At 37.7% G+C, this 144179-nt stretch overlaps 1 protein-coding gene across 1 annotated transcript; it reads left to right on the forward strand.

Moving 5' to 3' along the window:
* The first annotated feature begins 13900 nt into the window (after window positions 1-13900).
* Window positions 13901-109246, forward strand: LOC104471187 (fibroblast growth factor 14). Its single transcript, XM_010086436.1, has 4 exons — window positions 13901-14009; window positions 22458-22561; window positions 105209-105407; window positions 107927-109246. Exons 1-4 carry the CDS (start codon window positions 13958-13960, stop codon window positions 108061-108063), a joined length of 492 nt encoding a protein of 163 aa, XP_010084738.1. The 5' UTR covers window positions 13901-13957; the 3' UTR covers window positions 108064-109246.
* Window positions 109247-144179: the final 34933 nt, after the last annotated feature.

The following is a 144179-nucleotide window of genomic DNA, read 5'->3' on the forward strand; positions in this document are numbered from 1 at the left end:
GGCAAACTACAAATAAAATCTTGTTAATCTTGGTTCTACAAACAGAGGCCAACTGTCCTGCTTCCAGGAAGTCACTGGTGCTATGGAGACTCAGATCCAAGTCCTTTTTCAGTTGCAAGCATCCTGGGTGGCACTATGGTTCCTTTATTTGTGTCATCCAACTTCAGACTTCTGTCTTTAGCATCAGGCGCCCTGAGTGGTTTATGACCTTTCAGAGCACAAGTCAGGGCACTCATTTTAGAAACCTAAAGTCATATTGCTTAAATAATTTCTGAGCCATGTGTGCGTCAGTCCTTCTTGGTAAGGTGAGCTATCGCTATTTCTCTACTGAACTGTTGCAAAAAGTAAGGCCCTGCTGAAAAAACCCTCTGCTGCTTCGACAACAGAGTGGCAAGGGCTGTATGGTTACCTTAGGCAGGGAGCAGCCCAGGGTTTTCAGGCCTTGTACTGAAAGAAAAGTCATTTCTCGGCTGTTTTCTAATGTCTTGCGCTTCCTTTGCTGTTGTTGTATTTCCTAGAAACAGCTGAAATGACACTTTGATTATAAAGCATCGAATTTCTGGTTTGTCCACAAAATACGCACTAAAAAAGATGGCAGGTGAATTTTGTGACAGCACACAGTTGACAGCGCGTTAGTTGTGTGATGGGAGCTTTTACCTTCTCTTTCCCCTTTCCTCTTCTTCCTTCTCTGCTAAAACCACACTTTGCATACAGCTAAAAATAATTTCCTAGAAAAATCAATTGAATAAGCTAATATAGCATAATCAAGGGCCATACACGCCCCTCCTCTCTCTGTGTAGAAAAGGGAGTTTGGCTTGTCTGTCAAATCTGACCAAGATTTATGTTGGAGATTCCTGCTGTATTTGAGTGTAGAAACAGAGAACTACATCAAAGGCCTCTTAAAAATAAACAAGGATTTCCACCAGAATGTGATCGTGGTTGAAAAGGAAGTAGATTAATTTTGGACCGCTTTCTGAATTAGTAATATCCTTTCTGTTATTTTTATTTTTCTGGCTGCACTTAGGAGCTGGAGAGGCCTGAATTTATGTCCTGATACAAAGTCAAAGTGTTAGGTATTTCATGCTATGCTATGTTGTTTTTGAAGTGTATGTGAATACGCACTGGAGATGTGTTGCAATACTAAACTGTGCAGCGTTTCACCTACAGTGTCACACGTGAAGCACTAGCAGCACCTCTGGTTACAGTATAAAGGAGCAGCCCTCGGACTGTGCATCAGACAGCCCAAGTAAGAGCACTTGAGGGCTAGAAAACGAGAACAGGGCAGGCGGTGATTTTTTTTACACTACGCTGAGTCAATGCTGGGTTTTGAAGTTAATGTGCTGGCCTGCTGATCAGCCTGCAGCCGAGGGGCATCTGCCTGGCCAAGGCCTGCACTGCGAGCGCAGGCCTATGTGGCTGGTCCTGAGCTGCCAGCCTTGCCCCAGCCTTGGAAAGTGCAGGCCCTGGGTTGTGAAGCTAAAGAACGTTGAAACATTCAGTCGAAGGCTGTCATTAGGAAATTATTACAGATTAAAATTTGCACCACTTGTTGCAGCTGCTTGGTGATATGGGCTAACAGCAGTGCTGTCACTGCAGCATCACCAGCCATGGGCAAACGTTGCTGTGGAAATCCCAGGGACAAATTTCCTACTTTTCAATCTCTAATCTTTCAGCTTCAAATATCATTTAAGTTGTCGGTATAATAAATCTTCAGGAAATGTAAGAGATTTAAAGAGAGTTTAATATTAATACTCAGAAAATGTTGTGATTTGTTCTTTGGGAGCAGACCTGTTGGCTCTTCTGAGTGCTGGCTCACATGGTAGCACCTCAGTCTTCGCTGGGGCTAACAAGATGCTGCTGCAGTATGAGCAAATGGATCTGGAGAATGAAATTGCTCTTGCTTTGTGTTTAAGACATGCTAGTTGAACGTGTATGTTCGGTAAAGCAGTTTTCAGGAAAACTTCAAGGTAAAGGGAGGAGTGGAAGCCCTGGTGTGAGAAAAGTCATCAGCTGATAGCTGAGGATGCTAAGCAAACCAGTTTAAATTTAGGTGTGCCCATATGGCTGGCTGCATTTTTATTGCATAGGTGGGTCTCCTAACACAACATGAGAGTGAATGAGTGGCTGTCTGGGTCAGACCATAAGTCTAGTCCAAACAGAATAGTCTGACAGGGTCTGAAGTTGAGTCCTGTGGAGGAAAGGCTCGCCCAAAGGATTGAGAGCGTTAGTGTATCCCGGGGGTGGACAGGTCTGAAGAGCAATGATAGATGTTTTTGGGTGGATAAGTAAGCTGCCTTGGGTGCAATTCATTTGGGCCATTTTTGTCCTGTCCTTCAGAATGAGGGAAATCTGCCTGTTTCTCCCAATTCCTTCTTGAAGGAGTTCAAGATCACTAGCTCAGGGGCGGATGTCCATACTTGGTCAGAGGACTGTCACGTGTTATGTCATTGAAATACATCAATGACAGGTCTGGAATTTGCCTCATTTATTGTCTTCACACATGTAATTGGACATCTGTAATAAATTAAGAGATTATGCCAGACTTGACAAGGAGTGATGCTGATGAAACTGTCTTTGGCCAAGCAGACAGTGAAGGGAGGAAGCATCATCATGGAAGTGTTGTGGCTCAGCAGACTTGAGGAATATGTTTTGGGTTGGGGTTTTTTTTGCCAGTTTTGTATTACACATCTTGGGAGAAAATACACATTCGGAACTGCCATGAATCTTCAATCTGACTCATTACTCTGCAAAATGCATCTGGTGGCTGATGAAGTTGCTGGTGGCTTTGGCTCAATGTGCTGATAGGTGTATACAACCAGAAATTATAGTCTGTGTATTATTTCCTGGTAGCTGTGAGGTGGAGTTTTTATCTTCTGCTAAGTGCATAGTTAGCCTAAAGAGAATCTGAGTGTTTCTATATATTTGTGAAGGAGTATATATATGTCTGATGGCATATTTGTTTTATTTGTCTAAGTTTATAAATGTGTTTTGTTATTAAAGTTAAGGTGATTGGGCAGCAGGGAGGAGGGCTCTCTTATGTCTTCTTCAGTTCTCAGTGGATTTGGAGATGCACAGCTGGGAAACAATGCTGGACTGAAGAGTACAGCAGGTAGATAGTGAAAGACAGGATGTGAGAAACAGGGGAAGGAGAGCCTATTACATGTACAGGTTAAAAAAAGTACAGGTGGTAGGTGTATAGCCAGTTCTTCATGGTAAGAGAGCTGGACTGGAGAATGAAAAAACAGATCATGAAATCATGCCAAAAATGTACAGGATACGATGGGAGATTTCTTATAAAACTCTTCCTGATTTTTATTTCACTTTCAGGTTATATATTTTAAAGGTATTTGTTCTGGTTTGTGTAACAATAAAATTTAGATTTAGAGATTGAAAATGCTTTCAGTGTTTTTGAAGAATTTTTGGGCCCCTCTTCTTCAAATCATGAACCATCTCTGAGCTCCTCCAAAACTTAGCAGACATTTGCAGTCTTGTGAGACTTTATAGAATACTATATTTTATCTTTTTTGTAGGTGAGCAGTAGGCTTAGTTCATGGTGCCAGTGAGAGGCTGAGGTAGTCTCTGCTGAATGTTTCTCCACCATATCATCAGAAGACTCAGAATTGGAAGATTACTCCTTCTTAGTGAATAATCGAGTTGACCTGAACTGTTTCTGCTCATTTTCTCATAGATTCTATGAGTCTGTCTCTGCTTAGTTTCTGATTAGTAGCTAAACATCTGGACTAGATAACCTTTCCAAGAGAGCCAGAGTAATCTAGGTGGGATAAATGGTTTGGTTTGGGGTTTTTTTTTGAGAAAAAACTCTAGGAGCATTAGGTGGCATAAAAGGAGTCTGTCACTTATGGCCAATTTTTCCTGCTAGAGTCAGTCTCAAAGCAAGAGCAGTTCCAGAAAAGCAAGGCTGTTTGTGCTGAGGTCACTCAAAAAGGATTCACAGTTTTCTGTGATCTGTCCTGTCTCATCAGTGTCAAAATCTACTGATTTCCTTAAAGCCCAGGTCCTGGGGTCATCTAACTTCATAAGAGTTTTCTTTCTGTGTTTTCCAAGTTTTCGTGGATAGCAGAGTTGGGGAGAAGACAACAAAACCTTGAAGTTGTGGCCCAAGTTAACCTCAAACTCAAAAAGCAAACAGGGAACACCTCCAATAAAGAAAGAGGCATGGCTTTGTGATACCAATGATAAAACAAATGAGTCTGTAATTCTGAATTAGAAATGTGTTCTTCAAGTACTGGGGATTATTTTCTTGTCGCACTGTCTGAAGATCAGTTTTCCAAGCTGCTTCTCTTAGGATTTCCAAGTTGTGTTTAATACCACAGATTATGATGCCTTGCAGTCTCCAAGCTGAACAGGACTTTTGTCTTTCTCACAGGAGGATTTGGGGTAAATGTGGTCTGAGAAAACCAAAGCAGCCATGCATTGCTTCTCTTTCTGTCACTCCATCTCACTACGTTCTCGCAAAGAAAATATACAAGTGCTTGTGCATACGGTAGAATAAAGTATAAGAAAATGTCTGCTGTTTCTTCAGTGGGTCCCTGGTTAAATAGCATTCCAGAGTAACACTTAGTTATGCTGCAAAAATGGAGAAATGCAATTTTTAGTATGACTTGCTGTTTTCTGGTTCAAGTAGTTCGCAATAATTCGCTTCCTATAACTCATGGCATTTCTTAGGTATACCATTTGTTAAAAAAAAAAAAAAGCGGTAGATCCTTGATTATACTTTTTTGGTGATATTGCTTCACTTTCATTTCTGCCAGTGCTTTCTTACACAAATATTTTTCTAAATAGATACCGTAGTTTATTAATATTAACAGTGCAAACTTTGCCTTGTCCGATGGGACCTCTGTAATCTTGCTTTATACAGAAACAATAAAGATAGTTCCTAACTAACAAAAAATATGAAAATACATTTGTTTCCCTTTCACAGTGGGACTATCTATTTCAACCAATTTTCCTTTCATCCTGGCCACATATATTTGGAGTCCTATATCTTCAGTAATATTACTTGTTCATGAAGAGGACTGAAATGTAATTTGCATCTAACAGTTCTCATTTTGCTGTGATTTTGTGTCTTTGTAAAGAAATCTGTTCAGACAGTGTTGGTGAATGACATTATTTGACAGTGAGGATTTATGTTAAAGCATAAAGATTAAATAGTAATATATAAAAATACATAATGTTCAACTAAGGAAAATTTTGACTTTTCCACTTTTTTAAAGTCAGTTTACTCATCCATATTTTTCATAGTAAATGCTTAGTGTTAGGTATAAAGAAACAAGCAATCCCTATGTTTTGTATATCATTGAATACTACATTAAAATGTAATTCATTTTTCAACTTGCTTGGTACTTCTTTATTTCCTTTTGAGTGATTTTATTTTTTTCAAATATCAAACAAGGTTATTTTTCTTTCCTAATTATCACTTCATAACTAGGTAAAATCTCCTGTCCCAGTTCACTGCCAGTGCAATTCATCTGTTTGCCCCCACTTTTGAGGCTAGTCAGTCGATGAAAATGTGAAATTTCTTGAAAGCAATGTGAATGGCTTCTTTCAATATTTTGTCCCATTGACAAGAAAGTAAAAATAAATATAATACATTATGTTTCTGAGGTGCACATTTCAGAAGTGGTGCTGTTGCATATTTAAGCAGAGGGAAAATACCACTTCATCTTCTGGGCTTTTATGTATTCTGGCAAGAATTAAATGAAGCTAATAACAAGTTAAGGACCCCTGCCACTCGGTATTATGGAAGCTTCCTGTATGCAACAATAGAAAATGGAGTGTGTTCAGGATTTAATACTTAGCATTGCAAATTATCCTGCTATCCTCTCTCCATTGAGTATTACCATGATAATTTTGAATACTTTAAAAATAGATTGTTTAGGTGCTTTCCAAATTTAATTCTAAGTCAGTCTGTGAAAAAAATAGAAGCTGACTTCAAATATCTAATTACTTTGTGATGCAGCATGCAAGGAGACAAATAGTCTTGTCAAGATTGTAAAAATAAAAGTAATGTTTAAACACTTAGTTCTTAAAATATGAATTATCTAGGAAAGGTAGAATCAAATTCATTCTTTGGTTAGTTTGTTGTTATGTGAAATATATTCAGTTACATATGGAAAGGTCATCTATGCCCATCCTATTATGCTTTTAACACTCAGTGACATCTTCAGAGAAATCTCATTCTTAAAACCCATTTATTTACTGATTCAAAGGGCTATGCATTGTTCAAATTTTGTACATAACTTAAATGGTAATAGAATCTGTCACATTGTGGTGCCTTGGTATTTTCTGAATGTGACTACAATAATAATCATACTACTACCAGTACAAGTTTGGTCTTTCACAGGGCCTTTATGGCAAGCTAGCAAAGGGGAGATAATTGCAAAAATGAGGACACAATAATTACTTAACTCTGGGATCTATTGCTTAATGTTTTTCTTTCAAAGAGAAATGTTAAGCAATATTTTGTATGATGTTAATGTTTTATTGTCAGAATTCAGAAGCAAGAAAATACCAGGTAGAATTAAGATGTTCAGGTAGAGGAAGGAGTCCTAAACAAAATACTAGAAAATGATTTTATCTAAATTGAGAAGACTCAGTAAGACAGGATACTTTTTTAGGCCTATGTAAAATGAAAAGAACAAATAAAAGTTGCAATAACAGGACTGCTTTAATATGGAACTTTAGACAATATTTATAATTTTGAGAATTTTTAACATTTTGAAGAAAACTTTGACAAAGTGAATATAGTTGCAAAGATGATTTATTGTGTCAGTGGAAGATGATGCTTGTCAGATAACAGTTAAATGCATTAAAGGGTGACTAGTGCTATCTAAGTTAGCCTGGAAGTAGAGGCCAGCTTCTTCTCAGTATTCCTGTGTATAGCACCAGCTATTCTAGATATTGAGAAATTAGAGGTCATTGAATTTTAGCATATTAGAAGGAACATGAGTCAACAGGTGAAGGCAGTATTTAGGGAGAAATGTCCCAACAAATCCATGTGCTGCAAGATCAGAAACATCAGAGATGTACAATATAGTCTAGTAGGAACAGAAAGGCAAATTATTAAATGAAGTTATTAAAATTAAACTACCATACACACATAAAATTGTGATTTTGGAACAATGTGTATTCTTAACAATCTAAACCTCTTCCCTTTCCAAAAAATACCCTCCAAAAATAATATGGGTGGTAAAGGAAAACTGTTAACAATTATGCTGTAGACAAGTCTACTAAATCCAATCACCTTGTGAATCTGAACAGATATAAATTATCCCAGCTAGAAGCCAAGTTGTTGTTATTCTATTGATGATCAAACTTGTTCAAGTAAAACCACACAGCAAGAGGCAAATCTCAGGTAGTTTGAAATGTATTGTAAGACCTAGAGACAAAACATCAGTGCACACAAATAGAAGGGAGCACATTTTGCAGTTAACACAAAAACATTTGCAATACAAAGGCAAGGATGCCAGCACAAAGGGTACAATGCTGTGCTTTCAAGAAAAGCAACCATTTTGCAGAACTCCAACCTGCTTTCATAGTTTACCAAGAAATTTCATAAAAGCTGTGGAAGTGCCCATGACAATGACAGCGCAGGAATGTAGGAGGACTCTCTGTCTCTCTTATATGTGCTCTCAAAGCAAAGTTCTGCAGGAGATGAGCTTGTGATGTGAGGCATGAATGGACAAAAACTAGAGTTAAAAATAAACACTGAAGTTGAGTGCCCTGTAATCATAGTGAGGACAGAAAAATAAGTGAGCACAAGAGAAATAGTCTCACAAAGCCACTGCGTTTCAGAATAAGTACTATTATTACTTATGGGAACAGGGAATAGTAGAAGCTATTGCTTTTCTGAATTCACATTATATCCTTTCCCCCTCTGTCCTGAACAGAGCAAAACTTTCTTTTAAAAATGTTTTTCTTTCAAATTTTAAATAAATTTTAGTTTTCTGGTGTGTATTATGAGATATTGAGAAAATTATTATTAAAATCAGAGAGCACTAGCATATAAATGTCCATATTTTATCATTTCGTATTAACAATGAAAGTAAAACAACACAATTGGAAACTTTGAAACATTGAGACACCAGGTGACAGGACAGTCAAAATAATAAAGTTAGGACTCTATAAAGCTTTTGAATGCAAGACCTGTATCATAAGAACAGATTATGAGTTTAGTAATGAAGCAGCATTGTGGGTTTACATGCCTGTTTAGGATTTTATCATCTCTAAATGAAGTACAAAATTCTGCATTTTGAATTTCCCATTGGCTATGTACTTGCTTTAGGAAGTTTGCTTTTGTGATTGTGTAACATGCTTATCAGAGGATCCTGCCCTTTTATGTGCTGGGATGACAATGCAAAACTTGCCAAAAACAAGGCAAAGAGAGTGTAATGCGATCATCTGTACCAACTGTACCTCTTACAGTACTGTTGCAATTAAACATAAACAGTGTGCTTGAGAAGAAGACAACTTTTGGAAACTGGGAAAAGCATTGCAGCAGGAACTGAAATACCTGAGAATCCAAAAAGGACATGTCATATTACGTGGGATTTGGTCTCTCCTTCTGGAGCTGAAATGCTTAGTGGAAAATGTTTCTAAAATACTGAGTAGTACTGACACATATTTTAAGGTTTTGAATAGTATCCAGACATTAATCTGAAGCTTCAATGGGTTTCTGTGCAAAATTCAGTGGAGGGCTGGAGGCTGCCTTTAGCTGTGGTCTGGTGCATGGGTTTTAATCCCACCCATGGTGGGTAATTAATTATTATACAGAGTGGCTTCAGAAGGAGAGACTGCGGGAATCCTGGTCGGAAACTCTGCACAACTCTGTTATCAGGATCCTCTTGTGTGAGAAGTCAGGAATAAGTGTCCTTTTAAATGTCTCTGGCCTTATGAACTAACTGGGAGATGGGTCTGGAGTGGGTGACACTCCGTGGTTTGGGTGGATGCTTTGCTTCCCAGCTTCACAAGAAATCTGGGGGGTTGCAGCTTTTGGGGGGTTTGCGGGTTTTTTTAATCCTAATACAGATTATCAATGTTTTTGATATTTCCAATGAAGTTTAACAGATGAGGGAGAAGATTCCTAACAAATGCTGATCATAACATCAGTGAGCAAGAAATGAGTGAAGTCATGGTGACTGTTGGAGCACCATGAATCTTGAGAAAAAGATGCCTTTTTCTGGACCAGCATAAGTGGTATTTTTAGTACTCAAATATCCAAAAGCAAGAACTGCAGGAGGGAAATGCAAAGAATAAAGGACAAGTAAACTGTGAAGGGCCTGGAGCTACCAGTTGTTGTCATGAGTTTGATGCTGTGCTATCTGAGCAGAATGTACCTCTAAATATTGGCTTTCGTTTGACTCGCTGAGCAACTAATTTTGTGACAGACTGGTAGTTGACTGGATAGTGCAGTTTATTCCCATAAGAATGTAAGTTGATAGCAGACTAACCCACCTTTGTGCATTTGCTTGCCATCTCAAACAGGCTTTTATTTAGTACCTTTACTCAAAAGAGAGAGTGAGTAAATAATGACAGGCAAAAAAAAAGCCCTCAGTGTTAAAAACGAACAATTAAAACTCCATTGGATGCTAATGGATTAATTTTTCATGGTGTTAAAATACAATGGGCATACTCACCATAGTTCTTTCAGCGTTTAGCATGTTCATCTGTGTCTGAACACACATATTTAATGAGTTTGTCCCCTTGTTTAATTTAAACCTATTAAATTACTAAAGAGATCTGTCCTGGCAGCCTGTGGTGGTGGGGAAGAAGATGCTAAAACCATTCTGTTTGTGAACAGAAGGTATTCTAAATTCAAAACATGTCATAATTGTTCTCAAGCAAAAGCTGCACTCAGCCTGTCATGAGTTAATGCCAAAGCCATTTTTGTAGCCACTGTTCGAGGGAGAAGACATCTTAATTAACCTCTGCCTTTGTTAAGGACATCAGAAAAGCTACTGACAGAGTGTGCATGCTAACTGCAATCATGCATCCTGCTGTTGCCACTGACATGAAAAAAAAGCAATAAAAGCTGGCTGCAAATGGCTGCTGTCACACAGGTTGCTGTTGAAGAGAGGAATGAGAAGCTGTTGCTTTGTCCATTCAGTATAAGGTTTTTGAATTTTTAGCAACAACCTCTAATAACTACAAGTCAGAATAATTCTTTCCGGGGTGGAGCACTGCAGACTTGTCATTCAACATCAGAAGTCAAGGCACAAAATAAAATCAATAAAAATCATTAGGAGATGTTGAACTGTCCTTTGATTTTGATCCACGGTGAAGTTTGCTGGTTTGTTTTTTTTCCCCCTGAAGTCAAGGTGTTTAAAATTAAATAGAAGCGGTACTATTCACATAATCTGGCTGTGGCGGCTAGGACTTTTAAGAGAACTAGTAGCAAAAAAATCTATAATAAAATCACGAGAGCTGTCAACTCTTTGATTAAGTCGTCTGCTCTCATCCTGTTTATTTGTGTTTTATTATTTTGCTGTATTCTCTTGACATTCCCATTCTCTTTCATGTGGGAAGAAAAAAGCGTGTGGGTTGTAAAGGATAAGGGTAATTGGTGGTCCGTCTGCCCGTGTCACTGCAGTGGGAGTTAAAAACCGTAAAGTATCCAGTGCACTTGCAGACAGGCAGCATCAGTCTTCTGATGATATTTCTGGGCATTGCTGGTCACTCCTGCTTTCTAGCAGTTAGTGAAAAAAAAAAGAAAAAAAAAAAAAAAACCAAAACCCAAAAAAACTGTGTGGTCAAGAAGGATTTGAGAAACTCATTTGCAAAGCATCCACAGCTGAGGCAGTTCCTGTAATATTATTAGGTGACAATGGGTAGATAAAATGCTACTACTGTATTTCTCTTCTCTGCTTGCTGCCCAGGTGTCTCAAAAAGGACCTGAAAGAGTCATTTATGTTTCTTCAAGGAAAAGAGATCAATTCCTTGCCTGACAGGATTGTCTGCTTCCTCTTGGAGATATTCACCTTGAGGCTGTACGGAGGAGTCTTTTTCACTATTGCTTATTGCCACTTGCATTGAGATTAATGAGTCATTTCCTGCAACTCCATCACTAAATCTGGGTTGCTTTTTGGCTAAGTTCAAAGAAATACTTTGTCGTCCAGTTCCCCCAGTTTTTTGAGCACTGTTTAGCTAAAATATTTAGTTGTTATTTACTTTGATTTGTAGATCCAAAGTGCTGTGATATACATTAACTAAATATTACCATCAAAAACTAGTAAAAAAATACATTATTAAATTACTTGTCAGGAGTAAAAGTTTTAATCTTGCTAAAGACAGGGAGGATCTTAAGGTAGAAAAGATGTTCTTAGGAGAGTGAGTAAAAAATGGTTCTAATAGTCCACATTAAAAAAGTAAAAAGAAAGTCACAGTTGCTACATCTCATGGGGAAAAAAAGTTTTTTTTTTTTTTCATTTAGTAGTCTACAGAGATCTACTTTGCACAATGAAAATATTAATTACTGTCATCTCATTAGTAGTAAATTCCAGTCTTCAATGAAACATTCAAGTGAAAGAGCCATGTTTTGGGACAGTTCTGTTCAGTTCCCTGACAAATGAAGCCATTAAAACGGCATACAAGTGAGATAAAACACATGACTGGGATCCTCTGGTCTTATGCTATAATAGTTATTATTTTGTTGTGTTTGGAATTGTTTGAACAAATAAGTGGGGAATTCATATTCTGTCTCATCACGCATAGCCTGAAATGCTAGCTGAAATGCATAGCCATCCACCAAATTATTTTAATTCAGATATAATTTTGGATAGCTGGTAATGCAAGATTAACTTTAAATAATGCTTTTGGTGAAAATGTAGACAAATGATTGTGTGATTACTTGTTAGAAAGTAGATTTTGTCTGTGAACTTAGAAAAATGAATAGAATGAGTAGAAAAAAACAACTTTGAACGTCACTTCTACGTTTTGCATTTTTCCCTTGAAGCAGTAGGTTTAAACAGCTGGTTGACTGTACTTTGCCTTCCTATGAGATACTTCTTTGAGCTAGAAGTGATGATAAAGAATCATTTATTCATGATTCTTTGGGTGCAGAAACTGTGATATTTTTCTTGTGAATACTTTTTAAAGCTCTAGTTTTAATAATATTTTAAAAAATATTTTTCTTTAGTCTTTTAAGATGCCATTTTAATATATGTAAAGCAAGTATGTTTAAAATAATAAATTTGGAAGTGCACATTGAAAGCATGTGTTGATAGGAACAGTGGCTGTGTAAGAGGAACTCACTTTTCATTTTTAAATTGTGAAAATACTTTAGGGTTGCCTGATGAAGTTGACTGAGACAGTACATCCAAAGAAAATACAGGTTATTCTGTTTAGAACTTTTAAAAATATATATTATTGAGTATTATATTAAGACAGAGAAACTCTTGCTAATGTAAAAATTCATGGAAAGCAAAATCTGCAGATAAAAGAAAAAAGTTGTAATATGCTTATGTGTTGATCATCAAATGTTTATGTTATTTATTTCCATGTCTCAAAACTCTTACAGTGTTAATATTTATAGTAACAGTTTTTATTACATTTACAGTTTAATCTTATATTTTTAATTTAGATGGGTTTATTGTTTAATATGACTTTTTAATTTGTGTAGACAAGAAAAGCTTAACATTTTCATAATCATTTCATGGAACTGAGCCTTTATAGAAAATTTCAGAGCATTCCACTCAGAGGCAGTTTTGTGTATTAGTGTTTAATTTCACCTCCCCTTAGGATACTATAAGTAACTCAGCATGTTTGATTGTGAGAGCAATTATACACAAATTCAAGGAGGATTTTATGTTCTGGCCACAAGGTTTCATGGAAATAATTTCTGTCTTCCTTAGAAGTTCACCTGTTCATTTTATTATACATATGTCTCAAAATCTTCATGATTTTAGATCATTTTTGTGGAGATAAGCACGATATGACATAGATGCTTTTAATGACAATGCCCCCACAAGTTTATGTACTGGCTGCCTGGAGCTGGGCATAAAAGTTTAACAATGCTAGTACCAATATCACGCGGAGGTAGTGCTGTTGATTTTTTTCCTCATCACTGAATTAGTTCTGCAGCAGCTTAATTTGTGATTTGGTAAGGCACTATCCTTGAGATGAATCATAAAGTGTGGCTTGGCAGCCACTGCCCAACTCTTGGCAATTTTCATAAATGCAGAGTATTAAACAAGGTAGCTTAACTGTTCAGCTACCTGATTTTCCCGTATACTTTTAGCTTACTAAGGTTTTTTTTTCAGGTTTTTTTCCTCTGTTGAAGGAAGGTTGTGTCTTCCCCTGACTGTGGGTGTTATTCCCTGGTGGGTGGGAGAGGTCAGGTGAATTGTATCTGCTCCTAGATTGGTAAAATATTTTTGGTAACTCTTCAGATGGGACTGTTATGAAGTATTATACCAGATAAATTTATCACTTTTGGTAGAGAGTGAAAAGAGACAGATCTTTTCCTCCAAGTGTCCTTAAAACTGATGGGAAGTATAGTAAGTTGCTAACACATATGAAACGAGTAGGGTGTTTTAAACATTTTGTTAGTGTCTGTAAGGCTCTATACTCGTTCCTGAAGTCTAAAATTTTTGCAGGGCTTAATCTGGTGTAAGTCTTCTGACTACGGGAGTTTGGGGTGTTCTTTTTTGCTGTGTTTTACCTGTGTTAATTATAATGAAGGATGTTGGAGGCAGAGAACAGGACAAGCAACTGACTCTGTGGTGAAATTCTTCTCCATTTCCATAAGGACCCATCCTGTTTTAGTGCTTACTTTTAAGACAGCAATGCTACTTCACCAAACTTCCTCCTACAGTGAGAGAAGTAGGGCTAACTCTTGGAAAAAGTTTTGAGGCTAGTGACAAAATATGTTTGTCTTTCAGATCCCCAGCTCAAGGGTATAGTGACCAGGTTATATTGCAGGCAAGGCTACTACTTGCAAATGCACCCCGATGGAAGTCTCGATGGAACCAAGGATGACAGCAGTAATTCTAGTAAGTGACTGCCCCAGGGGAATGTCTTAATCGCACACGCATCGAGTGTGTACGCGCAGACACAGTGTTAATGCCTTTGGAGGGTTTCTGAATGTGTTTTGTTGAAAGGAGAAGGGTTCTCTCCATTTGAAGCCTGATGACCACCAGCACGGCTCATGCAGGGCATTGGCCTAAATGTGTTCCCTCTGAAGGGGAAGGCGTAAGTGCCAATGCACCTCAGGGGTGAGGTATTTAGGCCAACGACTGTCTTCTGGTAATTTTATAGAAACGGTAAAAATATATTAAAAATATTTTCTATAAAAGCTATTTATTTAGCATAAATTTCTTATATTTGAATAAATAACAAAAAAAAAAAAAAGAGATGGAAACAAAAATTCCTTGAAAAATCCAATCATATAGGCCCTGATTCAGCAAAGCAAATAAGTGTATGTTCAATTGTCAAAGTCCTGCTTAAAACACATGATGAAGTACCTTGCTGAACTGGGGCTAAAGATCCTACAGTCCCTATATGAGCAAGAGTTCCAATGATTTTAAGTGAATTTCTGCCAATGTAGAAACTGCAACTGTGGCAGTTTTCAAAAATATTCCAAACAAAAGTGGTCTTGAAAGGCTGTGTGGGTCACTGCTTTGGTACTCTTTTCCTATGATTCTGCCACATATTTTCATTCAATGAGCATAAATATGTTTGATAACTTCAGCTGCAAATGATAATTAAGCAAACCTATTCTTACTCTACAAACAGATGGTTTTTAATTTTCTGTTTAGCAGAGAATATTTGTATTTTCTTTATTTTAATGATAATGGCATATTTAAGTAACATTTCTGTGTGATCTTGAGGTTTATTTTAAGTATTTTTAATACAAAATTTTTATCTTCTTATTATGCATATATAAATAAACCATTAGTTTCTTCAAAAATGTTGGAATTAGGCTATAGAAATTAAGTGATTTGAGCTTTCTGCTTTACTTTTGTTAAGTCCCTATTTTATCTATTAATGCATGGCTGACATTTTTAACACATTTCATCAACAGATAGCATGATCATCTTTCACTGTTCTAATTTTTTTTTTAGAATTGAGAAAAATAGTTTATTAATCTATTTTTATGTGTATTTCTTTGCTTGTTTTCCAACCTTTTTTTTTTCTCCCTGTTCCTTGTTTATTTTCTTCCCTCAATGTGTCCATCTCTCATGCCCACTTCTATACTGGACTAGATTGGAAGATCTTGTACAAACAAGATCATTATAGCTTTTTATAGAAGCTTTGCCTATATGAGGTCCGAGAAATGTGTCTTAGAGCGTGACCGTGTATTTTTCTCTCCCTCTCCTTCTCTCTCTGCCCATCTCTCTCTTATTTTCCGCTTCAGTGAGGAGGTGTGTATGACTGCAACAATTTTGGAATGTTTGAATGTTTTTTTTAATCTTGGAACTCTAGGGATTTTGAATCTTTGCAAAACTAGACCACAGTGCCTTACTTTCCTCTTTTGGCTGTTGTCAGCTTTACAAATCTTCCTTTTTTTTTTTTTGCTTACTATGTCATTTTCCCTTTCTCTCCCCTCTTCCCCGCCTTTCTGGATTTCCACCTGTCTGGACATCTCTTATTCTTGTTGTTCCAAAATGCAGAATGAATATTCCATATTATAAATATTCTGAAATACAGAACTTGTCCAAACTCAACCAAATACCAGATAGCAGTGTTGCATATTTTGGATAAATACTGTTAGATAATATTGTGTTTTACCTCAACATGATTTTTAGGGTAAAATGTGTTTTCTTCATAAAGTGATTTTCTTCTGTCTTTAACTGGTGTGATTCACTCATTGTTTCTTCACTAATCCAATTTTACAATATTGTTTAGTAAAGATGGTTTAGACCATAAGGATGTAAGATTAATGTCTTTGCCAGGAAAGCATTCAATCTTCACTTTAAATTTTGCCATTATATATGTATCAACAGTATATTAAGAGCTGAAAAGACTGATCTATTGGTATATTCATAAATATATGAATATGTGTCTGTTTCTTTTGTGCTGTCAGTCTTTCTTCTCAGTTCTTTTCCCTTTCCACTCTCTTTCCTTGCATTTCCTTTTGAACTTTTTGTTTCCTATTGCTTTTCTTTATTGAAGCATATTTTTTTTTCTTTTTCTTTTTCTCTTTTACATTAAAACAATAATTTTCTCATGGATAGAATTCCTAGTATTTTGATCTTTTATTTTGTGAGCTCCATATCATGATAATTTCTGTCTGAGGCTTACTGGTAAATAAGTTTTGGCAGCTGCCAGAGGGGGAAAATCTGACCATGTGCTTGCAGGCTGCCTATTTAATGTGCCTAGTAGATGAAGGGATGGACATATATTAGCTGTCACTAGGACAGATGGTACACTTACCTTGATAGTGAGGATGACTTCCATTCAAAGTGTGTTTCATAAAAATGGAGGAAATACAGACTGCCAAAGGGTGTCTGCAGCTTTCCACCTGTCCTGTGCACCATTCACTGTCCCTGGAGCCTGTGAAAGAGTCCTCCTCATGCATTGACCGTCTGAGTAGCTGGGTGTTGGAGAAACTGGAGCGAGTCAGTAGCAAGGGACAGAGAAGAGAAGCGATTTCTTTTTTGTCTTCAGCAAAGAAACTGTTTGAAGCTTAGTCATGCTGCTACTTTTTGTGCTGTTTCAATTTATTCTGTGTCAAGCAGTTAGAGGAGTGCTTGAAGTTAAAATTCCCTCAAGTGCATATATAATTTTGTACTCATTTTATATGTATGCCAGTAGACATAAGTCACACACTATTGGAGTCACATTGTTATGGAGGGGTAGCGCAAAGTAAGATTAAGATGTAGTCTGTTCAAATTGAGTGGTTCTGTTCATAGCCATGTTTTGTTTGTATTTAAAGCTTCTTGGTAGTCTCTTTAATGTGACTTTTTGCTTCTATTTGAAGTCAAAATGAGTTTTGACAGTGGTTTCAGTCAGCTGCTATAGTGCAAGCCATTGTCCTGGCTTGCCTTAAGTTTGAGTAAAGGCTAGATTCTGCAGAGACAGATGGCAAGATTTTGAATGTGTTGCTGCACACAAACCCTTGTATGAAAAAGGAAGAAGGATGTGACTGCTTGTAATTGCGTCCCTGAATGTACTTTTGTCTGCTCATGTTGGTGGCCATGCTATTAGAACCCAACCTAAACAGATTGATGGGCTTCAGTCCATTGTTGTGATTTCTTTTTATATCTTTTCCAAGTTAATGATTTTTTGTGACAGAGTATGAATTAATGCACCTGCTGGTTAGTGGTGCTGTGTTTCCTAAAATCACATCACCAGACCAGGGTGCATACAGTCTCTATTTTTTTGCCAAACTATCAGTGATATGTGGAAAGAGGCTTTATTGCATTACTTTTCTTGTTTTAGCTGGTTTTCTTCTTCCTTCAATGCCTTACAGTTTCTGGTTTGGTTTTGTGGGTTGCTTGTAGGGAAGTCAGGACTGTGGTTAAAGCTGTAGGCTTGGTTACTGAGGTCTTACTAAGTATAGTCCCTCTCTAGCTCTAATTTTCCTGGATTTTACCACAGTTCTTAGCATTACATGGTGCAAATGGAACTTGCTTCAGTGTTGTCCATGGGCCTCATAATTATCAATTAGGAAAAACAAGCTACTACACAGAAACTATAAAGAAATAGAAGATATTTCCGTGTTTTGCTGGTGGTAACAATCGTTATGTTCCCCTCCTGTCCTCCTCCGCACCCAAAACGGCTCGTTTTCAGGCTTTGGTCTATCTTCAAAGTTTTGTCCCATGAATGAAGGGACGGTTTAGTAGGAAGACTTAATTAATTTTAACATTCAAATATTGCTCTTTGTGTCCCTTATGAAATTACATTAATGTTTAAAACAGATCAAAAGAGCATTACTCATTTGTAGCCTTATTTCATAAACTGATAAATGCGTAAGTTAACATTACCCAAGCAACTTTGATTTGGCTGTGCTGTGCACATTTCTTGCTTAATTATGCAGCAAGATGCTTCCATCATTGCACTTGCTACCTGCTAGAGTTGCTGTTCAAGAAATCAATCAACCATTCAACATTCCTTTATGCATCTTTTAATGCATTCTCCTAATGCTGCATTTATACCTTCCAAATTGAATATGGAAGTATTAACTTTTTTATGCCTTTCTAAAGTACCTATCACTATCATATTTTTGTTTAAAGATATTAATAAAACATATTCACAGCACTCTTGTGAGGTAAAGCAGATAATTAAACAGAAGTAAACTACATGAAGATTAAAAAACAACACCTGCAATGCTGTTAAATTTGGATTACTGAACAAGTATTTGCAGTCTGATTTTTGCACTGTTTTTTACTGCAGTTTATCTTCAAAGAATTACACAGGCATTTAGTCATCTGTTTATATCACCTTTGGGAGTTAGGTAAGCCTATTTCTCCCATCAGTATAATCTTAGTCAGTGTGACAGGATCAGTGGAGGCCATGTTCAGCCATACTAAAAAGTATGTTTTAGTTACATCTTGTGTAACACCAGGCAGGTAGAATGGTTTGCTCCATAAGAAATGGATGGACAGATGTCTGAATACCAACCTCCCTGCGCTCACTGCCAATCTAAAAGATGTTCTTATAGAGTCATCATTTAGGCTTGCAGGTGGAAATGAATTAAAGAAATAGTTGCCTTGATCTGATTGCAGGTTTGGTGATGTGGGAAGTTTTGTTAACTGACACCAGGGCAGTGCACATGCAGAACAGATAGCAAGTGTATAAGCATTAAGAAATTGGTCTCTAGCAAGCTTCTTGAGAAAAACAGTGATCTGTAATGGCAATTTTCTTGTAGCTACAACTCAGTTATACCTAAACAGACTTTCACAAGGATATAGAAATGTCTGATTTCAGGCATTTCAAATTTCAAGTTAATAGACTGTGATGGTATTACATTAATAAAAAGGAAAAAAATGTAGTGGATTTGTGTTTTTGTCAAGGAAGGAGTTATTACTTATCAAAAGGTGGAGATTAACTTTGGGTAAAACTTTTGGAGGATTAGAATCCAACACAATTTAGTTCCTGCAAATCCTTTCCACAACTCTTAAAACAATAAAATTTTTCATGCAGTTTGTTCCTGTTACTGCCCCCCGCCTCCATTTTCTGATCTTGTGTGTGGTGGGAGTAGGCTTGCAGGCTTTGGAAAACTAAGAGAAACCGTTTGCTTTACAGTCGTGGTTTAGACGGAATACAAAGCAAAGCCAAGAGAGCGTGCACAGGCTCAGTACTGACAAGGAGAAATGGTTTTACTCCCACTGTTTTTGCCAATTGGTTCACTTGATTTCACTGATGTTCCCACATATTATTTACAGTTGGATTTCCCAGGCTTTATACTTAAGCCTGCAGAATGGGAGCACTGAGCACCAGGCAGAATTGTATTTCCTGGGATGTTCCAGGGTACTCCCTTTCTCAACTTGTCTGTGGACTCACCGGGATGGGTGTAGGTACATAAGGATGTTCAGGGATGTCACTCCTCACTTAGTTTTGGTTTTGGATCACTGTCTTAAAAGTAGAGGGAAGCTGGGGGCGTGGTTCTTTTTCACCCACCCCGGGTAGGGGCAAAGCTTTGGCCATGCAGACCTGAAAGGCCAACAAATTCTGGAAGGCTTTCTGCTTTTCTCAAGGCAGGCTCTTATTAGTGTGGAGGATAGCACAGGTGAATCCTAGGAAGGTTTGAAATGTGTAATTGGGCGCAGAAGTCCCGCTCAGTAGAGTATTTCACAGCCAGGCTCTGCAGGAAATTGAATTTCCTTTGGCCAGCTTCAGAGCACATAAAAACCCCATGCTGTGCCTTACTGGTGCATGTTTTGCTGACCTCAGTATGAAGCACATTGCTGAGCATTTATCAAGCAATAATTGAATGTAGAATGGCCTGCCTAGTTTCACCCAAGTCTGAAAGATTTTCTGGAAGTTACTAAATATTCTGTATGTGCAGAATTACAGTGTTTCAGATCACACTCTAGAGTTTTATGGTTTTAGACTAATTATAGGAGCTCTGACAATCTCCAATTAAAACTTGGTGTCAGTAAAAGATACATTATATACACTCACCGGTGCTTTCTAAATTCACCGGCAACTATAAGCTGCTCTAGTAGTTTTACAGGTTGCATAGAACACTGCCATGTTACAGGTGTCTAATTCTCCTTCAATGGTGGTTGGGTTTTTTCTAGCTTTGCTACTTTATTTTGATTAGAAATACAGCAAATTATATCTACGTTCCAGAAGTTTTGACTGTACAACTATGATTTGGAGTTCTTTTTTCAATGGTAGTTTTCCATGGCTGACTTGTCTTTTGTGTTCACCTCTTTTCTTTATACAAGTATTGTTTGTTTTTCCTTCCTGATGTCCCCTCAGTTGTTGCTGCCCTCCCTCTAGCATGGTGTTCATATCCAGTTTTCCTCCTGGAATTTATTTTCTTCTAGAAAAAAAACAAACTTAACTGCCATCTGAACCCTAGTTTTGCTGTGGCAGACTCCCCCTTCACTACCCACAATAGTGGTTTTGCTGGTTTTGACATTGTTTCATTTGAGGGTAATGGCTGATTGTTTTCTAACTTCCAGGTTAAATTGAATATTTGAAAGCCCTCAAGTCAGTCAGTGTTCAGCCTGTATACTCTTAGGATATCTTGTATGTGAGTGCCCTAGTTCAATATTCTACATTTACCTTGTATAGATGAGAGAGGGAACCTTGTCTGCATCCAGTATTTTTCTAGTTAACAGCCCAGTAAGATCCTAGCACGATGGAGACTTTTGGAAACTACAGAAATGAAAATGCTATATATTTGTGCTAATTCTTGTCTGATATAATCTCTTTTACTCTTCTTTGTAAACCCATAAATTTGTTTTTTGTTCTTCCAGAGCTCTTTTGAATATATTTTTCTTTCTACAGCTGTAGAAAGTGCTCTGCTACAGCAATTCCCAGCTTTATACTGCCTTTCTGCACTCCTGAAAAGATCTTTTGTTACATATTCTTTTTCTGTGTGACAATTTTGAAAGAAAGGGGCTTTTTTCCCCATCCATTTCTATCTCTAAATTCTAGTAGTCAACCCATGTTTTTTCTCAGTTATAAAGATTTGATCATCTTCATCATAAATGATCTGTGGTTTTGTGTCCTGTGACCAACCAGGAGTTTTAGCACCTGAGAAAATCTGCTTATTCACTGCAATTACATGACCCTTTTTATCTTGGTTTGGTCTTTACTGCTGGCATTCTGATTACAGATAGCCTCATAGGGTACACTTTCTGGTCACACCTATGGATGTCCATCCTAAATTTTGAGGAACTCACTGTAGGTGTTACTGTGTTCCTGAGACCTAGCTTGGTGGGACCACAGTCCTCACTGCATATGTTGAACACACAGGTTGTGCTTTTGGTTTTCTTCCAAGGACTTGTGAATCCTTGACTCATCCACAGTGGAAAAGCACTTAACACGAACTCTGTCTCATCCAGATATTTTCTTCCAAGACTCTTTGATGTGTGCTTTGCATCTGATTTTCTATCTCATCTGATGAGTCAGTAAATTTAGTATAGGTGTGTGCTGGCATAATTTTTAGAAGAGTTGGTCCCTGTCTTCTGCTTATATCACATTTTCTTTTGTCGTTCTGTGGTGGGGCTGGTAAACTGCTCTTCACACCAGGATTTTTCAGACTCCAATCAAAGCTGTGGCTGTTTCTGTTATTACAGAGGTATATACCATTGCTAAAGTATCTTCTATTAGCTGGCTTTTTTTTTCCCCTGGAATTTCAGTCTTTGAACATGTTCTATACTCATCGCAAATAGCATTTATGCACTTTTAGAGTCAAACACATATTTCAGTGCTTTTCTGAACCAGGACAAGCCTCTGCCATTACCTGAGGCCTGTGTACTACTGCTTGTGTCAAATATATCATTCACAAAAGCAAAACAAAAATTTTGATTTGAAATCACACACCCTTTGAAAGCAATCTTTAATGAGAGCACATCTTAAGCCAAAACCATAAAATGCCTAAGAAAACAAGCAAAACAAACCCCTACTTACCAGAATCAGAGAGAGATTTTTCTGCAGGATATCTCACAATTATTACCCTTAAGATCAGTCTACATTCACGAAGGAACTGTTGGGCTCTTTGACTCTTTTCAGATTGTCTGAGATACTCGTGTCTGTAGTGCTGCATAAATGATTGCAGTCCAGTCTGCTGTGCTTTGTATTTGCTAGTTAGCACTTGTGCCAAATACTGAACTATTGCAGGACTTCTTACTAGATAGATACGTAGGCTTTAATTTTAAGGATTAACTTTACTAGAAGCAAGATTTTCTGAATTAGTTTAATCTTAACATCAGGAAAAAAAAAAAGTAATAGTTTTCTTTCTTTTTACTAATGATGTTTATTAGAATATTGTAATAACCATAGTATATTTGTATCTGATTGTGTTTTTTTCTTCACAGCATTATTCAACCTTATACCAGTGGGACTTCGAGTTGTTGCTATCCAGGGTGTAAAGACTGGGTTGTATATAGCCATAAATGGAGAAGGTTTCCTCTACACATCAGTAAGTACCTTTCTGAACTCTGTTTAAGAGGCACAGCTGAAGTTGAAATCTGCACAGGAATGAGGTGCATCTTCATTTTTAAGAAGTTCTATAATGTCTATATATATATATATACATATAGTACACATACCTGTGCACCCTTGTATGTATGCAGCATATCTATAAATGAGATACAGTAGAAATTACTGTATGCTATGTATGAAAGTCTCCAAGCTATCAGTCCTAAAAAACCATCCTGTTGAGCTCTTTTGCTGGTAGACTATACTGGTACTGTGCAATACACCACACAGATTATTATTTTCAATTACATTCTCCAGAATTTTTAAATAAAGACCTGCAATTATTTTCTTAGTGACTTGTTGATCAGAATCCAAAAGCTGCTCCAACATTTACTTTTACTGATAAGACTTACAAGTGCAACTTCCGTCTAAAAAGTCATTAACAGTCTTACAGTTTATCACCATAATCTTGTAATGGTATGCTTAGCAATATTGATTTTTTTTTTTTTTAAATTTTGGATATCAGGAAAATAAAGAGTTCTGTGAGGGACTATGTCTTTGCAGAATGATCAAAGTTTAAGAAAAAAATCTTTTGAGTCACAAAGAAGACTGCTAGATAAAGTGATCGGAAAGTCCTCAAATTCTTTAAGATATTCTAAATGATTTAATGCTAATCATTCAGTGTGTTGTTGTAAATATAAAAATCCTCAGTTTTGTGTAAATTTAGTGTTTCAACTTCCTTTGAAAGGCAAACAGACTTTAATAAGAACAGACAGTTCTGTCAGGTATTAACAAGGTGGCTTAAAGGATTTTTCATTACTATATTTTTATTGCTGTCTATGTTGAATTCATTTACATAGTGCTTTTTCCATTTTTTTTACATCACATAGTTCTTAATTCCCCACTGAGTTACAATACACTGCTTTGTTCTCAGTGTCCATTGAAAGGAAATGGGACAGATTAAGTTTTTGATGCCCGGAGAGAAAGTATTCTGTTTGTTTCAAATATGCAATTGTCTTGAAAAAGCTAATTAGGAAGAAAAACTGGAACTAATCTTGAATGTCAATGTCAAGACAAAGAGAAAATTCCTCCTCATAAAATGTCTGCTGGAAACTCCAGCAGTATGATCTAGAACATTTATTTTCTTCTGTTCAAAATAAAAAAATCTGTCACAGGAAAACATGCAATATTTGCTGTCAGAAGGAAGAAAGCTAGAAGAAACCTGAAACTAGAGAAAATTCATTGCTGTCTTCCCAGTTCCATCAATTCATGTGGGGAGTTCTTTTCAGTATGATGGCGTTAACAGTACTTTTTTAATATGTTTGTACAGCTAAGAGTACATTCTTGCCCAGCATTGTTTCTGGAGTGAGTTCTGAGTCATTTGGAAAGAAATATAAATTTCAGAAAATGTACCGGTTTCCTGATGGGTAACTCTGCGCAGGGAGTGACCCTACAGGAACAAATTCTGGCAGCCACTGTGTTTATGTACTGTTCTGGAGATGGTCCAAGTTAAATGTATAGTGTCATCTGAGGAAGGGAAAGGAGTGGAAAGTACAAGGTAAGATAAAAAGAGATGGCTGGATCCAAACTTTGAATAGATGTGAACCCGATCCATAGAACATCCTCAGGTCTAACAAGATATTTCTGTCATGCCAGTGGGAATGTGAATTACTTTGTTCCTATGTCTTCTTTTTGAGCAACACAGATTACTTAGGTTGTGATCAGTCTCATGGATATAAAGAAAATATTCTGTATAAGGAAAATGTAATCCACGTGTTTAATGTTTTGCAGGATTGCATATTCTTCATTGCTGCTAATGGCAAGATTTTTGGACTTGATAACTTCATATATTTCTGTAGTTATTGGAAACTTGTTAAGTACTTCTGATTTTTTTTCTGTGAATGTTGTCATGTTTTGAGTGTATTTCACTTAAAAATTTCTTGGGAGAGTGTCTCAATCTGTCACTTTACCCTGTGTGAGGTAAGGAAACAAGTGTTTTTGGAATGTACTACTTACTCTTCCTCGTGTGGAGAATGAAAGATGAGTGGCCCATAAAGTGATAAAGAGATGTGACACATAGAAAACTGAGTGGAAACCTTTAGTTTTGGTATGTCTACAAAATTATTTTCAACTTACACTTTTGTCAAGTTGAAAAAGAATAATATTTGGTAATCTAATACAAATTTAAAGGCAGTGATTTCAAAACATCAGTGCTGTAATACAGGTTTGATTGTTTCATATTAATGCTTTGAAAACATTGACAATACATTTTTGTCTTAGCGATTGCCTGCTTTAAGCTTAGAGACTAATGCATTTGAAAATAAGAAGACAAAGCATCAGAGAGAAGTCTGTCTTCTCCCTGAGGATCAAGATGAAGAAATACTGCATACAGAATATTTTAAATACTGTTTGTAGAAAAATGATTTTAACCAATCACTTTCTCTTGCTGTCTTGTTGGTGGATTTTTTTTGACTCTTTGTCATGGTTGTATATCTGTTGCACCTAAATGCAGAAGTTGTGTATTACATGTCATACATGTATTTCCCTTGCCTTTTCAGAGGGAGATGGGATATTTTCCAAGTTTCGTATGACAACTGCCATTGAAAACAGTGCCACAAAGTGGGAATGCTAGTTAAAATTTATGTATAGTTAGATATATGACGAATTTCTTCTAAACATTTTAAAAAAATGGAAGCATGCACTATAGATTAAGTAGCATTTATAGTCTAAATGGAGACTGAAGTCCTGTATAGCCCTTCTCTGCACAATACCTGTGTCCCTTTTTCCATTCACAGTATATGAAACCCATAGCTTGTGAGAATATCCTACATGTTGATGACTCTCTTCAGAGACTGAAGGCCCCAACTCAATTATTTTTATCATAAGCTTCACATGATGTTGACTACTTAGGCAACAGCACTGACAGGAAAGGTGTAATGTGTGATCCTGTTGTCTCTGATATGAAGCATTCGGTAAGAGGAAAATGAAGATACAGTGACAGTCCAGTTTTTCATATAGATTATCAAATGCAGATTTGCATTGTTTTCTTGCTTGCTTTCTTTTTGTTTAATTTTTTTTTAATGGTTGTTTGTGTCAGTTTGGGAGTCTCTTGTTTTTTTCTTATTCTGCCATATTTAAGTTTTTTTCAGCTAATTCACAATATTAGAACTAGAAACAAAGTGCAGAAATGTCATAGAAGAGTGTTCTGGCAGTATTTCTTTCTTAGAACAGAAATAAAAGGACAGCAAACTGTGTAGGAAAGTCAGTCTCAAGAGCTTTTCGTACCTGTTTTGCCTGCTGCAGCAGTTGAGATTTGTATTCTGTCCTTTGGGGATTGATCGAGTCAGGGTCCCTAACACATACCATCAAAGCCTTGTCAAATAAAGGAGGAGCAAAATCTTTGGAGTTTGAGGTGGCTTTGCAGAATTCCTGAGAGAAAACACTTTTCCAAAATTATAACCTTATTTTTCAATGCACTTAAAGTAATTATTGTAATACCATGATTCTTTGTTTTCTGTTGTATAAAATATGAGAATGAGAGCCTTTTTGCATTCAGTTTTCTTCCTTGCACTTTTGAAGGTTAACCCACTTAAAGATTATCCATTAAGCTCACCTTTTTTGAAGTTTTGATTTATTGCATCCAACTTTATTTCTCTGTGTGTATGTATACCTATACTTATATACGTATATCCCTACATATCCACTCATAATTAGGATATATTTATTTAGTGACAGCTTCCCAATTCTAGGTGTATGTTACTGAGCAATGAGAATTATAAAACTGAATTGAAATTTATTTTAGATAGATTAATGAACTGTGAATAATTCAGTATTTATGACTGACTCTGTCACTGTGAAAGCTAGTTGGAGAAGCTGGATTTTTCCACAAAGAAGCATCTCAGTGACTAGCAAGATTTTTGATGTAATAATTAGGAATTTATGTTAAAGTCCAAAAATATGCTTTACTCCTATCTCGCCTTTGGAAAGGTGGACAAAATAAGGTTTTATTTCCAGGGTTGACCCTGTCAAAATCAAAAGGAGTGGAACTGGATCCATGCACTGAAAAAAATGAGCACAGCCGCAGGGATTCTCCGTGGGGAACAGGTATTGCCTGCAGCAGGAAGATGGCAGTGCAGTACATGGCAGAAACTTTTGTTGGTTTTGATGCTAATTTTGGTCCACCCACTTTGCAAAAGGTTCATTAGCTCAACCTACAGGGGATCTGCATCTTCTTGGTTTGCTTCTAGGATTTTCTGCTATCATAACAGGATGAACATACAGGTAAAACCTGTAATGTGTTAGTCCATTTTATGATTCCTGTTTTCCTAGGGTGAGGGTATGAGAGTCTTCTTGGATTATGTCAAGGATTTCTCTCAAGAACTGCTTGATGTATCTGGGAGGGTTTGGAAGGACTACTGTTTGGTTTTTTTTTTGTCCTAGAAGTAGTTTAGCAGGGTGCTACCAACATTTGGTGGGTACCAGAGTAAGAGAAAAGGGAAAAACTAAAATGTAGAAAGAAAAATATTCCTAACTCTAAAACACCTTTATCTCCTTGTGCTTTCTTCTTTCTGTTTCCTTTTTAACCATTTCTTCTGCCAGTTTTCACTGAGACCCGAGATGTGGACGAAACCAGAAAGGGAAGAGTACGCCTGTGATATTGTCAGCAGAAAATATTAAAGTCATAGCAATCCACTGCATGGTTTGTTAGTAAGGCTCATGAACTACAGAGATGTTTTAAAAGATGTCTGAACCTTCAGGGCCAGGTCTGAACTGCCTGGTCACCTCTTCCAGCGTGGTGCCTGGCTGGAGTTGTACTCTGTGGCTCCAGAGCTCCTCTTCTGGGTTTGGGGCAGTGGGAACCTCGCTGGGAGGGTGTAGAGAGTAATGGAGAGCCGTGGCTGCGTTTCCAGGAGGTCTTACCAACTTTTTATAAAGTATTTCAGAATTAGGGGTGGCACACTACTTGCCTTACAGAATAATCTTCTTGTAAGATGGGGGTTTGTGTTTGATCTGCCACCATACACGGTGTCGAGCGTGTTGGAAGGGTGTTGGTTGGGTACTGTTTCTGGGGGAGTGAGATGTCAGTCTGTGTCCCAGCTTTCACGAAACAGAGAAAACATCAATATCTGTTACGGGGAAGTGTATTTGTTATATTGCTCTGACAACTCTCACCTGAAAGAAATCCCTTTGAGGGTTTCTCCTGACATTTCAGCAGCTTCCTGGTGCTGGTATTTCCACTACTTATTTAAGCCCACATAACTGACCTGTCTGACAAGAACAAAATTCAGCCTCAAGGAAGAAGATAGGAGCACAGACAGTACAGCCTGCAAAAGAGTGAGAACTGAAGTATTTCCAGTATCTAAATCAAAGTCAAATGAAAAATAAGTTTCTGGTAGCTTTTCATAGAGCCTCTCTTTGTGCTTTGGAATAACAACGCTTAGCATGTGCATTACTTTGAAGGTTCAAAGGTGAATAAAACCTTATGATAAACAGAAGAGAAGGAAGTTTAAATTAGGCAAAACCGAGGAGGTTTAAAATGTTTTAAAATATTTTAAGATGTTTTAAAATTCATATTTTTATACAAGAATAATCAAAAAGAGGGTAATGTGACATCAAGGCATCATTCTTATGTTGATTTTGTGTTGTCAGAGTATAACAGTGGCTGACCTAGGTTTTGGCAGAGGCTGTTCCCCATCTTGCAAGGTATTGTAGAAATAGTTAGGAATATATCTGTTTAGAGAGATGTGACAAATATGAACTTACTCAATGATTTTAAGAAGTTATGCCTTTGTTTGGGTAGTCAGATGTATATTGAAAAATAGAATAACAGAATAATAGAATAATAGAATATGTTTTATATGTATTATATATTATACATGCAATAATATGTGATTAATAGGAAACATGATATTCTTTCTTATGTCAGACTTATGCTTTAGGGTCTCAACCTCTTCCCACACTCTTATCTCCCAGCATAGACTTCACTAAGACAGGCCAGGACCTTAGGTCACTTGTCATCATCTGTGTCTTGGAACTGCTCTGGCACACTTTGGAGAGAGGAAAATGGGTGAATTTAACTATTTGAAAATCACAGCTTCCGATGAAGACTTTTGTAATCTAGTTATGTTAACAGTGGTATTTTTAAGAGTTTAAACACGTAGACATTATGCAAACTCCATCAGCTAATTTTAAGGGCTTACTACTAAAGTGCTTTCTTATGTACTAATACCTTCTTTGCATAGCCTGTTATATTATATTAAATGTGATATCGGTTAGAAGGTGACCTATATTTGCTTCATATAACAAAAGTTTGTCTGAGAGGGGAGTAAATAGCGCATTTCAGGACTGTGTTCCTCTGTAAGTTGGGCTGCATTGCTCACAAGGTAAACAAGTACAGCATGTTCCAGAAGTAGTTGAAATACACTGACAGGGAGGAGGAAAACATCTGCATGGTTTATGCTTATTTATATCTGTGTTTGGAGGTAGATAATTTGTCTCTCAAGATGCCTGCCAAAAATAAATACAGAAAATTGCTAATGTATTTCTTTATTCTATGGCGGCACATAAGGAACAACTGATAACATAGCCTGGCTGTATTGTACAAAATAGTGCCAGAGGTCTCTGCTACAAAGTATAGTAGAAAAGGGGTATAAAATACATACTAAGTCCATGACTTTTTTCAGTGGGTTAGGTTTTCAGTACATTTTTTGATTGAATGTGCTGAAGCCTGTGCTTTCACGCACAAGATAAGGGAAAAAGGAGGCAAGCACAGACACATGAGAGTTTGATAGGGCAGGAGAGAAGTGAGAAGGAAGGAGGTGAATGGAATGAGGCTGACATGAGGAGACTGTGATAAGCAGGGATTTAAGAAAGTGGAGAAATAACAGTTGAGCAGAAAAAATTTTAGAAAACCGTATGATGATATCATCATTGTAGAAATGTTTGTGATGATATCACCATTGTTTGAGTCTGATGCTTGCATTTGTTACTACCTGAGTCTTTCACACCCAGAAATGGCTACTAGTTGAACTACAGTTCACAAACAATGCTAGTGAAACAAATATGTTACTTTGAATATACAAAAAGATAATTAGTACTGTAAAGATACAGCGTTTTAGAGTGGCTTCTTCATCTGTGGCAGCTGTTTCACCCTCCTGCCATTTAAACGCTATACTGGGGGTAATAACGTAATTTGACTCAAAACTTGCAGTGATGTTTCTTGACACTTAAACTAAATATGTGTATCCTGTTTGGTTTATTAATGTGCACAGTGTCCTTCACAGGACTTAGCTGAAGTTTTTTATCTACAAGAAACACTTTCATATTTGCTTAAAATATTTATTTTCCTTTCCCATGTTTATCTCTTACATGCACAGGCAAAAAATCTCTTGTTATACGTGTTTTCCTTCTCTAAGAAAACAGAAATGTGCATAAATGCATCAAGGTTAAAAAGCTGCTCTTCCAAACTTCTTGTCAAAGCGTGTAAGAGCACAGAGTCAGCAGCTGCAGTTGGATATTTTTCAACTAATAATTGTATGACAAGGAGTAGTACCTGTAGGTAGGTATGATAAACTGGGGTAATCTAATCTCATGCTTCAGGAAGCCAGATGATTGCCACAGAGATCAAGAGGAATGCTTTCCTCAATGTATGGCATCGTTTACTGTAGGTATGCTGAAGGAGGTTTGCCTCTGAACTGTTGTGCAATGGTCACAGCCAAAGGCTGAGCACAGGCTTGATGGACCAGCAGCTTAATCTAGTCTGTCAAATTTCTGCTTCTGGCAATTCTTTCTCTCATAGTAACCACCCTGCATTTTTGGCCAATGTTTGTTTTGTTGCATAAATATAACTATAATTTTCTGGATATTTCTTTTTGCTCAGCTTTGTTGTTCTTAAACATTTGGGGTTGTCTGTAGTCCTGAATGTTGAATGCTGTCTCACTGTGTATTATACAGTCTTGTTCTCACTGTGTATTATACAGTCTTGTAATACCTGCCTTGTCTTCTGTTCTTTTGCTGCCCTGCTAGTTGTCACTGTACAAGCAAAAGGATCATGTTTGAAATTTCTTATTTTCTGTTCATTACTATTTAATCCTACTCATTCATTCATTGCATCAAAGTATGAGAACTATCTACCAAAGATTTAATATCTCTCAAATTTTAGACAATTATCAAAAACATGTTTCCAAACATGTTTACTGCTTCTTTTCACTACTGATTAATGAATATTGAAAATATTGAAGACAATTGTAGATGGATTTTATGGTAACTTTAAATCCCTTTCGTAATAAATTTGGTTCTTATGATGTAAAGAAGACTTCTCACTTCATCTTCAAGATTTCTAGGTAACAAAGAAAAACTAACTCTGTGTGGAATAAAACCACAACAATTAGACACATATGGTGCTGTCTATCACTCATGTAGCTGCATAGTTAATGCACCTTATGTTATTCAGGGCTATTTCCAAAAGATATATAGCTAGATACCAAGATAGATGAACAGAAATGAACTATGAACTTTTAAATGTAAAGTCTATTAAAAAAATTTTTTTTGATGTGCTGAAGAATGGCTTTAGTCAGGCAAAAATGTGCTTTCATTATGCAAGAAAAGTTCAGTATTATCTTCCAGAAATGAAATAGTCAAATGCATATTTTGATAATTTTTAATAATTTCGCTAAAACTTTTATCTTGATAAGAATATTCAATTTATATCCCATAATATTAAAATAAAAGAGGAGAATGTTGTATTTTCATATGTAATTAAAGTTATGCAAGCATCCTATAACTTCAGAGAGCTTGGTAAGGCATGCTACATATCCTATAATAAGATGATGTGGGCTCAAGTATGTAAGTATTAATTTGTCATTGTACCTTTGCAGCACAATTCTGGATAATGAATGGTCCTTAAAATTGAGCTGCAAAAGAACTATGGTATATTTAACACATTATTGTGGTGTGTGACCCCACACCATAGGGCTTTGTATAAAATACATGTTTCTATAAATACCAAATGTTGAAAAAGCTAGAGCAGTCTTCACTTCTGTTGTAAAATGAAAGCGTTATTTGCAATGCAGTAGCCATAGATGTCTTCTGTATTAGTGTTATATATGTTAATAACCAATTTATACATAATATCCATTACAGTTTTGGAACAAAAGGAGTTTCATATTATTCTTTATTTTTTTTTGTCCTGGTTTACCTTGCTATTATACACATTTACCTTCTTGTTGCAGCATATACATTTTTTTCACTTGAATAAGGAAGTGTGTAGCTGACATTAGTGAATGATGGTCAGTGATAAATTTATATCTCCTGTAATCTTCCCATATGCCAAGGGGCCCTGTGGAAAAATTTGGGGTATTTCAATTTCTTCCTGCTTGGTGAGACAGCTTTAGCTGTGGGCTGGATCCTGCATCGAAATTTGACCATCTGGGCAGGCCGGTATAAATGCTGATTCTGCATGTCCTGACCAATGACCGCTTACCCTGGCCGCTTGCTTGTTAGCAGAACCTATTAGTCTGGGAGCTGCCCTAGGGTGTTCATGGCCCCCTGTCTCATTTGTGTGTGCTGGGGGGGATGTGTCTTCTGTGTGTATGGAAGGGGAACGCGGCTGCTTCCACCAGCTTTCCCCTGTTGGATTTTCTGTGTCCAGGGACTAGATACGGTGTGCATCTTTGCAGAGCTGTGACAGTCTGTGGGTGAATGCATCCACATAAACAATTGGGATAATCTCTGAAGCCTTCTTATTCCTGTGGGACTAAATCTCTCTGAAAGGATAACTCGAGACCACTTTTTTTTCCCTTTAGCTAAATTTGTAGTTAACTATTTGCTGATTGGAGTTCACTTACATTGTAAATGAACGTATTAGGACTGATTTTTAGATGTCTATACAAAACTGGCTAGGAAAGCAAGTATCCAGTAACTTCTTGTATATAGTTGTAGCAAACATCACGTCTTCATCTCCCTCTTGCTTTCTCATGCCAAATTCCTCAATCCTCCACTTTCTCTGCTGGCAACTTTCCCTAACAGTGATCTCTGAGGTATTTTCCTGGATGGTCCATGATCATATCTGCTCGTTTAGACAAGTATCATAGACCTTACAACCTACTTTTCATGGGGTTTTTTTGTAGATTGTGACTCTTCCTTGCCTTTTCATCTTTCCCTCATTTGGGACCCTACTCAGTCACCAGAGAGTCAGTCAGTTTTAGGTGGAGACAGGCAGATAAGACCTCCAGGGGAATGTATGAGGTTCATCTGTCTTGTTACTTGGCCAAGCACTAGATGTGGTGTGGCATCAGAAAAACACCTAGCAATGGCAGGGCCTTTTCTGCCCAGAGCTTAGTGTAATCACATGCATCTTTAATCAAATAAAAGTTCCAGTTTCAAATTTGTGAAGTACTGTCTGGATACTGGAGGGCTCAGAAATTCTCAGAAGTACCAAGTGTTGGCCTAATTCTGATGCTAATCACAATTGCTGATCTTAGAGGTAGTGCAGTCGGCATAACTGAGCACTTTCAAAAATCCCTCTTGCAAGGGTTAAACTGGCAAGGTTTATTGTGCAATGTTTATTCAACATATTCTATTCACTGTCAGATGAGAAGCTCTCCTGACTGATTCCTGTTGACTTGACAAGGATTCTTGTTTTTTAGCAGACTACAAATACAGCCTTGGGGACATACTGTGTCTCCCTGAGGTTGTCTCGAAAGGAATCATAAATCTGTAGAAAACCAGCAGTCAAACCTGAATCCTGCACTAGAAGCGTTGGAGTAGGGGTGAATAGACGACTCACCTCATCATGTCTGAATTCAGTTGTGGCTGTTCTCTGCATTCTGTTCTCTTGATATATTTGTCACTAAACATTTTGTAATAAAAAGTGACATGATGCCACTACCTGGCAAAACATGAACCCGTGGACTTAATATGCAGGATACGCCGGAAAACCCTGTACTTTGAGTAAGTGAAACAAAAAGCCGTATACTTAATTCCTTCTGTGTACCTGTGGATTTCTTTTTCTGATAGCATGTCCTGTTGCAAGTAGCTTTGGCTTATTAACAGGATGAAAATTTTTTTTTGCCTTGCCAGAATTTTACATTATATTACTTAATCTTTAGTGTGATTGTGGAGCAAAGCTGAAAACAAAGTGTTTCAACATGAAAATGAAATACCAATATTTCGTGTCTTCGCAGATGTACACAGCTAAAGATCTATAGTTTACCACAAAAGAGATGTGATTGCCTAATTCAGCATGGAATTGTTTACTTATTGCAGAATTGCCTAGTGGCTGGTGAATTTTAAAAAGATAGGGAAAGGGTTTTATACCACAGGCACAACATAAAATACAGCCAACATTTCAAAAGCATAATATGTTCTCTTTTTCGTGTCCCTCTTGGACAACATCTGAGTTCCACATTGTGACTGATGTCCCCTAAGCAGTTATACCCTGTCACATTGCCGTTCAGGCTACAGGCCACAACTGAGCACAGTCTAGATCATCAGGAAAGAGAATAATTTTATGAAAAGATCTACTCCTTAAAGTAGCTTAGAAGATGTTAAGAACAGGTAGAAGTGTAAGCGTTTTTTTTATGTATTTGCCAAGTACCGCTACTATTTCTCCGATAAGTGTTTTACATTATTGGCTGAGTATGGCTTTATTTAGAAAAAAAAAAAAAAAGGGTTTAATATTTATAAAATTTTAATTAAAAAGTAGATCTGCCTGTGAGTAACCACATTCCACAATCCTTGTTCCTGTTTTTTTTCTTTATCCTGAATGTGTTTGGATGTTCCTTGCCAAGGGAAGAGTAAGGGGCACGTTACTGTGATAATGTTAGAATAGACCGGTCAGACAAAAAGTATAGTTAATCAAGAATAATCTGGAAACACTATCCCTATTCTCAGAGAGATACTCAGAACTCAGTCGCAGCTGTAATTTCATACTTTCACAAGAATTACATTTCTTTTTATAATGGCATAGAATAATTTTTAGATTTGGTAGGATTTTTTAAACTTATTGCAGTGGGATCTGGACCTATTGGGCTATATTTCAGTAGGCACCAGAAAGATTTGGATAAGTGTAAGCATCATTCTCATTCAGCTTCTTCTTGAACAAAGTATAGCAGGGAGAATCCCTCTATTTAATTCAACATCTGAATGCTGTTAGTAAAAAGTGTGTTTAATTTCAACCTCTATGCCTTATGCTTTTTCCTCCCCCTTTGTCTTCTGGAGAACTTCTTTTAAGGCTTAGGGTAAGATGGCAAGAGGCAGCATTTAATATTATTTTTCAACATTTATATTGTTTGTGAGGGGGGCTGAGCTGACTATTTTCTTCTTGACATTTGAAGATCAGGAGTGTGCCCTTGTCTCTTCATTTTCGAGTATCTATTGGCACCAACAGCAAAGGAGATGAAGGAACTGGCCTTTCAGGCATTGGAAGTGACAACTTCAGAAGCATCAGCTGAGGCAATTCTATCATCCATTTAGCATTCATTTGAGCATTGAAGGTGGTTGAAGAATAGCCTTTGAAAACAGAATAAGAGATCAAATTGATATTTCCCCTTAATACTTCCAGAAATTTCACTTCATCTTTGACAGCTGGCAAAGTTCTGCCTTGTGCTATCCTACTCAGAACTATGAAAGTCACTTTTCTTCAACTGACATGATTATGGCAGAAGATAGATCAGCTGATTTTTGATTTTCAAAGATTACTGCATGGAGGTGACTGCTCTATAGATGGCATGTGAAAAATAGTGAGATAATGTCTGAACTACTGTGTCTGACTCACAGCTTTGGATGTCTAAGTATGACATTGAGAAAGAAGGAGGCAGAAGAAAGGATTAGATGATTGACAGGTAGATCATAGTAGGTTCCGTTTGAACTCCGCCAATCATATGAAAACAGTCTCACCCGTAAGTTTTGCCTGAAACTACTCAAAGTAAAAATAGCCACACTTGAATTTGTTGGAGTTACCCTGATAGGAAGTGTGGGGGCACTGGCCCTGTCAGATGCAGACAAGATGCAAAGTCCACACAAACTGTCCTTTTATTCTGGCAATTCACAGGTTTTATTAGCTGTGAAAAGGCATATTCAGTTTCATTCGTCTGTAGATACACCCAACTCAGAAATATAGCATGGGGTTCTGCAGTCCTGGTCTTAAAAATAAATACACTATAACCCTGTTATCCTCATGACTTCAGGAGACATTCTAGTGTGAGCCTACAATGGTAGAAGTTTCTTGGGAAAATTTGTGGAATTAAACATTAGTCATGGAATTGTGAAGAAAATGTCGATGGGTTAAGTCCATGAGTATAACTTAACTTATGATATTACTGAATGAAGGAATGATGAATAACAGTTGTGATACTGTAGCTGTTCAGGACATCAATTCCTGAGTGTTAATGGGAGCAGAGGAAAGTTGATTGTGCTCAGACGTCACCTGAGTCAGCGAAATAAGTGTTTTTTAAAACATCTCATTGGGCTTAATACAAGGTAAAATTAAAGACATTACTTATCCTAATAAATATTGTCTTTTGTCTACATTACTGGAATTCAACCAGAGTATTGCAAAATTAGGAGTAAATATTAGAAAATCTTGTTGATTGGTTAATGGTTTTGCAGGGCAAAAAGTAAAAATGAAAATTTGTGAAAATTAAAATATTTTAATTTAAGATACTAACTAAAAATTAAAAGTATTTTGAAAGAGATACTTTGAAATTATCCAGGTAAAAAGTTTACTTTATTTCTAGAAATAATTACTCAACAATATTTTCAAAATCCTGAACTGTGTTCTTATTTAGGCTTCATGAAAAGGCCAAAACCTTCTTTGAATTTTTAGTCAAAATTCTAGAAAATCACAAGGAAATAATAACTTAAATACAAATTCATTTAATAATGCTTCTACTGCTTGTACGTTTAAAGGGGTGTGTTAGTATATATCCCCCTCCCACATGAATAAATGTAGTGTAAATTATATATGAAGAAGTGATTTAATCACAGACATTTAAGTAAAAAAAACAAAAACAAAAACAAACAAACAAAACACCAGACAACCACAAAACTATTTTGAGAATGAACCTTTTTTGTGTTAACACACCCTGAAAAATCCGAATTATTATCTCATTTTTACAAGAACAGAACCTGTGTATTTTGCAGATTCAGAATATTTCTTTTGTGCTTCTACCAATAAAAGGAAAGTGTTGATAATCAAATCAGGGAGCACTGCATTCAAAGGTATGTAACAGTAACTTTATAAAAAATCTGAGAAAATTAGACAATAGTTTTGCCTTCTTGATTATTACCATCTGTTGGTAATTTCTAATTAGACTGGGCAGTATTTTTGTAAAAGAAAAGGGCTTCAGAAGTTCGGTAAGTATGTTTGTGAATACGTGATGTTTTTTCTCCAAAAAGATGAAACCTTTTTTCTTCACATTGTTCCATTCAGCAAAGCAACAAATGTTGAAAAATGCCTGCATCTATTTTCTCTCTTTTTTGTCAAGTCCTATTTGTTAAAGTAGTGCTGTAGTCTTTTCCTTTATCTCTGGATGGAAGAAGGATTTTTATTTGGCATTTCATGGCCTGCTGCTTTTTCAAAAGGTTTCCAACTCAATTCCCCTCACTGGTAGACAGCAGGGGGTTCTCTAGCTCATGCTTGAGATTGTTAGTAGCATCTTTCTGTTAATGTCAAATTGATATCTCTCTGTGATTGGAGTGACCCGGAAAGCAAGCTCTGCTGGATAAGTCCTTATTAAGGTGACATATTTTTCCTTTGTTTTGAAGTGAATATCTACATCCAACTGTAAAAAAAAAATCAAATATATAAATAAAAAGACTCATCTGTTTATTCTGTAGTATCAACAGGTAAAACAAGTAAACATCAAAATAAGCAAATATTTCCATTAACATATTTTTCTTTGCCTTATGCATTCTAAACATCAGCACTGAAATATTGATAGGAAGGCAGGTTTTTCTAGGATAGATTGTTAAAATGTTAATCTTATATTATGCTAATAAAAGAGCATGCTGAGGATTTCTCACACGCTTTGGCAGTTTCATACTTTTGAGTAGCCTCAGTGAGGGGGGAACTCTGGTGCTTCCATGAAAAACCTTTGTGAAACCATGAAAAAAGCCTAAGCAGTACCAACAAATACCCATCATATGGTGACAGAAACTTATTATTTTGTTAATGGCTTCAAAGAACTTGACATGCAGGAATGAATGTAGCTTTGTAACTCCCATGTATGCTGTGCTAGAATGCCTGTTAGCATTCTTGTCTTACTTGAAAAAAAAATAAAAAATTAGGAAACTGTTTAATCAAGAAGAGTTTAGTTGATCCTGGTGACACCAGTGTATGTCAAGTGTTAAGTATATAGCAAAGATTTGAGATATGTCAATGTGTAATATTAGAAGCTAGTCTGGGCAGAGCCCCTAGTTCTTTCTCTGGACTGTTTTGAAGCGGGGCTCTGAAGTAAGTACCTACATTTCTGATTGTTTTCTTGAATTTAAAAGTCATTATAAAATCATCATAGCACCATAGCACGTGGTTTGAATGTAGACACAAAGCCCTCTGTCATCTGGAAAACCTCTAGTAAAATTTTTGCCCTAGATTCAGATGATTTAAGATAACTTTATGGTAGCGCGGATTTAACAAAACTTTGAAATTATTTTTGTAGCAAGCCTGTATGTAAATTGCAGTGTGGACTATCCTAATTTCTGCCACAAAATTGCATTGTTCATCCACATGCTGTCTCTAGAAACAACTCTTAGTTCATCCACATGCTGTCTCTAGAAACAACTCTTAAGTAGATTTTGTAAAAGTCCTGTCTCTTTATCATTTTAACAAAGTGATGAACACAGTGACACAACAGTGAGGAAACAAGTAGGCATTTTTTCATACAGTTTGTTTGCCACAGGCTAAAATGTCACAATCGAAGTAACTCCCTAAAATGAGCTTTTTTCTTTCTCTCTCTCTCTTTTTTTTTTTTTTTTTTTTTTTTTCTTCTCTCTCTCTTTCTGGTGGCTGTTTCTTACCTCAAGCCTGTTTTGTTAGCTAACTGGATTACCTGAATACTGTTACTAAGATGTAATTTCTCTCAGGGGAATTTTATATAGAGCCACCTTATCACTACACAGACAAAACTTTACTTTCACAACCTGATCTGGCTGGTTTGGTCCTGGCTGTGGAAATCTCTTAGCTGTGCTACAGTAAGACACAGCAGCAGTACCAGGAACCAAGCTACAACTTTTAGTATGTTTAACTGCTTCTTGGGTAAGTTTTGATAAATATGACTCTCTTGTCTTCTGAGTTTAAATTCTGCAGTGGAGAATAGTAAAAGAAAAGTAATATTGATTAAATTAAACATAAAGAATCATTTCAGGTGTCAGACTGAGCATATAAATCAAACAATCCATAATTATTTCAAAATCCCATATTTTCAAAATATAAAATCCATGCTTATTTGGTAACAATAAGATGAAATGCAATGAAATGGTAAGCACTTCAGGCCACAATCATGTAAATACTGCTATTAGATTGGGTTCCTACTTTTTAATAGCATCATAGGTGATTTGAAATGTAAATATCACTTAGAAAAATATCTATACTTTTATACAGCCCTCTCTACTTAATTAAATGATGTCACTTGTAAAGTTTTTGTGCTTGAAAGGAGTTACGTCAATAAAATTGGGAAAATCTCTTTCTTTTTGATGAGGTGTACTTAGTAGTTTCTTTTTCATCTTAAAAGTACCATATTAATGAAAGATCTTAGGTTGAAACTGAAGGTACTCCTTTGTTTCCATTAAGGACCTCCTTTGTTTCCATTTCTTTATATTAAAATGGCTTCATATCCAATTTCTACAATAAAGCTAATATGATACCAAAGCACTACCCTAGCATTGAACTACTATTTTTTTTTTTAAATGCAGACAAATAAAATCAAATAACATCTAAAGCTAGCTGTTAGCGTGACATCTCAAGAGACCAGTCTTCTCACCTGTCAGAGCTTCTTGCCCTGGGGAGCTTAATAGAGCTCCTTGAATGCTTTTCCTAAATGTAGCTCACCATGCATTAGAGTGTATTATATGACTGCATTTACTTTGGGCTTAAAGAATGCTTCTCAACACTATTTACTTGAAGCCCTGTATAATCTATTTGGGTTATTTTTCCTGCTTCCTGTATTTTCAAATGCTGCATACCAGGGAACAGAATACATTACAATATATTTTGCATCTGTTACCCCTTTCACTTTGAAGACCAGCTTCAGCTGTTTTGTGCATTGTATGTTGAAAATTAGTGGTCTAGAAGGCAGGATGGACATTTGTCCTAAAAATGGGCTGCTGGTCATACTAATACCAAGAAATTCAAAGACAAGTCTGGTCTTTTGCCAAGAAACCTAAACAAACTTTCAAAGAGGAGGATAGGACCTTGCATATATGTGTGTTTTCTTTTTTTCTTCCCTACCTTCCTTAACAAATTGCTAAAAAAATAACGAAACATCAGAAACATCACTTACATTTGGCAGAAAAAGTCAACATTAGAGCTTAATTAACAGCACCCTTTATTGTGAAGAAAAAATGGGGATAAACCCAATGTTCAGTATTACTGTGATTAAAATTATAGGTGCTTGGTGTAATGGGGCATTAGGCTGCAAACAGTATGCCTGAAGGGGTCAAAATTGGTATTATGCAAGTAGCTTATGCAAAACCCAGCTACAAATGATTTTCCAAGAAAAGTGTGTGTGTAACAGATCCTAGCTTCCAATTTTCTGTTTTTGTTCATTAAGACTTCTGCTTCCTTTCCTGAAGGTTGTGGAGGGTCCATGAAGGATGGCTATGCTTTTTCATTCTGTATAGCCCTAAGAATGGTAGAGACAAAGAGAAATGCATCCTTCTGTAACTGAATTAGCTACATGTATATAAATGGAGTTAGCTAACTCTTAAGCAAAGGTATTTTGGCAAGTTTTTCTGCTTTTGCGTTATGTAAAATCATTTGCATTGCTGTTCAAAGGAAGACTTTTGTATCAGTTGCCAGGGAAAAACAAAAGATTTTTCAAAGGGGGTGCATCAGGATATACTGTACCAATAGTGCATTGTGTGATTCTGGATACCTTAATAAAAAAAAATTACTGTAAAAAAAAATTCCAGTTAACTTGGAAATATAAGATGGTAATGTGAATGCAGTTTTCTAATGACCATCTCTGAGTAGCTTAACAGGACAATTACCAGGAGGAGGTACGAAGCAGAAAAGCACACCTGAAACCCCATATATATGAAAGAGAAATTGTGGGAGAGATTATTTTGAAATGAGAAAGACCCACATGAGTAAAAGGATACTGAATCAAAACTGGTACTGGAGGTAAATGGTGTAAAAATCTGTGAATAAATATATCATACTCTCTACTGTTAAGATCTGAAAGGTAATTTGTGATTTTAAACTACAGAATAGAGGTTTATTATGTAAACTTGAATGCTATCTATGGTATAAATAGAAGCCTATTAATATATAACAAAGCTTTTCCTTTTTTTCTCCTTTCATCTTTACATACTGGTACTATAACTTATTATATTGAGGAGGCTGTGTTACTTCTTCATTACCACAAAGAGAAAAGATTTTTGGAGGACCTTCTGTTGATGAGAGGTTTTGGAATTTATGTTTTTGACATTTTGTTCTATTGTATGGGTTGTTTGTTTTTTTTTTTGTTTGTTTGTTTGTTTTTTTTACATGGCATAATGTCATATTTGGTCTCCTATTGGCCCTTGCTAAGAATTAAGTGATACATTGCCACAACATTTGTCATTTATGTTATTCATGTTTCTTTCTTGTCTGCTATTGATTCTTCTAACTTGGTTAGAATGTGCTTTTTATCTCAAACATGTGTATAATTTACCTTATATCCTTAAACAATAATTCTTGTGTTAAGTAAAAAGTGATTAAGTGGAAGATAAGTAATTCTTAAAGATTAATGTAACTATAAATACATCAGTTTTGAAGACTTATTACCTCTTTTACATTGTATTTCTTAAGTGTGCTCCCAGCTTAACCTTCTTTTATGTAGAAATTAATTCAATCAAAATATTTTTAAGGTAAAACTTTAGAAATGAGAGCTGACAGTTATTAAAAGAAACAAGATTAAGGAAAAAACAGCCAAACTATCATAAAACTAAAGCAAATAAAAAGAAATTGCTATGACTATTAGTCATACAAGTTGTAAAACAAATGGAAACAAGTATACAGGACTAAAGATGAGAGTGGAGAAATAACTGAACTGAACTTTGGAAAAGATAAAGCTCTGAAAGTTATAGTGAGAAACAAAAAAGGTGGCAAGAAGAGAATGAATAAACACAACAAAGGTAAGAGAAGGAAAAATGAGCCTATGGGTCCATCTTGCCCAGAGAAGCTGTGGATGCCCCATCCCTGGAGGTGTTCAGGGCCAGGCTGGATGAGGCTTTGAGCAACCTGGTCTAGTGGAGGGTGTCCCTGCCCATGGCAGGGGGGTTGGAACTTGATGATCTTTAAGGTCCTTTCCAACCCAAACCACTCCATGATTCTGTGATTATCTGATCTTTAACAGGATAAGAACCTGAGCATTGAGAAAGCAAAAATGGTCCAGAACTAATCTGAACCTGATTGGACACACTGGAAAGTGAGTCAAAACAAGGCTCACTCAAATCTAGAGGATTTTTAGACTAGTTAGATGTATTTGATCAGAAGTACCTGCTGTGACTGGTCTCTAATGTGCCAAAGGAACTTGAAGCTGTAAGGGACAAGGTAGGACCCAAAAACCCAAAGCAAGGTAAGCATTGTATCTATCTTTGAGGGATGGGATGGAGTGGGAGGAGGACGTAGAATATAGCAAACAGTATCTTTCTAGATATCACAGATAAATTCTTTAAAATTTTATTCATTTTATAATATATTACTATATAAGAAACGTCCCACATTAATTTATCAGGAAGTTACTGTGTGAAATCATCCTTGTTGCTTTCTTTGATAGTGTAGCTCACCTAGTGGGAAGAAGAAAGCTTTATGTATGCTGTATCTTGAATTTAGTAGGGTTTTGATGTTGAGGGAACTGGATTACATTAATCTGTGCTGTGGAGGAACAAGGAAAGCAATCAATTATTTTTATATTCCTCTAGGATAGAACAAGAGGTAATTAGTTTAATTGTCAATGAAGACAATGTCAGGAAAAAATCTTTAACTACATGAGGTACTGGGAAAAGCTAAAAACCTATGAATCATCTCACTAGAGGTTTCTAAATATGAGCTAGACAAACTCTTGTCAGCATGTTCTAGACAGACTTGTTTCTGATTCAGAGCAGGCAACTTGGGCAGGTCCTCTAACCTCTCTAACCAAAAACCCTTTTCTAGTCCAACACCTGCATGATTACTCTGATTTACATAATCTATGACTCTTGGCCATTGACAGATAATGCAATCAGATAATTGCTAACTGCAGTCCTCTTTACCTTGAATGTATTGTCATTTGGACTGCAACACTTCATCAAGCTGTTTCTTGAAAAATAAATAGTTGGGGGACTGCCCATTTCAGTAACTCTGGTAATAATTAGAAGACCTGAAGTTGAGTTTTTCCTTCTAGTAAACTTAGTTAACTAAATATAAGAAATGTGTTGTCATTTAGGAAAGGTAGCAGCCTGAATTTGAAAAAGTGGTGTCTGCCTTTATTTCTACTAAGAGCTGTACAGTTCTGAATGTTTGGTCTAACTTCACAAGCTTGATGAATTTCAGTCAGTATTTGGTGTATTTCCCAGAGATTTCTTCAGGTGGCACACATGCTCAGACTAGTTCGATATGGTTGATACAGGTTCTGAATCATTATTTTGGAGTACCTGGGATACTCCCCCCTTAGAAATATAAAGAAATAGCATTCTGAAAGTATGCTTTGATTGCTTACTTTACAGTAAATTCATCCCGATTAACTGAAGACTGTGAGAGTCCCATGGAAATCAAACTGAGAAGACTGAAATCAAGAATTGCCTGGTTTTTTAGTGAGGAGTGCTTTTCCAGGGTCAGTAACACCTTGCAGTGCCATGGGAATTTGTTTTTGCTTGAGAATTTCCCACAGATGTTGTGTTTGTTGTAGGAGGCTTAACAGATACCAGTAAACTTAGTAACTGGGGATGCTTCAGAAGCTGAGGTGATTTCTGAGGCTGCTCAACTCCATGTGTGTGTGACTCACTAGACAGAATTTTCAGAGAAAATTTTTTAATGTCTGCTTGTAAAGAAGTAGTGCTGTAATTACATAGCACTGGCTTGTACAGGGTTAATAGCAGATTGTGTCGGTTCTGTGTATAATACAATTTTCTCTCTTGCTTTTACATGTGGGCTAGTGGTGGATGGATCTATCAGAAAGGAACATTAACTCATGCTCCACAAAAGTAGCTCAACTACCTGTTGTACTCCTTTTGGCCTCCTGGTCTGCAAGGCTCACCTTCCTCCCCCCTTCCATCCCTCCCTCCTTCTCTCTCTCCCAATTTTGGTGTCCAAAAATGTTGTCACCACAAACCAAGATATTGTTCTGGTTTTGTTTCATCTGGTGTCCTTAAGTTTTCATAACCATGTTCTACATACAAGCAGCTTGCTTTATTCCATTTGGAAATTGGCATTCTTTACTGAGGGAATCACAGCTAATTGTTAGAGCAAGGACTGCACTGCATCTGGTCTCCCTTGAGAGGATATTTGTAATGTCCCCACAGCAATTAGAGAAAAAAAATATATAATGATGTTTTTATTGTTTATTGTGGAGTCTGCCTTCCTATAAGGCACCAGATATAGCCTCTTCTGCATGTTTTTCATGTTTAACATGTAACAAGGTTTTATATTAATCAGTGGCACATGAGAAGTAACAGTATTTTTCCTGAGTTCTGAAAGCTGTGAATTAAAATCTGCTTTACTTCATTTGGGTTTTAGACCAACTTTAAGGAATACTGTGCACATATGAATATATAGGAGGCTAAATTTACTCTAAGATAGTAAGATGAAGTTGCTTGATTTGTATGATATTCTTTCAGGAAAAAAATCAGTCAGTGTAATTGGTAGCTGTCATCATATCATATGGTATGGATTTAATGTATATAATTCAAAGGCAATATTTATGCACTCCTTTTTAAAAAGGAGTAGTTTGTTTCGTGACAGGGAAGTTTATGAACTCAGTGACAGTCCATAACAAAACGTGGTGCTCTGGAGATCTGCAGTGAGATAGTTACATCACTAATATAAATCCCTAAATTTCTTATCCTGATCCTTCCTTGCAAAATACAGCTAGAACTTTATTTTGAAATGTGTCAAGGTGATCCTGTCTCGGCTGCTTCCTGAGCTTTCTGAACCTGGTGTCATTCCTCATTGGAGCAGTCCCAGGAGACAGGGCTGGACACCTGGGAGATTTATGCCTCTTATTAGGATCTGCCAACATTCATTATTCTTGCAAAACGGAGTTGGCGTGTGAGGGCTTAGCTGTGGCCACAGGAGGTAATGTGATCAGCCTTCAAAGAAGCTGTGTTTACTTCTGCCGAGCGCTTACTTTGCTGAGACCATGAGCCAGGAAGGTAATGCAAGAAAGGAGACACAGGGTGATGTTCAGACAGGTTTCTGCTGCCTCTGCAGTGTCCTGTGGGGTTCCTGTGGGGTGCTGTGGTTTGTTCCTAGGCAAGGATTGCAAAGCTGGACCTTGAGGTCACAGGTGTGTGGATCCCTGTTGCAAAACCTGTTTCTGCAAGGACAGGTGCACAAGTCACTGCAGTCTGTAACCAGGCACAGACGGATGCAAACAGCTCATTTTCCTTTTTACTCCACCTTCAGAAGGGTCGCTATACCACTGCCAGGCCTGTCTGTGCTACATTAAGATAGATGAAGCGTATCGGATACTTATAGTTCTCTGCACTAGCTCTAGGAAATTCTACTAGTGTTACCAATTTTTTGTGTATATGTTTTAATCAGCATGATTTTAAGAGTGATATACCTGGTTCTGTACATGCACTCATGCAATGGAAACAGAGTAATTTAGCTTTAAGAAATTAAAGCTCAAAATGTGACTGAAGAGTGCTACCTGATGTAACACTGAAAGTGGCAGTGATTTTATTTCTTTTTAACTAGAGATACTTGTTAAAACTCAGACCACAAAGGAGACTAGACACATGTAAAATACATATTGTTAAGTTTTGTTGAGGTCTTAATCACTGATTCATATAGTGCTTTCTCATACAGATCTTTGGCTAAAAACATAAAACAGGGATAAAAGAATTGAGGTGGAACTTTGGTTATAATTTCTTTTTTTTCCTCACATACAGAAATAGAAACAAATGCTGTGCAATAAAAGATGTAATCCTAAAATATATTCTCTTTCATTAGTATGAAATTTTCCATCTTAAACTGGCAAAAGCAATTGGGATAAGAGTAGGTGTATATAACATATATAACAATATGTGAGGATGTGACTTAAGCAATAAGAAAGGAACTCATTAGCTCACAGAACAAGCAACAGCACAGTAATTATTATGAAACTAATAAAAATCAATGTTTGCCTTTTGTACATATGAAAAATCAATTACTTTCTTTTTGTACATACGGAAATCAATGTACTATAGTGGGTCCTTTGGATAAGGAAAATTCCTTCTGACTCTCAGTTTGGGATTTTCGTGATAAGGATGATTATTAAGCAGATGCAGCAAACTTTGATGGGAATACTTTATTTCTGATTAAAGGACAGATTTATTTTATAGAATATGGAATGTTTTTTTTTATTTGCTTGTGGTTTAATGAGGGTGCTGTGCTGGTGAAGGAAACCATTATTACTGGTAGTGATCACATTCATTTCAAATGGCTGAAGCGATGCAATTCACTGAGCAAAATTTGCAAATCAATGCTATAAAAATGATTTGTTGTGCTTGAGTTAAACAGATGATGTGTCTGCTGCCTATAAAACTGAGATATAGCAGATAGTGCAATGATGTGTGAGCAGATATGTAGTAAGTACAGAATCATTATTTTTTTCTTGCCTGTATTTCTTTTCAGCACCCATCAAGGATGCAATTGTGTTTTATGTAATAAAGACTGCTTTCAAGGATATGTTTTTATTAATGATTTAATATTTCAGACAGAACAGATTTAACTCAAGCTAAAGCAACAGATTAACATGACATTTCAATAACAGTTACTATTAGACAGTAGTGACGTAACTAATTTTATATGCTTTAGGAGTGAACGTAGGTGTAAAATTAATGCCTTGAATTATTTTGTGTACGTGAGGACACTGAAATCAATTGTTTTGCATTGTGTTCATACCTTGCCTTGTTTTTTAAATTAGAACATCTGTTTTCAAATAAGGTAAAGTTAGGTACCCTTTTTCTTTTCCTTCTTTCTCTTGAGTTTTCACTGCAGAATAACCAATGGCCTTTTCAGAAAGAAGACTGGCTATTTTGATAAGGTTTTAGCTTTTGATTTTGCAGGCTCTGTGATGGTTCAGATTTGGCTTTACTAAGCTGCAAGATAGGATCTTTTTCATTTCTGTTTATATAGGAGAAAGTTTCAGTGTTTGCTTTTGTTCTTGAAAAACCTCTGTCCATCTCGTGACTGACATTTAAATCAAATTCCATTTGTAGTGTTTTTTTTATTTATTTTATGAACTACTAAATTTGAAGATTTGAAGAAGTGAGAAGAAACGTTTCTTTTAAATTTTTTTTTTTTTTAAAATGTTCTTTCCATTTGTCTTGTTATTCGGACCTCTATAAATCTATGGATTTGTGGGTTTTCAAGGAATCTGTTTTTGTCATCAACTATGGCTTTTAGTGAACTGGATATCCTTTAGAATTCACAACTAAAGTAATACTTTCCAGTGTGCTTTGCAAACATGAACTTGTCACCTTTAGCAGTGGTATTAGCACCTTCATCGTTTAGCAAGTACTGTAAATACTTATAAATAAATGCACTTGTAGTTTTAGACTCCAGACCTGATGAGACTCCAGATTACAGAGCTGTCACGATGGAGCTGCTGGAGAAGGGGAAGATATCCACGCAGTCCCCAGTGCTGTGCTATAGGGTGCACTCTGCTCTTCTGTAATGCACAGCTGTACAAGCTTCTTCCAAAAATTCAATTCAGCCAAAATATTTAATTACTCCTTCTGAACAGATTGCAAAATAGATTCACCTGGGAGATGGTTTTAGACTGGAGAAGAAAGGAGGTTGGGAAACTGGAACAGATAGGATTTCTCTTACAGGTTTTACTCCTTCTGTGTTCCATTTAAAATATAATTCTATCCCAGCCTTACTTCTCAGATTTAATATACCACTAAAAATAGTTACCTTTTTAAATTAAGAGTTAGAAATAGATGAAACAAAGAATGGTTCCACCAGTATGTTTCTTAAATGTGGTTTTGGTCATAGCTACAGTGAAATTTCCTATGTATCCTTCTGTGTAGGGTACTTCAATACAATAAGTAGAGTAATAAGTTTGTAATAGTTCGAATTCCCCATACAACACCTTCAATGAGTAAACAAGGCAGCCCTTTAGTGACTTAATGGTGTACAAATGTCTGTATTTAAGGGCATAATTTATAAACCATATTTAGGAATTCTGTGCACAAATGTTGAAATTAACTTTAAAAAATCACATTTAGGATCTTTCATGTAAAATTTCACATTCTACACTAAATTTCCATATTGCTCTTTTGTGCATGGTAAGTATTTAAAATCTAATTTAAACATTCTTCATAGCTCCTAGGGAGACATGTTGCCTCAGGCAGCTGGATTCAGCAACAGGATATTTTTAGTGGTAGTCTGTGGTCATCCTTAGGATGTCAACTGAGTCAAGTGTTCAGGGCTGTACCTAAACCTGGATATGGATAAGCTTGAGTTCATCTCATGGAATTAAGCCCACTGCTATAGCTTGTGAAAGGACTGAAAGTGAATAGAGAAATGCAAATAGAAAAAATAAATTTTCCCAGTGATCAGTTAAACTACCATTTTGTGACTTGAATTTCTGTTTAGTTGGTAATACGCACTTAACAGTGTTGCAGCTACAATGAGCACATTTAACTCTAAAGCCTAAACCAGTTGGACTCTCTTAGTCATTGCTTAGTCAGAGCAAATGGTGCCTGCTTACAGCAGGGCCATGCCTGGTGGGAAACCTCCTTCCCCAGGTCACACTTACCATTCCCTCACAGTGTCCTTTGCTCCTGTTTTGTGCTCAGTGGACCTTACATTTTCTGTAATGTAATCTCTTCAGATGTGTTCAAACCTGGTCCTTAAGCCATGTCTTATGACTTCCCTGTAAAACAAAAAGTTTAAAACTGTAACAACCTCAGGCAAATGGAAATGAGAGACCAAATCACTTTCTGTCAAAAATTTGATGCAATTATATATTTTTGCCTTGTGTTTAGTTAAAAATCTCCTGTGCAATACAGTATTGTACATGTCAAAACACAGCTTGCTTCAGTAGATGTAGTCAATTGCTAAAAATCAATACATCTTTTTACAGTTGGCCAGTAAGGAACATTATAGTTTGTTTATTAGTTGGTGTTTTTGCCCTTCAGACATAAGAAATAACAGATTTGTTGAGTCCCAATGTATCAGATTACTTTGCTGCTGGCTGTCTGTGCTACGCTGCCGTGAAATGTCAGCATGGCTAACGTGAGCAGCAGCAGTCTAGACACGGTGGTGAGGTGGCTGCAGTAGGCTACCTGTGGTGTGGGACCTCTTTTCACTAAATATTTTTTTGTAACCCCCCTTTTGTTTGATGTGCATGCTTCCTCAGCTTCAGTGGTTCGGTGCTGGGTAGTATAAAACCATCCATCACAGAAGAACAGGCATGCTGACATTTAGGGCTTGAGGGATATCGGCAGGCACGTTTACCGCACGGCGACTGCGCAGGCTACATGCTTCTTCCTCTCCCTTGTGGCTGGGACTGTGAGGAGCCCCCAGATTTGCTTTAATCTTGGCATTTCTCAGCAGTCCCCTCCTTACCAAGGTGCTCCCCCCTACATCCAGATCCAGTGATCAACGCACACAGTTCAAGCCCACATGTCTGATTATATTGTTTTAGTACTACCAGACAGGTTAATGAAAAACATCACCATAAGAGATTCTGAGATATGAAAGCATAAAGTGGTTTTCTCATACGCATTCTTTTATTCCTTTTTTAATACTTTCTCAAAATTTCTACTTTGGTTTTGATTTTTTTTTTTTTTTTTTTTAAACATCCAGTTTTACAGACCACTGGTAAGTGATGTGGATTAAAGAAATCATATTTGGATCTTTTATGAAAAATGAAAACTGACAGTTTCTTAGTTTAAAATAGCAGTCACTAAGAAGTGTTTGCTTAGCAATTCATGCAAACAATGTAAATGCAAAAGACATAACATTTTATTCGTGCTGGCAAAAGGGGGGGTAATTTTATATTTTTCCTGTTCTTTAGTCCCTGAGCCCGGGGGAGTCCAACACACGTTTTATCCTAACACCATGTGTCAGAAAGGAAAACTGGTTACACATCTGTTTGCTTAAATGGCAGTTTAAAAGTTCTTTTACATTTGTAATTATTTCAAGTACTGCTCTTTTTATAGGTTTGGGAAGTGGTGGGCTGAAAGCTGTTATCACGACCCAGTAATGAAGACTAGAGGCATAAATCTGAGGCAAAGTAGGCAAGTGAGCAAAATTAAAACAGAAGTTAAAAATGGTCCTTGTTTCAGCTATTCCCTGCATACTGAAGAAGCTTCAAATAGATTTTTCTGTTGAGATCTAGGCCAAAATAGACAATCTGAAGTTGAGATTGTCACCACTAACCTACACTTTTCCTGCTTAGCACAGGTGATGTTTACAGTCTTAAAGTTGTTTCAACATGTCCATCTTCTGCACAGATTTTTAAATGTGCAGAAGAAATCACTACAGAAGACAAAGCTACGGTAGTGCCTCATTATCCACAAATGTAACTGTGCTTTCATGTAAATGCCTCTTTAAAGCAATGTGATCTTGCCTTTGCTTTGTGATTGTATTAAAGCTCAATATCCTTCATTCCTGTAATGTGTTGTGTCAAGCTTCAGAAACATTAGGTTGCCTGACGTGCTGTTGCTACTTTCTTTTTGACATATTATCCCTCGAGGCAAATGAGCAATCTGCACTGGCATATTCCCTGGTGGCTTCATATCAGCATGATTAATTCTCAACTTAAATCCCCTCACATGCTGTCCTGCATAGAAGGAGTTGATGGAGCAGGTGTGACAAAGGGCTGAGTGAAGTCTTGAAGGCAAAATGATGAGTGAAAAGGTTAATGTACAAGAAGTAGCTTTGTTTCTAATTGTAGTCAACTGTAAGCATCACTATCAGGAATAGGATGTGCCCTGAAGTAACAGGCTGTCAAGCAGATCCAGCAAGTCCTGAAACTTGCAGTAACCAACCTCTCTACCAAACTGGAAAAGTCCTGTGAGTTCTATCTTAATGGTTGCATGCACAGGTGACTAGTATCTGTGTGACAGGATCCCAGGGGTGAGCATGGAGATTCCGTGGGATGTGCTGTGACATCCTAGTCCAGATCAGAGACCCCTTTTAACATCTCCTATGTGCCAAAGCCCACTCTGTTTTCTCCCCTATTTTATAGATGTAATATAGGACAAAAGCTGGGCTGTTCATGTGTCTGGAAGTGCAAAAGGGGAAAGAAAAAAGTTAATGGTTCAATATACATGTTACTTGAAATATCCAACGCCACCTTCTGCTTTTTTATCTTTATTCCCCAACCTGCCTACATGTGTTGTTTTTTGCTATCGTGCACCTGTGGCATTATTGCAGCAGTGCCTGTCAGTACTGTTGGAGGTCAGTCAGCGAATTTCCTCACCTCCTGGTTCTGCTCACCCTGAGCAGAGCTACATCTGTTAGGTGGCAGCTCACACACAGATATTGGCTACAACGATGCTTTCTACAAACACACATTGGATTCTCAGCTGTGAAGTTTAATCCAAACGATTCTTTGGCAGTTCCCTGATGCCTGTCTTTTTGTAATTAAGACATCACGCTCTGTTATATGTTGTCTTCAACCCAACAATACAGAAATGCTCCTCTTTGGACTGATAAAATAGGTAAAATGTTAAGGTCAGCTTGGGGAAGAACTATTTTAACACACATAAATATACCAAGATATCTCAAAAAACAAGCAAACAAAAAGCCATCTGATTTGGATGTTGTTGCCTAGTCTTGATGGATTTTTGTTACATAACTTTTATCATACACAGATCTCCCAACATCATAGCCCTCTGAAATGAGCTCTGTTAAGAAGATAACATAGGTACTAAAGCTATAGAGAGAATAAAGATTAATAGAGTCTCCTCCTCTCCTTCCTCCCTTCATCCACCTGGAACAAAACTGTGTCAGACTAGAGAGGTACACATTACTTATTTTCTGTTGTTATGGTCTGGGTGGATTTATTCAGAATCCCTGAGAGGCTGCAGAACAAGCACATTTTGCTTTTGCTTTTTGATTCAGTCAGAGAAGCATTTTCTGCCCATATCCCAAAGTCTGGATTTAAGTTTGCCTGCGCCCTAGGGCAAGCAGCGATCACTTTAGGGTCAATAGCAGCTCTTCTGTGTGTTAAAATGTCATCTCTTCTAAGTATTGTATCTTGCTGACTTCGAGGAGTGGGATATGAGGGTTTCCAGATTCTCACTGGATCACAGCACTAAATTTAGCCCTTAAAGGCATTCAGTGTCATGATGTTTTTAAAAGCAAAACAATATTGGGGTTCCTGCTTAGAGACCTCTTACTGCTGATAATTTAGACATCTTTCAGAAGGATGAGAAGCACACTGCTAATACTTCCATTTTACAATCCCTAGTACATTCTTGACATATTTTTCCTCACAACAAGATTTATGCATGCCAACTCACACAATTGCAGAGTATAAATATTTTGATTAATACTAGTGTAAAGTGACATATATAACCAGCATTTGCTCATCAGTTCTGAATTTGATGGGGTTTGTGACTAAATTGTAGTGATTGTTTAATTTCATTTTTTTACCTCACACTTTTCTATTCCTTCATTTTTAGAGTAGAGTTGACTTATGCCCAAGGCAACGAGAAGGTTAATGAAACACAAAAGGAGCATATTTTCCATCATTAAACTATCCGTGAATCATGAAGCAATGAGCCAAATATTTGTACTACAGCTTAATATAGCGCTATTTGTTCTGTACATGTTTATGTCAGGAATTGTGTAACCCCAGTGAGTTCCCTGTACACTAAATAACTGGGTAAAAGCTGTGATCCAGAATTACTTCTCAATTACTTTAAATTTGGGGATTGTACAGTTTCTTGAGTGACAATTACAACAATGTGTTTAGAAACTGCCATTGCAAATCTAGGAGTTACCTTCATATGTTACTGGCATTGTGATATCTTAGTACACTGAGTGGAATATATCATAATATTCCTTAGCAATTACTCTATACTGAAGTCTGGATTCATATTCCTGGACAGTCAATAAGTCAATAGACTTTGAAATCAAAAGAAGTCAAACATGCTAATGTGCATTTTAGCAGCATTTTATGTTGTGATAAGCATTTTTAAGGCTACTTCAGGTTATATATTGGATGTTCCATAATAACTGGATACCTCACATTAATTCTTCTAGGATTTCAGAAGATACAGCCTGCATTATTTCTTTTTAATTCCATGTGGATGCCAAGTCCAAGCGCTGCCACCTGCAAGTACTCATCAATGCACAAAAATATTGCACTGGTAAAATTTCTGGTAGTGCATAACTTCTAACTGTTATGATGCTGGATTTCTTTCATATATTAACCTTTTTCTAAGGTAAGCCTTTCCTACAACAACATTTTGCAGTGGCAGAAACTAATTGTAGCAGTATGCTGGCACCCCACTGTCCTAATATTACCTTCGGGCACACAGCATTGTGCTCTCTGTAACAGAGCTGGCTTTCAGGGTATGGTAGGTGAGGAGGTTCAAACACCCTACAATTTTTCCATCTTCTCCTTTATATGTTTTGTTTAAGTGTCCATCCACTATCTCCAACTTGTTTCCTAACCATTTTCAGTCTCTTTACCACTTCCTCAGCAGAAGCTTCTATTTTGGAAAAATGAGCTGAGATACTTTGTTTTAGAGTATGTGTGACCAATACTTTTATATTCCGTCTTTCAAAGCAACTACCAGAGCAGCCAAGGGTGCTACGTTGGAAAGATCATCTGAGGGATGCATGATAAAGATAGTAAATTAAAGTCCCCAGATGATACAGGCATTTACAGACCAGTTGCATGCAGTGAATATTTTTTATTTAAATTATTTTTATTTAAATATTCAGTAATGGGTGTGGGAAGCAGACCACAGTGGAAAGTACAGGTACTTGTTGGCTGTTGCAGAACTTTCGTATGAGGGAATATCATTCCTGCAATAGTGCATTGTGCTCTTCGTATCCCTGCAAGACAGTCAGCTGTGAGACCAACAAGAGTTGGTTTGATGATGGAACTATAGCTTGCTGTTCTGCCTGGGATTGGACAATGATAATTAATTTGACATCAGAAAATCCAGAGTAAGCATAGTTATCATCCACTGACAAGAAGTTGCAAGGCCAAACAGGAGGATTCAGTGCCATTATGATCCCAGTGGAAACTCCTGTGGGCTCACATTGATCTTTGACTCATGAAACAGAAAAAGACATGACAAATTGTTGTTTACTGTTTGAGCAGGCATGAGTTGGTGTGGAGATACTGAATAAAATCATATAGGCAGCAGAAATATCACAAAACTAAGCCAGATCTTAACTCACCAAATATTGCTGCTGTTGTTGCAAACCACCTCAGAACTACCAACGTTCAATTGTGCCACTCACTTCTTCACGGAGGTGACCTGGAGCACAGTACCAAAGAAAGGCAGATTCCCACTGACTGTGGCACATGTCTTTCCTCACTATAGCATGAGCACATTACGTGGCACAAAAGTTTGGGCCAGCTCCTACTCTACCACCATCTGAAGAAGAGGAAAGTCTTTGCTTTGCTTCCTCCCCATGTTAAGACAAAACTTACTTTCTCTAAAAAAAAAAAAAAAAAAAAATGAAACAACAGAACAGTCATTACTCTATGAAAATTTAAATAAATGTGCAGTGGTATACAAAAGTTAAAATGAATCTCAGTCCCTGCAGAGAGGAGCTGTCACTGCTGTTTTGTTCTTTTAAGATTCAATAATTTCTAACTGATTATTGAACTGAGGTGCGGCGTGCAAGCAGTTTCCTTTGTACTTGAACTTTTGATCTTGAACACAAAAAATATATTTTTTAGTAGAGCAACTACTTTTGATGAGTCCTTATTAGTATGTTTGCAATGTGACATAGTCCAAGTATCGAGCTGCTGAATTCTTCCCAGATATGCTTTGATATATTCACCACACTTAAATTAACTTGACTTGGTACTGTTTCATATACATTTTTATGTGTTTCCTTTGTTTGTGAGCATTTTTACTTCTGGCTACATTAGATGCCTCAGATAAAGTGTTTTATTCGAGAAACCAGACTTTTTGGTTGACTTTATTGCTAAAAAAAAAAAAAACAAAAAAAACAAAACCTACAACAAACACCACCACACACTAGATTTCAGGGACAGATTTGCTGGGGACACAAAGTTTTTGACATGTTTCTCTTCATAGGTTGTGACTGATTGACAGTTTGTCACCCTTTGTACCTTTTACCATATACATGTTCCAGAAACAACCTGGCTACCTTGAAATAGAGTGTCTTTGTTCCATCGCATTTGTAGGGGGGAGGGAAGTGTTTGGAGATTATGATGGGACATTGGGAGCAAAATGCTGATGAGAATATGTGTGCACCCTGGACCACACTGGTTGAAGATGCTTTGTAGTGTATACCATGTCTGATATATTTTCTGGAAGAAAGCTCTCTGAAGATAATTCTTCAAATAGTTCTCAGCCTAGATTTCTCTCTTTAGATGTCCTTGGTTGCTTCATAATCTTTCTTTTGGGGAACTGTTTGATACCAGCCCCCAGCCTACTTGCGTTCCTATCCCACTGATGGCAGCTCTTGTTCAAAGGACATCTGGAGCAGTTTTTTAATTCTGTGTGGGGAGCAGAAGCCTTTGAAATGGATGCAGTTGTGGTGGACTGTCAGAATGGAGTATTAAAGAAACAGTTTTTCTGTGTTTAGGATATTGGTAGCATTTTACATAATTTGAACAGTTGGGAAGTCATGTTTTGCTTACCTGCATGCTTCTTACTGTGACAAGTCTTGCAGCAGACCTGTGAAGGGAGTGGAAATAATTCGAAGTAACCCAGCTTACTTGGGCAATAACGAATTCTATGAAAATAAGGTGATCTGAGGGGGTTAGGCTGTCCCCACACATCCCTAAAAGTATTAGAGAACAGCAGCAAGCAAAAACGTTAATTTAAGAAAGGTCTCCTTTCCCCTGTTGCCTTCTTTCTTTGCTGTTTCTGCTAGACATTTCTGCCCTCACACCACTTCGGGGGAAGTGTGCCGTGGTTCGGGGGGTATTCAGTAGTTTTGAAAGCTACAGGTGAAATTAAGAAGAAGGAAGGAGTCCCAGGAATTTCAGCGGTGGATCATTTTGCTAGAATTAAGAGTAAACATAACTGATCATAAAAGAACTGGATGGTTTCATAAATGTAGCTGCATATTCTGTAGAGCCTGGTCATAAGTATTCCAAGTCTGACATCCTAGGGCCCTCAAGCTGTTACTTGTGACACAGTATGCTGAAGATATTTATATATGGACTGACAGGCAAATTCTTGTCATTTCACTCTTTCAAATAATTTTCTAATAATTAAAAAAAAAAAGTTGCCATAAAAAGCCTCTACCATTTTGTTGATTCATTACCAATCCTGCAGATAAAATTAGGGAATCTTTTTCTAGGTTTCTGGTTGTCTGTTTTTTGCTTCTTGGAGAACTTGGGCTCCCAGAGGAAAACAATGTCTGCTTTTATTGTGCTTTCAGGGAGAGCTTTTGAATGAGCTTCCAGATCACAGATTTTTGAAAGTATCATTCAGTTTACTTGAGCCTGGAGTAATGGACGGACCACATGTTTAAAGAGAAAACCTGAATCATTTCTACAAGCTTGTGAACTGAGGAGGGACCAGCAGCTGTATTTACCAACACAGTAGTATAAAAGCAGTAGAGGGACAATGCCAATCATCTATGTCTCTTCATCTGTTTATTTGGCAAGATGTTAAAGCTGGGCACTTACCGTGCAAGAACAAAGCAGGAAAACCTTATGTGTGGGAGGTGGAGAGGAGGACAGGGAGGGGTTAGGTATGTGATAATACCCTGTAGAGCATCATCTGAACTCAAATATGTCATCCCAAATGCCTCGGTTACCATCAAGTCTGACTTCAGATAAAAGCTAATAGTGAGTAAAGTGTATTATTTTTTTTTCTGTGATTATGCAAAGCTTGAGTGTCATGTCTTGTGCACCAAGAAACAGCTGGTATAATGCTCACATTCACCCCAAACTTCAGGTATTTGATTGGCACGCTTAACTTGTGAGTTCAGTTCTCCTATCACCCTCCGTAGGCAGTGGGATAGAGGACAGAGAAGTCAACAGAAAGTCACTTAATTAGGCTGAATTTGATTTCTGGAGGCCCTTGTCTCTATCAGCTCACCTTCAAAATACAGCTCCAACCTGGACTTCGTTGTTAGGATTAATTCTGACATAATCATGCTTTTAGCTAGGGCAGGACATCAGTGTTAAGACCTTGAGGTACACACACTCAACCAGAACGTCTTTTTCACTATCCATTTGGATAATAATGTTTTTTAAAAGGTTATTGATTCTTTTGTTAATTTTAAACAAAAGTGTGGTTTATTTAATCAAAATTTTTAAAAAAATATTTTTACAAAAAATATTCTATCAAAGATTTAGCACTAATTATATTAGCTTCAAAAAATAATTGTAAGAAATCATGTTAAGTGTCAAATATATGTTTTTTTCTTTAGTCGTCAGTTTCAGTAAGTTATACATACAAAACACATATCCTCTTGACTTCTAGTGCTTCATCTTTGACACTCTTGTTCTTCTTTGTGTACTGGAAAAAAATGCAGTCAGTCCTTTGTGTGCCATTTGGTTTGACAAGGTCAAAAGCTTCCAAATAGTTGCCATCTCTCCATTACCCCTCTTTGTAGTGGTACCCACCAGCTGACTATGCAGCTCCTCGGGGGTGTTATGTTGATGCTCATTCTTTCTCCACTTGTCCAGACAGTCTCAGTATAGGGAACCTGTAAATTAACAAAAATAAACTGTCATTGTCAAGAAATGACTTGTGTTAGCAAAATAGCACATCCCTTGCTGGAGAGAGCTGAGTTATCTGGCAAAGTTGTGTGCTTTTTTACTACATTTTGTGCTGGTTTTACCATGGGCCAGGTTAGATCATGGCACACAGTTTATCACAGGAGGGAATCAAGTCAAGACCCTGCAATCCTTAGCAGTGAGATAGGTCTAGCTAAGTTCGTCTGTTTGTGACCAATGCCAGGTATAAATGAGCCTGGTTTCTTCCCCGCTTTCCTCAAGCGATATCTCCCACGTGATCATAGCAACAAATGCTACACATTTATAGATGATTTTTCTGGAGCTGACACGTTGACTCTAGAGGTGCTTTAAATTGTTTTACTGTGGCCAAGAGTTGTTCTATGGTGAAGTGAAGAATCAGACTATTATACTGATTTTTCTTTTAATTTATTTTGAATACAGCTCAGTATCATCACTGGCATTTCAACATAAGCATGAGACTGAAGTTATGGCAATATACCAAGTCAGTGGCAAAACTGTCTTTCTGCAAGTCATCAGGCAGAATACGTGAAATAATTTTAAAAATATATAACCAAAATTAATTAATAGCATAACAGTTCATACTTCTGAAAAAGTTTTTTTTTTTTTTCACAAGAAAATTTACATTAAAATAGCAAGACCTGCATTGTCTTCTAGCTGGTTGTCATAGGCCCATTTCCAAATGTCTCCTTACAATAACAACTTAGTCTTGCCATCATTGCAACAGCACTTTTTTGATATAAATGTTTAAGGGTCTAGTGAAATATGGGGCATGTTTTAAACTTTATCCTTTAAAGCCTTTAAAGGATAAACCCTTTAAAGAATTGATTTAGCATAATCTCATTTTGATAGATATTTATGATATAAAAGATCTATCCCACCCGCTCTTCTCCTTTGTTGAAGCAGGATTATTCTTTGTTATTTGACAATACTTTATTAAACATATTGTGTTCATTTAGAAATTTAAATTCAGTTTCCCTTCCTGGAGTTCTTTCCTTTTGTTAGTGTTTGGCAGCAGTGAATGGATTAAAGATATTTAGTATACAAAATTTAAATCAAATAGGAATAGCAGCTGTCCAATACAGCAGTGTAGCTTAGCATAATGAGCACTAATAAAGAAGATAACAAGTCTATTACCTAATATTAATTCTTAGATAATGGATGCAATTAAATGTAGCACAATATGGAGGAATTTAATGGTTGGAAAGACATTAGCCTGGCTAGTTTTGCAATATCTGGTTTTAGTTTTAGAAATGTGAATCCTGTTATTTTTAATTACGTCTGTCTCCTTGATCACCCCCTCTTCGACATGCACGTTTGTATGTGGAATTTTGGATTTTGTCCTCTTCTCATCAACCTTTCTGATTATTTTTTTTTAATGAGCAAATGAATTAACTTTTTCAACCACTTTTGTGCATTTCCTCCAAAACCGCTCACATTCATCAGCTTGGAGAAGCTTCAATCAGCATATGATATTCCAAGTGTAGAATCAGCAAAGTCATACGTATTTAGAAATCAGTTCTGTAAATACAGCAGCATATAACCAAAATTTCAGATTCCTCATAAAAAGTTGTGCTACACATGCCTTTCTAAGACATAATTTTCACCATGCTGTTCTCTTTGGAACTTACCTTGGGAAAGTATCATCAAAATCTCCTACTCTTTGTGTGTTCCAAGATGCTTTCTCCAAATCTTTTTATTTCACTTTTACTGTATGTGAGACAGAGTTTCTTTGTGTGTCTATGTATTACCGTTATTATTACTTTTTACATCAGAGTAAGCACACTTTAATAAAATATAACGATGTCAAGAACTTAAAATCTTGATTTTTGATTGGCTGTTTGTAGAGCATACCGATACAGGATGATCCTCAGGTCTGGGGAGGGGTTCATATCAGTGAGTTGTCCTTCCTTTTTATTATATCCCCAATCCCATTAGGGCTTACAGCAACTTTTAATTTAGTATTATGTGAACTTAATTAATGGTGTTATCCCTTCAGATTACTCATGAAATTGTTAATTAGTAGAAAAAGTTGGAATTAGTACTACTGTCTATCCTCCTCTACTGGAAAACTAACACTAGGAATGTGTGAAATAACTGAACACTGAAACCAAATAAATTGTTATATTTTTACTCTTGGCTGACCTATATGAATGACCTAGACTACCACTTTTTCTTTTAAACTTTTTGAGCAATGACATGCAAACTATATTTTACTTTTTTTCATTGAATAATTTTTTCTGACTTTCAGTGATACAATAGAAACCTTAGAGGACATTTTCTGTGAAAAACTAGAGTGATGATGATTCAAATTCTGAAATATTATAAAATTCATGAACAAAGTTATAGAAAAATGTAAAAGAGAGAAAACCAAATGCTAAGGCCATTGTAAGATTTGATGATGTTGATGAATGCTTTAGGACAGAAACATTGCAGATCCTGAGTTTTTCATGTTTTGAAGATTGGGTTGTTTTTTCCCCTGAATTCAGCATGTTTTAGAAATGATCTGCAATAGTGTTCCTCCTTTTCACCCCTCAGACTTCTGTACCCTCTGGAGCATAAAATCTATCTTGAAAGCTTCTCTCCATTAGAGAGAAGGCAATGGCTGTATCCCAGTTGTGGTTTGCTCTTTCCTTTCATAAGATAACCGGAAATAATAGCCTGTTTCTGGTGGTTTAATATCTTTTCAGGATTTAATAACATTAAAGCATTTTGTTGAATTTTTGGAGAGGTATATTTTCATAGCATACTCTGTCATATCAGGTTATTTCTTGCAAAGCTGTGATGTACACTGTTTTGCTGCTTGAGTAGATACTGCATGCCTCCTTGGACAGAGTTTTATGCAGAGGGTATTTCTCAGTGGTCATGCAGTCAACTGTAGAAACGTTTCCTGATTTAATGGTATAACGTTTGGTGATAAGTCATGTTACTATAAGTTGCAAAAAATATTTTTTCACATCTAAGTGCTTCACAGTCTTTCACTGGAAGCCAAAGGTTAGCATTCATGGCTTCATAACTCTACTTAGAGTTTTAGCAACAATGGAATAGAAAATAATTTTATTATTATTTTGGTATTGTATAAAATAATAATATAAACAAGGAAGAATTTACTTTAAAGTTGTTCAGTGGTTTTGCTAGACATACTTCTTTCCCTGTCTGCATACACCAAGTTGCTTTTTATGTAGCTTTCTTTAAAAAATGTACATTTTTTCTAAGATATGCTCAGCAAAAGGTGTAATACATGAATTCTAAGTTCTTCTGTACAATGGGTATTAGTTTTATCTTGGTATGGAATACCAAATAATTAATGTCTGTTCCTGGCATTACCACTGGTATGCTGTGCACTTGCCTATGCGGGAAATGTTGAGTGGTCAAACTTGACCTGTATCTTGACAAATCAGATTATGAGCTATATCCAATTCAAAATTCTTATGCCTGCATTACTGTGCATCACTACTATGACATGCACAGTCAATACACTCTGTTTCTCAACAAACCTTTGAGCCTGAGCTCAGAACTGTGTTATCACAGAGCTTAGGGACTGGAGCTGTCTTGTGCCCCGGAGCACAAGGCAAAACTCGCTCAAAATCATTCAGCCCCTGAACGTTCACCAGTTATCTCATTTATTTTTGTATTTGTTCTTCCTTTATATAATAGGGTGGTAACATTCCTGCAATCACCATGGGTTTTTTGGGGGGAAATCAGTAACATTTCCTCTAAGCACAGCCTGTAACGCATTGTATAAAATCACTCTGACAGCCAAGCTCAATGCAAAGCTGTTGGCTCAAGCGCAACTAGCAGCATTGTAGCTGCATCATTTTAGCACTATGTCCATGCTAGTTAATTTCTCATGAGAGTGATTAGTATAGGTACACAAATATGCTCATGTGGCTTTTCTCCTTTCCAAAGCCAACTGTCCCTGTGTGACTATCCTGTACTGAAGAGGAACACTACATGCTAGGAGTTGCCTTGGTTATGTCTCTTTACATGGCATTGCATTATAGCATGTTCCCAAGTGTCCCAAAGCAAGGAATTTTTGTATGACTGCCTTCAATAGATATTGTGGTGGTATATTATTAATGTAAACTCAGTTTTGATGCACCTAAATTTTTTTTACGTTCTCCCCTGTGAACCTTCCTGTAAATTTAAATGATGGACAGCACACACTGGGACATATTTCAGAAGGAGTTTTTTTGCCGAGGGAGTCCAGTAGACACTGAGATACAAAAGTAGCCAGTTTAGGATGACTAGTTTGTTTACCAGCTTTCAAAGTTTACACATTTTTAAGACTAGGCATCCCACCATTCTGAACAGTCAACATTGCATTAAAAGTATGTAATATACATATTCCAAAAAGAACTGTGATGAAAGAACAGATAAATGCAATGCCAGTCAGCTTCACAGCTGTTTATTCCCATGCCTCCAAATTAAAAAAAAAGGCAGCAGAAATGTAAACACTATTCCATCACTGTCCTGATCATGCTATATAGAGAGGTAAAGCCATCTTCTCTGAATGTTACCTGGTGTTTGGTTTATCAAGTCCATGTGACTGTAACCATTGTGCACTGAAAACTCATGCTAAATCGCCTGTCTCTGCTGACCCTCTGTCCTTTTAAAAGTTACCATTTTCCATAATCCTTCCTCCTTGTTTTAGGAGTGTTACTTGCATCTCGTCCCCAAATGCCTGAATCTCCATGTGGCTACATTGACATGTATTTTGCCTGAATTGGTCCCTCTTACCAAGCAGTCCACCTACTACCTGTCTTTCTCATCAGCTCCCAGTTCATGGAATCATTGATGAATATGGCACAGCGCCAACCTAGGATGATTTCTTAAAGGAGTATAGTTGAGACATATTTTGATTTTTTCAGTCAAAATGCTGTAAAGCCACAACTGAGATGCTTTACCAAGTTGAAATATGATGTATATAAAGACAGTTTCCTGTGCCAGCTCCTGAATTTAAAATAATCTCACAGAATGAAACAGGATTTCTCTGACAAAATACATTTTCCATAGTATCATGTTGAATTGAATAATTAAATTCCTAACTTTTAATTCTCTACTAATTAATCCAATATAATCTTTTAATCTTTTTTTTTCTGGTTGGTTGTTTTGTTGCCTGGGGTTGATGCTGTATTAACTGACATACAGTCAGTCTATTTGCCCTCTCCAAATATTGACACGGCATTAGAAGCAGAATTTTACCTCTAATTCCCATTTGTATTGAAAGTGAATTGTTAGAGATTCTTCTTAGACAGCTCTTTCACTTTCAAGAAAAAGAATACGCGATCAGTTCTTTTCTGCAATACCAAAAAATTGCCAGCTGTTTGTAGAGATTTTCATGATGATTATTGTTACCTACAGAACTTTGATACTGTAAAATAGTGCAAAACATAGAAGACGTGGTTCTTGCCTCAAAGATTTTACAATATACTTGTCAGTCACGCATATTCACACATACTGTGTATGTCATACCTATGAATACAACTTTTCTCATCTAACTGTAAAGTTACATTATCTCTCTCACAAGACATAAAAAGGGGACCAACAATAGAAGTCTCCTGATCCTAAAGTAAATGGCATGGTGAGCACTATTTCAACACACCTGGAATGATCCCCATGGCTTAGTGGCCTGAGAAAATTGTCTGATTTCTCAGCATTTTGTACTCTACTGGGTAGCTGTAGCTTAGTTTCCAGGGCTGTTAGCTGGTTTCTGTGCCACTGGAGTTGGGACTTAGATGGGCCCACACTTTTTCCCTAGCTGCAAATCAGCAGAGACTCAGCATCCCATTGGGAGCATCTATATTTTATGCCTAGATGAAAGCAGGCTTCTTATGCATTTATTATGTGCTTAATTTGGTGTGACAGGTTCCATTCATTTTGCAGTTGTGATTTTTGAGAAAAAGAGTTCCTTGAGTAATTGCCAGTAAGCTTTGCATTTACATTGTACCATGTGGAGTTTGGTACATTTACACCATAGAAGGACTGGTCTGGCATACATTACAGAAACCAGTGGAAAATTCGCATCCAAAGTGAATCCAATATCAGCTTTAAGGTGTCCCAATGTATCATGTCTAATATAAGAGCAGAATTAAATATCCAACAAGCAATAGGCATGGCAATTAGCTTTCCAGGTGGTGAGCTATTACCAGATTGAATATTGCATGCATTCTCCAAAGAAGTCCTAATCTCATTGATAAAATGAAAATTGCCTAAAATAAATGGATACAAAACCATTAAGCCAATACAGTATCTATAATTTCTGGTGCAATTAGTCAGAACAATATCACATGGTCCATTTTAAGGGGTGCTTTAATGATGAAACTGAGTCTTAGAAACTGTGTTTGAGGTCATTTTTACTTGCATTTCTTCTACTAACTCTGAAAGCAGTAAGATTGGATCTAACACCTTACCATCACTCTGAGCTTTTGTATGTTCAGTTACTTTGAAACTTCTGCAAGCTTTGTGTAAACCCTGAAAAGGGAGAAAGGCAGAGGAAGGGCAGGGGCATGTGTACGAAACAGTGTCACGGTGAGACACCAGTATAAATTTTGGGGTCTTTAGCCTTTGGATCCTTGGTTTCTGTGTAAAGTGGAAGTTTGAAGACAAATATTTGGCGAGAGTGACCATCAGTGAGTCTAAAAGACTGCAGATTCCAAATGAAAAGCACAAAAAACCCTTACAAAAGTAAATATTAATTGCAAATTGTAGTAGTGGATTTTATGACTGTATGAAAGTAGAGTTTCCTTACAGTCACAAAAAATTTTCTGGAAGGTGGCTGTATTCACGCTTCTGTCAAACATAATCAATTATACTTTGGCACTTACAGTGGATCTTTATGTCAGCTTCTCCTTATCTGTCTGAACAAAGAAGCAAATAATTTCTTGTTGAAGTTCAGAGAAATTAACTGGTATGTTAGTCCACAAACTGCATCTCTAATCTTTAAAAAAAGAACAGTGTGGGCAGATGATTTCACCTAAATAGAGGTTTTTTTGGGAAGTCAGGGGACTCCATGTGGGTGTAATGATCTACATTTATGTACCTGCGGACCTCAAGACTCAGGCAATTTAAGGCATATAAAAGCTTTATTTGCTTGAATACTTCATTTTAGTAAGGGTAATCACAGTAATAAGCACCAAGATAAGAAGCATTTGCAAGATCAGCCCCTGCAGTATTTAAATGATTGTGCAGTTCTGGCACCTTTGCCACTGAACTTTTCCCCCTTTTATTCTTGTGTAAACAAATGATGCATCTGCAAATGTGTGTCTGAAAGCAGTGGTCATCTCTGCTGTATCAGCATTTGTTCAATGGACTAAGCCACAGACACGGTGCGTGATTCTGTAATTCTTCAGTTTTCTCCTCTGCTTCGGGAAAAGCCCAGTAGTGACAGTGATACCTGTTGGTAAACAGATGATCTCTGAATGCTGACAGCTGTACTGTAAAATCGCTGTTACGGATAACCTTGCCATGCTGTTTGACTTTGCGAGGAACGTCTGTCCTTTTGTAAATTGAATGATTGGATGGAAATTGTAATTTTTAAAATGTTTACCTTCCATTTAATGAGCAATTACATTATGAAGGCTGAAGACAATGCAGCCTCGCACTTGGGTTTCGTTACAGTTCATCAAAGAATATACCCTTGCAATGTCAGAGCTCCTCTGCGGCAGGCAGCACCAGGAGCTGCTTAACAACCCGCCGTGAAAGAGGGAATCCTTTAAAGTCAGTGAAGAAAGATTAAAGGGAAAAAATTTCAAACTAGGACTTGTCTAAGGCCAGGAAATGCCTCAAGGTACCATCTGCGGAATTTCAGTATTTTGCACCGTCTGGTAATATACCATGGGAGGTCTTCCAGTTATCAGGGCTTCTCTTCCCCTGATGCCACTACCCCACTGCTCCTTTCACCAAGGCTTCGTTGTCATAACAATCTAAAGACAATAGAAAGACATTTTCAGAGTTGGTTTTTTTTTTTGGCTTTCATGAATTTTCTGTGACAAATTTCCGCCTTTTTATTGAAGTTAAAATCACTGTTGGTGGCAGAGTCTGTATTGCTGACTGCAGTTTTGAATGACCCACATTTTATTTGACTAGTTGATAAGTGCAAAGAGAAGTCAAAGAAGTGCAAACTACAGACAAAAATCTAACAAAATGTGATGTGCCATATTGTTGCCTGCCTTTTACAATCTGTTATTTCAGTGGATGATTTGCGTTGATACAAGTGATTCCTCCAAATTCTATTTCATTAAAAAACTGTGGACAATATCATGGTCACAAAAACAGGCTGTCAGAGTTTGTGCCCATGGTACGTTAGGCTCCATGTACACCTTGTGAAACACTGGGTCTGTGTGTCGTGTCAGCTTCAAGGGCAAGCCAGGTTTGATGAGCCATTCAGCAAAGGTTAACTCTGTGATTATTTTTCATCTCCTCTCATCTGGAGCTACCAAGGTAGTTAAAAAGCTGTGTTTGACTGAAATATTTTCACTGTGGCTGTTTATATCCCATGTCTCTGACATTCAAAGAATTTCCAGGAGTGTTCAATCTCATTTTATTCCTGACCCCACCTTTTTTTTCTGTCATGTAAAAATTGGAAATCAGTGCTGCATTTTATAGTGAAAAAGCTGTATGGACTCTGCTTTTTTAGTTCTCTGGAAATACATCAATTTGTTTCATTAAAATGGCATTTTCCACTGCATTTTAATAAATGAACAGATCATCTTTAAGGCATTCTATGTGCTTTTTCTATCTTTGAGTCACAGACATTCTCATCTTCCTGATTGTACAGATTATATGTTTCTAAGCTTTTCTACAGCTTTATGTTTAAACAGAAGCCTAACAAATTATAGTACCTGAGCAGAAAGACCATAAAATCATATAACATCTAACTATAGTAACAGATTCATATATAGACTGGAAATTCAGGAACTGTGCTAAATTTTAATCTGTATCTCAGTACAGTTGGAGTTTCTCCATAGTTACTGTCGATAATACAGAGAACCTATTTTAACAAGGGTAAACAAATTCAGTAATGTTGTATATATTTAGTTGCAAAGAAAAACTGAAAAAACATGTAGGTGATTTTTAAAAATTATTTTTTCTGCTGTGTTATCACATACACGAGGTCAAATTAGGCACTATAATTAAGGGTATTTAGGGACAGAATTTTGTTGTTTATACTTGCATATTTTAGACACCTTTCAAAATTTGTTATGAACTTCTGATTTTATTTTCATTCCTAACCCTTACTTTTAATTTGAAAGAAGTAAGAGTCTCAGAAATCATCAGATGAAGCATGAAACGGAAGTTGAAATGATTGTAAAGAAGTAGGATGAATCTACTGAGAATAAATCATTAACATTTACAAATGAGGACTACTTTGGCTTTTAAAGTACAGACTTAACATTTGCTAGGAGAATACTTTTTGGATAAGTACAGCTAGTTATACATTAAATTGAAATAATATATTTTTTCAGATTCTACAGAAATCCTCATGTTGCTTCTTGCAGGTGATATTGGAGCTGAGTTAATTATGTATTTTCAAGGGTGACTGGAAATAGCAGAGACAGCGAGGTGAGGAGGTTAAAATAAGGATGAAGCAATTGCTTGGTGAAGCATGATACACAAAAGGAAAAAGAAACAGGGTTTTTGCCTTAGCCCGTAGATCGAAGCAGTTTCATGTTCAAGGCTGGCAAAGAGAAAATCACTTGGGGTCACAAAGGGATTTCTTGCATTCAAGGAAGAAGATGAACATCCCTTTTTCTTCCTTTTTTTTTTTTTTTTTTTTTTAAGAGTAGTGAAATTTCCATTTACAGTGCAATGTGAAGCAGTTTAAAGCAGCTTACAACTCTTTACACCAGAAAACTGATTTACTCATGGGAAAACTAATGGAACTGAAAGCCATTCACTGTTAGGATACCCAGCTGAGAACTGGTGGGAATTTTTTGAGCATGTGCATGTGTCTCTCAGTGGTGCTACCTAAATGAGTCATGTCAGTCAGCCTTCTTACAACTGGAATAGTACCTGCAGAGCAATGGCTATATGTAATGGGCATCAATTGGAAACAGTCTGCAGCTACAGAGCTCAAAAATGTAATGGGCTTGAAGAAGGACCTGTTCTCCTATTCTCCCATTTTGAAGGAAAAGACAACTTTTGCTTCACTTTCTTTCAAAGCCAAAATTTGGCATAGTAATATAGGCCACCACTGAGCACCTTTTGCACTGCAGACTTTGTTTTCCCAGCATGGCTTTCCTTTGCGTTCCTCCTGAATTTTAAATTCATTGTACTTTATAAGGTTTCTTGTTTGTTTGTTGTTTTTTTTCTGGAAGAGTTATTAGCAGACAGCTACTCTAGGATGGTGGTGGTCTCATGGCTGTATTTGCATACTTCGTATGGAGTAACAGTGACATCCAGTGGTTGGATATTTCAGCCAGATGTGTAAATCACTGCACCAAGCAGTATTTCAGTGAATGTACTCCTGCCAGTGCTTTGGTTAAAGCCCTTTCCAATATTCCCTTGGGTGGGAGGTGAGGGGAAACACAAATAAACTTTATAGCAAAACAGATTTGCTCTGGGACTTTGAGCAAGTGTTGTGCTGAAGTGGAAGAAAATTCTTAATGCTTTTAAATACAGAAAGCATTTTTTGTCTTCATTTCTGTGATTTAAAATCTGTTCATGAAGCAGTGGAAAGTTGTTTAGTTATTGAATCATGACTTGGAGTTTTACTTTGTGTCTGAAGTTCACCATATAACTAGGCAGCTGTGCACATAAAAGAAGACATTTTCCTTTGCCATCTGCAATTAATATTCTTGTAGTTGAGTAGGGGAGAGAGAGAAGATAATGGGAAGAATTTTTCATTTCTTTTCTTTGTGGTATGACATGTTTATTCTAGCGACTTGTTAAACTAAAGGATCTGTTATTATATATAAAAGAAAACTTCTCTGTAACTGCATTCATTTTATACTGTGCAACTTGTTGGGTAATTTTTTGGTTGTCAAAGCTTGAATGAAGCTCTCAAACATGAAAAGAAACTTTTATTGTTCATCTGAAACAGTTGTGTTGGAAGGCATCTCAGACACAAATTCTTTGCAGGGCGTTAATGTGCAATTTTTCTTTTAGGCTTATTGGCATCCACTTACAACAGATGATCTGTCAGCTAGCAATGTAAAGCTCAATGGCTTTTATTGTATTAAAAAAAAAAATCACTTATTTTTAGTCTTATCTCAAGTTTTGCAATAGTCTCTCCGTAAGCTTTCAATAGTAGTGATTTCCCTGATCAGTTTCTGCACTTTCCTTGCTGAGTGTTAAATATTTTTTGGTCAACCCAGTAAGGAATCGTTGTTCTGAAATGCAAAAGAATTTGAGATAGATTCTAAGCTTTGAAATGGCCAAAGTGCTGGTGCATTGCTCCTGAGTTATGGTAGTGGTCATTCCTGAAATAGTGCTCAAACTGATTAAGGTAAGATAGATGGCAATGCCTCCAGAGTAATAAAGAAATGTTGCTTTATGGTCCCCCCTTGGTGATGTAGCTGAAGAAGTCAACACACTCAAATCAAAACAGTCAATGTCCCCATAATTTCATGCCAAAAACTGGGAAGCCTATGAATTTTATTACCAGTTAAGGAAGCAAGAAACATTGATTTCATTTTGAGAAAGCAGTGGTATGTTTCTGTTCTGTCATTTTTGTGTATTTTCCTGCTTCTCTATGTATCCTGGTGCTAGTAGTCCTTGAGGAAATGTCTTGTTATAGGTTAGGGAAAAAGGCTTTGAATACAGAAAGCTCTTGCTGAACTTTCAAAATTTGGTGATTTGTCACCAATCTGTTCCAGGGTTAATATGAATGGTACCTTTCAGTTAGAGGCTGAGAACTGTATGATTTACTTTGAAGTCCCCCTAGGCTGGAAATAATGGTTTCAGCTGTGTGTGCAGTGAAGCACTTGCGGTGGAAGTGCCTGAGAAGACAAGTCAACAGTTGTTTTGGGGCAAATCTTGTGCCTGTCCAAGACTTGGTACATGTGCAAGCCGAGTAAAAAAAAATAAAAAAAATTAGCCCTCAGATTTGTGCAGTTTGATGCTTATTTTAATTTTATAGCTACCACTCAATTAAAAATGCAATTTAAAAGATGGTGTTTGTTGTTCTTGGCATTAGGACGTAAATCATTCAGTGCAGTCAGGCAGGTGAGCTTCTGGGGAGACACACTTCAGGGCTGATTTCTGATGTGTGGAAAAAAAAAAAAAAAAAAAAAAGAGGTATTTGGCTTGCTCCAGTACTTTGGCTGTAGATGGAGACATCTGTCTAATGAAACTCTTTTAACATGAAGTATGTAAGTTTCTTTTAAAAGTACTTCACAACATATAATGCATAGGAGGTATATTCTGGAAAAGCATTTTTCTCAATCACAGTTAAAGTAATACTTTGAGTAAAAGGGGTTTTCTACTTGCACTTCATGTGTTGCTAGTTAAGATTATCTTCTGCTCAAAATGCTATCATTACTTCTCTTCTGATTCAGAAATCAGTTGCAACAGTCCAGTGCAACTATTTCCTTCAAAGCAATTTAATTTAGGTAGAGTAGAAAGAAATCCCCTCTTCACACTTGAAAAACAAATTATACCATACATTTATTAACAAAATAAAACTGATGTACAAGATAAAAACTGACTAAAGATAATCTGGTTTCTGATAGCTTTACTGTAACAGATACAGTCATAACTTTCCTTCAAATCTGCACAGAAGTCTTAGATAAAGCTTTTAGGTGAACAACTTGTTAACAAAAAAATAGAATTATAATCTACACATGGGGATGAGTACCACAAATTACTGTGCAGGCAAATCATTTCATCCATCGTTCTTGCACAATGAGGAGATCATTTTAGGAGTGCACTATGAAATAGCTTATTGTATTGCTTGATCTTGAAACAGCATCAAAACACACAGAGTAGCCCAATGTCTGTTGTAACATCTCTGAAATATAAAACCTTAGCACCCCTAAAAGCTGTTCTCCTCTGGTCCACATAATCCTCCCTGTAATCCCTCCTCCAGAGGCTGGGGAGGCATTGGCTTCCCTGGTGGAGTCAGGAATACACCCTGGCTGTTGGGGATGTTCTGGGGTACCGTGGGTAGAGTGGAAACTGAAGGGTTTCGGGTGACCTAACCTAGGGATTTTATCTTTTTTTAATGCACTTGGACATTTCAACAAATTGTTTCATCTACTTGCTTAGTAAAAAGTGAAAGAAGTGAAACGCAAAAGGCTCTTGATGCAGCAAGCAATGACGTTGTGAATTGTCCTTAGTTAACAATGACTGTGACACAGTCACTGGATTTCAATACGTCTATACAATTCTGATTCGGTAAGCAGGAGCTCTTGCTAACTTGTTTCATACTAAAACTCTCTTGTCCAAATCTACAGGAGAGTCAACCAATGTTCCTGGCACAAGTCATAATTTAATAAACATGTTTGGTGATAAGGGCATTTTTCAGGGTTTTTTAAAGGTTACCTCATGCTATCTAACTGAGTTTTCCTGACTTCTTTGCATCTCGGTAGCGTACTGCCTGTTATTGATTCAATCTGTTTCAAAGTTGGCACAAGTAAAACACAGTTCTGCATGAACCTTTTTTTTTATGTGCGAAAAGCTTAATATATCTTTTTCTTTCTTATTTTTAACCTTGAGATTTGATCTTTAATGACAGTTTAGATTTAAAATCACTTCCTACTGTATCACATCAATGGAATGATTGAAGGGAACTGTAATCCAATCTGTTTACTCACTTAGCTGTCAGAAAGTTTCCCTTCAAGGGAAGCATTTCAATTAATGTAATACAAACCACAACAGCAGCGGGGACCATCCTCAAGCCATATACATGGATGTCTGTTAAATTCAGATTTCAAACATGGCTTTTAATTACAGAACTACAACTGCAAATCAGTGGTGTTTAAAACATGCTGGAGGTTTCAGCTTCACTTCAGTAACCCATGAGACCCGCAAGTGAAGCAAGAGCCTAAGGGCGAAGGTACGCACATGGGCTCCATGTGCTTCAAACTGTGACTACAAAGGATTGTCAAATAAAGACATGGGAAATACATGTTTGCTTATCAACCAGGAAGTCTAACAAGTAATCAGACTTCTCTTCACCATGCATTCTGGAGAGGGTAAAGGTGGGAGAAGGGTACCTAAGAGGTCTTCCAGCTCCTCCAGCTGTAACCTTTGTATTTCCTATTTGAGACCGAAAGCTTGCCCTTTGGGCAGTCATTCTGGAGATCATATTAGTGTTTGTGGGTACCTCTTTTTTTTTTTTTTTAGTTCCCTTCATTTCATCAAGACAGATGTTTCTCAGATTTCTTGTAATATTTTTGAGGCACTTTTGAGTCAGTGTTGAAAGAAGAGAGGACCATCATGATTTCACAATGGTGAAAAAATTGTCAAGTTGGCATTCATATGGTGTTGCGGAATCCTTCAAAATTATTTGGATAGTTTCAATAAAATAAAAGAATGACACTTCACCATTCAATTCACTTGGAGATAACATTATTCAAAGTATAAAAAAAAATCTTTCCTTTCTGGATTATTGAGTGTTATGCTCACTCTTCCTGATAGCAAGCATCACAGTAGCCCACCACTCAGTTAGTTTAGTGATACATGCTTTCTTTAACAGTATTCTCAGTATTTGAGAGTTTTCCTTTTACTTTGGAAAGCAGAAGAAAAGTTATTGTTCAACAGCACAAATTTACTGATGGAAATCTGTAATTTCTAATTACAGGCAACATTCAATTTTTCTATTCACAGCCAGGAGGCAATTAGATGTTTTACATTTTCCAGATTTATCCCCTTCATTTGTCCAGGACAAAAATAATTTTTCCTTTGAATTCTTGCTGCAGTTCTAGGATCACAACAGCAATGCACCTTAAATATTTAAAACCCACCATTAGTGAAGCAAGACTATGGCTGAAAGCACAGAGTAAAATCAGCATGACATGTTACCCTTAAAATGTACCTTTGGAAACAAGGGTGCCTGTGAAACTTTATTGCAAAACTTAAAGTGAGTTAACAAAGACTTTAAAGCAAAATGTGTTTAGCTACATAAGGTCTAGAGCTCTACTTCAAGAAATACCTAAAGATGGGGTTTTTTCCTAACTTACACGAAGATATTGAAGTAACATTTGCTAGCAGCCCCCTTTGTCACTGTAAGCAGATGCCTTCCGCAGCGTATTGGGTGGGCAGCAGCCTGGGTGCCCCAGGGGTGGCTGGAGTACCTCTCCTTACCCAGAAAACCAGTCAGAGCCTGCTTCTGCTTATTCTTTTGGACAGTGAAATAAATTCAAGTAGTCAAAAGTCCTTACAAAATAGTGTTGTTCTAACCAAATTATGAAACTTGGGCAATCAAACATGACAGTCAAGCTCCCTGAAAACTGCCTAGAAATTGTCATTAAAGTGGAAAAAGGAAAAGGGTGTCCCCTGGAAAAAACAATAAAAATTGGAAGGATTAGAGGTAATTTTCATGAAATGGAGCAGAACTTAAAACTGATTGTTGTTAAGGGGTTTTGATTCACAGGGTGAGATACAGAGTGCCTGGCAGAAGTGTGGATGTGCTTGAATTCTTAATAGCGAACCCTGGGACAGCAAGGAGCAAATCCAGATTTAAAGTAGTTTATTTTAGTTCAGACAAGAAAGGAAAAAAATACCTCTGGAGTACTGGTCCAGTGCATTAAGTAAAACACCTCTATCCATTGACACTAAATGAAGGTGATATACTTTAAAAAACCTAGTATCTGCATCGTCCTGAGATCTGTCAGGGTTGGGCTCATTCTTCACAGATGTGTTGGCAGAGTCTCTAGCATCCCACAATATTTTCACGGAGGGAGGTGGCTAGAAAGCTTGCCCACAAGAATTAATATGATTTTTTGGTCCTTTTGCGTTTGAACCAACCTCCTTCCTTGTAGCACAGAGTGTTCAGAAGAGAGGGGTACCTCTACACCCACAGGACAAGTGCTTCTTGACATCTGTGGATGTCTACAGAAACTTTTCAAAGAGGCAGTTAGGCTTGTTGTGATTTTTAGTGTGCAGAAACAAAAGAGTACTGGGAAGTAGCTGCAATGGATTTCATTTCTGATGATAAAGAGATTTCTAAGCACAAAATTTATAATTTAAAAAAATGTATAATTTTGTTAAAATGTTAGTAGTCTTGTTGCCCTGCAGTGCATACTTCATCAATTTCTAAGCCTTAGCACAACATAAATTTGGATAGTACTGGTTAAACTTTTGCTCAAAAGCCCCATTTCTGGTCAGTACACATTTGCTAATTCTAATATAGAGCTAATTTTTGGGGTTTTTTTCTGGGCACATTCTTTGGAGCACCTATAAACTAAGGGAACTGTATTATGCTTAGGTTTTAAAATATAGTATGCTCGTTAACATGGAGTAGCCCATGAGAAACATTTTTCTATTTTTATAGAGATGGGCATATATATGTTTACACAAATTTTTCTCATCAGTGAATGTAGCTGCATGTATCTGGAGAGAAAGAAACTTTAAACTGTCAATTATTTCCCACTAATAACAGAAAAATACTCTGTACTATTTAACTTCCTCATTATAAACAGCTGAACATGTTTTCTCATTTCCTTTTCAGAAGTAATTTGAAGAAGGTGCTGATAAGGGTTAGATAAAGTGTTAATTGGGTTACATTGTATTTGAGAGAGAGATGAAGAAGGAAGACAAAGCCCTCGCTCTGATGAAAAGAGTGAAAGTGACCACATGTCACAGACTTCTCACTGCTATGATAATGTCATTTATCCCAAAAAGTCACGGCACATTTTGCTTACAGGAAAAGTATTATTGGCTCCCGCTCAAGCTCTTTTGTCCTGCTCTAATGACAAACAGTGTCTGCAAATGAAGTTTATCCATATTTAAATGGGTGTTTCTCCCCGTAACAGCAATCCTTATTGGCATCATGCTGGGATTCAGCTGCCTGCCACTCATTTTTGTCACTGGGCCACAGTGGCTTCAGGAGAAGCTACCATGGGCCAGACAGCTTCTGGACAACAGTTAGGTTGGTTTAAGCTAAACTGTTCTTTAGAAAGTCTCCAAATTCAGGCACTAGAAGTCCTCATTCGGGTCTTCTGTTCAATGCGGGGTTTGTAGCGGCACAGGAGCTGGAAGGTTTTCCTGCCTGTCTTCTGAATTGCGACTGAGCTGTGGGGACTTTTTTTTTTTTAAGTAGAGGTATTAAATTATTAAACTGTTTGAAATAAGTAGCTTACTTTGACAGTGCTGTAGTGAAATCAAAATTACTGCAAGGAAATTATAACTTTTTCTTTCATACGTATATCTACTAGGGAAGCATTTCTGAAAAGCTTATATTCTGTATAAAACATAAGAGGTATGCAAAGTGGAAAAGCTCACAATTCATAAACAAAAATTACTTTCTTCCTAACGTTTCCATTTACTGACACTGTTTTCCATTTGCTGATTACACTGCAGAGCCCCTTCCTGCTTTCCACAGGCAGCTCAGATGATCTAGGTAAAAAACCAGCTTTAACTCTGACAGCTACTAAATGCAGAGGCCTGCAGCTGGAAATCTGAACTCGGGAGTAAGAAGGCAGCTCTGTCCATGCACCTTTTAAAATGTATGCCTGTGTTTATGCACCACAATCTGTCACAGTGTGCTTGGCTCTGGCTCCACGGAAAGCAGAAATAAGCCACTCCTGCCACTGTAATCTCTGCTAGCAAAAATTATATGCCCTTAGCAGCACGTGCTTATAGAAAATGTAATTATTCCTCACTGACTGCATCTTTAGATTAACGTACACACTCCTTTTGTTGTAGACTGGAGGTAGATGCCAAACGTGTCGTGTTGTCTAAAACAGTCAGTGCAGTGATTGCTATGGACATGGGGGCCAGGGCTCAGGTCCCTGTATGAACTGTCCACTCTAGGTGCCAAGACACATTAGAGCCTACATTGTGCCTAAGTTTCAGGAGAGTAATGAAGAGTGTTTACTACTCCAGACCGCTGCTCCCTATCTGCTGCCGTAGCCAAAGGTGAGCAGGATGGGCAGCGCAGACTGCCAGTTACAGATGGTTCATCGAAACATCACACCTGAGTCTGGATGTTTGTATTTCCAGTCACTGGTGGGAATCTTGGCCATATATTTTTGTCCTCAGTATGGTGCCCAGTATTTTCAGTAACTATATACTTTAACACTATAAAAATTTCCTAAAATTGTATTGCTCCCATTTTTTTCTGTTTGTTTCTTTTTGAAAATATGGACTATTTTTACACAATTAGCTATCATATGTGTAATGCAGAAACAACATTATTGGAAAATAATAATGAAATACTGAAATCCTGTGTGGCTTTGCTACTCTTAAAATACTTCACTATAAGGCCACTAAGTAAATAATTTTGTTACTCACCAGCATTTATAATAATTCTTCTTATAACTCATGCCTTGAAGAAGTACCTGCCCAACCTGTTTTAAATAGAGTTCTTCAGTTCCCTCACAGGAACACCCTTTGTTGACTCTCCATTTTTCCTGGAAAGAGGCTTCCCTCTTTGATAAAGGAGCTTTTGGGCACAATAGTTTGGGAATCTGCTGGTTTATTTCTCCATCAAGGGACAGCCGAGGTGTTTTTGTTTCATATAGATTAATCTTCTTAAACAGTTAAACTGGATGTTGTCAGAGGGTCGATTAAAGGAAAGAAGTATGTAGCCTATTGACTGGATGGCATTAACAGAGCCTGTCTTCTCCTTAATTACTAGCATCCATTCTCTCAATTTGATTGAGAGATTCCTTCAACAAAAAAGGTATTGTTTCACTGTTGGACTTGCTAGAAATTGCGTGATCAAACTGGAACAAACATTTACATAGCTAGGCATTAGATCAAGGGATTCTTAAGAGCTTCACATAGAAAAATGAAGCAACAGCCTCACGGACATGACTCTTCTAACTCATGGGCTTACTATTCCAAGTGACGTCCAAAAAAAAAAAAAAAAGAAATCACCAGGGACATACACACATGAAAAATATCGTAAGTAGGTAGGGACAACTTGTGCATTATGTGAAGTTTTAGTCCGTATATTTAGTTAGGCTGCAGATGGCTAAAAATGAGGTAGATTATTTATTCCCCTGTTTCAAAAAAGTGTTTGGGCTTGCAGTGTAAGGGCCAGTGTGTTTTTATGTGTTTATCTATTTGTGGAAATGTTGCCAGTCTTCCTCCTATGTGCAACTCATAGATGAAAAGAGTTTCTTTAGAAACAAGTTTCCTAAATTTTGCCTTAGGATAAATGACTAAGCTGAAAGTGAATGGGGTCTCAAGTTCCACTTCATCTCCATTCCTCAGCCAGATGGAGGTCACTTGGTTTACGTGGCCTCGGGGTGTTTCTCCAGAATGCTAACTCTGAAGTAGCAAAATTTTTGGCTGTAGAATATACAATATGTCACATCTGTAAGCAATTTAAACTGAGATAAATGTCTTCATAACTTGATCTTGCACTGCTGTATGTGTGCAGAGACCATGTGTGTGTGACTACTGCCTTCCTGACTGTGTGTCAGGAAGAGGAGACTATTGTCCCCTGACTGTCAGTATGCATGCACAGTACCTGTGGGAGCACCCAAACCAGATGTGGTTTGTCTAGTATCAACGTGCAGTGCGCACTATGCATTGATCCTGGGTCACAAGGGTGTTACCAGCTCCTGTGCAAATCTCTTACAATGGGTTAATCAAACATGCACTCCTTGAATTGTCAGAGGGCGGAAGCAGTTTCCAGCTAAACCCACACTCGGGTGAGGCTGTGACAGTTTTACACCCAAACCAGGAGGACTTTTACATCTGGGCTGCCTTGACCTGCAGTCTGAGAAGTTGACTCAGGAGCTTAGATGCCTTTTTCTAGGTTCAGGTTCAAAAACTTTATCCAGCCTCATCCGTCCTTAATGAAAGGCTGAAGTGAACAGGAATATTTTTCTAGTATAAGTAATCAATAGAAGTGGGCTTCTTGATTGCTGCTTCAGTGTAGTCCCACCAGTCTGCTTCCTATGCTTGCTGTTACTGTGACCTTTCCAATATTTTCACATTTAAAAATACCATTTAAGAGAAGATTAGTGGTAGTGGTAAAGTAGTAAGTATGTGGTGATAACTGCCTGCTGGAAGAGATTAAAAGGATAAATGAATACCAACTGAGGGACTAGCACTAGAAAAACACTGCAATAAATTTAGGACCAGATAACCAGGGTCTGTGAAGGGGAAATAATGATAATCAGAAGTTCCTCGAGTGGTTGGCTCTGAAAATTACAAGGCAGGAAGGGAGGAGTCACTAGTAAAGAAAGCAATGAAATAGTGTTACTAATGATGATGAGACATCAGGTGTAATAGTGCTTGCAGGAAGACTGCAGTTGGATTAAGCATGATGAGGTGCAGTTTGAGGAAAAAGCAATAGTTGTTTCTGTTGATGCCACCTCAGAGGTTATCAGGCCTGGTTGGAGCCACGGCCTTTAGGGGCTGCCCTTCTTCCAGAACATGCATGAGTTGGTTTTATGTATGTTGCCATTTCTCTCTGCATTTTGCTACAGGAAATGCATGCTTAAGAAGTGCAATGTTCTGCCTAATGTTTCACCAGTAGCACTGATTTCTGAGTTAGGCTGCTGTGAGCCAGGAGGAAGGTGGAGATGAAGAGCATGTGCTTTTCAATAAAATGCATGAGCGCCCAGGTGCAGCATGGAGAGCACCCCTAGTGAAGGGAGACCGATGAGGAGGAGGGAGTTTCCTCAACTCTTAGGTATTCGTGAGATATTTGGATTGGTCACTAAATCTCAGTCTCTAGAAAAGCACATGGGCTTTAAAATACACTTACTAAAATTAATTTATGATCATTCCACCCTGCTAGCTAGAAAATAAATTGTCTGGAAAGAAACAGATGTGTCTTCCGATGAAATCACAGCATCTTATGGCTCTCTCAATACACTTACTCGTGTGTATTGGTTTCTGAAATACCATGCAGCATGGGGTGGTGATTAATAGGATGTTTTGTTCCTTTAATAAAATTTTTTGCAGGGATGGCCCTAGTTGTTGTTATTAAAGCTGGTAACACATTAGAGTGGCCTTCAGTCCTCAGAACAGAAATACTGATGTAAATTCCTGTTTGGTTGCTGCTCATACACGAAAGCATTAGTGATGCTGTACAATCATGGAACAAGTTTTCTTGGAACATGGTTTCTTTAGATAGCCTGTGTGCCACAGGTTGGAAAAGCGAGGAGAGACCTGTCAGCTTGGGTAATTCTGTTCCCTGTGCCGCTGTGGGTCCCGCTGGGAGCAGACACTGTCTGGTTTCCCCGTCACATGCAAGCAGTGACCAGGCTGCTGCTCAGCCCTTCTTACTTGCCTTGCATCAGCGCACAGGTTTCCGGTCCCTGTGGAAGCATTGAGCACACTCTTCTTCTCCACCTTCCTAAAATTTACCATTGCAGGCATATAATGTGTTATTGAATCATGATTTTAACTGTGAGTAAATGATCCTAGGAAATAAATAGTGTTGACTATCGTATCTGAGCTCTTGGGGTACTTGGTGTGCTCCATCTAACTCCTCTACCTGAGCAAAAAAAAAAAAAAAAAAGAATAGAAATACTGTTTTACATCTCCTGGAAAATTAATTGCTCTTAGAGTCTTGGAAACACCTCCCAGGCTGAAGTTGCTATGGTGATAGATGTAGTAGAGAGATGTAGATAGATTGCCTGAGCAATACTAGCCAATCATCTTTTAAACTTCCCTTTTTATAAACCAAACAACTGTCATTTGTTGGGTTTTTTTTTTTGTTGCAGGGTTGTTGTTTTTTTTTTTTTTCTCTTTCACAAACTGTGTTAGTCCTGATCCTTTAACTGAAGCCATCTGGGCTGTATCCCTGAGGTTTGAGTGCAAACTCTACAGCCATGGACCCTACAGTCCCCTGTAATGGACATGATTTGGAGCACAAGCCAATGATTGATAGTTAAATATAGTGGTTTTGAGAATTAATTTATTACAAAATATAGGAATTGTTCTCAAACATACCTGCCATTTTGGTAAGCCATACTAGCTTAAAAAATATCCTTGACAGCCATGATAAAATAATCATATTTTAGTATTATTTATATAGACATCACTGAAGATTCCTGAACAGCAAGTAATTCTCTCTTAAAACCACATTTTTCCTGAGATATGTTCCTCAGCCTGTTCAGGCAAGTGGGAACATGGGTAGGATTTTCCACCTCTTGTTTTTTATTTACTTTTTTATTTTATAAGTGAAGAGCACTCACCCATCCTGTTCCCCCTGTCCATGTAATTAAACTGGAAAGTGAGGCTCATCACAGCTTCTGAGAGGTCAGAGCAGAACCAGGTCCTAATCACCTGTGTGGGGTTTTTCCTGTAAGATGAGAAACAAGTGGACCCAGGCATGAAACACTGTTCTGGCTTTTCCTCTGTTGCAGCGTGCGCTTGGTGAAGCTGGGTAGCAAACACCAACACCCCTTCAGACCCCGAGGTTCCCTGATGCTGATTGTGTTCAGGTGTTCACCCAGCAATTTTTTACAGAGAGGTTTCTCTGCTAGGTACTGGTGGGTTTGCTGGGAGTGTCGATCCCTGTGATACCAAACACAAAATAAGAGAAGTTTAACATTTGTTTGTATAAGTTATTAAAGGACACGCTGCTTACAGTCATCAGATTTGGCCTTATATTTACTATTCAGTAGTTTTTCTGCCCCCAATGGCTTTGGGGCTTTTTTTCTGCAATTAGCATGGGATTAGTCTCCTAAATGTTCTTTATGACCAGTGTAAGAGAAGAAATGCCCTAAGAGGGCAATTAAACCTGCTTCTTTTCAACATTGCAGGTTGCAAGAGGTTGCTGTGTGAAGGTACATCTTTCTCTCAACCGGCTATGTAAGAAGACTTATAACTAAAGTTATGCAAGAGAGATCCTATATATCCATTGCTACTGGATACATATATTGTAGTGTAGAGTGTATGTCCTATATTCCAGGAGTGTGTACTCATAGTAGTTAGACCTAAACAAACATGCGCCTATATTAGTGTACGTACCCTTGCTTGTTTTTTCTCTTTTTGTCTCTGGCATGAGCGGAACATTTCTCAGTGACAACTAGTATAATCTAATTAGTTCCTTTCTGAAAAATTCCCAATAATTTTTTTTTTTTTTAAAGGCTTGCATTATTTCCTGGGAGACTGGAGGGGTGCAAGAGACTTTGCATGAGAAACAGCAGTCAAAACTGGAGTTTAGCAGGGGCAGGCAGGCATGGCACTAAAAGGTGCTCCCCGCGGCTGCGGCAGCCAGCCTGTCTTAATGTAGGTCACTGCCTGGGATGAAGCTCTTCCTCGGGGCATCTGGGGAAAAAATGACAAGCAGGAAAATTAGGCTGATGCAGATTTAGTCCGAGGAAATGTGACATTTACAACCACTGTGGTTGAAAATCACCATCCAAGGCTACCCAATAGCTGTCTAGTATTGTGGTATAAGCAGAGTACTAAGCGAATGAATATCCTGCAATGATTGTAGTTAGTGGTACATGAATAAATATCCTGCAAAGAGTGTAGCTAGCAGTACATAGAGGCAAGAAAAATTATTTGGAGCAGCGACCCAGAGTGAAAGCTGTGCAGTTGCAATATGTTTTTGATGTCTTTGCTGCCAAAAGCTTCAAACAGCTGGATAATGACTCATCAGAAAGCCTCTTGGAGCAATTCCACAGTCCTGCAAATCCCTAGATTTGGTCTTTTTTTTCACATAAAAAATTCCATCAGCTATTCACTTTCACACTGCTTGGCCAAGCAGCGTGGATTAGCACAGGAAAAAGTCAAAGGTGAGATGTTTTTATTTTGTCACAACTCTTGAGAATGTAGGGCAGCTCTCAAAATGTGTCAGTGTGCAATGCTTTGCTCCAGGAGTTCCTCAAAAGCATCGCTTGGCGTGCAGCCAGACAGGCACCTGGCACACCATCTCGTCTGAGGGTCAGACTCATCCACACTGTGATGGAGGTTTCAGGGAGAGGATGCTGATCCTTTCCAAAGTCCATGTTTTGAATTTGTGAAATTGTTGGACTAAAACCAGCAGGAAGCCTACTGGGTAGTGCAGCTGTTCGTTTGCAACTCTTAGGGTCTGAGCAATAATTTTCACTTCAGTTATTTTCCCTAGTCTGCCAAGAGTGAGTTCTGAATGATCTTTAGTGCAGTGAACCAGACACAGGATTGTTATTCTTGCAGAATGCACTTTGAAACTGTCCAAAAACCCCAGACAGAGACCAATTTTATGTCTTCATGGAGTTAGCAGCATATTATCCACTTACATTCATTATAGGTTAGGGTGGGAGAGCTCAGAAATTTGCAGGAAAAAACCTTACTGTGTTACTTATGTATTCTGGCTTCATTTTTACAATAACCTGCTGTTCTTTTATTTCCTTAACTGTAAGTTGTGTACATTTGCACTCTGTTTTACTTGTGCCCTGAGAATTTTCTCCTCATGTGCTCCACAAAGAGATGCTTATTTGTCCCTCCCACATTTTCAGAAAAATAACTTTACCACTTCATTCCATTTTTGGGGGGTGTTTTTTGGTGGCTAAATCTGCTCTGAAGCATTGTGGGGTGATTGTCTCTGAAACAGTCATTTTTCTTCACTGAAAAATTGTAATAAAGATTGGCAACAGTCCTAGTCTCTGACTGTAAGTCACTACAAAGCTTATTTCTCTATGTACTGGAAATGCTGCACGTATGCTGCAAAAGCCTTGACAGGCTTCATATCCTAGGCTCAAAAATTATCACAGTAAACATTTAGGTTTTGGCTGTGGAAGAGATGTGAGGACCTTTCTGTCCTGTTGTTTCCATTTATTTGTTGCTGTCTGGACAAAGTGATGGATAGGGAAGAAGTCTGTGTTTTCACATCCATTTTATTCTTGAGTATTGCTATTGGCAAAAAACTTATTTAATAATAAGGAAATTTTTCAGAGAACCATGAAAACTGCAATCTGCAATTTAGAATCATAGAATGGTTTGTGTTGGAAGGGACCTTAAAGATCATCAAGTTCCAACCCCCCTGCCATAGGCAGGGACACCTCCCACTGTATTCCAGGTTGCTCAAAGCCTCATCCAGTCTGGCCTTGAACACCTCCAGGGGTGGGGCATCCATGGTTTCCCTGGGCAACCTGTTCCAGTGCCTCATCACCCTCACAATAAAAAATTTCTTCCTAATATCTCATCTAAATCTACCCTCTTTCAGCTTAAAACCTGTCACTACACTCCCTGATAAAGAGTGCCTCCCCATCTCTGCTATAGCCCCCTTTAAGTACTGGAAGGCTGCTATAAGGTCTTCCCAGAGCCTTCTCCTCTCCAGGCTGAGCAACCCCAACTCTCTCAGCCTGTCCTCATAGGGGAGGTGCTCCAGCCCTCTGACCATCTTCGTGGCCCTCCTCTGGACTTGCACTGGAAGGTCCATGTCGTTTTTATGGTGGAGACCCCAGAGCTCGATGCAGTATTCCAGGTGGGGTCTGATGAGAGCAGAGTAGAGGGGGAGAATCACCTCCCTCAACCTCCTGGCCACACTGGACTTGTTCCATCACAGTATATAAAACAAAATGTGGGGCTGCAAGCGCACACTGCCGGCTCATGTTGAGCTGCTCATCTACCAGCACCCCCAAGTCCTTCTCTTCAGAGCTGCTCTCAATCCGTTCTCCACCCAGACTTTACCTGTGCGTAGGGTTGTCCCAACCCACGTGCAGGACCTTGCACTTGCCCTTGTTGACCTTCATGAGGTTTGCATGGGCCCACTTCTCAAGCCTGTCCAGGTCCCTCTGGATGGCATCCCTTCCCTCCAGCATGTCAGCTGTGCCACACAGCTTGGTGTGGTTAGCAGACTTGCTGAGAGCACATTCAGTGTAGCTAGGGCTATGTTTATACTGCTGACTAAAAGTGTGCAAAAGCTAATCCTCTTCCCCCCACCCCGAGGCAAAGAGGGTTTGCAGGTGGCTGATGAAACCACAGCCCATGAGGCGCAGGTGCTTTCGGAGGCTGCGTGTCTGTCCCAAGCCCCAAGCCCGGCTGATGCCCTCACCCAGACCATTAGAAGTGACATTAAGGAATTTGATGAGAGCAGGTGGGGAGGTGGTGCAGGCGCTTGAATCAAGAGTGATGTAGAGACAAGAGTAAATAGGAGAAGGTAAGCACAGTGTGTTAAGTAGACTTCGGGATCTCTTTCTGAGTGGATATTTTGGAAGATGCAAATATGCCTTTGCTTTTACTTGTCATGGGGTTGTTAATCTTGCGATCTGCCTTTGCTTGTGTTCCAGCAGTGTTTGCTTAGTTCTGCGAAACAACTAATAACACAAAAGGCTGCCTTGGTGTTATGTATTTCTGGTTGAAATACATTAGAATACTACTAGTTAAGTGTAATCTCAATAGAATTTAAAGGAAAGATTAATTAAAACTGCTATTAAATTTTGCTAAACAAACATTTCAAAAACGTAATCAATCTCAACCATATGTTGTTTTAAAAGTGGTAAGTGGTTAGAAGTAGAACAGTAGGTTAATTCTGTCTCTATTTCTTATGGTTCTATAAAGGGTATTAACAATATGGTGAGTAGGAGTCTTAAGGCAGATATACTGCAAAAATTTATTGCAAATTAAAACTAAGTGCAGTGTACAGAACATTACTTATTTATTATTTTCTCCACTGATTAAATATTTTTAAAGTAACAATTTATTCCTGAAGCTATAAAATTAATCTGGAAACCAATGTGGTCAAAAAGTGGTGGCATGTCTTTTGTTTGTCTGAGAATCTGGCTTCTTTTTTTTTTTTCAGAAGTGGACTGAAAACATGTCTCCAGACATGTAGAGTATATGGATTGCCACTAAAATAAGTAATTTGCAATTTCTTGAATAACCATAATATTGTTTAGCATTGGTCTCACTAAGCATTTTTACCTTTTTTTTTTTTTTTACAATATTGGATCTCTGTGACTGTTGGATCCTGCTTGAAAATCTTTCTAGCTTTTCCTTTTTGTTAAGTCAATTAAGAGGGGATACTTAGTTTGGAGGACATTTCTTAATTTTTACAGGGAATGCTTGGAGTTTAAAGAGTTTGCAGTACAGTAATTATCATCTGATAAAAGCTGATTTATATATGGCCTGAGCTGGAAATGCCTTAGTAAGCTGTTAATGCATAACCACTTTACTGCTGGTACAGTACTGCACTGTTCCTCTCAAGTTATTGGAAATCATTGATTTAAAAATCATGAGATCTGAAAACAGATAGCAAATATCAAGTTCAGAGTCTTTAACAGCTGTGGAAACTAGAACTTTTACTTACAAGAGAGCTGAAATTCTCCAGTAACTGCTTGCCACCAATGTAGAAAGTAAACTAATAGCAGCCTCCTGTCATAGCTGACCCTGCTTCAAGCAGGAGGTTGGACCTTCTCAGGTCTCTTTAACCGGAGGTATTTTAGGAGCCTGTGATAGTTGCTGCTACAGCTAAACAAGCTCTAGCAAAGCTCTGGGCAGGCCAGGACAAGCCCAAGCAGAGTCTGAAAAGTCCTATGTCCTGTGCAATGGCCCAAGGTACAGCCAGTGCCTGATGCAAGCAACAAGGCCACCCTTAGCTGCCTCCACTTCTGGAAATCACAGCTGGGTCTCCTTCCCCTCCAGAGCAGAAGGAGCAAAGCTATTATTTCACTCTTTCTCATGTAGCTGTAGTAAGCAGGAGGGGTTGATTGGAAGAGCACATACCTTCATCCTTCTTCCTGCTCCACCCAACCCCTTCCATTGTTGGGCTCTTCTGAACAGGGAGCACTTAGCAATGCTTTGCAATAAAATAATTCAGCTTGCTTCCCAAGGCTTTTCTAGTAACCTCGGTGTACTCACGTCTCAGTAAAATCCCACGGCATTTTACCATTTTTCTTTGCAACTATACAGGAATTTACCTCCATGGATTTAAATAATATCTTAATCTTACACCAATTTCTGTTACAGGATTAAATAGAGTATCAGGGTTTATGGTCCTGTGTTGCGTTCATCCCTGGTGCTAATTGCATTCCTCATCTTCTGTTAAGAAAGATCTGTGATTACAGAAATTCAGTTCTTGTTGGGTCCCCAGTATTTATTTGCGCTGTGTAGCTGTGGGTGATTCAGGCTGTGAAACTGCTCTGCCACAAGACTTACTCCAGTTCTTCTCCTGTGGGGAGTTATGTGGAATCATTCAACTGCCTGCTTACCCTGGCTCAGGAGTGACACTATAGATGAAGGATTTGGGTAAATAAAAATTCAACGAGCCTGTGAGTGAGTGCACAGTTACTATGCTGGTTTTCTTCAAACCCAAGTGTCTTTAACTTTGTGATTACAAAAAAAGGTTGGTTTTTGCAATTTTCTCCCTTTGTTTGTAGAGAGACGCTTGAAACCTGTCAGAAACTTACGAGGAGATCAAAAAACAGAGGGAAAATATAAAGGATATAAAATATTTTAGATTATTATTTTAATGTTAGTCCATGCTCATCTAGAAGTAGAGGTCATCATGGTTTCTGAATGTTCACATTTGCAAGAAAGGGCACCAAATGACTGAATAACTCTAGTGCTTATAGTTTCTTCAATGAAACTTGGACATACCTTTTGCAGCTGAGGGCCATGTTCTGAGCTAAGTAGAACTAGTGGCATCTCTGTCTCCCATTAATACATTACTTCTCACTGCCTTTTAAATCAACAGTGTGTTTAGGTGCTGAGACATTCAAAATCCAAAGAGAGCGCCACTCAGGGACCTGAAACACTTAATGCTCCAAGAGCAAAGAGTTTTGTGGGTTGGGTGGGTTAGTTACTGCCTGTTCCACTTCAGGAGTTTCATATACCTTTCAATGAGCACTTGTAAATCGGTTTTGTGAACTGGGACTTAAAATCAATGATTTCTTGAGACTACTGCCTGGTATCCTGTAGTTTTGGTCTCATATATTATCTCATATACTTAGATTCATATCATAATAAACTGTGTCCCAACCCAGAATAGGTCTCAATGGGTTTTCAAGGAAGATGCACAGGAAGCAAAGCACGACAGCATTGCTGATGGAGGAGGAAGAACCTTGTGTAATTCAGATTTCAGATGAGCTCAGAAAGACAGGGCAGTGATGCTGAAGCTGGTATCAGCAATATCTAGAGAACGGAGAGGAGGTAGAAGGGCTTGTTTTAGCAAGGGTTTGTATTTGAGGAGATATGTAACTTTTAATAGGAAAAAGGTGCTCGTTATTTGCCAGATCAGACTTTTAAATGTACTGACCTGTTGAATCAGATAACACTTGCTCTGTAATAAATCAAAAGTGAGAATTTTTTTGCCATTGAAGAAAGGAGTATCTGGCTTTCCACAAGAAAAAAAATTTGGATCAACTTGTAGTATGAAGAAAACAGAAATACGAATAAAATGTAATGGCACAATAAGAAGGGGCTTTCAAAAATATAAAACAATCCAAGACCTTTTTTAAACTTTATTAGTTGTGTTCTGCTTTTAGAACAGCTGTTATAATATCTTTATTTTATTTTAACAGCACAGTTTACCTAGTTCCCTTCACTGTCACTCACATCACAGAATCACAGAACGTTAGAGATTGGGAGGGACCTCGAAAGATCATCTAGTCCAATCCCCCTGCCGGAGCAGGAACACCTAGATCAGATCACACAGGAACGCATCCAGGCGGGCTTTGAATGTCTCCAGAGAAGGAGACTCCACAACCTCTCTGGGCAGCCTGGTCCAGTGTTCTGTGCCACTAACTTACTCATGCAGAGTAAGTATTTTGTGAAAACAGTTATCACTTTGGAATAAATATCTCGCCTATGAAAGAAAAGGAAAGCAATGCATCCCAAAAATGGCATTTTGGTTTATTTTAGGTTTCAAATCTCTGTATGATAAATTTATGAGTTCTGCCAGTTTTGAACTCTGTTTTTATCAGTGGCAGGTATAGATGAGGTCATTTCCAGATATCTTTAAAGAAGCTCCATTGATAAATACCTGGAATACTTCAGAGTACCTGTCTTCAAAGAATGTTATTAATTGCAGTTACTTATATATTTTAGTTTAAATATATGAGTGTTCTCCTAACGTCAGGTATACTAATTAAGGTTATTAATATTTATACATGTTGGCAGGTTGGGGTGTTGTGATCCAAGGCAGTGGAGAGTTTTTAAGCCTGCTGTTTCATTCCATGTAAAATAAATATAACAAGCAGTCTCCTGGGTGCTGTCTGGCCTCTGTATTCTTCAAGAATGGTTGTTCTGTAAGTGATGGATTTGTGGCTTTTGAGCTTCAGAAAGAATTAGAGGCTGCCCAGCAATAGGGATTCAATTCAGATGAGATTATCCGTACCAGTAATTGAATGTTCCTGATTTTCATTTTAACAAAATAAATTATAGCTATAACATTTTATGTTTCATTAAGTAATTTCATAAATGAGAGTCATAAATATTATATTTAGACAAATAAAACATTGATGATTATAAATTATTCAAGGGTACTTTTACTCAGCTTTGAAATATGCTCTATTTGCCATTCTGTTCATTGGCCCTGAGGACTGACTCCTGGTAGAGGTTTCAGTAAGTCAGAAGCATGTTCATGCCATTAAAATAGAGATTATGTTAACATTGTATTTTTTGCATGGTGTTTAGTGTTTCATTGAAAAGCACGTAAACCAGAATATTGCTAAAGATCAATTTCCCCCTTTTTGTCCAGCTACTATTTCTGTTTTCCTTTCAAAGTAGAGAATTATCACAAAAGAAAAATGTTTCATGAAACATAAGTGGTAATTTACTTTTGACTGTGGTGACACCTACAGAAGACCTTTACCCTGAGATGTAAACAAGTAGTGACATATGATCAAAAATGTTCCCTGTAAGTTAACAAGATGTAAAAATTCAGTTGCTCGAGGACATGGTTTTAGAAGCAAAATCTAATAAAAGCATAATAAATAAATGGCCAAGATAATGAAAGCCTGCATATCCACTGAGTTTCAGTGAAGGGAGAGAGAGTCTATTTTAATATCCAGAAATTGAGCCGTGGCCTGGCCAGGAGCAGCTTCCTTCACCCACCCACCCTGGCTGGTGGGCTCGCCTGGGAGAGTACAAAAGCAAACGATGCTGAACATCCATCATGGCTTGATGGTGTGTCTGGGAGGCTCTGGTCACAGCTTACCGCTGCCATACGCTGTCGTGACTCCCAAGCAGACACTAAAATCCGGGATCTGGCTGCACATCCCTTGGGTGGGTATCAGGGTTGTCAGCGCCCAGCACCAGCCTCCTGCTTCCACCACGCTGGGCACCCACATCCCCAGCAGGAGCTGGGCTGGTCCCAGAGGAATGAGCGTTAGTGACATCCCTGTAGTGTCCCCGCGGGGGGGTCTGTTTATGATTAAACTCAGTGTTTTAATTGACCTAAGGGCCTTCAAAGCCCACGCTCTGAGGCCTCTTAAAAAGTCCAGAGAAACAAATGTAAGTGAGTCAGGCAAGGTTTATATTTTCACTACCTATGTTATGTTAGTCTTCACTCTTTATTTTCTTCCTTTATCTTATATGAAGAAATCCTCCTGCATCTGGACATTGTGCTTGCTTTTTCCTGCCTTTCCCTCCCTTACCAATTCCCCCCAAAGGCTGATGAATACTGAGGGGGTAATGCTCACTCTACAAGCTGGCAATTGCTTTTAGGTGATGGTGGGCATGGAGTTGTACTCACGTGAACACCCAGAGAGCCATGTCAGGTTCTATTTTCTGGTTGGTACTTGGTGAAACCCTTGGACAGGGATAGCTGTGTAGTTCTTCCCGAATCTCAATGTAAAATTTAGAGTTTAACCAAAGAGAATGGCTCACCTTCAATTTAAAAACAAATATGCTTTTCTTAGACACACAGAGCCGAGTAATTAAAATGTTAATTCTTATCCCCCAATGAAGACTCCAAGTATTTTTATATCAGTCTTCCAAACATTATTGTATTTTAACATTTTGCCTCTACGTTCTAACCCACTGTAAATTAAGCTTGAGTCAGTCTTATGTTCAATAGACACACAAGCTGCGGCACCAGATAAGTCTTCAGTAAAAGGTATGCAGACTGTGGGTGTTGTAAAAGTCGTGAGCCTGAGAAGTGTCAGGCAAGGCACAGACACTGTGTGGGTAGAGAAGGGATAATTTTTTTTTGGTCAAATATTGCACCTCTTTGTTATTATTGATAAGAGCAAATAATGAAATACCTGCAATAGCATTCTGGAGGCAGTAATAGGTTAGAAAAATAAAGCAGAAGAGTTTTTTCCCCCTTTTTGTTGTCAGCATGACTCCATTTACTTAATTTCTGTTTCTGAAATAGGTTTGCTAACATGGATTGATCATCTGAGGCTGGGGGAGGATGGTACTCCCCTGGATATCATCATGACCAAATACGCTGCTCATTTCAGAGCTTTGAAAAAGTGGTTTATACAGAATTCTGCCTACTTGTATAGTCACAGGCTACAAAACTTCTCCCATAGCTGCCCTATGAACATACCCTTTCACTTCCCACATGCAGCTGCGTGTCCCACGTGGGTCTGAAAGCCCACAGCTTGGGAAGAGGACTGGCAAAGCAGAGGGATTTACACTCTCTGCTTGCCTTTCTGTCCTGGGGTCAGTGTCTCCACTGGTATTGCCCAGAGCACACAGGGAGAGTGATTTTTTTAAAAAGGGAGGAGTGGCAGGGAGATGCATCAACTAAAGCATTCCCCTCCTGCCAAAGAAACGAGGCAGAGCCACAGAGTTTCCAGACTTGAGAAGCGGGATGCCCTCGGGCCCGCTGGTCCTATATGTTTAGCTGATCCCAAGTACTTTTTATTTTTTTTACAAGAATATGCCTTCTGCAGTGATTTTCGAAGAAGCTCTGCAAACAAACAATAGCAGTTCACTGGATATATGTGGGGAGAGGTTTCTATAAACAATGTTTCTGGACTGGTGTGTTTACCCACAGTGTCTCAGTCCATATGAAATTTCCTTCAAATTTGTGAGTGATCCCCCTGGATACCTGTACTGCTTTTTCCCTGAATTGCTCTAGTTTCATCACACAACTTTGTCCCATGTACACTCCTCCTTTTTGTCCAGGCCTTCTCAGGTTAAGTTTGGACTGTTTTTTTTTCTCTTTTCTGTATGTTCACCTGCTTGCAAATTTTGTCCTATTTCAGTTCATAAGTGGATTCCCTTTTTCTTAAACACTTCCACTGCTGACACACCACCAGAAAATCTTTTCACCTCCACCCTAAACAGGTTTGAGGGTTGATTTGCAAGTACAGCACTGCATTGCATATGATCTGCATATGTGTTTAGATGCAGGATGGTTTTAAGTTAGATAGCAAAATATCTGAGTGTTGTGCATCAGGTGTAGACGGGACAGCACAGGGATAACAGGGACAACCTGTGATGAAACAGCCCCTGCAAAAAAAGAGGAGGCATAACAGTGCTGGCTTGAAAAATGGGACTGATTTTGTGAGTTTAGGGAAGATTGTTTATGAGTAGATTTCCATAGTTGTATATTTCCATAGTTGTATATTTTGCACATCAAAACTCCTGACCTGATTTTCAGAAGCAGTAAGGCTGGTGAGAGCAGAGCGGGGGCTGCCCAGCACTGCGCCGCTGAATGTCTGCTCTCCAGGTATCACCGCTGAAATTATAATCTCAAAATCAGAGACTGCCTTTGAGAACATTGGCTGTAACCTCAGTTTCCCAGGTTTTCCTAGCTACAACATGTACTCCAAAGGCTTTTTTTTTTTTTCAACCTATTTGCTGACAGTGGTGGGTGGAATTACTAGTACAGACCTTTGAAGATATAAGGCTTAAAAAAAATGCAAAAAAAAATAAAAAAGAAAAAAGTTTTCTGTTTGTCTTTTTGTGAAACACCAGTTTTGTTATTGATGTAAATCATGCACAATGTAAACAGCATGTTCTTGTGACAGCTGGGGATTGAGCACCTCAGCAGAAACTGCGAATGCAATTCACCGTGGCTGCCTGTTTTCTAGTTATTGATCTCATGCAAGGAGATAAGAGAAAGTTTATTCTCTGAAATTAGTGACTGGCATGGACAGGTATAGCCAACACCTCCGATTTTATATTTGCTGGCAGCATTGCTTTAATTGCTGCTTTTTGCCATGGGAGAGTTCAATTCAGAAGCTGGTGGTTTTCCAGAAGCCTCTTACTGGCAGCAAAACTACCTGCTCTGCACCCTGAGAATTCCCAAATATCTTGATGCTTCCCACTGGCCTCTGAATGCTTGGTGAAATACTGAATCTGCAAGGTGATATATTGGTAAAGATGACCAGGTCTTAAATGCCAAAGAGATGTTACATTGGCAGGGATCCAAACAAATTGTACCACAAACCCATCTCCATTAAAATCTGGATTTAAAAAGAAATGTTTTTTTTTCACTTAATATTAAGGGTATGTGTGACTATTTGCAAAAAAAACAACACAATTGCTGCTGTCATATTGTTTTAAGCACTAATATGTCTGGTAGATGATCGTTAATTAGTTAGCAAGGACCTATAAGATTTGTCTTTTTTAAAACCTGTTTGAAACCTTCAGTGTATAAAGAATTAGCCCTGGATTAGCCAAGTGATATATCTGTGCTAAAATATTGTAAATTATGTAGTAGAAAGTTACTCACATTTCCAAAATAGATGTTTTGGCTTTTTTGTTTGTTTGTTTGTTAGGCCAAAATTACAAATGATTAAAAGTACCTGATAGGCAAACTGAAGAGGCAGAAGAAGCCAGGGTGTCACCTGCTGTAAATTTTATACTCCCGATTGCATGTTCTGTTGGTTGGTTTGACCTATAATCCATCTGCAATCTTAATTTTGATGCATGAAATACAGCAGCTCCAACCATCAATGAGCACACTTGGGTTCCTTACTGTTATTTTCCCACATCTCTATACCTGACCCATTACAGAGATTAGATATTTGAACAGAATAATAAGTAATAGTCCCTAAACTTGGTGGTTTTTATCAGTTGCTATCTAAAGTCTTTGCAGAGGAACCAAAGTGTTATGAACAAAGTCCTGAGGCAATACCATTGATGATAGGTTAAAACTCATAGCTAAATTTCTCTTAAAAAAGAAGAAGAAGAAAGAAAACAAGGCAGCATAACACTGAAAATAGGTTGGATAATCTTCCATTTATTGCAGTCAAAGCTTCATTTTTTTGCCCAGTCTTTCATTTATTCTTCCACAAATCATTAGTTTGATGCATTTTAAAATGTGTTTGTGTTCTGTCCTTACCTTGGCACTAGGAGATCATGGACACAGAAAGCTCTTTTCTCATTTAAATATTATTCCACCGTGGAAACAGCCACTTCTGCAGGTTTGCGACTTGTAAGTGGTGTGCTGCAGTAGTGCAGCAGAGGGCATGGTGACAGAGGTGGCAGTCCAGCAGTCCCTCTAGGCCACTGAGAGTTAGCACCGGTGAGATCAGCCCTGACCTTCACCGAGTCTGACCAGCTGCATCTGTCTCAGTCGAAAGGTTGTGTTTGGTTGCCTCTTCAGTGGAGCCTGTGTATCCAAACCTCTGCGTTTAAGGCTACTGCAATATTTAATGTATTCTGATTCCATAAGGAAGAAGCATATTTTTATTATACAGATATGCACAATTGATTCCTTCATTCCTATGTATGATATTTTATTTAGGTATTGAGTGCTTGTATTGAATGACATCGTGTTGTCATTTTTTCTGCAAATGAGAGGTATATTTCAACTCTATTGAAAAGAAATTTAAAAATACTGCAGAACAGGAAAAATAAGTCCCCTTTTCTTTGATCCATCTTTCTTTCCATACGGTGAAATATATTTCTGAATCATACCTGTGGAGTCTGTTTTTCACTCCTCATCCCCTAAACAGGTGCAAATGCTTTTGTGAAAAAAGGTTAAAAAAAATTATCCAACAAATCTGATGTCTCCTTTTCTGTCTGCTTGTTTCAAGTCTGCTTGCTTTAACTTTCCTTTTGATGAGGTATAATTGAAGATCATGTTCTGTAAGGAATGATGAGCAGCAAGAAAAAAAAGAAATCACCTCTTGACTTTACAAAGGCAGCAGCACTGGGAATTTTCAGGGAAAAAAGAAAACATCCATCTCTATCTATACAAGCATAAGAACCAAATTCAGTTGTGATGAGTAAAGTATTGAAAAATAGACTCTTATACACAGGCTTATGTGGGACTGCTTGTATAAAGGTAGAAGCTAAAAAAAAAGAAAATGGAACAGGAATTTAAGTCTAAGCATAGGTGCTCTATCTGCATCTTTGCTTAATTTTAAGAAATTAGTGAACTAATTAAGAACCAGTGGGGATGAATAACAGAAAAGGGCAGCTTCTGAAAACCAAATACACAAATTTTGGTGAACTTTTTCTATTGGCAGGTGATCTAGGGATATATCTCCGTTGCCTTTGGCCACAGGGCAGAAGTTTAGAATTAAGTTTGTAGGGTGAGAGCATGTGAGTATGAGTGAGTGAGCGCGTCCTCTTTTCTGAATTCCCCTGCCTGGGAAAAAGCCCCTGGCTGGACCTGGAGCCAGCATTTGGGCAGGAAGGGTGAGGAGGACACTCTGGCCACAAGAAATAACACCTCGGCATAGGCACAGTCTTGAGCATGGGCAATAGGCTATGGGGGAGTTAGTCATCCCTTTACAGCACTGTAGATGCCACAAAAAAGAGTAATTTTTTTTTCTTTTTCAGTCTGCATTCCTCAGGTGCAGATTAGAAGGGTTAAGAGTTGGATATTTGTACGTCTCGTTATTCATCGGGATTGTTCATTTTAATAGATTGAAGCTGCTCTAGGATCAATAGGTTGTTATCCATGCAATATTAAGCTTTGACTTTCCACAGGACAGCTATAGGAATATGCTATAATAGACAACGAGTTAGGTATAGACTTCAGAGCAAGGGGTTAACTGATTTTATGGGAAATTGTCAGATTTCTAACACCTTGAGAAAGTAGTGGCATTGATTATCACTCAGTTGCCAGCAGCTATGGATAAAAATCTTGCTTTGTTTTTTGTTGTTATGAAACTATTTGTTAAAACTATTTCCAAACTTTTTTTCTTTCATTTCTGTCACGCATATTTTAACACTGAGGCAAATTAAAAGCCCTAATTTTTTGCTACCACTCTGATTTTTATACCTTTGTGGGGTTTGCCAGACATCTATATGTTTTCACATTGTTCATAAACAACTTTACAAGCTTGTTGCTAAAAGAGGAACTTTGTCTGAGCATCCGGATGCATCTATAATAATCCTGCTGTTACCCATCCATAACAAAAACAACCATCACTGCTGAGTGTGTGTTAGGAGTTTGATGTAATCATCTCCTATGTAATGAGATACATTAAGTTTATGCTTTTTAAACACATAATGATATATGCAAAAGTGTCTGACTTGTTTCTTTTCACCACTTCTGACTGGTTAACAGTGTGATGCCATTCCAAAAATACCTTCTAATGACTGACATTTTATTTCACATTAATTGTTTAGTTAAAACAGGAGACAGAATGGATTTTCTTTTGTCTTTGGTATTGATTCACTATACAACTTTTGAATGTTTGGGTGTTAATCTCAGTATTTTAAGGTTCTTCCGATAATGGATACTTGAAGTAACAGTTATGTAGATGCCATAAAAATTAAAAAATAACAGAAAAAATATTTTTAGATCTCTGGATGAATAGAAATATATTAAGTGAAAAGAGACTTTCCAGTGAAAATTACTATTTGCATAAGATATGTATATATAAATATTTTCTGCACTTGCATTTTAAAATACTAGCAAGAAATTTAGGATTTTTGTTTATATTCATTGATTTCAGGAGAGGCAACTTTACTCCAGTGTTACCTTTTCTGGACAGACATTTGATGGGCAGCACTCCACTGGATATCCCATCATAAGTACATCGGCTTCTTATGCTTAAGTGAAACAGTGCTGTAGACATCCACCTCTATGAAAGAATGAAAATGCATAACAGGAAACAGTACAGAATATTTAAGAGTCTGTCAGCCTGACAGGTTTTGGCCATCTTTAAGATTTGACACCCATCATTTTCTACCTTCTCACTGGAAAAGGACAGGAGGAAGGAGAACAGAGAATTGATTCAGGGCCCTTTGTCTTCCTGTATGAAAGCTGCTTTGGAAGAAAAAGGGGAAAACTTGTTGAGTACTTACAGCAGTGTTTCTGCAGCTGAAGGACAAAGCTGGGCAAAAAGACGCACAGTGAAAGAAGCAAAGAACTGCTTTTTTTTCTTCTAAAATATGTATTCACTGTATAACAAGAGTTAGGTAGAAAATAACTGAAAGTGGTCTCTGTTCCCTTTGCTTCCCAGCCTTCAGTGGTCAACTGCAGCTCATTTGAGGTGCAAGAGGACTTAGCTAATGCATGTTCTCAGAGACTGGATTACATTCATTACAGAATGGTTTTGCCTTGCATTATTGTCCCCAGACTGAGGTTTCTCTGGGCTTGCCTCTTACGTTTTTCTTATGAACAACCAGTGTAAAACAGCAAAAGGATGAGAGAGTCATTAGCAAGAAGTTAATTTAATTGACCTACCCTAATTGACTTTTATTCATTCTGGCCCCTGTCTTTTATAATAGTTGATTCTTTAGGTGGTATAATTAATGCACTGAGAGGTCATAAAAGAAGGCTGCAAGCAGAAAAGCAAACTCACAACTGTAAAGAAAAAGGAAACAGAGTACACTGAAGTAAGCCACTTCTTATAACTTGACTGGTTTTGCAGCTTTTTCTAGCTTCTCAGCTTGTAAATGACACCTGTTTAAAACTTTCATAAATTCACACATCTTTTGGAAGGAACATGTAGAACTGAAAGTCTAAAGTAAACCTTACAAAATACCTCTGAATTTGCATCTGTTTGTGTTTACTTTTCCATTTGTAGATAGTTATTTACATGTCATACTATCATAACCAAGGATGTCTGCAAATACTATGTAACAGCATCATATATATGAAAGTATACCGTACTATCTGACATTGCACAATAGTAGATAATTAATGCTAATATACAAGTCGTGCAGTGGCAAAAACTGGAATCAGTTTTCTTTATCCAATATTTCAGTACATTGCAGAGGACAAGAGATTTCTTTAGTAGTAAACAGTAGGAAAAAGTCATCCTCCTTGGTTCTTTTGGGGTACTTGGTCATTTTAATAACTTCTTTTCATGATAGTTTATATTTTTTGAGGCATTTGGATTACAGAAGGTTGTCTACAGTGATGACTGTGAGTGTCTTGATAAAATTGTGTCAAAAAATTACACTGTCATTTGGAAAGGTTTGGTCTATATCTGAGAGCACTCTGTATTTCTCCTGCATTATTCATCCAGGGACAGAACAGCGGATTGATGGGTGACTGGAGGAGAATTTCTTCCCCAACCCATCGTGGTTTGTTTCTACAGCTCTGTTGTTAAATTCTTCCTTTCAGTCTCTTAATTTAGTGCTGTCACATTTTTCCCTCGGCACTGACCTTTTCTAGCTGAGAATCTGGTGCTGTCTACAAGCTGATGAATTATGGCTGTTCTGAGTAGAACCAACTAGGAAAAATAGGCTGGTTTACTCATGTTCTTCTCCAAAACATCCCACAACAGTAGTGGAAGAAAATATTCCCTACAATGTACACAATTTCTCTTAGTCATGCCTTGGGGTGTGTGCCTTTCTTATTGATACTGGATTTCTTTAATCACAGATTCTGTACAGGAGATAAAAGATGTCTTTCTGTGTTGATACAGCAAGGAGTTAAGGTTGGTGTTTAAGCTGAAGCCTTAAAGCAGATTTTTACTGCAAATCTTAAGGAACACTAGGTGCTGAGGATTACGTGGGGAGGAGATTGTGTTCTTGGAGAAAGAATATCTCATTTCACTGGTACAAGGATTCTTGCTGCACCTCCTTTAAAGCCAAAGATGTACTCAAGACAAAAGATACACATTTCTGTGAAAGTTGCCTCTGGACTGAAGCAGAAAAATACCCTCACCCTCCTTTATATGTCTGTGGAGATAAAAGAGGGTATTATATTTGAACATGTAACATGCGATGGCTGACCATTGGCTGCAGCCCATTCTAAACCCATAGTTAAAAATTTGGCTTATCACTAATATTTTTAAAATTCATTTTCCTTCTTTTATTCAGGTGAAGCAACACTTTTTTAGTGGTCCTTCTCTTGAACTTTGGTTGAAATATTCTAGTTTTGACACATAAATGCCATAAAGACAGTTTAGTAACCTTTTCCAGGCTGCTCCCTCAAACCTTCTTTCATATGTTTTTGAATTTAAACATCTTTGATTCACTCACTCCTAATCATAGACTCATAGAATCATAGAGTGGCCTGGGTTGAAAAGGACCTCAAAGATCATCTAGTTTCAACCCCCCTGCTGGGGGCAGGGTTGCCAACCACTAGAGCAGGCTGCCCAGGGCCCCATCCAGCCTGGCCTTGAATGCCTCCAGGGATGGGGCATCCACAACTTCTCTGTTCCAGTGTCTCACCACCCTCTGAATGAAAAATTTCTGCCTAATACCCAACCTAAATCTCCCCTCTCAGTTTAAAACCATTCCCCCTCATCCTGTCACTATCAAAGCCTGTAAACAGTCACTCCCCCTCCTGTTTATATGCTCCTTTCAAGTACTGGAAGGCCACAATGAGGTCTCCCCTCAACCTTTCTTCACAGGAGAGGTGCTCCAGACCTCTGATCATCTTTGTGGCCCTCCTACAAATGGCTCTCCTAATGTGAGAGTCATGATTCAGATCTGCACGATGGGCTTAATTTCAAAAACATTAGTTCACTTTTGGAGTCAAACTGTACAACTGTAAATAATATATATCAGTAAACACTTATATCAAGGAAATTTTGTTCTGTTTCAGCCATGTCCCACTGAGTTGATGACTCTGAATTGTAGGTATTTATCAAAAGAACATAAATACCTGAGCACTGCTTGTGATATAATACTAACTTCTATGTGGATGGGGAGAGAGATACATAAGACTTCTCCTGGCTAGTATATATAAGCAGTAATTTGGGATCATTCTTGAAGTTATTACTTAAATTATGCTTTTAACTGACATCATTGTTTAGTCTTGCAAATGGTAAGTTTATGGAAGTGATGAGTATGTGCTCTGCCTTCCGCACAAAATATTATCGCCTTTAATCAATTATAGTTTAATATGACCATAGCTGCTAGTTGTAAGCAAAGCAACCTTTCTTTTATGAAACAAGGAATTTTTTGTAATCCAAGCTGTTTTATGTTCTGTTTCAATCTGGATAGAAAATGAAGCCAAATTCAGGCTGCAATCAATACCATGTTAAACACACAGAAATCTGTCCAAGCTGTTTTTGTTAGTTTATCTTTATGTATGCTTTTATTCATGACCTGATTTTAGGTGCTCATGAACGTACATGAATAAAAGAATTGCTAAGTTACTAATATTTCCCGTCATATCCTAGATGATTAGAATCCCAGTTAAGTAAATGCTAATATTTGCAAGAGCATAGATTTACATTTACTTTTGCCTAAATTTAGTCAAAAGTTGTGTGTCTTTGCAAGCAGTAACATTCACATCATCGGGTCTTTTAAAAAGTAAAAAATGAGATAGGAATTTTAGCTAAAATTTCTTCTTTTACACGCTGAGATCCTTACTGCACTCTCAGTGATTCTTTAACCAGCAAACTGTTTTTTACTTGCATTATATCAAGTATTATTTATTATAGTATTTATTATATCAAGTATTATTTATTATATTTATTTTAATTTTTATTTTTTCTAAGTCAACATGTTTAGGAATCTTCCAGAGAACAGAAATAACACTAGCTCTGAAGAGTCAATAATGATGTTCTCTCACTGTTGCAGTCTATTAAGCAAATTTTCTGTCTGAAGACTGTGGAAAGTATGTGAACAGACTTCTGAGCATTTTCTGCTTTCATGAGGCATCTCTAGAATTGTCAGGTTCAGCTATTACTGCTTTTATTTTGAAGCTTTGTTAGTAAGGTCACTGCAAGGTTTGTAGTATGGCAGCTAAAGCCTCCTTTTCCTCGGTATCTTACTTGGCCAGTTTGCATGTAGAAAATTCTGCCAACTTTGCTGGTTCTTGTTTTTATGTTTTAAAATTGTGTTTCTATTAGGGGGCTTTTAGGCCCAGATCAGCTAAACATCTTCTGAATATCATACTGAACTGTAGCCTTTTGGCCACCTTTAACAGGTGGAAAGATTTGGTGCTATGGATGGGACAGCTTGAGTAACTGTTTTTTATTCTCTTACAGCAGTGTTTATCAAATAGGTAAACTGTAAGAAGGTAGTCTAACTCACCTCATTCAGTGTGCAGCAAGTCAGGGAAATATCAGTTTAGATATTTTTCAGTTCTCGTGCACAGACAAAGCCTCCAGATCTTACAGGTCTTGCTGTGTAAATATGTCTGTGATGTGCCCTTTTGCCCTTCTACAGCACTGCAGCTGTTTTTTGGGATCTTATCATTTTGCACCATGGTTACTCCAGCATCCTTCCCTCCTGCACTGAGAAATACAGTACCACCCCCACAATCTCCGTTCAGAAGTCTGCCACAAAGTTCATTTCACTTCTTCATTATTTTGACTCTATTTTTCTTATCTTTTGAATGCCTTCTCCTCGTTAAACACAGACTGCATCTTTTCAATTTTAAGGCCCTTCTTCATGAGTAATTTTCAACCTTTCTATCTACTATTAAAATGTCACTTCCTTCTTTAATTCCTGTATTGCTAGCTTCTAACCCCCAAAATACCTTTGTGCTGACTCTGTACTGCTTTTCTCACTTTGCAGACGTGTCCCATAAGCCTCCACAGAGATAGTTTTGGCCTTTCTCCAATCTCTCCTTAAAAATCCTTCATCATCATTCCTACAAGAAATGTTCGATAACCAACAATTAGCATGCTGATATAATTGCTCTGATGTTTTGGGCTTTTTTTAATACCCTGTGTAAAGCTCTGTTTGGATTGAAAGTTGTTCACATCAGACAGACTCCACTGGGTCTGTACTTCCAAAGCACTGAGGTCCTGTTCCATGACCTGGACTTACAGTGCAAATAATAAACAATATCAGGGGTTTTTTTTTACAGTGCTTCATTAGACTGGCTGTCCCTTGCTGGCAATCTCTTTGGGTTGGTGTTGAGTATCAACCAACACCCCAAAGTCCTTCTCCTCAGGGCTGCTCTCAAGCCATTCTCCACCCAGCCTGTATTTGTGCTTGGGATTGCCTAGACCCACGTGCAGGACCTTGCACTTGCCCTTGTTGAACTTCGTGTAGTTTGCATGGGCCCACCTCTCAAGCCTCTCAAGGTCCTTCTGATGTCAGACTGCAGCCTGAGAGAAAGATGTTACTTGGTAGGGAATTAATCTCAGTTGTCATCTGGATTGATTTCCAACAATCCATGTTGACAACACAGGTAACCTGAGCTCCTGAGCTCCTTCATTCAAACTCTCTTAAGTTTGAGAGGTGGATAATGGCTTTTTTTTTTTTTTTTGGTGTTTTGTTCTTAAATGAAAGCAGATTCTGACACCACCATGTGACTCCATGAGGTAAGGCTCCACTCTTACGATGTAATACTACAATGCTGAGCTTTAGCAACGCTGGTGAGTACCCCAAAACTAAGAACTGCCCAGTGAGAGAACTTTGTGATTCCAAGAGTTTGCACCCACAGCCTGTGTGTTGTGATACTTACTAATGCTACAGCAACCAGGAGAATTAAAACATCTCCAAATAGAACTCATATCAAGCAAAGTCTTGATGGGAAGCTGGCAAAAATATCCAAGTGAAAATACTTCTCAGCAAGGTGCAATTTAATACATCCCTCACTTCTCTAGAACCTAGGAAGCTGTATCAGATTGCAGTTTACAGCCAAAACCCACTTCTGGGGTTTTGGAAATTGGCAGCTGGTATATACTTTATTTTTCAAATGTTGCTTTGACAGGACCAAACCACCTTTTATATAAGACTACGGGTTAACTTTGGGCACTGGTCTTGGAGGAGAAATCCTGAGCACAAGTTCTTGTTTGCATGTCTGGTTTTGCAATTTATTCATTCACTTCCTAAAACAAAATATAAGGACTGTCCTGGGATCAAAACCCAAAAAGTCATTCTTGCAGGGAAGATCTAAATGATTCATGTCAGCCAGATGCAGATTTGTATTTCTTCAGGTTGTGTACAGATAGGCAGGTAGCCTAGGGGAGTGCCCTCACCACTGAGCTTCTCTTATAAAATGCCATTGTATCGCCTTTCCCTCCAGCAATGGGCTTGAGTAAGGTCAGTTGTGGATGATTTTTTTAAGTCAGTGCTGTTAGCACATTAGTCATTTTCTGAGAGTTCTTACTGGGTTGAGTCTTAGGTATACAGATCTAGATTTGTCCTAGGTACATGCAGAAACAGCATTTTAGGTGTCACAGCTACTTTACTGGAGAAAATGTAGGTGCTCACAGCTTTTCGGTCAGTTGAGATCGTGTCTGAGGCAAGGCTTTAGATGTTACTCTTAACTTAGAAGTACTCAGTTTCCACCTGAGCCCCAGGGAAGGTGCCCATTTCAGAAGTCCCTTTCTGAATAATTCTTTCCTCAGAGGAACTGGTGGCTGTAGTTCAGAATAGTCATCAATCAGGTGACTAATTTTAATTTGTGAATACTCTCCTCATCAGTGGAACTATTAGCCTGCTTTAATGTGACATATATTTAAGTGACTTTTTGACTGAGAGCTTACACCAGGCAGAATTGCATCCTAATATACTGGATGGATGGAAACCCTGTCCAAAGCTGTTACACTACCCAGAAATCTGGAGTAAGAGCTGCAGTACTTTTGGGCAGAACACAGTATTGAGGTTTGGCTCTTCCTTGTATGCCAAAAAAAAAAAAAAAAAAAAAGCAGACTATTACTATGCTTTTTCATAGCTAAGAAATAGTTATGATGCCATGATGCTAGTGTGTCTAGTCTACCAGTCTGCATCCAGGAGCAGCCAAGTAATTGTGTTGACATAATCCATTATTTTGACTTGGTAAAATAAATACCTATCGCTTCATATTCTGTGCTCTGTCAGAAATGCTACTGTATCTGTGAAAGAAATGAGAAAGAGCCAGTTTTGATTCAGAGATAGGATATCATTTGAAGGAATCTTGTTTCAGTATCCTGATGGATATTGTTTGGGAAAACACACAAATAGCATTTATGGGCATCCAACCATCTCTAGTACAGAAGAGCACGGAATGACAAGCAGCTTTTATTTATAGCAAAAGAAGCGACTATTGGCTAAGAAGTAGTGTTTATGGTAATTGAGCTTTACAAGGAAGTAAAACTTAGTGGGGAACACAGAGGGTAGCATTTGCAGTGAAGCAGGTAATGAGGAGAGCTGTGTAGGCTTTTCCTGATTAGCATCTGCTGTTTCAATAGCTGAGGAACATCACTCGCATGTAAATGCTTGTGCTAGGCTTTAACAGGCATTCCCTCTAGCATGCCACCCTGCCTTCTGGTTTTATTTTGAGTCTCCTTGAGCCCTGCTGTGATTTGAAATCAGTGGAGGAGAAAGGAGAGTAACATAAACAACAGACATCCTAAAGTCTTGGAGCAGAAAGAGAAAAAGCCCTGTGGCAAAGGAGAAGGTGCAGTTGAGGTATTTCCTGACATTTGCTATGGATGCCTCTAGTACAGCCTGTATTTGCTTTTCTGCATGTGTGTATAATAAATACAGCTGTGCACAGGTGTTAAAGAAGTGGTAGTGCAAAAACATGGTCATTGCAGACACCAGAGATTATTTTTTGCATCGTGCAAATGAGTGTGACCTATAAACACTAGGTGTACTTGCTCACACAGGCAAAACAACCTATTTTAGGGCAGGTTCACAAATAATTTCCCAGCTGCCGCAGTAGCTGCTTTTAGTCTGTTGATGGATGAAATACACTAATTCTTTTTATTTGAGGTTAAAAGTTGCTCCCTAATGGAGAAACCTAATAGTATGTCTGGTGTCTGCCAAGACAGCTTTGCTTACAGGTGGTAAGTTAAGCCATGGCAATACAGATACTGTGTACCCCATAACATTAGGAGAACTTGGTTTTGCACTAAGTAACATTTAGTGCAGACTCAGAAAAGCACTTTATCTGTGCTTGCTGATAAGGGTGAACTGTGTCTATAAGGACTTTGATTTCCAGAAAGGAAATCTAAGACAGAAACAGCTGTGAAAGTCTTACATTATATAGGCAACTGGGGATGGCATAGAGACCCTGAAAACACATTACCTGCTGAGTGTTAACTCAATGAGAGGAAAAAATAAAAATGAATAATACCGTGAATGGAGAAGCGAAAATATATGATGGTTCCAGACACTTACTTCTTGGGAAAGATAACTGAAAGAAATACAAAAAAAGAGGAATCAGGGCTGAGAACTTAGTGCTCTGAAAGCTTAGCAAGCTGCCTTCCACTTTTCCACATCTACCTCTTCCTTTTATGTCTTATATCTTCCACAGGTTTCAGCAGATGGATCCAAAGATAAAAAATCACAGTCACACAGAATCCTATTTTCTTGTGATATTTAAAATGTAATTTTATTTGCTTAATAACTTGTTGTTTTTTTTTTTTTCACAGGATTTTGGTAAACCCTGTCTCAATATATGTTCACGCGGTTTATTTTGTTACTGTTACTTGTGCTAGTAAAAAAAAAAATCTAAATTGTTATTTGGCTAGTGTGCTACAGAAATTTGTGCTTAGGTTGACCTTAGTAAAGAGTCTAGGACAACTGCTCTGTTACTGAACATGACTTTTGAAAATCAATCCAGTTTTGGGATAAATGCTGAGGATGACAGCAAAAATATTTTTCTTGGTACAGAAATTTGTACAATAAAATAGCATTTTCTTGTGGTGTTTCAGGCCATGAGGACTTAGAAAATTATATATATTTTAATATGTTGGTAGCAGTATTTTTTAAGCATCAGATATTAGTAGTTATAAACCATAGAGGGATTTTGTTGCATTTAGTATGTTAAAATGGAACAACTGTTTCTTCATTAATACTATTTTATCATAGACTTTCTTAATCTTTACAAGGATATCCTATCAGAAAAATAAGCACAATAATAATTATGCGTGTATTTTAAATTGTGTTTTTATGCCTGTGTCACTTCCTCTCTACTTTGAAAATATACTGTCCCTGTTGCACAGATGGGAAAACAGTGGCATCCATGTGAGGGGAAATGACTTCACCTGGAGGTCTTCTAGCAGAAGAGAGATCTCCTGGTCTCAAAGCACAACCTTATTATAAGTTGTATATTAAATTTATCAAGAGGTATTTGTAACTTAACAAAACAGAAGCTGCACTTTAGAGATATTATTTAACATTTACTTTTCCTCCCACAGGAACTTTTTACACCGGAGTGCAAATTCAAAGAGTCTGTTTTTGAAAATTATTATGTAATCTACTCATCCATGCTCTACAGACAACAGGAGTCCGGGAGGGCCTGGTTCTTGGGGCTGAACAAAGAAGGGCAGATCATGAAAGGAAACAGAGTGAAGAAAACAAAACCAGCAGCTCATTTTCTACCCAAGCCATTGGAAGGTGAGGTTCAGTCCATTGCTGACAAATCCTCCTATAAATCTCACAAGAAGAAGAGGGAACGGTTTCTAAAATACCCTTTGTGAATGTGCATACCCTGCACAGGAGCCATTCCAAGTGACAGTCCCCAGGATTCATGGAGCGGTTTTGTGCTTCAGCATAGTGATGCTAGAAAGGGCATCTGTAAAAACATTTTTTTCTGGGGATTAAGAGGTCATTTTGCAAGAAAATAAATCTTTTGTGGAAGTGCATTATGCTGTTTCTGAAATATTCTCTCAGTAGGGACAAAAGCTATAGTGAGTCTTGCAGCGAGAAAATAGTCCTTTCATTAAGCAGAATGAAATAATGGATATTGTAGGATAATTGGGAGTTATAAAGGGAATGGATGAAATGTCAGCATTTCAAAGTAAATGCTTTCTAATACAAAGCACAAAGTTCTCTATAAAATAAATCATACTCTATTACTTAGCCAGTTGATGCAACGCACATAACTTGCATAAATTGGCCTTTAAACCAATATAGAAGCAAAAAAAGTCATACTAACCTTACATACTAAAAGGATGTCAAATATTCTCTGAAAAAATGCATTCATTTATATCTTGGAACTTTTGGGTTATCCTATGTATTCTGTAGGCCTTTATAGACCTATTCTGCTTTTTGCTTCTTGTCCTGATGACACTCCAAATTTCTTTGATATTATTGCTACACATAGCCTCAGTCATTCTGAAAATTATCTCATTACTTAACATCTGAAAACACATACCTGAGTAATGCTTTAGTTAGCAGTCCCGTTTCTTTTAACATTTTAACTTAAAAATTTAGATTAAAGGATCAGTTTGTTAAATGTCTTAGAGTTTCATCATAAGGAAAGAATCTGAATAATCCAATGTTTAAACTTCATATTTGCATTCAGGTTGATGCCTTTGTGCTTTCTTGGTCTTGCAATAGCTTACAGTATTTTCATGACCTCTCAAGAATATTGACACTTTATATGTAAATCCCTTTATATTAAATTATAGGAGTTGTAGGGAGGGAAAGCCAGTGCATTTTTAGAAGCAATGTCAATTCATATAGATTAGGAGAGAAGTGACTTTTTCATTAATGTTTGGATGGTCAGACTCTCAGAATAGTTTAGACAAAACTTAGAAATAACTTGCTTTATATTGCCTATGAGTCATCAAATATGACAGCTCTTACTTTATAGTTCCATCTCATGTTATTCGACTTAATATTTTTGTAGGTCACAGTTGTTTCATCAAGGTCTTTTAATTAATTACACTGTCCTAAACACAGTTGTGGGGCCACTCTGAAGACATAGATCATAACCAGCCTTATGTACTCTAGAGAAGATGTTTAATTTCAGACTTTCAGAGCCATAAAAGGATTTAGATTATGTCATTGGAAATGTTAGAACAAGTATTTGATTAGTTAATGATTCTATGGGGCCCTTCAAATTTATTATGAAACTTCACACCACTGAAGATCAAGGTCAGTACTTTGATGCTCCTGCCTCCTACTCTAATTAGCCAAGGGATGAAGGGATTGTGCTCTCTATGGCAGCACACAGCAAGCCCCGAAATCATAGTGTGATGATTAATTCCTTTGACTGCTTTGACAACTCTTTTAACGTTGTTCTGATATAAATAAATGCTACTGAAGCTAGGTATAAGTGGAAATATTACCTGATTCACTGACATGGAAAATGAAATTGAATTATCCAAAAGCATTAATCATTAAGGCAGCTGGAACTGTGTAATTGAACACATGTACTTTCCTCAAAGGATTTGAAGTGGTTAGATAGGGACTGAAGCCCACGGGCAAACTTTCAATTCCTCTGAGAATTCAGTTAATAGTTTAATTTTGAGTTTTCTGCACTTCTGTGTTCAGTGGAGATCAGTGGCTACTGCATACGCTTTTTGGAAAAGAAAAAAACCCAAACATGTTGTGTGCTCTCCGCAGCACTATCTTGGACATTTCTTCAGTACACACCTGAAGAGATCAAGGCCAAACTCCTCAGATTTGGGAGACAGATGTACAAATAACTTTGTAGAACTGGACCTGAGCCTAGTCTTGCAATATAGGACTGAAAAAGAACACTTAAGTCTAGACAACTGTATGGTATGATCTCATTTGTTAAATACCAGCTGTCTTATCATATTTTACTTCTAAAAACTTGCAGATACATGCATATGTTTGTGTGTATATTTACATTTTTCTGTGTCTGCCTCATGCAAAGACAGAACAGTAGTTTTTCATTTCCGAGGCTTCTATAGTTTCCACTAAACAAGCAAGCATAGTTTCCTACTGTGTTTTTGAGTCAGATATGGAAGAAGTGAGAAATTTGCAAAGCTATCAGACATGCAAAACTACTGTCTGTTGAAGTAAAGTTTCCCTCACATGCAAGAGGAACATGGATTATAGTACAGTATCAGTTATTGTAAAAAATTAATCGTCTTTGAGATAAGCTCTTAAATGAGATACATTCTTAAAAATGTCTCTCCTTTTCTCCTTTCTCCCCTCAGTTGCCATGTACCGAGAACCATCTTTGCATGATATTGGAGAAACAGTGCCAAAGGCTGGGGTGACTCCAAGTAAAAGCACAAGTGCATCTGCAATAATGAATGGCGGCAAACCAGTTAACAAGAGTAAGACAACATAGCCAGATCCTCACAGGTGTTGTGACTTACTGAGTCCCGAGTACAGTTGAGCGATTTATCCTTGCCAGACTTCCCCTCTGCAGTGTCTGTGGATCAGCTTGCGGCAGGTCACAGGCTTGCTCGTTGCTGTTTCTGAACTGAGTTGTTGCAAGCGGATAAATCTCAACGTGTAGCTCCACCCACAACAAGAAGACACCTGGATGAACCAGCTAAACTCAGACCATGGAATGCCCTACCAGATATTGGAATGCCTTTTTAATATCTTTTCTGTGACTGTGACACTTCATGTGAATGACATACTTCACAAGTACACTTGATACCTTGCCTGCTGACAGTTGCCCATAATCCCTTTTTGAGTCCAGTTTCAGCAAAATCCATGTGTTTAAGTTCTATTTTGTAGCACACAAATAATCAAGTAATTTCTAGTTAGATGCTGTAAACCTGTGCTATTATGGATTTCTCTTCCTCCCCTTTTTATAAGGCTGCTTGCTCCACTGTCTGTGACCTTTTGCAGGGATTGTGTTTCTCTATAACTTAAGTGTTGCCGGTGGCTTAGTTTTGAAAGCAATCAGGGAATCAGGAAGCCTTCAAAAATCTATAATTACAAATTATATCTATAAAGAATAGGATTGTTGTCTCTGGCTTACAATATTGATTAAATACTCTTTAGTAACAGATACTGTGCTTCTGAGGTTGGCATTATAGTGGAGGGAAGAGTGTCAAACACAACCAACAGGAGGTTTTCTGAAATGAGTGTTTGGCATCCCCCTATAGTTTCTTTTTGTGTGTGTGTTTTATACATATCACAGGCTTACTGGTAATGGTAACATTTGCCTTGCCCAGCGAGCAAGACCCACTCATTTTTGGGAAAGTGGGTCCAAAGAATTTTGTAGGCCTTGTAGGCCTGAATTAAGGCTCATTTTTCATCTACTAAATCTTCATTGTTTGAAAAAACAACCACCACCAATTAAAAAAAAAAATACAACTAACCAGAATTGCGCTACCTAAATTCATTTCAAATACAATCCTTTCCTGTTTTTAAGGAACTGAACTTAATGCCATTGTTACTTTTGGCTGAATCTCACACCTACTTAGCAAAGCATGGGCAAGGATGTTGTTGTGTTCTTTTTTGCAGCACCAATGCAAAGGGTAGTTACAAATTATAGTTTATTATTTCTAGTGTTTTAAAATAAAGTTTTAAAACTGGACATATTACAAAACTTTATTTTTATTTTCTGCCAAGCATGCAAAGTCCGGTCCTATGTATCTCACTGATATCTCAGTACGTACCTCCACCCAGCTTCCTAGGATAATACGCCCACCCAGTTGCTAGATTGAAGGTGCCTTGCCTTGATCTCTGTATACTGTACTTTCTCCTACATGAACCTAGAAGAAATCAGAAATATCATAAAATTGAAGCCTTGGATCCTATTACCAGAAACACAATCAACACTTTGAGTTTGTCACTTGTGAACAATGAAAAAACTGTTGGGGGCGGGGGGAGGGAAGATTTAGAGAGTGCCAGAGAGGTGCCATGGAAGTCTTGCACGCTTAGTTATAGGCTTTCAGAGGACTAAAAATACGGGTACTCTCTGTGTGCTTAAGAAAGTTATTTGTTTCTCAGAAAGGGTGACAAGGACCAAACTGTACTTCAGTCTGGAAAACTGTGTGGCAACACTCTATTGGCCTCTTGCTGTTACCTTGATATTTAAAGACAAGAACAGGAAATCATCTGTTCCTTTTTTAGCATTGTATTTCTGGCAATTTGTTTTATCACTTATTTGTGCTGAAGTCCCTAACAGACACTGCTGGTTATTTCAGACTGCCTGTCTGCTCAGCTGAATGACTGATTCAGTCTGAATGAACTCTGTGCTGTTTTTCAGATGTGTTCTCTTTTTATAAGCAACATATAGTGCACTCTTCAAGGAGGCTACTGTAAAGCTGCTAAAATCTAGATAAACTTTTTTTTTTTGTAGGCCAGACTTCCTTGTTTATATACATAATATGAGAACAGCAAGCTAACACTTGGTGTTGGGTCTTTCTAGGGAGGGAATGAATTAAGCATGAAACCCACTATCAACATAGGGGAAAAAAAATACAAACCTACTCTAATACTGTGATAAAAATGCAAAGACTTTGACTTAGACTGTGCCCTTGCCTGCTAGCATGAAATATGTGTGTGTGGGAAAAAATACTTTATTAAAAAACTTCAGTGAACCCCTCTCATCCCATCCAGCCCAGTGGGATTTGTGCACCATCCCTGAGAAAACAAAACAAAACCAAAGCAACTCACATGGTGAGCTGGGTGCTTGCTCTGCATCTGGAGGACCCACATGAGGCAGCAGCCTTGATGTTGTATTTATCTGTTGGGTCCCGGAGGAGGCCCCAGGCTTCCCTACAATTATAAGAGGACCACTTCCCAATATTTTGAGTAAGATAATACAGCTGAAGGCTACATTGTCTTTCTCACCTGCATTTCATAAGAGTTCATGAGGAGGGAATACATGTGTTCATGTCACATGCAGACATCTTTTTACTCTCCCAGTGTAAGAGCCTGGGGAGAGACAGGGCTGAGCCATGCAAGGAGGTTCTGATTCATGGCCTGATGCTACACAAGTATTGTTTTCAACATTAGACTTTTGATCCTGAGTAATTATGATCTGTGAACTAGTTTGGGGGGCTATAATTAAGGTCAGATTTATTTTTTGTAAGCAGTTATTACATACTGGAAATACAGCATTCTTATTTATTATTTTCTTGTTTTGTTTCTGTGGGCTAAATCCATATGTGTGTTTAATTGACTGAATAGTTGTCCTTAAAAATATTTTTTCTACAATCTGTTTAAACATACAAAGGGGTCTTTGTGCTTTGTTTCCTCCCTTCAATTTTGTCTCATCTCACCTGTTGCATGGGAAGAGGATGGCAAGACTGAACTGCATGTAGTAGGTTGTGTCTATCAAAGAACTGTTGGTCTGTATTACTAAATTTACATACACATATGCAAAGAGTTTGTCTGCACTGTACAGTTTGTGTTTATTCTGATTTGTTGTATACATAGATTCAACATTATTAATAAAACATTTATATGAAGGCATAGTGGAAAACAACAAAAAAGTTTATGTAAGAAGTAGACTGTGCAAAACATCACTGCACTGGCCACAGGATGGTGAAACTTCCTGTAAATAGGTTGGCACTCAGTTCTCCCCTTTTACCATGCCAAAGAAAATTTTAGCTCCTTAATATAATACCTCTCTTGCTGTTCTCCAGGATGAGACTTCACCATTTTCTTCCCTCTAAAATTAATTTTTCTGTTAAATGAAGGCTGTTTTCAACTGTCTGTTACTTCTAAAGTACTGTATAGTAAACCTGATGGAATCTATTTGTATTTACAGATTGGGGTTTTTTGTACTTACATGTCCAGCTGTCTGTGAATCTGCAGCGTTCCAGATCTTTTGCATGCTTGCTTTGTATTTTGTTCTTCTTCTGGGTTTTATCTAATCTTTGAGAGACTCTTTGCACTGCAATCCAACCTCATTTTACCATTTCATATGTTAACACTGCACATAGTAACTATCTCTTTCCTTTTTTTTTAATCTGTATTTACAGTTCTATTTGTCAAAATCAGTCACACCTGCACAGTTTTAGAAATCCAGTTTTAAGTAGATATGAACTACTTCAACAAAGCACCATTTTGTTGTACTTCAAAAATTTTATAAATACACAAGAATCCTTATGAGATTTCTCACATGATAGAGCCTATAGAAAGGTGTCTACAGCTTTTAAGTGCTCTGTAGTTCACATAACACGGCTTTAGCTTAATTTGCTGGATTTTTTAGCCACTCTCAAATACTTTTTTAATCTATTGTCATTTTCATAAACTTTAACTTGTGTACAGTCAAGTTGGTTCTTAACAAACCCCTTTCCCCCAAATAGAAAGTAAAGCAATTCACTTTGACTATGGTATATACCTGAAACAACACTAAGAACTCTGACTTTTTGTATATATATTGGGTAAATTTTTCTCTTGGTTTAAAACCACTGTAAGCAATGAGGTATGAAAGCAGGCTGTTTGGTCCATGCATTCAAAGTGCGTCTTGCTGATCCATCTGTTTATTGGTATAAAGAAGAAATTACTCAGCTCCATTCAAATGGGAATGCAAGTAAAATCAGACTAAGTAGGTAGGTTATCTTTCTTTTAAATGCCCAATGCATTTTAAAATATCTAAGAACCAGGCAGGGTGGGGGGCAGAAGTGATGGGAGAAGTGATGACTAGTGCAAATAGTATGACTTAGTTTTAAAAATGTAATAAAATTTTTGTTCTATTACCTAGCCACAGAAATACTCAGCTTTCTTCATCCCAGTATCATTTAGCTGTATCGTTTAGCTACAAAGTGAGATGTCATTTTGTAAAGAAGTGAGGGCAGTGTATCAGAAATGTCAGAGCAGGTTCATGATTAAATGTTCATTTGCGTTTTTATAAAAGAAAGTATGGCCAGGGAAAAAAGGATGACAAGAAGGTTAATAATTTACACATGCAAATCAGTCCACAGCTGTTTTATAGGTGATATTACACATATGTTATATACAATCCTGCAAGTGTATTGTGGAAGTATCCAGAACACTTCTGGATTGTGTTCTTTCTCTCATAAGAAGAAAGCAAGGCTGTAGTGTCTTTTGTTTATAAGGTTTATCAATCTATCCAATACGAAATCCCCAATCTAACTAATACGAAATCCCCATTTATCCAATTTGTTTTTGCCACCTAGACCTTGGCCTTTTGCCACAGTCCTGGAAGCAAGTTTTTACAGTCACTAGGTATAAAGAATCAAACAGTATGTTTCACTCCTTTACATCTCTTCCTGCTTTTACAGTTTATGTGTCTGGAATTTCTGTCACAGGGAATGAGGTATAAAATCACAATTTATTAATACAGCTCTTATTTTCACATATGTGGAATAATAATTTTATATCTTCTGATCTAATTTTTCTTGTGAGGAAATGAGCCACAAAACAGATCTGCTGGGAGTTACATGATCAGAGCGGGGCGAACGCTCAAGCAACATTACAAGAAGCAGAATAAAATTGGAGAGGAATTTATGTATACATTATATTTTTAGTGGTCCTAGTTAATACTTTAAGGTTAGTAGCAATGGCACCATTTTGTTTGATAATTTACATTTTAATGAATCACTGACATTATCTGTCTTAGAATATTCTAGTGTTTTTCCATATGTACCTTAACAAACAACTTGAATAGCACTTTTTTCAAATGCTATGGCTATGTAATCCATGCAGTAGCCAAAATGTTGGAGTTGATTGTTTTTTTCTTTTTAAATCTGACTGGAAATCAGAATCATCTTAAACTCTTTAAGTATATACATTTAAAATCATAGAATCATAGAATGGCCTGGGTTGAAAAGGACCATAGTGATCATCTAGTTTCAACCCCCCCGCCATATGCAGGGCCGCCAATCACTAAACCAGGCTGCTGAAATGAAAGCAAATTACAAAGTAAAATGAGTGAAATATGACATTGCAACCCTCTAAAGAATTCTTCTTCTTTCTATGAATATGAGTACCTGAAATACCACAGATGATCTAAAGTATATATAAATCTGCTTCTCGTGCCATGAAACAAGACAAAAGCATCTACTGAACCTAAATAAGAGTTTTGATTATCTAGTATTTTCATGTTAGAGTACTAAAAACAAATGGAAGGAAATCAAGGAAAACTTTGTATCTTTCATTGTTTACACTCTGATTCAGCAGATGAATGTATATGTGAAAAAAACACATTATAAGATGATTCAGGTCAGTGGTATTCATAAATATAAATAAATCCAACAATCTGTGCTCTCCAGACACCAGGGTTGACAAAATGCATATGTGTTAAATTTAAGAAAATGTTCCTGTTAAGCTCTACAGAGTTTAAGGGTTGTAAGTATAAAATATAATTTCAAGATGAATTTTACTTTGAAGATTTTTTTATACTGTATCAATACATTTTAGAGTTCTGCCTGATATTTTGGTTATCTCAAAAGAGAGCAGCTACCATATTTGGGATGTATTTATCTGCATAACATATGTTAGTTATGCATGGATGTTTGGTGGTTATACTCCCTGAGAACATGGGTTTCACAAGCTTCATTTTTAGACAGAAAGAATCCAGGTTAAGGAAATAAATTGGGAAAGAGAAAGCTCCATGGGAAGGGATAATAAAAGTGACTAAATAAATTCATTTAAAATTTTTGCATTCTATTACATGTTCTGTACCATTGTATTTTCCTATTTCAAAATTGTCCTTTCTAAAAGAAAACTAATTTCTAGACTAATACTGGAAATAACTTTTTTGGTTGATATATAGGTCCTTTATTTCTGAGTCATGTACCTCTTCAAAAATCAGGACATTGGCACCTAAACCACAATGTTACAGTTTGGTATTAAAAAGAAATATTTTCCAACCATTTAAGCAATTTCTCGCTCAATCATGGTTTCACAAAATGTAAACACTTTTGAAACTAAAATGTATGTAACTTTTTTGCTCTAAAGAATTCAAGGGCTGCCAAATCTACATGTAAAAAAAAAAAAAAAAATCGTGTAAATAAGTTAGGGAAGTCCCAATAGTCGTGCATCATTCATAACTCAATGTGAATTTCACACTGAGCAGCATTTCACCATTGGAAAATAAAAATAAAATTTTTGTTCATACCACTGCTTTGTTTGTATTTACTGTATTAAAATTTTAATTAGTTTGTTGCCATTGTTGGAGCATCTTTGGCGAAGACCAGGCTACTGCATAGCATAGCTGATTTTTCAAGTCAGTTGACCTTCAGGCTCCCCACTTCTATAAAAGCAGTTAAATTCAATGAATACCTTGTGTGACAGTGCAATCTGTTCCAAACAGTGATTTCTAATAGCATACGGAATTGTCATCCTAAAAGTTAGTAGTATAACAGATTTTAATTTGCTTTACTTTTAGGAGGACTAGGCAACTGCACATACATAGAACAGTATGATAAAAGTACATATGAATTGCGAGATACATATTCAGAATAGGTAATCAAACATTTATATCTTTATTAGTTTAATTCCTTATACTCCTATAGGTTATGTATTTGAAAGTATCGTAGTATGTAAACTAGATAACTAACTCACCGACGCATTAACAACAGAAACTAGGAAGTTCTTTTGTGGACAGGGGTCTGTTCAAACATTTTGGGTCTTCAGTCTACGGCTGTCAGGTAATTGGACCTCAGACGTACAAATAGAGTTCTTTGACCAAATAAAAAAAATCATTAATGTTTGGTTAAGCTTCATTACAGCTTCTCTCAATTTATGAGCTGGTGCATAATCAGGATTGTTAGAAAGAAAAAAGGGCTGAACAATGTATTTGCCAAACACCATAAAATAAATCAAATTAATTTGACAAATATTCAGCTAGTGCTACTCTTGTACATGAATACTGTTGAATACTGATCTGGAGAGTGAACACCAAGTAAATAATGTTAAAAACAGGCTTTCTTACACCTTTTCCAAAGGTTGCTGAAGAAATGGGCATTATGGATGTTACCTCAACCCCACTGAATTTACCAAAAAACTCTGGAGAAGGTCCACAAATGCAGTATTTTATGACTTCACCTTTTAGAACTCGGACAGTCCTGCTCCCAAGGATTTTTAACGGTTTTCTTTTAGGTTTTCATGCATTTCTTTAAGAAGCAGCCCTTCAAATTACTGTTCTAGAGTATTTACACCATGTACTTATGTGTGAATTCACATCCACACCTACACACTGAATACTTCTGAAATTAAATGTTCTAGCAGCCTAAAGAAAACAAAACAAAACAAAACAAAAAAAAACCCAAAAAACCCAAAAAAACCCTCAGTCTTTGGTGTCCTTTGTTAAGGGTATTCTCTCCCCATCCAGATTTCACAAGCATTTCCATTCCATCCTTCCCAGCACTCACAGTTTCCACAGCTACAAACACCATTGCCTAGAACAGAATGAATAAAAGACAATTATTATAATTGAAATGTACAACATTAAAATGTGTTTTATGGGAAGTAAAAGGCCATGTTGGAGTACTTGCGTTGTTCCTTTGTTGCTTCCCCCCCCCCCCATTTTTTTTCTTTGGAAGGAAGCAATTACTGTACCATTGCATCAAGAAGCCACACCAAACCTACACTTACAAAGCATCAATAGCATTCTTGCAATAATTCCATCAGCAGAATTGCAAATACTGTGATTATGCCACCACTATTTGTACCCAGCTGTTGAGGCCCAGTGTTCACACTGTACCTCAAGGTGCAAGGAAAAACAAGGTTACTTTTAACTATTATGCAGAAAGAAAAAGAAATTAAAAGCTACAAACAGAATAGCAACAAAAACATCACTTTGAACATGAAAAACTTTAAACTTAAATTCTCAGAAGTGCTAGGCAAATAAATAATATCTCAAGCTCTCTATTAGATGGAAAATGTGTTGGTCCTATTTTGACAGAGGAAACATTAAGCACCAAGACCCATATTTTCATTTTATTTCAGTATTTTTCTTGACTCCTGGATGCTCAGCTTGAGACCTCTACAACCTGGGTTTCCAACGTGAACTCCTCTTCTTACTGACTTAATGAAGATCCATGAATAGCCACTGAAGCTGATGATGAGGCTCCTGTTGCCTCTATGCTGACTACTTGCCCGCAGAAAAGGACCCTTGCTAGCAGGGCTAGCTGGAAGACACAATTTACTACTGTCAGCCCTCCCACTCTCACTCTAGTTGGCTTGTAGATTTCCTCCACATCTAATAATTGCTCAGCAAAGATTTTCTAAAATTGAGATTTGTAACAGGAAGCAGTGAGTTAATTTAGCAATTCCCATGTTACTTCTTGTCACTAGATTTGTCATAAGGGTTTGTGGGCAGCCTGCCCATTTCTAGCTGCATCTGCCACCTGAACTCTCAGACAATGTTAAGGTGAAGCTGCTTTAATCATTAGCCGTCATGTCATAAGAAAAACTGTTAGGTATTTCAGCCTCCTGCCGAGAATCATCTGGTTGCCAGGAAGCTCTGTTAACCCACACAGCTATGCCTCTCACCTACCTAAGATCATCAGACAGGTGAATTTTGTCTATGACTTCAATGTATTCAACACATAGAAAGTCCAGTAAGAGAACAAAAGTTAAAGAAATCTCACAATGCTGACATTGTACATCCTTTGCCAAAAAGCACTAACTTATAGTCTACTACAGTGAAAATTGTTGGTGGATTTCATAGCTGACTATTTAAATTCATATCCAGGCTTTCAACTATTGTTTTGAAACCTTAAGTTGATTATTGCACTGCATGAAGAAACCATTATAGCGGGTTTGAATAACCAGCAAATGCACTTCCTCTGTCAGTGGAGAAAGAAGAAGCTGGGCTTTGTCTAGCGTAATTCCCATCAATACAGTTTGTTTCTTAGAGCAATTAAGTGTTAGCCTGTACTGCACCTGTGCAAATGAGACCATCATATTTGTCACAGTCTCTGTCATCGCATTCACAGAAATCGCCTGAAATGTACCATTCCTGTGGTGAACAGATGCACTTTCCACAGTGGCAGGAACCTGAAATCACAAAAATTATTACTCGCAGTCAAAGAGCATTTTCAGACTAGAAAATAACATCCCCAGACACACACGTGCACACATACACACGTGTGCATATGCACAAAATTGCTACCTAAGAGGCTATTGTATAAAAGAAAATAATCAAGCTAAAAGCTTTTTGAATAAAATGCTTCTTTTGGGGTGAGCTAGAGTATGGTGGGACGTTACTGCTAATGCTTTGGTTGTGCTATTTCACTTAATCAGGACTCATTTTGAAGCTTTCTTTTGGTTTCAGAGACCTACAATCAGGGCTACTCTTCCCAGTAACTGTTTCTCTTTTACTAGAAAAGCTCATATTGTCCCTGAACCACTGTTACTGAAGGCAATAAAATCATACCCAGGAAGAAAATGGTCCTCCTTGTCTAAAGGCTTTAGAGATGAGTCCACAGAAGACCAGAGGGGCCTAACACTATCATCTAGAGTCCGAAATCCTCATCACCACAAACGAGGTTGCTCCACCTCTCATGGAATTACTAAATAATTGTTCTAGGTCAGAAAGAGTTTGTGCACGCAATGGCGGGTCAAAAACAGAGTATGCCAATGCCCCTTGTTAAGACAAGCCACTGTCCTCCTTCTCAGGGATATCAGGTCGCACCGCCACAGGCAAAGAAGGCACTTCATGGTGACATTCGGGTGACACCATAACCCACTGAGAACTAGGGTAGCACCAGAAACCTCCGTTTAAGTGAAGACTCAGAGACATACCTACCTTCAGAAGAAGGTTCATGGCTCTGAATCCTGGAAAGGGACAGTTGCCCCCAGGCAATCTTTGTCAGGAAGCCTGTAGCCCAAGAAGGGTGTGGGAGAGGCTTTCTGCAACTAGAAATGCCACTAGGAGATGATACTTCTTCCTGGCTGATTCCAATGCCCAGCTGAAGAGAGCTCACTTTTACGGACCCCATCCTCAGCTGTCTGACCTTGCACAATGTTCAGTCACTTAAACCCCAAGGTGGGGTGCTTGCCTACTGCTGAGGAAAAATCCTTCTGTAGACCTAGCCCTAAGAATTGGTTGCAGAAAAAATCAATGCAAAAATCTCAAAAACTAAATAAATTATAACAAAGAATAGAAACATATTTTTAATTATGGGAGGTGGAATTAAAAAAAAAAATCACCAAAGAAGCTGTTGACCTTTAACAGAACATGCTTATACATGAGTTAGATGCCGTTAAAAATCCCACCCTCTTGCAATATTTCCAGAATTATTCCAGTACACCAATGTGTTTAATGCAATATTAAATAAAAATATATAGAAGGAAGCTTGTTTATGTCATAATACAACCTAAAAAGAATCCATGGGTTACTTAACAGGCCCTGAGACAAAGTGTATAAAATTATGCTTTTCCATCTTTCCATTCCTTTCAGTGACCTCTGAATAAAATCCATAGTAAAAATCCAAATACACATTTTTTAAAAAAATTTGGATCTGTCAATATCAGCCCATTTTCCCCTAAATACTGAAGTGTGTCTGATCACTGAAACTTAATTCTTTAAAACTTCAGAACATCCTCAGCAGAGTATCTAATTTTTTGCTTAAAAATGTAAGTATTCAGTGTTTAAGTTGACAAAAATTAACTGATTGCTTAATTTTAGAGAAATGCTGTTTTAACATGTAACATATGGAAAATGTAAATATATACAGGAAGAGCTAGTGATTGGAACATTTGAGGATGGAAGCATTTGGTTAAGCATCTACTTTTTTCTGTGGGTTCTGAGTATTGATTACCAAGCCATGGGCTCAGAAAGTACTGACATTCCCTACAAGGATAAGAAATGTCATTGTACAAAGAGGCAGTGGAGGACAGCACACATATTTCATGGTGCCTGTATAAGAGCTACACTAAAACATACTTGAGGAAAATTTAAACTCAATGTCTCTGTTTATACAAACTACAAGGTACTGACAGCTGAAAATAATGATGAACAGTATAAGAATGTTAGTGAAATTTACGCAATTAGTAAGAGCATGACATTGCAAGAAACCTGAAGTGATTCTTCATAAGCAAGCACTGATGCTGCTAGTGACTGATGCCCACAATGTTTACAACTATTTTGCAGAAGATACAGCAAATTTAACACCAAGTCAACCAAGGAAGATCAGGCTCCATAATGTGAAATCTGTTAGGGACAATGAATGTATCAAGTCTTTTCCCTGAACAGAGCATGCTGCTCTGGGAGGCTCCTGAGTTTAATTAAATTGAGTCTAATGAGTTGCAGGGTGTTTCCTGGGAACGTGGCCAGATCTTCTCGGATGAGATTTGGCTCATTACCTAGCCCACGTCCTGCACCATTACAGTAGCCATCTGCAGCCCTACATTTACTGCCAGGGAGGCAGCAGCGTGGTGGGTGTTGCTGTTTTCCTTGGGAAGAGCTTTTACTACAGGTGGTATAGTAAGCGAGCCAAGATTTTGAAAACAGCCTAGGAATGTGGATGTCCAACTTTGCTTATATTAACAGAGTGTAATTTTCTGAAAGTGTTCAGCAGTTATCTGCTGAAAACCAGGACTCTAACTTAGAGTCTGTTAAATCTGACATGCAGAAACTCAAGCTCCCTCAATCGGTTATAGCACTTGCATATCTTGGCTAGGTTTCCAGCAAAGATGCAATAACCACGATTAGTGCATGGGTTCAAAATTCCCTTTTATTTGATCAGTATTGCTCAGTATAATGAAACAGAAAGAAAAATTTGTCATTTTGGCCTCTGGATAGTGCTAGTGACACCAGCTATGAACAACACTTTAAAGGATGGGTACCCATTAAGACATGATTTCCAGACACGTATTTAAACATCAAGAATAGATTTGCCTAAAAAAAAAGGGGGGGGGGGGGGTGTGGCCCCAAAAAAACCCTTAAGCATAGAAACAAACGTTATGAGCAGTTAGACTGTCTTTGCCTGTGATCCCCATCCTCAGAGGAGAGGCAGGAGATAGTAGCCTCCTTGGATATTCACTGGCCTCACACTTCTGGAAGTTATCTTATGTAGGTATTTCTCTGCTGAGACAAGCACTTACATATAACCAGCTGGTCCCACAATAGAGCTGTTATAGCATCTAATTTGACACAATTTTGTTATATTGACTGTCCTCAGGGAAACCTTCCATCACACTGGAAGCTTATCTGTGCTTAGAGGCTGAAGAAACTTAAAAAAAATATCCCACCAGTGTTGCTAAATATGGATTTAGGGTCAGGTTTGTAATTCCTATAGAAAGTAAATGCTGTTCAACAGTGCGCTACTACCTTAGAAAATCTGGGCCTTTGAAGCCTCCGTTCATGCAGTCAGGTTTAAAAGCATTACCTGCCTGTACAACCTAGAACAACTTTCAGGCTGCTCCAGCCTGCATCAGTGACCAAATCCCAAACCACCCCCTGGGTAGCATAGCCAACAAAGGGGAAAAAAAAAAAATAAAAAAATCCTTGACATCTCTGCAAATTCCTGCCAGTTTATCTGCTCCCAATCCTCAAAGTAAATTGGAGCCTTGATATATGTGCTTAAAGCTAATTGTTCTCAGAGTAAGACCCACAGACTGGAATAAATATCTCTCAGCCATCCTTACAAAAAGGTAGCAGGTAATACAAATATTTTAAAATTCAACACCATTTTTCATGTTTATATTTATTTAGAATCTTATACAGTGCATTTTATTGATTTTAAGCATATTTGCTGACCTTCATGGTTCATGTTAAAAAAAACAGGGATACCAAGGCTAAGACAAGAAAAGTTTGCTTCTGCAGTGAAAACAGAGTAACTCAATTTCCCCAGTAAGTCAGCATCCTCTTACATACACACTAATTTAAAGACAGACACATCTTCTGGAAACAACAGGGAAACAGTGCAACTTCCTCATTTTCTATGACATTGAGACAACCAGGTAGAAAAAAAAAAATAAAATGGTGTAGTGAGGAAGAATTCTGGTAAATGATAGTAGAGAAGCAAGAAGGTCAGACTGGAAACCCTATTGAAATTTCCTTTGCACTGAAATAAAATGTACCAAAGGGACAACTGGAACTCTTCCTGGTGTAGAAGGCTCCTAACTGTTTTTTCCAGCTAGCACGTTTCTTCCCTGTCCATGCAAGGGATACACAAACAGAGGGAATGGCACGTTCAGTCTGGAGTGAGCACACTTTAGCCTCCAGCCAGACCCACCACCTGTTCTTTGTCTATTCTCTTTCTTTCAGACACACTATATACAAAAACAGGCAGTTTGCACTGTGGGGTAGCTAAAAAGCCCCTTTTCCAGTAATGCAATTTCCTACTCTGAAAGACTGCAAGGTAAGAACCTCAGAGAACAATTTCAGATAATTATCAAGATTTTCTAAATTTTATTCCTCCCTGTGGTAATATTTTATAGCTGGACTGAAGCTGATGCAACCACATGAATAAAAATTAGTAAATGAGAGAGTTTGTGGGTTTCTGTCATGGGGGTTGCAGACATCTACCTTGCTTTTGCTGCTCTGTTGGGGAGGTGGGTGATTACACCAAATGTTGCTGTTCAATGCAGCCCATCAGATAAAATAAACACATACAGGAAATTATATGCTATTAACAAATTGCATAGGAGAGCAACGCTACTAAACATGTACGTCTGTGGTGGGTGTTTGACAAAATGGATGTAAGTGCATTACGGAGCCAAATATAACATCCTTTTAATAATAGGTGCCTTTGAAAGAAAGAGTTACTAAACAACAACCCACTGCTATGCACATTAGTCTTCCAGAATATGATAATTTTCTTCTGGCAGGGCACTGACATGGGGTAGCTCAGCTGCTGGTTCTTACCCTTCCCCGAGCATAATATGCCATCCGCTGACTCGCAGAGACTTCTGCTCTCCTCTTCTGTCATGTTGCACTTCCTTGAATGCTGGCACAACTTTCCAAACCACCCGTCCTGGCAAATGCATCGGCCGCATGAGCAGATACCATGGCCTGTAACGACACCAAGGTTGGTTATGAGCAAAATAAGCAGAGAGCAGTGACAGTCACAACTGAGATAATCTTCAGACCTCTGCAGGCAAAGTGCATGCTATGGGATAGACAGGCAGACAGATGGACAGCACAGCTTTCCAGCAGGGCAGCCTTCTTCAGTTTTCTCATTCTTGTGTTAAACAGGGTGCCCTAGTGATGTGCAGAAAAGAACAGGAATGGCTCCACTCATCCAAAAAGCTCAGCATCAGCTCAGTTTTATGGGATGTTCCCTTACCCACAGTGTACTGAGGACAGACACAACTCCTTTCCTCCTATGTCTTTACTCCTGCAGCTTGATGCTAAAGTCTCACTTCCTATACTATCACCTGAAGAAGAAGACCCCAGTACAGGGGTGAGAGCAGCACAGCACACTGCAGAACAGGTAAGGGAGATAGAAACTACAATCTCCTCCAGCAGCCCATTACTGCTGGTTATCTGCTGTAGTGGTTGGAGCAGCTGATGTGCAAAGCCTGGATTCAACATACTCTGCAATTACTACAGATTAAGTTATACAGTACAGGATGAAGATCATTTCCCTAGGGTCTCATGCAATTGCTACAATTGGTTGTACGTAAACTCAACTGGCAACCTGCAAAGAGTTCCTCTCATCACCCTAACAACATCCTGTTTCTCTTCTGCATGTCTTCTCCAGACATAGCTATCCCAGCTCAGCAGTTTGAAAGGTTTGGCACTTTCACTCTTGATGCTGTAGTGAAATGCTGAGGGAGGAGCGGGAAGGAGGAAGAGACTAGACCATTCTCCAGAGCACACAGTTCTATGACCCCAAGGCAGGACTTTGAAGAAGAATGGGCAGGCTGCCATGGTGGGCTCTCTCCACAGGGACACATAGATTTCAATTCCCAGACCAAGACAAGAAGCCTGAATAAGAAGGAAGATGGACAGACAGAAGAAAAATACAGTAGGAAGGACATAGCTATCGAAAGATGATAAATAATAATAAGGGGGAAAAATAGGGAGAAATGAAAGGACAGAAAGAAGAGAGGAAAGAGAAAAAAAAAGTAGAGGGCAAGCGGAGAGGAATACGTTCAAAGGGAATGACAACTGAGGGAATTGTGGATGAGGAGTCAACTGAAAGCTTATTGGTCAGGATCAAAGGGAGGGCAGGGACAGGGGACGTTGTAGTGGGGGTCTGCTACAGGCAACCTGACCAGGAAGACCAAGTGGATGAGGCCCTCTATAGACAGATAGGAGCAACCTCATGCTCACAAGCCCTGGTCGTCATGGGGGACTTCAACCACCCTGATATCTGTTGGAGGGACAACACATCAGGGCATAAGCAAGGCAGGAGGTTCCTGGAATACATTGGTGATAACTTCCTTCTTCAAGTGATAAAGGAGCTAATGAGGAGAGGTGCTGCACTGGACCTTGTTCTCACCAACAAGGAAGGGCTGGTGGGGAATGTGAAGCTCAAGGGCAGCCTTGGCTGCAGTGACCATGAAATGGTGGAATTCAAGATCCTTAGGGTGGCGAAGAAGGCACACAGTAAATTCAGTACGCTCAAGAGAACAGAATTGGCCTCTTCGGGGATATGCTTGGTAGAGTACCATAGGATAAAGCTCTAGAGGGATGAGGGGCCCAAGAATGCTGGTTGATTTTCAAGGATCACCTCCTCCAAGCTCAGGAGCAATGCATTTAATATCTAATCTAATGCATTTAGATATTAGGAAGAAAACATTTTCCTGTGAGGGTGGTGAGGCACTGGAACAGGTTGCCCAGAGAAGCTGTGGATGCCCCATCCCTGGATGAGGCTTTGAGCAAACTGGTCTAGTGGGAGGTGTCCTGCCCATGACAGGGGGGTTAGAACTCAATGATCTTTAAGGTCCATTCCAACCCAAAATCTATGATTCTATGATTCTATAAAAGGTCAAAGAAATCCTAGGACATGGGTCAAGGTAGACCCTAGAAGCTACAATTGATGTTTAAAAAAAGGGGGGAAAAATTAAATATAATTTTTTGAGAATTATTTGTACAAAGATTAATAAAAATGGAAAATGTTTTGAGTAGTAAACTAAGAGGAAAATTTGTCCAGGAAGAAGGGAGAAGTGACAACAAATGTAGGCAAGAACACAGAAATGGAAAATGGAAAAAAAAAAAAAAAAAAAAGAAAAAAAAAGTAAGAAATGTTTCCTAACCAGAATTTCACTTTTCAACCTGGAATAATATTTCTGCAGCAGAGAATATAATTCCTTAGATAATCAGTTTACTGGGCTTAAAAGAAGTAAATTGTACATACCAGTGACTTTTGTCCTATCTTACCTGCTATGTAGGGCGAGAGAGTGGAAATGAGGGAACTGAGATAATTTCGGAGCATGGGCTGGGAAGAAGAGAACAAGTAGTAGGAGTATCTGGCAAAGCATTGAGCTGTAGGATGCAGAGAAGCAAACCAGCAATTTTGCTTTTCTCATCTGTGGGCTTCTCATGAGGCAACAGCACAACCTGACATTGTAAACTGGGAGGCAGCACTGGTAGAAGCCCAAAGGAGAGACAAACGTTGCAGTTTGCTATAATTCCTTTATGTTTTACTGGTGACCAAATACTTTACCATTTTAAATTAGAAAATACTGGAAACTCCAAAGTCTTGGAGCTGTCATTTACAGGAACCTCAAAGTTCAGAATAATTTTTGTATCCTAGACTGTGTGTTGAACTTTGGGTTTTTATCTTGCTATCTATACAACTTTAAATGTTCAGTAACAATGATACAGTCTTATGACAGAATTCCTACCCACTTCTGAAAGTGACATTCAGCAATTACAAATTTACATATATGCATTTAACATACATCAAATATTACAAACTGATAACTAGCACTAATAGAAGTTTGATGCTACTTTAGGTTCTGTGTTAGATTGGGAAACAAGAACAACTATACCGCTAACCAAAATACAAGAGATACAAGACAAACGTGTATACTTTCCCATATGTTCCTTGCAGGTAGGTGGCATGTGATTGTCTACATTAACTTACTATAGCTAAGCTTCTGTCAAAGCATTTTTATCTGCCTTATTTAATTTTTAATTAGTAACATATAGATTAGATTTAAGAATAGCTCAACCACTGAAGATAAAAATATACAAGTCAATGTCCGTGTTGGAAAATTATTTGTGGAGATACAAATACTTTTACTCATCTTAGCAGATAATAGTAAGAAATCCATGCTGATTGCACTGAGAAAATAATTTTGTATATTTTTTCTTTTATAGTCATTATGATTTACAGAATTCAGAGACTCATCATGTCTATAAAGCCTATACACAAGTCAAATAAAAAGGTAATGAATAAACTATACATTTACAGCAGAGTTTACAGTTTGCCACATAAAATTTTGACATGCATTTTTCTTAGATGACCATTCCTCTCCTCCTTTATGCCATATAAATACTTTCAGTTCTGAATACAATTTCCTCCGTGGAGGAGAATAAAATTCAAGAATACAGCAATCCTAAAGTAAAGGGGAAAAGAAAAGTCTCTAATAGAAGAAGTCCAGCCCAGCTGAATTGGCTAACAAGATAAAATACTGATTTAGCTACTCAGATAAGCAGATTTACTGGAAAGTTTTGGTCTATCATCAATTCAGATTTAACATAAAATACTTAAAATCACAAACAAATTGCATATTGCAATAGCTCTGAGACTACAGAACTTCATTCATAAAAATCTGTGTTATTGAACATTTAAATATATGACAGAATGTTTTAAATATTAATCTCCAATCAAGAAGAAAGACTGTGATGGGGGAGAGGCAAAGGAGAGAAAAAGTTTATGTTGAAGATACTGTCACTTTGTTTAGAATTATCAATACATCAAATAAGTACAGGATTTAAACATGAAATGTGAATGCAGCAACGAAGAAAGCTCTGACAGATTACTTGCAGAGGTCCATTATAACTCAAATCAACCCAAATTAAACTGGACACCAGGATGAGTTATTTCTTACCATGGTTGGAAATAAACCTGTGTGGTTGTGGGAAACTTCAGTTTAGGACTACTCGTGCATTTATTGTCGGAGTTCCCAAAAAGTTGCATGATAATTTTCTAACGCAAAAGGCACTTCTACATGGGAACGTCAGCATGATGAAAAAGGTGAAGCAGTCATTGCAGAGGAATCTGGTTCTTATTTTTAGACTAATCGATTTTCACAAAATATTAGAAATATTTCTAAGTGAGCAGGCTTCATTAACCTGCCCAAATATGCTAAAAGAGTTAGTAAAGACATTACTGGGTCACTGATTTTGATTTTTATTTTTATTTCTATCAAATACCAGGAGAGTGCCATAAGACTGGAAGAGTTGTGACAACTGCAGTTAGAGAAACCTAATATAAATGCTATATAAATAAGTGAAATACTTATTGTCTATTATATTTCCATAATAGGTCACTTATTATTGTCCAGGTCTAATAAAGGTGGACTGTGGCTCCAGTTTGAGGAACACAAGAGGCAGGCAGCTCAGTAAAAACTTTAAGTGAAACGCTGCAGTGAAAAGGGCTGATGCCATCCTCATATGCATACAACAGGAGAGAAGAGAGTAGGAACAGAAATGAGTAGGCACTTTTAGAGTACTGATGAGATGGACATTAAAGTCCTGCAACTCACTTTGATACCCATGTTTGCAGAGATTTTGAAAAATTTGGAAGAGTCCCAAAAAGTTTCAAAGGGCAGAGAAAATGGACTGTTGAAAGAACTTCAAAGATCTGTATGTGCTTAGACTACCGAAAAGAAAAGAAAAAGAAAAAGAAAAAGAAGAAAGAAAAGGAAAGAAGAAGCATTATTGGATCTGGACTACCTTCTTTGAAGGTACTAGAATGGCAATTCTCAAACTGCCAGACAAAGACAAAGCAAGAACCAGAGAGAAAAGCTGATACTGACAAATTAATTTGAGAAACAAAACAGCATTTCAAGTGAGGATTATGACTATTGGAACAAAATTTCTAGTGATGATGGCATGGGCTAAGCATGTCTTAGAGTCTTCAGAGGGCGGCTGGATTTCCCTCTCAGAGACAGGCTTTAATTGCACACAGGACACAGATTTCAACACAGGGGAAGCCTGGGTACAGTGTAATGGCTATTAATATAGCCTAATATACAGGGTTCAACATAAAAGCCCCTTTTGGCCTTTGCAAATTAATATCTATTAATCAGCTTAAATGTTGGTGCATTAGCAATTCCTTCACTGCTCATTTCAACAGAAAGATTCAATTAAAAATCTTTTTACAAACCTAAATCACATTTTATGCTCTCTGAAAATCTAAACAAACTACATTCTCTGTGAATCTATGTAAAGTCTCAACTTTTCATACATGTGCACAAGGATCTGGGTGACCAGGACAGAAACCTGCAGTGCTTTAAAAAAAAAAAAAAAAAAAAGCTCCTCTAAAAAATATTTTATTCCACTACCAAATACAGTCATTTACACTTTTTTTTTTTTTTTTACCAGTTTTACCCAGTAAGCATGTGTTTGAACTTTTTTTGTCCCAGGAGTATCAATTGCATTTTTCAATAACAAATATGATAATCAAAATTCTATATTAAATATCTAGTGAATTCTGTAACAATTATATGTATTTCAGATTCCTCAGTCAAATAAATATGGTCTGTGCTCTGAAGGCTTTTCAACAGAAAAGATTAAAAACCTACTGGGTAGGAAATAAGCTATTATTTTAATATAACATGAACCACAGAGAAATTACAAGTTCAATTCAGATGCCCAGTGCCGACTGACGTGCCCTAAGATATCAAGGACATCCTCATGATGGGGAAAGCTATACAGGAATCCCTGTGAACTTGTGGAGCCAAGCTGGGGCCAGGCGAGGGTAGCCTTGGGCACCAGATGTCATAAAACGTGCCTAACTTTAAGCAACTGAAGACTTTGAAGTGATGTCCCATGTAGTCTGAAAAGCCATGGAAGAGTCAGGAAATTAATTAATATTTCTGAATTTTCAGACCAGTCAGCACCAAAAGCTGTCTTCAGCTGGGAGGTAGGCTGGTATTATTTTTCTCTCCTAATTTGCATTTTAAGTATATTACAGAATTCCATAGATTTCCTAGATACTTCTGCTTCTGTGAAGCAATATTAGTGCAAGAAATGAGAAAATTGTCTGAGAGCAACTGCACTATAATATTAATACTTAGCTTTGCTTAATGAAGCATATTATTAATCATAACTGTCTCATTTTTATGGTTATGGTCTTGTTGATCCTCATAAGAACATGCTATCTGAAAATACCATGTTTCTGCTTCACTGGACCAATGACAAAAATAAATGTCATTCATGATTTCTGAAGTATGGACCTAGAACTTTCATAAAAAAGAATTCTGTTGTATATCTTGATCACATAATAACTCATAGTTACAGTCCAAAAAAAAGAAAGAACGGCAGTACTTGCTCTGAATCAAATTACTTAGCCTGGCTGAATAGTAATGAAAATGTTATATTCAAAGGAGCATGGCAACTAGGGGCAAGCTATACCAGCCTTTTGAGAGGGAGCACTTCCACTGTTCATCCTGGTGATGACTATGTGATCCTAGAATCCTTCACTAATTGTAAGAATGTGATGTGGAAGCTTCTGTCTCTGTTGTAAAAGTTTAAAACACCAGAAAACTGGTGACTTTAAGTATATGTACGCCTTATAAACCACAGCTTTTCCCTTGTTCTCTGACACTACAGAGAGTCTTATGTTGGAAATCTTAAGACTGGCATGAACGATGTATGAATGGAAATGTGTAGGTAAGCACTAGAAGAAACACCAGAATGAGGTTAAAAACGACCTGTATCGATAACTAATAACACATGCACAGTAGCAAAACTGAGTAATGTGTTATTTTGTAAAAAACAGAAGGTCTGCACGCTCATAAAATGATGGTATGATGACTTTCATGATGACTTGTCAGCAGAAGATTGTGTGCTCAACAGCAAAGGATATCAACACAGACACAGAGCCATTTGTATCATTCCTTTCCTTGTGAGCCCAGGAGGAACAGCATTGTCCTAAGAATGTTGAAAATGAGGAAGCACAGACAACAGGCACCAGACTTGCCTAAAACTTTCAGAGAAGAAAGTAAGCAAAATCGTGAGCCAAAAGTATCATCCTAACTGTTGGGTCCTAAATGATACAAAAGACATGTCTAAAAACCAGTTTGTTGTTATCAGTCAAGATGAAACAAAAAGATGTACTGAGAACTTTTGATGGGTGGCATCCGATCCTGACCAAACTACTCAAATACAGGCACTTTGATGCTTGTATGTGGATATGAGAACGCAAGTGAATTAAATCAATGAAAGAATGCGTCTGAGTGTTGAAATTTAATTTACTTGGGGATTTTATAAAACAGAATATTAACTTATTCTCCCATAAATTCTCGTGTAGAGTTTTGCTGCACTAGTTTCCTACAGTTAGAGGACAGAGAGGTATAAAGGCAGACCTGAGTACAGAGGGAAATACTAATTACTTCAGCATTTCCTCTAATAATATATCAGCTCCTCCAGCTTTTATGAGCCTTTATAATATAACCAACATCTCGAATGAACAAGAACTAATGCCTTATACCAAAAGGCATTGATTGGTATAAACAAACAAAAACATAGCTGCATTTACTCTTTGATGTGACAGGATGAGACATGCCATTACACAACTGGATTCCCTACAGTTTTAGGATTATATTTGGTTGCACTGTGGCCAAAATAAATAGTTAAAGCAGCATCAAAGCGGATTTACTCACTTGAAAAAATGAAAAAATCAGACTTCTCAAAGTATTCTATTGTCAGCAGTCAAAGAACTGGCTTACTGGGATGACCAAAGGCTTAGTTGTTTCTTAGTGTTGAGGACAGTGCAAACAGCCATTACTAAATATTTAAAGGTCTTATCAAATCTGGTTACCTAATTGATGGCCCACTATGTGAAGCATAGACTGAAATACTGACATAAACCAAAATGGGAACATCCCTAGAAATATCGAAGATCCTTGCTATGAGTTACCTGTTAGGAGTTTCAACCTTTGCTAGTAGCCCAAATGAAGAACTTGTGCAGAGTTTCAACCACTTTTTACTATTTTTGTTTGTTTGGTTTTATTGTAGGATTTTTAAGCAGCATAATCCTGTGTCAACCAGTAGCATGCAGAGGACCCAAAAGGGCTTCTGTTTTATTCCTTGGTGGTTTCTACTTTGCTGTGAGAAGAACTCACATCTAGGCCAATAATGGTCCAGAGAACAAATCAAAATGGAGTTAAGAGCATTATCAAATCAATTTCAAATTGATCTTTACTGTTGTCCTGAGTCTTTGTTGCCTGCCTGCCCTCATTTCTGAAAGAGAACAGAACATAATGAACAACAGGCAACCCAGTGAGGTGGAGCAGCCAAAGATGACATCAACTGAAAAACATGACTGGACACAGCAGGGCAACAAATAACACTTAAAAGTTCAGGACACATCTGCAGCTAGCAGCTCAGCCATAACCTCAGAGGAGAGAAAGAAGCATCTCTCACCAGGACACAAGATAAGTAAATATCAAGCCTGGTGTACATCAGTGACACAGTCGTGCAAAGAAAGAACTTGTGCTGGCAACTCTGTGATTCTCTGGTCATAAGTGTGCATAAAAAAAACTTTCACACGAAAGACTCAAAGAGCCAAGTAAAGCCACAGAAACCATGATGTTAAATATTGGTGTGGATCAGCACTGCAATAAATCTGGGCAAATTTTACACCACTGAAAAAACTTGAACTGTAGGGAATGGGCCTTTAGGTAGAACATACTGATTTCAAAAAGGCTGCACGAGACACCTCCTCCAGCCATAGCATATTAAGTCTCTGTGCAGAGGCATAGACAAAGGAAGGGGAAGACAAAGGAAGGACTTGGGAAGGAGGTCAAGGGAGGTGATTTTGCCCCTCTACTTCACTCTTATGAGACCCACCCTAGACTAGTGCATCCAGCTCTGGGGTCCCCAGTACAAGAAAGACATGGACGTATTAGTGTGGGCCCAGAGAAGGGCCATAAAATGGCCAGAGGGCTGGAACAGATCTCCTGTGAAGAAAATCTGAGACACTTGGGGTTGTTCAGCCTGGAGAAGAGAATTCTCCAGGGAGGCCTTATTGCTATCTTTCAATACCTAAAGAGGGCTTAAAGACTTTTTTCCAAGGCCTGTAGTGACAGGACAAGCTAAAGTGGTCTTAAACTTGAGAGAGAGTAGATTCAGACTGGACATTAGGGAGAAATTGTTTACTATGAGGGTGTGAGACACTGGAACAGGTTGCCTAGGGACATGGATGCCCTGCCATTGGAAACATTCAAGGTCCAGTTGGTTGGGGCTTTGAGCAACCTGATCTAGTGAAAGGTATCCCTGGCCATGGCAGGGGGATTGAAGCTAGATGACCTTTAAGAGTCCCTTCCAACGCAAACCATTCTATGATTCTCTGAATCAATTTCTAACAGCAGAATGCTGTGGAATCTATGCCGAGTCCTCCAGCAACCTCTGTCTTTGTGGAGACGTAATGTCTCTATTCCTGGTACTGCAATGACGGATAGATGAATTTTTAAGTGAATGACTCACTACAGTCATGCAGAAACATGGTAATAGGGTCTCACTCAGTTGTACCCTGATTTATGATATCTTTCACCTCATGTCTTAATACCATTGCATGGATAGCTGGTCTGGAAAGCAAGATCTTAGTCAATCTCTGCTGGTCAGAGGAGGCCAGTAACAATTCTTATTCAGAACATTTAGGATGTCATCCATATTTCTTATTTCAGCATGCATTTAATCTGTAAACACTGGTCTTCCTTCCTTGTGCTTTATAAGCACTCAGTGCTCATTGCCAGACCCTGCACAGAGTCCAGCTTACAGTTCTCTGAAGACAGAGTTACTAGCAAGGCCTTATGTCCTGACAGTGATTGTCTAGGTAGCAACAGTGGTAGAAAAATAGTAATAAAAAGAGGAGAAGGAAAGAGGAAGGAAAAAGCAGTTCAGGAATGTATGGAAGAGAACTGAGTGATTAGTTGGACATCTATGTTTGTTAATTTGAACACACTTCACACGGGTGAACCAGACAAGTGCAAACAAAGAAACACTTGTGTGGTATGAGAAAGGAAAGAGAGGAAGGGGAAACCAATTCTTGGCTGTAGAAGAACAAAAGCAGATGGAATCACTCAATAATAATATAGGAACATGCTTCACGGAGTAAATTATCACCAAATCCAGAATAATCTAAAAATATCTCAAATTATATTTAGAAATATAATAGACAGAACAAGAAATAAAATATAAAGAATATGAAAAAATAATCTACCAATTATTTACCACTGGAATCCCAACTGATTTACTACAGAAATTCAACAATTTTTACAGGATGATATTAGTAGTGGCATGAGTTCTAACTGGGAAGACTACCACTCTAGAGACTAGCTTCATCTCACCAAGTTTGGGCAGTTGTGAGTGAGAAAAGGTGCTTTAGTCTCCCTTCAGGCACTTCAGAAGTCAGCTCTTGGTCAATTTAATCATCACCTTATGCCATGCTTTATCCTTTACTTACAAGAAAGGGCAGGACAACAGTATCCTGATTTGGTGCTTATTCTATGATTTTGGGGAAAGAATTAGGAATAAGCTCAGTTCTTTGAAACAGCAAAAATCACAGGGTGGGCCTTTTGAAGTTCTGTCAACAGACGCCATGCAGTACAACTTCAAATTAATTTGAATTGTATTTTCCCATATAATTCCTTTCACTCACAGAGAATCATTAATAACTAAATTATTAGTTTGGATGAAAGTGGAGAAGTTGAGATTGATTGAGACTACTACTGCTTCATAAGTTCATGAGCTGGCTTTCCTTTCTATTTGTTGTTTCAAAATTTTGAAAATAAATTTGAAGCCTATGGCTTTAAAATTAATTAATTTCTGCCATTCTCTTTGGACGAAGCTATTTAAACTAAAGGGGAGAGTTTAGTCATGTAGTATTGTCTCCTGCACAGTAAAAAATTGGACACTGGATCAAGCGTTGAGGTGATTATTCATTTAAGTGTGAGGTGCTCTAGCCAGCAATAAAAATTAAAATCATCACTGTATCCTTCCTAATAAGGAAGAATGGGATTTTTGTCTATAATTTACAAAATGTGCAATATAATTAGTAGCCATAGCATTGAAGCATTGTCATTAAATAATGTAAAATATGAATGTCATAAACAGAAGAGCTATTTTTAACCATGAAAGATGTCAAATTTTGTTTCCCAGCTACTTAATTTATAACAAATATCATCCAGCTTTTCAGTGCTTTTATCTGCTGTCATGTCCTTCAAATAAAATTAAATTTCAAATTATTCATTATCTACACATTCATATTATTGAATTACACTGAATGTTACAAAATATTATTATGGCTAGTTATACACTCAAACTTTCCAACATTTTCCATATATGCCTACATTCTGCATGGCAGAGACCTTGAAGAAATATTTCCTGTAGCCAGAATTTTTTATGTACACAAAGGTTATGAAGCAATACCTTTTTTTTTTCTTACATAGAAATAAGGAATATAATAAAATGTGCCATTGTTCATACCAACTATGTTAATATTTATAATCAAAATTTCAAAAAAAGTAATTTCAAAAATAAAGCAAATAAAACCTGGAAAGAGAGCATTTAGGATAAATATTACACACCTGTTTTTAAAATATCCTGTGGTATGTATTTACATATCTAGAACTAGTTTGAAATATTGCTTAACACTGACATACATTACTGAAATGAGTGAGGTTTTCACTGTCAACATTCAAATAAGCCATCTGCATGTACAATTACTAAGACAATGTATCTCAGGAATTTTAGATTCTTTAATAACATATTTTTCTTACTTTTTTAGAAAACAGACATATTCCTGTCAGTGAACATGAAATATTCAAAAGTATCCGTGGTCATTATTAACTTTAGGTAACATACAACATTCTCAGTAAAACATCATCTGCACTAAACACAATAGTCTACAGTGACATTATGTTATAAAATCAGGGGAAACAAAGTTATAAACTGTCAAGATTTATACTAATGTTATTATATTAAGTGAATGCATACCCCCACAGACATCGCCGTCCGCATTTTCACACTGTCGATCATCACATTCACAGTTTTTGCCATGAACTCTGTTGTCTCCTGGAGGGAAACAAGTGCATTGGCCACATTCACATCTCCCTGTAAGAATAAACAATTGTTAGAGTCATTATGTCAGTAAAGTAAACTAAAGGAAATAAAAAACCAGTTATTCTACACCCTACCCCCCAAAGGCAAACTACAAGTCACTCTGTATTAATTAAACTATACACATAAACAGTATTAAAAAAAACCTCCAAAACGATCACTCCTCCGTGTCAACCAGAAGCAAAGTATATCACTGTTATGTCTTGGTGGAAACAGCAACAATAAGCAATTATTGGCATTGTATGTTTTTCCTATCTCAACTTTGCCTAAGAGAGCTATGGCACAAGTTTAACTGCATAATTAACCTCTCTCATGGATCTAAAATATTTAACACATACCTCAGAAACTCCAAAATGAATGTGATTAGAATTAAATATGCACGGGGCTAAGATACTCTCTATTCATGTAGAAATATAACTCTTCAAATACTCCGTCAGGCATTTGGAAAGCAAAAATCCCTAAAATTTTTCTTCTCTAGACCTGAGGAAATAGAAGTCAAAACCACAACTTCTGTCAGAGTCTTCCCTTCCGTCAACCTGTTCACAGAACTCCCCAGAGAATAAAGGGGGAATAGAGTCAATCAAACTCCCACGCATCTTCCACTCCAAAGCCCTCAGAGCAGTGAGTATTAAATGGCCAGATGTGAAAAAGAAATAAGATCAGGGATAGTCTTACATTGTACATATGACACACTCAGTTCAGGGCAATTTTGGTTTTCTTATTTCTTAACTTCTAAGGGTTTAACTCTGTATTTTTAAAATTGTTTTAATGCAACACTACTATGAGAATGCTCTTAAATGTGACACAAACCGTGGAGCAAAGTAATAAATTTGATGGGCTTGGGAAAAGATTTAGTGTGTAAAAAAAGGGCCACCAGAGATATGGATTAGGATGCAGAAAAGGCTTTTCCTCTTGATCTGATTTAATCACAGAAGCAATGAGACTCCACCTGGGCCTGGACACTGCTCTACTGACTGCAGAACCCAAATTTACAGTAGGAGCAACTTTAGCTACAAAGCAAAAAAAATCCTTCAAGTGCTTTATTATGTAACCAAACGGTTCAGTGTTCGCAATATTTTTCCAGCATTTACTGAAATATTTTGCAGAATGGGAAAGGACTGTTAAGGAGAACCTTAGGAGAGCTTTTCTAACATAGGTTTTGTGTAAAGCCTTTTAGATCAACATACTGCCATCATTGTTAATCTATGTATTTTTCAACTTCTAACCTAAATTTGTTACCTTTAGGGGTTTTTTCTTGTTTGTTTGTTTTTTAAAAAGCAGTCTAATTAAACTGGAGTAAGGGGTATCTTATTACTCATTGAAAAACTCCCAGCTCATTTTATAGCTGCTATATTCCTCACCTTCCCAACCATGAATGCACAGTGCAGTTTCAAGCTGACATTTTATGTGCCAGGACTCAATCAAGAACAACGTTTTATGACCAACTTAAAGTGCAAGAATCTTAAAAAAGACAGGCTGCTAGAGAGAATTAACAGCAAATACTTCATACCTTTATAATATATACTGTTTTAAAGCTATGTTGCATTGGCAATTATATGAGGATATTCATTCCAGAAAAATAAATTTATTACAGGTAAAATTTATTCATGATGTGGTATTACATCTACCACAAAATGAAATAGAGTTGTATTTAGTAATCATGTCAACATTGAAGATATGATTGTCTACAGAATGATTGATGTTATTTGCCTGCATTCTCTAAGCTATAATTATTTGTCAGGGACAGTTACATTAGCAACTGGAACAAAATAATTTCTTAGTACTTAAATATACAGAGACTCAATGAGTCCAACTTGTCACTGTTTGAGGCTCTTGCAGTCTCTTTCTATCCATTCACTTTAGATAGCCTGGATACTTTTACAAAAACGTCACATCCCACTGTCCCAAAGCACAGTCACCCGTAGGTAGAGGGGTGCCTGATGAACAGGACCCATCTGTTGCAAGATTCTAAAAAACAGACAAAAGAACCATCTTAACAGTGGTATCCTGGCCAGATGATGCTATAATAAGGAGGATGCCTGAAGTACAATAAAATCAGTTTAAGCAAGTTGCTTTGAAGAGAGGAGTCAGCAGAGATGGAAAATCCTCCAGAGGGACAAGCAAAGGAAGGTTAGTCTATAATGAGGCTCCTGCATGTTCTGTAATTAAGGATTACCTCCTGTAATGCTTAATTTAATAAGTCCGAATGACCTGAGAGCCCAGTGGCTGGCCACTTGCACTGGAATGGGAACAGGTTCCTCTCAGTCCCTGCTGCAATTAGTATTTATTCATTTTAGTTAACGTGCAACTTTTTCACGAGCAGAAAAACTGAGGACTATCCCATCCCTAGGCAGACAGAGCACATTTTTGTCACGTAAGAGATACAATCTCAGGTTGTCTTCTCAAAATCAAGCACCCAAGGGGATTTTGGCCCTACATTCTCAGTCTTCTCATCTTAGCTAATGAATAAAACACAAACAAATATATTCAAAAGTCTCAAGTTCCTGGTTTATATCTCTACCTCGTATTTTATTTTGGCTGGCTCCCACCTGAGCTCAGGGTATAATTTAGATTGTCTGACTGCAGACCTCAGCAGAACTGAAAGTGTCTTGAAAATGGACAGAAACCTCAGTCAGTAAGTGCTCTGGAAAAGGATTTCCCTGAGCTATTTTTTTGCTTTTAAATATTCAAAGATATAGTTATAGTAGTTTAGTACACTGCTGCTGAAATTGATACTCAAATTATTCTTTCATTAGTTCTTTTATAAATGTGACAAAATTAGCACTAGGAACATCAGAAGTTAATTTAGTGGCAACTCTGTACTGGCTTAAAAGGCATTTCACCTCCAAAAGTACTGAGATTTTGGTTAGACTATGTAAGGTGGGCTCATTTTGTGGAGATAATTTAACTGAGAGAAAGTCCTTTGGCTTCTGAACAGCTAGCTACATAGGATGTAGCAAATGTAAACTTCAAAGGCTCAGTTTATCACCATATAATAAACAAAAAAGTTAATAGCATTCTGTAACAATAAATTTCAGAATGCTTCCCTGGGAAAACCAGGATGAGATATTTGGAGGGTTAAGCTTGCTTCAGCCATGCTACTACTTTGTCAGGTACACCTGCTACCGAAAAAACAGAAGCCGCACCTTATTCTGTGACCTTCTTCTCTTAGTTATTGTGATAAAATACCTACCACACTAATTCAATCATTCAAAAGTAATTTGAAGCTCACATTATACTGGGAAGGGATCAGCACTTTGCTAAACATACCCTTTCTTTGTGTAGAATAATAGGTTTACCATAGCAACCTGATTATAGAGGGAAAGTTACTGCCAAACACATCCTAAATTATCTTTAAATTAAAGAATTTAAATTAAAGAAACAATTAAACACAGGAGGACTATAATATTCTGCACTTTCTCAACTGTCTGTGCAAGAGCTACACTTCATGAGCAAAAAGACACAAGTTCACCTCAGACAAGCCACCTCAGTGGCTTCCTCTCCTCCTGGCTGAACAGGGACTGTAAATTTCATTGTCTGATGGCTTCAGATGAAGGAAGCTTTATGATGGAAGTCATATGAGCTATTAGCATTGAAAAGCTTAACCTACTTATTGCAATGCAAGATTACAAAAATAGAATAATCATACAAGACATTTATTGTCTACAGTTTTAATATTTCCTCGCATTCTTTCCTGCCATTGATGTCAATAGGAGCATTAACTTATTACTGATAATTATTATTACTTGAAGACTGAAAAAAGGCCAGCTTAGAGTGGGTTTTTTGTTTGTTTGTTTTTAGAGGGAATTAAAGTGCCACATCTCACTAAATAAGTTTGTCAGACAACTGACTCTAGAATTCTAAAAATCTGTGCCTTAAGCATTTAGCTTTGGATTTTATTCACCATTTATGATACCATTTTTTCAGTCCTCTTGTCCAACATTTATGAAGCAGAACTAAAGTAAACAGTGCCTACACTTACATTAAACCTGTTCCCATGCAAATTGCTGTGACCATTAGTTGCATGCATTCAAACTGATTTCCAGCTGCCTATATAGACTGACTGAAAGTCTCTTTTATACAGGTAATTTTCATTTTGAAACACTGTTCTAGAAGCATATAATTTGCGCAATAAAACATTTTTGCCTAGTTATTGCCAGCAAAAATATCAGAAGGAACAGTAATCATTTTCAATGTAAAAAGAAACACTGAATATAATAAGATTTACTTCATTGTCTTTTCCTGTCTATAACTCCACAACATAAAGGATTTTTCTGTGCATGCTGCTGAATTTTTATCTTCTAAACGAAAACAAATAAATAAAGTAGTTTTTTTGTTTGTTTGTTTTTTTAATGTATAAGCAATACAGCGCCAAATTGCACTGAGATTGTGGTAAAAGCAAACCAGGTTCATCAGTACCTCAGAAAGATGGTGTTCCAGGCTAGTGATAAATAGAAGGGAATGTGCCTTTAGGAAGGACTTTTCTGCCCCATGGCTGTCCCAGGCTTAACATCTGAAAGTATTACCTAACAGAAATTGGCAATTTCTTTGTTATCAAGCAGTCCCAGGCAACCTGAACACATTCAGTAAAGCTGCTGTGTCTTTCTGCCAGCAGAACCCATTTCATGCTGGATGGGAACAGACGATCTAAAATAATGTTCAGAAATAGCAAATCAGAGAAGGGGGATGGGAAGATATGTAGAGAAGATCACCAAGTTTCAGGGCACATAGTGGATGGGGGGAAGCAGATGTGACTTAAGGAAGTAATAGATAGGATGTAGCAGCTTCAAGTAAGGAAAAGGAAAATTCACCAACTGAGTGGTGGAGAAAAAAAAGACCAGTAAAGGGAATAAGCAGTACCACAAAATGGACAAACAAAATGCAGCACTTTCGAAAAACAGGGTGGACAATCTCATCATGCCTTGCTCAGTCTAAGGCATTAAAAGCAGTGTAATCCAGCTGAGCTTGATCAATATGGAGAAATTTATAGACTTAAACAGAAAACAACTACAGACTTCTCAGTGGGCACACATAGTTTATGTTGCATTCGCAAAATGGCCTGAAAGGACTTCCCACACCTAGAATGGCTTTTCATAAGTGAAAAATAATTTTTCATATAAAGTATTGTACCGACTAGGGAAAAATAATTCTGTCTTATATGTGCAGGGATCTCTGGCTTTTAAAATGCTGATAATTCTTTGACCTGTTTAGTTGGATGGTTTATGAGGTGCCAGAAAAAGGGAAACTTTTAAACTTTAAACAGTTGAATATCTGGCTGATCTCACATCAACTATGAAAATCTGGGCATTAGTTTCTTGAAAGGATTTTGAGCAAGAGGGAGCAATGTTCTAATATATGAACAACGTCATCTGCAACCTCTAGTTATGTTGGGGAAAAAATAAGATTCCCTCTTCTAAAAAAGCTTTATGAACTTGTATCAATACAGTTCTATTTGTCTCCAATGTTCCAACATGTCAGAAAATTTGTGACAAAACAGCAGATGGGCTAGCACAACACAGGTGCTACCTCTTCAGCAAAAGGAGTTCAACATGTGCATGAAAAAATCAATTCTGGACTTGAAAACTGCTTTCTCTACTAAAGTGATATTTTACCATCTCAGAGAAACTAAGAACATCAGAAGCCTTAAACATGGTTTGTCCTCTGTATAGAGTGCTCAGCCGTAGCTGCAGAGTGCTGCTCATCACAACACACCAACCTTCATCACAGGTACCAATGTTAGTTCTTTCCTGGTGAGCAGCACAGTGATAGGAGCAGAGGCATGTATGAGGTGCATCAGTAGTGTAGCATCCTGGCTCTGCTGTGCTCTGCACCTCGTGAGTCTTCACAGCAAGGACAGAAAGTCAACATCCCAGGAGAGGGCCTTTTGTACAGCAGCTTCTTCACATTTGAAACATCAGATGGGAATATTGATGTTTTTGTACTTTAACTGAAGCTACAAGCCCCAGGAAGGGTTTCTTTTCTTAGTGTGCACAGGATTGCTCTATTAGGCTGTTGAGGGTTTATGGAGATCTTCTGGTGAAAATTGGGTTTTCCTCACAAGGTTCAAGCAACAAGTACTTTTATTCTGCAGTACATTATATTGTGAAAAATAAAATTGTGCATTTATCACAGAATCATAGAATCATAGAATGGTTTGAGTTGAAAGGGAACTTAAAGCCCATCAAGTTCCAACTCCCCTGCCATGGGCAGGGACACCCTCCACTAGACCAGGCTGCTCAAAGCCTCATCCAACCTGGCCTTGAACACCTCCAGGGATGGGGCATCCACAACCTCGCTGGGCAACCTGTTCCAGTGCCTCATTACCCTCACAGGAAAAAAATGTCATCTTAATATCTAATCTAAATCTACCCTCTCTCATCTTAAAATCATTACCCCTTATCCTCTCACTACACTCCCTGGTAAAGAGTGCCTCCTCATCTCTCCTGTAGGCCCCTGTGAAGTACTGGAGGGCTGCAATACAGAAAAAAAAAATGTGCTGCAACTATTACAAGAACTAGTTGTTCAGATTTGGGTTGGGAACAAACTTTCTGTTTCTAAATCAATACACAGAAAAGAAAGATGCCTTAAGTCTACTCATAAAAAGAGATTATTTGCAGCATGACTGACCCAAGACCTCAACTAAAGATACAAAAACTACAAGAGAAGAGCTTAGCTGAATCATACAAACATAAAATGAAATGAAAATTGCTTTAATAAATCTAAAGTAATTTCCAAACTTCAGATTTTTTAACTACTTTTTCCAAGAATTTTGTGCACTGAAGTGAACTTTTAGCAGCAAGCTCTGAGATTTTTATTTACATAGCACCAACAGTAGCTAAAGCATGTGATTGGGTTAAATATCTGTATTTTCCTTAGTTTTACAAGGCACCTTTCAACTGCAATAACTGCATCAGCTACTACACTTAGCACTACCAACAGGGCTGAAGTAACTGTAATCAACTATTATCATATAACTATATCACACACTTAGAAGACTTGCATCTATAGCTGATAACTTTTTGTTCCAGCTTGTATTTTCTCACTTTAGGCCCATATATGGCTTCAATGGCCAGGATATTTTCAGTAATAGCTTATGTTGATACACCTGGTTTTATTTTAAATTCCATTTTATGCTTGGAAAACCTATTCCAAATCTGCATTAAGTTCTCATTAACACTGGGCCATCCAGTATGACATGGAATATTATAGTCCCATGTGAAAGGGCTGGGAACATGTTGAAAGGCATCACAAGGTGTGTGCAATGCAGGGAGCGTCATGGTAGCTCTGGGGACTTTGCTGTGTAGAGCTTCTCTTATCCTTTTCCTATAGGAAAGTCTTTCCTTTAAAGTCCCATGTCTGCTCATCACCTACAGTCAGTGTCTTGCAATGGCTGTTGGTAAAAACATTTGTCCTAAGAAAAACAACAGAAATTCACAAATTAAGAAATTATTTTCTTAAAGCTGCCTGAGACTTTCCACTTTCATATGTACGTTTTATGCAGTTCTTCTCTAGTACAAAGTACCAAGCTGTCCCACATATAATAAGATGTGTGGGTTTCTCAAACACAAAATGTATGTTTCTTTTAATATTTTAAAAATGGAATTGCTTTATCGTGTGAAAGAATATTTTAAAAGGTCTGATGATTTATTTTTTCCTAAAGGGAGGGAAAAAAAAGCAGCACAGAAACCAAATACCCCTAAGACAAAAGCCCTGGAAAAATGTTATCCTAAACAACAGACGTTTCACAACAGTGTAAGCAACTGGATATCCGAGATTGTAAAAGCAAGCTTTATGCAACAGCAATTGCAAATGGCCAAGACTTGCTCCCTGCTTTAGTACACACGGCATGTATGACTGGAAGCCTAATTGCACAGTTGGCATATGGCATCGCAAGTAAATGCTCTTCCTTTCTGACAGCCTAATAGTGAAATACTTCTTTAGACAAATCCACTCAACAGCACCACTTTACAGATTCAGCATCAGATAGTCTTTTACAGCCCGGGCTGTTCAGCACTACTGATTTGTATCTTCTTTTCCATGTTGTTTTTTTTTTTTTTTTTTTTTCTTCCTCCCTCTCTTTAAACATTTGGGTAAGAAGCACTGCTGTGCTGTTAGTTTCCTTTTCAGATTGTTAACTTGTTGACATCTGCTAACATCATCAAGCCAGCATGTCTCCTCCATCTGCCCCTCTCAGTAGCAGTGCTTTGAGGATACACTCCTTGAAGGATGCTATTGTGTTTCTGCAGAGCCAACAAGGAATTTCTAGAGGAGTACCAGGAAAGGAGTCATTGAGAACACCCTTGCCTGCTCTGCAGGAGCAGGATTTTAGCCATATGCCCTTGACAACTGACTCCCTATACAAAAGGGACAAGTAGGACTACGAAGGCAATTACTTCTCTGTTCAAAAGAAATGTGATAGTCAATGTCACCACACAGAGGAGAGATATGTGAAGAAGACAAGAAAGAAGGTGGCAAAATGTTTTCTAAAGAAATGTGTTGTTAAGGCAGAGAACAGTGGAAATGGAAAAGAAGGAGGAGGAGTCACTTGGGGGAAAAGTGAAAAACTAGACAGCATGGGAAATGTCATTCCAAAGATGTAATTCACCTAGAATTCACCAAGCCACCATTTCCAAGATTTTCTCCTACCCTTCCTCCCCTCTCCTCTCACCCAATAAAAATAGTTCCTCTTTCTTCCATCAGTCTCTTTTCTACTTTTCTCTCTACCTTTTTTCCTCTTTCCCCTTTGTCCAATGGGCCCTCCCCACCTTTAAAATGTTTCACCTCTGGGTACTGAACATTTTGTACTTCTACAAATCACCTCATCTTTCAGATCACCCCATGTTACCTTCTCTAGCTTGCTCTGAGCTCTGTCTTTTCATCTCTTTTTCATTCTTTCCCTCCAAAATGCTTTCAATAGCTCAAACTATCAAGAAAAACTACTGCAAAGAGATGCCAATAAATCAAGTAAAGGATACAAGGCATTCTACTAAAACTAACCTCTTCTCCACAGAATATGAAAAATGAAGTACTGTGTTTGATTTAAAGGGCCTGGCTTGAGAATGCTTTTCCTTCACCTTGACAACTATCAGGAAAAATAAGTCTCATTTCCCTTTCAGTCTGTCCAACTGTCTGGTGCTCAGCATAAGCTGCTACAAAGTATTTTCTGTCAAAACCCAAACATAATAAAGAGGCACAATCCAACAGTGAAAGATATATGAAACACAAGGACATTGTTCAAGAAGCTGTGATGGCTTTTGAGCCATTTATAGCTTTATACGTTTGACTGCCTTATCATCCAGAGGATTGACTTCTTACCCTTTTTTTAC

This window comes from Pterocles gutturalis, unplaced genomic scaffold, assembly GCF_000699245.1.
Source record: "Pterocles gutturalis isolate BGI_N339 unplaced genomic scaffold, ASM69924v1 scaffold1586, whole genome shotgun sequence".
Classification (NCBI taxonomy): domain Eukaryota; kingdom Metazoa; phylum Chordata; class Aves; order Pterocliformes; family Pteroclidae; genus Pterocles; species Pterocles gutturalis.

Excerpts from the sequence above, each read along its gene's own strand:
- LOC104471187 (XM_010086436.1), top strand. The coding sequence starts at position 13,958 with ATGCACCCCGATGGAAGTCTCGATGGAACCAAGGATGACAGCAGTAAT. Across the intron at positions 22,562-105,208 it reads AAGGTTTCCTCTACACATCA|GAACTTTTTACACCGGAGTG; the intron begins GTAAGTACCTTT and ends TTCCTCCCACAG. Across the intron at positions 105,408-107,926 it reads TCTACCCAAGCCATTGGAAG|TTGCCATGTACCGAGAACCA; the intron begins GTGAGGTTCAGT and ends TTCTCCCCTCAG.